The 114,934-nt window shown below is 40.6% G+C and overlaps 8 protein-coding genes, 1 long non-coding RNA gene and 1 pseudogene across 12 annotated transcripts; 7 read left to right on the top strand and 3 right to left on the bottom strand.

Moving 5' to 3' along the window:
- Positions 1-4,129: 4,129 nt before the first annotated feature.
- LOC129732385 (serine-rich adhesin for platelets-like) lies at positions 4,130-7,039 on the bottom strand. 4 transcript variants are annotated; one of them, XM_055693226.1, is made up of 7 exons: positions 6,909-7,039; positions 6,697-6,836; positions 6,145-6,638; positions 5,739-6,088; positions 4,901-5,683; positions 4,436-4,848; positions 4,130-4,371 (listed from the first exon to the last, which is right to left on the bottom strand). In XM_055693226.1, exons 2-7 carry the CDS (start codon positions 6,814-6,816, stop codon positions 4,327-4,329), a joined length of 2,205 nt encoding a protein of 734 aa, XP_055549201.1. In that variant the 5' UTR covers positions 6,817-6,836; positions 6,909-7,039; the 3' UTR covers positions 4,130-4,326. The 4 variants fall into 4 exon arrangements, with proteins under 4 accessions (XP_055549201.1, XP_055549202.1, XP_055549200.1 ...); XM_055693227.1 differs by having other exon boundaries at positions 6,914-7,018; XM_055693225.1 differs by having other exon boundaries at positions 6,697-7,002.
- A 6,868-nt stretch (positions 7,040-13,907) lies between these two features.
- On the top strand, positions 13,908-14,727 carry LOC129732384 (uncharacterized). Its single transcript, XR_008729248.1, has 2 exons — positions 13,908-14,243; positions 14,310-14,727. It is a non-coding gene; the product is annotated as an uncharacterized LOC129732384 (long non-coding RNA).
- On the bottom strand, positions 14,303-16,592 carry LOC129732382 (sorbitol dehydrogenase-like). Its single transcript, XM_055693224.1, has 5 exons — positions 16,529-16,592; positions 15,979-16,471; positions 15,882-15,915; positions 15,012-15,822; positions 14,303-14,948 (listed from the first exon to the last, which is right to left on the bottom strand). The coding sequence occupies exons 2-5, from the start codon at positions 16,027-16,029 to the stop codon at positions 14,771-14,773; spliced, it is 1,074 nt and encodes a 357-aa protein (XP_055549199.1). The 5' UTR covers positions 16,030-16,471; positions 16,529-16,592; the 3' UTR covers positions 14,303-14,770.
- A 19,888-nt stretch (positions 16,593-36,480) lies between these two features.
- LOC129732381 (sorbitol dehydrogenase-like) lies at positions 36,481-37,791 on the top strand. Its single transcript, XM_055693223.1, has 2 exons — positions 36,481-36,639; positions 36,698-37,791. The coding sequence occupies exons 1-2, from the start codon at positions 36,583-36,585 to the stop codon at positions 37,727-37,729; spliced, it is 1,089 nt and encodes a 362-aa protein (XP_055549198.1). The 5' UTR covers positions 36,481-36,582; the 3' UTR covers positions 37,730-37,791.
- Positions 37,792-38,465: 674 nt separating this feature from the next.
- Positions 38,466-39,710, top strand: LOC129732380 (sorbitol dehydrogenase-like). Its single transcript, XM_055693222.1, has 2 exons — positions 38,466-39,400; positions 39,465-39,710. Exons 1-2 carry the CDS (start codon positions 38,493-38,495, stop codon positions 39,646-39,648), a joined length of 1,092 nt encoding a protein of 363 aa, XP_055549197.1. The 5' UTR covers positions 38,466-38,492; the 3' UTR covers positions 39,649-39,710.
- Positions 39,678-41,072, top strand: LOC129729300 (sorbitol dehydrogenase-like; annotated as a pseudogene).
- A 6,578-nt stretch (positions 41,073-47,650) lies between these two features.
- Positions 47,651-51,026, top strand: LOC129732379 (sorbitol dehydrogenase-like). The gene is made up of 3 exons (XM_055693221.1): positions 47,651-47,870; positions 49,698-50,673; positions 50,793-51,026. The coding sequence occupies exons 2-3, from the start codon at positions 49,763-49,765 to the stop codon at positions 50,974-50,976; spliced, it is 1,095 nt and encodes a 364-aa protein (XP_055549196.1). The 5' UTR covers positions 47,651-47,870; positions 49,698-49,762; the 3' UTR covers positions 50,977-51,026.
- On the bottom strand, positions 50,973-53,006 carry LOC129732378 (uncharacterized). The gene is made up of 4 exons (XM_055693220.1): positions 52,810-53,006; positions 52,590-52,731; positions 51,631-52,536; positions 50,973-51,572 (listed from the first exon to the last, which is right to left on the bottom strand). The coding sequence occupies exons 1-4, from the start codon at positions 52,873-52,875 to the stop codon at positions 51,040-51,042; spliced, it is 1,647 nt and encodes a 548-aa protein (XP_055549195.1). The 5' UTR covers positions 52,876-53,006; the 3' UTR covers positions 50,973-51,039.
- A 1,845-nt stretch (positions 53,007-54,851) lies between these two features.
- On the top strand, positions 54,852-56,963 carry LOC129732377 (histone deacetylase 3). Its single transcript, XM_055693219.1, has 2 exons — positions 54,852-55,556; positions 55,618-56,963. The coding sequence occupies exons 1-2, from the start codon at positions 55,399-55,401 to the stop codon at positions 56,753-56,755; spliced, it is 1,296 nt and encodes a 431-aa protein (XP_055549194.1). The 5' UTR covers positions 54,852-55,398; the 3' UTR covers positions 56,756-56,963.
- A 10,337-nt stretch (positions 56,964-67,300) lies between these two features.
- Positions 67,301-108,296, top strand: LOC129732376 (14-3-3 protein epsilon). The gene is made up of 5 exons (XM_055693218.1): positions 67,301-67,931; positions 103,252-103,406; positions 103,469-103,783; positions 103,855-104,035; positions 105,144-108,296. The coding sequence occupies exons 1-5, from the start codon at positions 67,868-67,870 to the stop codon at positions 105,197-105,199; spliced, it is 771 nt and encodes a 256-aa protein (XP_055549193.1). The 5' UTR covers positions 67,301-67,867; the 3' UTR covers positions 105,200-108,296.
- The last annotated feature ends 6,638 nt before the right edge of the window (positions 108,297-114,934 follow it).

The raw sequence follows: 114,934 nt of genomic DNA, 5'->3' as shown, positions 1-114,934 counted from the left end.
CGTAGCAATTGAGGATTGCAACGATTTTTGTCGAAAATTGTTAATAATTTTATTTGACATAGCTTCTAATGGTTCAACACCAGTAAGTCTATGTAATTCGAGTGTACCAAACCAAGGAGGACGCTTCAAAATCATTTTCAGAATTTTATTCTGAATCCTTTGGAGCGTTTTCTTCCTTGTTGAACAGCAACTTGACCAGATCGGTACAGCATAAAGCATTGCTGGTCTAAAAATTTGTTTGTAAATCAAAAGTTTTTTCTTTGAACAAAGTTTAGAATTCCTGTTAATAAGAGGATATAAACATCTCGTTTATTTGATGCACTTGGCTTGTATACTCTCAATGTGCTCTTTGAAAATAAGTTTTTTATCATAAATTAGTCCCAAGTACTTAACCTTGTCGGACCAACTTAAAATAACCCCATTCATCTTGACAACGTGGTTATTGTTTGGCTTGAGGAAAGAAGCCCTAGGCTTATGAGGAAAAATTATCATTTGAGTTTTAGAAGCATTGGGAGAGATTTTCCACTTTTGCAAGTAGGAAGAAAAAATATCTAAACTTTTCTGCAATCGACTGCATATGACACGAAGGCTTTTTCCTTTTACGGAAATGCTTGTGTCATCGCAGAACAATGACTTTGTGCATCCTGGAGGCAAATCAGGAAGATCTGAAGTCAATATGTTGTACAGGACTGGACCCAAGACTGAACCTTGAGGTACACCTACTCTGACAGGAAATCTATCAGATTTTGAATTCTGATAGACAACCTGCAGAGTTCGATCAGTAAGATAATTTTTTAAAATTTTGATTAGGAAAATTGGAAAATTAAAAGTTTGCAATTTCGCAATCAAACTTTATGCCAAACACTGTCGAATGCTTTTTCTATGTCTAAAAGAGCAGCTCCAGTGGAATAACCTTCAGATTTGTTAGCTCGTATCATATTAGTAACTCTGAGCAATTGATGAGTTGTGGAATGCCCATGGCGAAATCCAAACTGTTCATTTGCAAAAATTGAATTTTCGTTGATGTGTGACATCATTCTGTTAAGAATAATTCTCTCAAACAGTTTACTTATTGAAGAAAGCAAACTGATTGGTCGATAACTTGAAACTTCTGCTGGGTTCTTATCCGGTTTTAAAATTGGAGTAATTTTTTGCATTTTTCCATAATTTGGGAAAATATACAATTTTGAAGCAGCAATTGAAAATTTTCACTAAAAATTCCATTGTGCTCTCAGGGAGATGTTTGATTAGTATATTAAAGATTCCATCGTCACCAGGTGCTTTCATATTTTTGAAATTTTTAATAATTGATTTAATCTCATTCAAGTTAGTTTCAATTATTTCTGCAGGTAAAAAATTCTGGGAAGAAATTAAATCAAATTGACGTGTGACTTCATTTTCAATTGGACTCACAAAATTCAAATTTGAGTTATGAACACTCTCAACCTGCTGAGCAAGTCTTTGAGCCTTTTGTTCATTGGATACAAGAAAACGTTCACCATCTTTTAAAACTGGAATAGGCTTTGAAGGTTTCTTAAGAATCTTCGACAGCTTCCAAAATGGTTTTGAATATGGTTTCAATTTTTCAACTTTAGTCTCAAAATTTTGATTTCTCAGAAGAGTAAATCTATGTTTAATCTCTTTCTGTAAATCTTTATAAATAGTTTTAAAAACAGGGTCACGAGAACGTTGATATTGACGTCTGCGGACATTTTTCAAACGAATTAGAAGTTGAAGATTTTCGTCAATTATTGATGAATCAAATTTCACTTGAGCCTTTGGAACAGAATAATTACTGGCATCAACAATTGCACATTTTAATGCTTCCAAAGCGGAATCAATATTCACTTCGTTTTGCAAATCAAGCTCATTATTGAAATTTCTCTCAATATGAGTTTTGTATCTTTCCCAATTAGCCTTGTTATAATTAAAAACAGAGCTCATAGGGTTTAAAACTGATTCATGTGATAAAGAAAAAGTTATTGGAAGATGGTCAGAATCAAAGTCAGCATGTGTGATCAAATCACTACATACATGACTTTGATCTGTTAGCACCAAATCATTTGTTGAAGGGTTTCTTACAGAAGAAAAGCATGTAGGACTATTCGGAGACAAAATAGAACAGTATCCTGAAGAACAATCATTGAATAAAATTTTGCCATTGGAATTACTTTGAGAATTATTCCATGAACGATGTTTAGCGTTAAAATCGCCGATTATAAAAAATTTCGAACGATTTCTGGTGAGTTTTTGTAAATCACCTTTAAAATAATTTTTGTGTTCGCGTGTGCATTGAAATGGTAAATAAGCTGCGGCAATAAATAAAATCCCAAGTTCAGTTTGAACTTTCGTCTCAAGTTGGGGAAGAGCACGATGTTTGATTCGGCGATGAATAACAATTGCAACTCCACCGCCGGAACCTTGAATCCTATCATATCTATGAACCACGTAATTGGGATCATATTTTAATTTTATTTTAGGTTTCAAAAATGTTTCAGTAATAATTGCAATATGCACATTATTTACTGTTAAAAAATTAAAAAGCTCATTCTCATTGGCCTTCAATGAGCGAGCATTCCAATTTAATATTTTAATTGTTTTATTTAAAATCATTGCTAAATTTTAAATTAGAAACAATTTTAATAGTAAAATTTGTGCCTATTTGAATGGCTTCAAACATTGATTTTGCCTGCAACATGGCGTTCATAAGATCGAACATTGCCTGTTGCAAAAAAGAAAGTTTACCTGCCGTAATAGGCCCCAGGCAGTTGACATTAGAAAAAATATTTTCGGCAGCAATATTAGCTAGAGTAATAGGTGTACAATTATTTTCTAGCGTGTTTTGCTTACCCATATTAACGGTCATTTTCGAACTACCAACACTAGGCGGTATAATGTTCGAACTACCTGTAACCTGTGCATAAGTTAAACGGGTATGCAAAGGAGTAGGTAAACTATGCGTCACTGGTACGCTTGGAGAATTTTGTTTTGAAGTTAGTTTTAATTGAGAAATTGAATTTTGTTTACCTTGCCTTGCCTTAACAATTGCTAAACGGACTGGGCATTGGTAAAAATTTGACATATGGTTGCCGTTACAATTCGCACAGCGAAAATTTTTACTCTCTTTCACAGGACATGTGTCCTTTTTGTGAGAAGAGTCTCCACAATTAAGACATTTTTGGTCCATGTTACAGAATTTGGAACCATGGCCATAACGTTGGCAAGTACGGCATTGGGTGATATGCTTTTCACCTCCGCCATACTTCCTATAAATTTCCCACTTTACACGCACATTATGCAATGCATGTGCTTTTTCAAAAAAATTTAAGTTGTTAACCTCATTGCGGTTAAAATGAATTAAATAATTAACAAGGAAAATTCCAGTTCTCTGACTGTTTTCGCCTCGTGATTTTTGTTTCGTTAGAATTACTTGGGTAGGGGCTATGCCAAGTAATTCTGTTAAAGTAAGTTTGATCTCATCAACGGTTTGATCGTTGGTGAGACCTTTCAAGACAACCTTGAACGGCTTGGCGTTCTTGGTGTCATATGTAAAAAATTTTTACATCTTGTCAGTTAAATACTGAACAAGACGATCACGACCCTTTACTGAGTCGGCTAATAAGCGGCATTCACCTCTACGGCCAATTTGATAGGTAACTTTAACGTCAGAAACAAACGTTGAAAGTTCCTTTTTGAATATATTAAATTCAGAAGAAATAGTTACCACAATAGGTGGAACTTTCTCCTTTTTTAAAGATTTTATATTTTGTATAGTTTCATTATTGGTAACTTCCATTTCACCAGCTTCTTGCTCAGGCAAAATATCAAAAGGATTGTCACTACAGACACTCGATGTGTCAGAAAGAGATGCCTCTCTTTTCCTCCCCGCAGCGATGCGAGGTTTCTTTTTCCGTCCAGCCATTTCAGGTGATACGAAAAAAGTTAAAACAAATGTTAAATTTAAAAGTAGGTAGTCTTGAGAAAGACTGATGGGAAATAACTTTCAGGTAGTCTTTAAAAGACACACTGACAAAACACAAACTTTGAAGCTATAGGCAGTCAAAGACCAGTCCACAAGCAACCGAAAAAACGTCTGATCTGTAGGACAGTTCAAGACGCACTGACACACTTGAGAGATGTTTCCACATACCGTTCGTTTATTTATAAGTTTTTGTAACATAATTAAAAATAATCTCTAATGTTTACCGCGTTTCTACCGACTGTCAATAGAATGATGTTCTCTTGCATAGAGAAACAATAGAAACAGAGGTAAAATATTTAAAACTATTATTCAAAATTTTGTTGTTTCATTCATTCCTTCTCCGGCTAGCACCTGTTGAAAAAATCCAGTAGATTCTTCTGACTGCGATCCTAAAACATATGAAGTTTTTTTCAGTAACTTTATAAAATAATACTTTTAGTAATTGCAACATACCACTTCAGCCAGCTTCTTCCGCGAGCCACTGGCAGACATGCTTTTAGTGCTTTTTCCAGCAGCAGCCGACGACGATGAAGGGGTTGACAATGCTGGAGATGACAATATTGCACTGCAGCCTGTGGCGGAGCCCACCTCATGCGAGATCGGCGGAGATATTTTGAAAAAGCTTGTCAACGTTTTCTGATTGCTTCCGACGGTCCTCTGGGCTGTCGATAGCTTTTTTTCCTTACATTCCGTTTTGGGTGTTGATACCGGTGAAAAGAGCGACGCGTTCGTAGCTTGCAACTTAGCAGGAGATGGCTTGATCATGCTGACAATCGATTCCTCCTTGGAAGCTGTTTTCTTCGGACTATTCGGACAAGTGTTCTCCGAGTTGTCTGGGGGAAATAATTCAATACGGCTGCTGCACACTGTAAAATAAAACATTAGATTAAATAAATTCTGCGTCAAAATCACACTTACATTTCTTTGCCGGAACGTCTAGATCAGATTCGCTGCTGGTAGAGACAACACGTTTCTGCGAAGCAGACTTTGATAGAAGCAACTTTAGCTTGAATGGTTTAGAGAAGGTCTTCTTAGGCGTCTTAGTCGGCTTTTTTTCCAGGCTCGCTGAACCATCGGTTAACGTATCAGTGTCGGAACGAATAGCATCCTTTATCGACTGCTGCAAATCGGTCATCGTTTTGCGCCGCTGAGTTTTATTCAACCTAACGCGATAGTTGAAATCGAATGTTGCTGCCTCCGCTTCGGCTGAACTCATCATCCTAATCTGATCTTCGCTGAGCTTCGGCAGTTGAACAATCGGTTTCAATTTGATCAACTTCTCTACGCTAGCCTCCTTCAGAGGTATTATTTTCAAAAGCATCTGCAGATTTACACAGTCTTCACCGTCACGTGAAGAGAGTGAAGCAAACGACGATGTGGACATTCTTCGACATTTTTTTGTTTCCAGGCATACCTCGGAGCCAGAGTCACTTTCCTCGCTTTGCTCCAGTACGGATTTTTGCTTCGACCAAGACTTGCGTTTCTTAGATCTAACAACCGGTGAACTTGACGCGGTTGATTCCGATGAATCGATCCGTCGCTTTTTGGTTTTTATTTTTCTGTAAGAACCAATATCGGAACTGGAAGTACTATCTGAAGGAATTTGGCGTATTTTCCTATTTGCTTTCGCACCACCAATGGTTGACGTCGAGCTGCTACCTCCACTGCTACTTCCAGGACTATGAATACCTGATTCGCGCCCTGAAAACAAAACTTTAATCTTTACGAAAAATTCTTTTTTCTATGCAACAACTACTTGGACCATTTGAATCCAGGTCATCGCTTTCATCCGACGAAGAGCTGGAAGCAGCAGCAGCCAGTCTGGCAGCTTCCGCTCTTCGAGAAGCCTCAGCCAGTGCAAGTACCGCAGCCGGTGCTTCATCGCCTACAATCGGACGACAAAACGCACAAACGTAATTCTTTGTTGGAACCTCCATGCAGAGATCATGGCGACAAGTAGAGCCGCAAGTTTCGCACAATCTCAAATCCCACTTTTCATCGTCGTATTCACGTCCGTGACGGCAGAAGCACTCCTCAGCATCACATACGGAGGGCCTTTCCAGCTGTTCTCCAAAAGCGTTTGGCTCTAGCTCCCAAGCGGCATCTCTGCAATCAAAGTATATAACATTAAATACATCTCAACAAATACAAATTCAACACACTTCTCCGGTACGAAAACCCCTCTCTGCTGCATGAACCGCGTAAAGTCATCCTTGTTGTTACAGAGGGGACATTTGAAGAAATACCCCGCCGTTTGAGCAAACTGCGCCACACACCGCCTATGGAACCAGCCATTCTGGCAGCAGGGCGCATGAATCGACTCCACCCGATTGTACGGTCCCATCCCGTCGTAGCAAATTCCACAGACATCAGTCTCGCTGTGTTTCACCGCATCCCGCAGCTCGACATGCTTGTCGCACCACGACTGGTAAGTATCGACGAAATGAGACAAACACCCATTCCGTATGCCGCAGATAGTGTGGAACGTTCGGAAGCACTTCTTAGCACAGCAGTGGACATTAGCATAGCGCTCTTTGCAAAGATAGCATTTTTGATTCTGAATACGGGCCTCCTCGGTCCGGATGTCCTTCTCGAGAAAACCAAAAATTCCTTCCTCATCGGATTCTCCATTTTGTATCATGTTCGACGAAAGAAGCTGAAATTAAAACGACCGATAATTCTACTGCAGTGAAAACTCATTTGAAACTCATTACCAAACAGTAATAGTGGACCCGGAGACGCCACTTGGTGTATATTTTACCAAAAAGAAGCTCATCATCTTCCGTACTCTTGCAGATAAAGCAGCAGGGAGGCGCTGTCTTGGAACGTCTCATCACTGCCTCAACCCGTTGTTCTATAAATCAAGCATAGAAAGTTTTCGGTTCTTGTTCACACAAACGAGCGATAGAATTAGCGAAAAAAGTACTTCACTTGCGTATACACGGTCAAAAGCCAGCAGAGAAAATTCTGGCGGTTTATGATTGGAAATGAAACAAATACGATGGCGGCAAAATCGTCACTTTGACAGATGAACTGGGCGATACTGGTATCGATACCGTGTAGGTAAGGCAGAGTGTTTTGGTGTCGATAATGTCTTGCATATACACAGTGGGCACATGAATCCAGTGACTTCAAATATAATCCGTGAATGATCTTGGACTTTAAAATTTGATGGTAAATTTCTTCACCTAAACAGCCCTATCACCAATAGTTTAGCTTCAATGATATGATCCTGGGAGGCAGAAATGGATACGAAGCTGTGGGAGTGTCTAAATGAATTTGAATCAAGGAAAAAAGGTATTTTTTGTAACAAGTAGGTATTGTTATAACCAAAAGGTATGGCCGCAGACAGACGTCCAAGCTGAGTTTCAAACTTGTGTAATGATTTTTGTAGTAGCAATTCGTAACCAGATAGCGCTATCAGTGACGCCAGCCTCATACACCAGCGAAAAAAATGTATTGTAGCGATAAGGTCACCAGGCAGTGCTTATAACGCAATTGTCTTTGAAAATTTACACGGAATTTTCGATCAATTTTGTTCTTGCTTGGACGTCTGTCTGTGATATGGCGTTGCTCGAAAAAATATTCATCGCAAACAGTTTTTGTATTCATTGTCGCTTTACAAAATATTTTGGTTTGTTTTTATGTAAAATACTAAATTTCATAAGCTTTAAGTTTAATCATGTTAGCGTTTTTCGATTATTAAACTTGCGCTTTTCTTTTAAGGCTTTGGTTGAATACAATTCCGAACACACTTCACCACGGTCGAATGTTGATTCTCGTTTCACAAAATATTGAGATGTAGGATTGTAAAATTTTTGCAACTGCATAAAACCCCGAAAAATCTGCCACACAGGTTATGCTCTCGTACACATTTTTAGAAAGTGCACAAATATATATAAACTCAAAACTCTGAAAAAACTTTTATACAACGGCAAATTGAAAAAAAACACACATACTTAGATATTATCTTACCGAGTACGGTAAGATAAATTACTGAGATTTCAACAACTGAGATCTCGTTAAAAATCTCGGTAATACATCAAAATACCGAGATTCTGTAAAAGCAACAACTGAAAACTTGTCAAACTTCAACGAGATTCCCGGTAATATTTTACCGGGTTACTCATTAATTAATACCGAAACTCATTTCAATTTACTGAACACTCGCAAATTTCAACTGTCAAATCATTACGAAAACCTCGGTAAAGTTTACTGAAGTACGTATTTTGCGATTTTTCAGATAAACCCATAAAATGAACAGAAAGAGAGTTAGGTTGCTTCCTGGAAATAAAACAACATCCATCACTCTGCAACTTCCATCCTGCAAAGCGAGTCGTTAACCTACAAAATTGAGTATAGAAAGCATAAATCGTTTTCTTTTAGTTTTACAGTCGCCGTTCGACAACTGCAAGTCTTTTAACTGCAACGCTTTTTAACTGCAAGACCGATAACTGCAACAACTTTGCAGTTATCGAACCGCAATCCGTCAAATCTGAACTCAAAGTCATATTTGACATTGAAGTGACAAATCTCGCGGGGGGATTGCATGCATTGCATGATGCAAATGCATTCGAAAATAAAAATTGTTGAATCTCTAGAAACATTTCAAAAGGACTTTTCATTTTTCTCGATTTTTTTCGATTCCGTTTACTTGTTGTCTCTTCATTCTAGATGGGAGATTATAGATCTCCACTATTAATCAATGAAGCCAAATTACCATGTTATGTGGTTCAATTACCGTAATTATTAGAAGACAAAAAAAAATTCCTTGTGCATTGTTTGGCTAGCTTTCACGTCACGGATCCTGCTGACATTGATGTTGCTTTTACTTGCGTTATGTCAGCGGTTCCGAGCTTTCTGCCAAAATTTCATTCATGAATTGGTAGTGGCGGACCCCCCTCTAAATTTTGGCATGTGTCAAGTGTTGCAGTTATCGAACGGCATTCGATAACTGCAATGTAAACATGTTGCAGTTAGCGAACGACGACTGTTCATTCGAATCGTGAACGCCATTGCGAACGGTTGTGCTAAAACACTTGATCGGTTTACGGTTTACTTTTCGGGTTTTGTATTATAAAGATAATAAACAGTGACAATTTATAGTAGATTTTTCAACAAGTGATCTTAATTCAGTTGAATACTGACACAGTAACATTTATTAGCTATAGTAGCTATTAAAATAAACGTGGTAGTGCGTTCTCAAAATGGCGTCAGGTGGCGGGGGTACGAGGCCCCCGGACGAGAATGAGAAGAGTAGCATACACGAAAGCAAAATGGACGACTACGAACGCGAGACATTTTTGTACACGGCAAAAGATGAAGGACCATACAGAATTTACATCGAAGTATCAGACAGAACAAAGCCAATCAACAAATATTCGGTGGGAGCGATGTTGAGGAAGCTAACTAAGTACCGGAACTATATCGAAGACATGAAATATCTCGGCAGACATAAACTAATAATATTCTTCAATTCCTGGATGCAAGCTAATTCACTAATTGATGGAAAAGTCATCAACGAAAAAGGTTACCAAGCTTTTATACCACGTCACGTGGTATGCATAACAGGGGTAGTAAATGGAATAGATATTGACATAGAGTATCTGAAATAAGAAACCGAAAGTAGCGCACAGGTGGTTAAGGTTTACTGGTTAAATCGTTGGGACAGAGAGAAAATGAAAAAGGAGGCCACAAACCGAGTGAGTTTTACCTTCAGAGCACGAAACTTGCCAGACAAAATAAAGTTGTTCGGAGTCGTAGCAAAGGTTTATCCATTCGTCAAAAAGACAGAAATGTGTAAAAATTGTCATAGGTATGGACATAACCACGAAAACTGCAAATCTAAGAAAAGATGTGATCGTTGTGCTCAGGTACATGACGAAGATTCCAGTCAGTGTATTAAAGCCATAAGATGTTTGCATTGTCGAGTTTCCAGCCACCGCAGCATCGACGAGGAATGCCCTGCAAGAGAACGCGAAGTAGGAATCAAGAAACTGATGTCCAGACAAAACCTGACATACGTGGAAGCGAAAGAGATAGTAGCACCAAGCTTATCAAGTAATAGATACCAACTCCTTGCTAACTCTGACGTTTTTCCTACAATCCAGGAAAGTTTCGCTAAGATGACAGCTGGTAAATACGTACATAAGCAAATGAACAGTGATGGTAGAAATTTAACGCGGAACAACGTAACCCCAAGCCAGACATTAAATGCTCAGAGTCACATTGGGAAAAGGAAGAAAACCGACGAAGAGAATATAACATGGGCGCCAGCAATTCGACTTCAGTGAAACCAGCAACAAACAAACAAACCGATACGATATACGGAACTGGTTTAAACAACCCACATACCGCTACGACAACAGAAAGATTACAAGCTATGTACGAAAAAGGAAAGGCACATGCTCAGGAAACTGTATCCCGCAACATGCGAGGTGATTTTATGAGTTTCTATAGCGCCTTGCTAGAAATCCCTGACGTTTCTGAAGAAATTAAAGATAAAATCAAAGCTTGTACAAAAAAATACTTAAAACTCGATCAAGTCTTGAAGTGAATCTGCTAAAGCAGACAGATGCCCGCTTAATTAAATTTATCATTGGTTTTTATTCTTTTAGAAATGGCGCACTTCAAACTGTTGCAATGTAACATTCAGAGTCTGGTGAAAAATAAAGAAGAACTACAACACGTTCTGATGGTGGGCGACTATTCCGCAGCCTTGATCTCTGAGACATGGACGAAACTAGAATTAGAATCTACCAGTAAGTATAATATATCCCGATACCATAGATTTTTGAAATCTAGATTTGACAACTACGGTGGATGCGCAATTTTCCTTAAAGACAGTTTAGGATACACAACAATTAATTTACCTTCGACGTCAAATTCCATGCAAACAGTAGCAATAAAAGTTTGCTCATGGAACATGGTTTCAATCTACATTGCTCCATCAATCACAAATACCGAGTTTGAAACAGATATTTCCAACCTTTTCTACTTTTTGAAACAGTTTAGTAGAGTACTGATAGCTGGCGACCTTAATTGTCATCACATCACTTGGGGTAACGATTTTAACGATACTAAGGGAAAAATAGTCATGGATTTAACCAACGATAATAATATCATTTTACTAAATGACGGATCAAAAACTTTTGTTCCGATTCAACATAACAAAAAACACACAGCAATAGATCTTTCCTTTTGCACACCCAATTTGATATCAGTATTTTCATGAAAAACTATTGATGATAGTATAGGGAGTCACCATTTGTTAATTGAAATGGAATTTCAAAAAAATTGTACAGAAAAACCGAAATTCACGTATAATTACAAGAAAATTAAACAGGACATAAATCAAATAGACTCGGAAAACCTCACAGATATTGAATGTTTTCAAAAACAGGTTAATGATATTCACAAAAAAAAAGAATAAGAAATAAACACACCCCGAAGCACTGGTGGTCCAGTGAACTTTCCAAAGCATGGGAAGATAAAAAGTATGCACGAAATAATTTTAATAAACAATCAACAATTGACCTACAGTTAGTGCCTACACTAACGAAAATTATGAATACCGCAGTTTTAGACAAATTAGTCGAACATCTTAACTTTCACAATTTAATTCCAGATACATCTTTTGGTTTTCGCAAGAACAGCTCAACAATAACATGTACAAATTATGTTGTAAATACTATAAAACGCAACAAACGAGAAAAAACATTAACAGCCATAATTTTCTTAGATTTTTCCAACGCATTTAACGCTGTCAAAACGGACATTCTAGAGTCAATTTTACTCGATTTTCGGATACCAGAAGACATTACGCTATGGATACTCCAATTTCTCAGAAATAGGAAAATCACTTTTGAAAATATGGATAACACCTTGTCACGTTTGGTATCAAACGGTTTGCCTCAAGGGGATGTATTATCCCCAACCTTATTTAATATGTACACTGCATCCCTGCATAAAATCAACAGTGACGATACTGTGTTGGTACAATATGCAGATGATTTCGGTCTCATAGTGAAAGCTAAATCTCTAGAAGAGTTGAATGATAAAGTCCAGGAAAAAACAGATATACTCACAAACGAACTCAACAAGCTCAACTTCAGTGTAAACCCTCAAAAAACAAAAATAATCTTATTCCAGAACAGTATCAATAACCTGTCGATCAGAATTGACGGTGAATATATTGAAACCGTAAAATCCCACATGTATTTAGGTATAACCTTGGACCGATTTCTGAGTTTCGGAATTCATATAAAAAGTACAAAACAAAAAATTATAGGCCGATTAAATATGATAAAAGTTATAAACAGCGTAAAATTTGGTGCTCACTCGGAAACTATGATTAAAATATACAAAACCATTTTTCGTAGCGTTATAGAGTATGGTTCATCGATTTATAACAATGCATCCAAAACTAATAGACAAATACTAAGTACGATAAATAACCAATGCTTACGGAAGATTACAGGATGTACCAGAACAACCCCTATCAATTCACTATCAGCAATAGCAGCAACGGAGCCATTAGAAATTAAACATCGTTTTGTTACTTGCAAAGAAATAGCCAGATGCATCTACAACCAAAACATAATATCAAAGCAGCTAACACTTATTGATGAAGCAAACAACGAAGACCAGTTAACGTACTTGGAATCAGTTTACTTAACTGAAATTGAGATTTTTTATAAGATTTCTATTTTAGTTGGAGTAGATCAGAACACCTCACACATAGATATAGAAACAGACTTGCCAAACGTGGTTACTTCAAAAAACAATACCAATCCAATCAAACTAAAACAAGTAGCTTTAGGATTAATATACGGTAAATACAAAAATAGGCCAGCGATCTTTACGGACGCATCTAAAGATGCAACAAGTTGTGGTATAGGGATATTCAGTGCATATAACAGACAAAGGTACGCATACAAACTGGATAACGAAACGTGTATCACTACAGCGGAAATAATCGCTATAGATGTAGCATTACAATTAAAAGATCAAAATCAAACCTCAAATGCAATTATATATACAGATTCGAAGTCAGCCTGCCAGATCATTGAAGCTGGTCTAGAGAAAAAAAAGATCCCTAGGTTAATAAAACAAATAGTTGAAATAGCCTGTAAATGGAAAACCGCGTTGCAATGGTTACCGAGTCCTGTTGATATTTCAGGAAACGAAATAGCAGATAAATGAGCTAAACAAGGCTTAGTTGAAACTAGAACCATACATAACTGTATCCTACTACATGATGCTTATCGAATTTTCAAAAGTAAAATGAATCTTAAAACAAATCAATGGTATCGGGAGTATTCAGAATCAAAAGGTCGGACTTTTTTCCAGTTTCAACCAAATTTCGAAAAAGAATCCTGGTTTTTCAATAAAACGTTAAACAATCTACAGATCAGGTTGCTGAATAGATTGCTTACCGGACACGATTGGTCAAAATACTGGAAAGCCAAAATGAAAATCGTAGACGACGAAAATTGCAAAGTTTGCAAAATTCCAGAAACCGGTGAACACGTAGTGTTACACTGCAGCAAATTTGAGATGATCCGAGCCAAATATTCATTCAACAACAAATTCCAAACCTTACTTGAATTGTTCAAAAGCAAAAACCTTGATTATTTTTGTGATATTTGCCAATTTATAAATGAAATTAAGATGGACATTTAAAGTCAACTTAAAAAAAAAAAAACCTTTGCACTTTGATTTTATCATGCTTCCTTAGTTCAGGAAAAAGCTCATAAGAAGCTGTACTAGAGATGATTCGAATTCTCAACGCTAACAAATTGGAAAACGCAAACGCATACGTAAAAACCCACGATGAAAAAAGAACCACAGGGCTTTATAGTCATTGCTACTTTGCCCTTCTATCGGAGCTGTCAGCTGACAGTCCACACAGAGATGAAGAAGAAAAGGAAGAAGAAGAACGACGACTGTTTGCAATAAACACCAACAATATCTGAGAAAAAAAACAGTGTATACTCACTCAATATTTTAGGTTAGTCTGAATATTACAAATTTCTCCATAATGATAATTAACCACAACACCTACTTCTTCCACATCTGAACCAAAACACGAACAAAACTGATAGTGAAGCTTTCGTTATTTTGACAGTTCTATTTTTCGGAATCTCGGTAAGAGTTTTTTTGGTTCGACAAGATCTCGGTTAAATGATGCCAGAGTTCCGAGATTCGGTATTTCAGTTAACTGAACTCGGAAATTTGCGGTTTTATGGATTTTTTTCTGGTAAACAAATTTACGGTCTCTTTACGGTATTTTTTACGGAATAACGGTAAACGAAAATGTTTTCAGGTAGCTTGGTATTTCATTTTATCGAGGAAACATTATGCAGTAAAGTGTTTAGGGGCTCCAAAGTTCACAGGAATCGTTAAAAAGCTATAATCTTTTTCAGGGCAACTATTTCAAGCTTTAGAGCAACCTTTTGTTTCGCTTTTGCCGATCAGTGTTATCCACTATACTTAAAAACCATCAAGAGCAGCTGATTCGGAAATTTTTAAAAATATGAGTACTTCTTTCAATTTTTTATTTGCATGCAAAAACAATAAAAACACATCAACTTCATTCAAACAATGCTATTTAAATAGCGAGTATCAATCTGCATCAAAACACCGATTTGTGAAATTAGATTCATACTTGGGCGGAATTGAATTCAAGGCCCAAATCATTGTGCGGAATAGAGGATTAAACATTGACAACTGCTCATACCAGAGTGCCGCATTATTTAATAGATTATTTGACTCCAGGCCCTAGATCTATTTTGCATTGTTCTTATCTTTGGGTTGAACATGAATCATCACCTTAATGGCCCCTCCGAGACCATGTCGAGATGTGTTGAAAGCATCCAGTGTCTCCTCAATATTAAAGTGATGGGTAATCAGTCGTTTTACGTTGATTTTTCCGCTCGCCACTAGGCTTAGCGCCGCAGGATAGCTGAATAATAATATAAAATTAGTTACTTAACGTATACTTCACCTGTCTTTAGATATTTCATACTCATTGCAGTAACGAAACACGCCTCGGATGTCGACCTCTCGTGCCAGTGCATTCACCAGTGGTAGCTTGACCTCCGGTGGGCCCATTCCGACCATAACAGCACACCCACCCGATCGGGTTGCCAAGATAGACAACCTCGAGGTAGCCTCCGCTCCACTGCAGTCGATAGTTTTGTCCGGTGCCCCACCGAATAGCGCGTGGATCTGCTTAACGACTTCCTTTTCATCGGCTCCTTTATCAATCACAAGTGTCGCATCAGCTCCTAGTTCCTTAGCGACATCCAGCCGATTCTGTACCAGATCCGTAATTACAATTTTTCCGGCACCCATTGATTTCGCCGTGATTAGAGTTACCAACCCAATCGGCCCCGCGCCGAGAATTAACACTTCTGAGCCCAGTCCGACCTGAGCTCTTCGACACGCATGAACCCCAACAGACAGTGGCTCTAATAAGGCACCCTCCTCCATGGTCACATGTGGCGGCAGCTTGTAGCAAAAATCAGCAGGGTGTACGAAATATCTGGTCAAATTGCCATCATAAGGGGGCGTGGCACAGAAAATCATCTCGTCGCACAGATTATAGCGACCTGCCTTACAATAATCACACACTCGACAACCGTAGCCGGGTTCGATAGCTACTCGATCGCCGACCTGCAAGTGTTTCACTCTGGCACCAACTTTTGACACGATCCCTGATGCCTCGTGCCCTATGACCATTGGCTTGCGCAAAATAAAATCTCCAATGCGCCCGTGAGCCAGATAATGCACATCCGATCCGCAGATGCCGACGCTGTCCATTTCCAGCAGGACCTCTGAAAATTTTTAAAGTCTAATCAACAAAATAATAACGTTGAAATGTATTGAAATCTACCGTCATCCTTCGGAGTTGGGATCGGACGCTGCTCCTGTTAATTTCAATAAATTATACTTTAGAACACTGTTTAATAGAGAAAACACGCTTAACTCACCAAACGCAGATCTTCCACTCCGTACAAAATAGCGGTAAGATTGTCCTTCATGTTCTTTACGCTTCTTTACGCTGCTTCACAATTCGCCGAAAAAACACAACTGATCACTAGTGGAGGTAAAACACGAATGATTGCATATTGTATAACAAACGGGTTCCACACTTCAGCATTTGTGTTTTAATTGTACCCGAGCCTCTTATCACGGGTCGAAAGCTCACAAACGTAACAAAACAGAATATTTATAATTTTACGGCCTGATGAGAGCGAACAGATTGTACTATATTGACATTGGAAGAGAGTACCCGGTGCATTGTTGATGTTGAAATATTGTCCAATCTGCTAAAAAGCCATTCAAACTCTGACTCTTTGCTATGCAATTAAAACTGATATTGCCCTGTGAAGATATTGTCTAATCAACTTGAAAGCCACTCAAAGTGTGACTCTTTGCTAAGTAGTTAAAAATGATAATTATCCTGCACATTAGTTAGTTATTCTACGAAACATTTCTAAATTAACATCAATTACGTCAATTAAATTTATGCAAACTCACTGAAAACATGCTTACCACGAGCTGCGGTACGAAATTAACTATAGCAATGGGCGATATTGTATCGGTATCGGAAATATCGATACTTTTGAGACGATATTTCGATTTTTGGATCGATACACAAGCGTCCGATACTCGACCGTATCGATACTGAAAACCGCGACATTTGTATCGATATTCTTTTATGCATACGGACCAGCTAGCTGACATGTTACAAGGGCTAATATCTCAATGTGTACACGAGATCACCGCCACTTTTGATACGCTATGTTATGCTGTCTGTCAGCGTCAGTGGAGCCCACACATCGTAGAACCGCTGCGATGTTGGCTGCGATAAAGCAAAGCAAATCGGATGGAGATGCCAGCTAGTTGATACGAACTGGAACCACTGAAAAGCTGCCACTGTCAGCATAAGTATCGCACAAGTCTATTGGCACTAGCAAAACTTAAGCCTGTATTACACTCTTTGACCAAGCGTCAAATATTTGGCACTTTTTGACAGATAAAAATTTGGTCGAAGATAATTATTTGTCACTCTCCAATTTTAACATGAGGCAAACACGGGCAAACAACAACCATGATGTCAAATAAATTTGACCATTATGTCAGAACGTCGAAAATTTGACCATTAGACAAAGAGTGTACTACAGGCTTTAGATGGAGAAATAGATAGAGAGAATTTTGTGAGCCAAACGAACTGTCAAAATCTGAGCCAAACGCAGCATAGGGCCAAATTCGAAATTTGTTTTACTTAAGCCACACATTTAAAGCCAAAAAGGAGTGCTCAATAATAACGTGTTCTCAAATACTTTCAAAAATAGGCATAGCTCTACGTTGCATTATTAAGGCACAAAACTTATATTGTTTCTCTGACAATTGATTAAAATATTGTTTGTTCACATTTATACTCAGCTTCATTTGTTTTTATTTCAATCAATTCTACTTTCTGCGTTAAAATGCATCCACAAACCCCTCAAACGAAATTCAACGTTATCAGAAATGATGTTTGGTTTCGATTTAGTTGGGCTATAACCCAACGAGCGGGAGCCCAACTAAAACGTAGCCCAACTAAACATAGTCCAACGAGCGAAATTTGACTGTATTTTAAAAACAAATATAAGTTTTCTGGTTATACTGTTCAGATCGAATATTTGCAAGCGGAAACTAACTCATGCTTTCCGTCGACACAAGTTAGAGTACAAGTGAAAAAAAAAATTGCAAAATTTCTTAGTTAAAAAAATTCAGCGGTAGACTTCACTATCTTATTTTCGCTGACATATCTAACTTTTTTATGTCATCAACTTCCTCATCAATTAATATGGAAGTGTGTCAATAATTTATACAAATAAGACGGAGGCTTCACAGCCCATTGGGCCAGTGAATACAAATCTTGAAGATATAAGTTGTTTAATTCATTTGTTTGCCAAAGCTCAGAATTTCTGCATTACCTGTATGTATTTGTTTGTGAAGTCATTTGATTCATGCTGCTCTAGAGAATGCGGATAGATACCAGAAAAACAACAAAAAGTCGCTTTACGAACTAATTTCATTTTTTGTGATATTGACTTACATTTTAAGTTTAGTAAAGCGGGCAATGTATGTAGTTTCGCGGGAATGCGAAGATGAACGGGAATAGAAGGTGTGACTAGAATTAGAAAAAAATTCCCTCGTCCAGACGGGACACGAACCCGCAATCTCCGTTGTCTCCGGCAAGGTGTTTTGGCCAATTAAACTACTGGGTAAGGGTAACTCTTCCTAAGACCAATGCAATGTCGAATCACCCTCTACTATTGTTTTCCCGCATCTCAGCACGCCGCGATGAAACTGCACACACTGCCCTGTGGAAGTTTATTTCTGTCAACTGAGAGAGTGGTCTCTTTACGCACACTATGTATAATGACTTATGTCCCGTCTGGACGAGGGAAAATTTTTTCTAATTCTAGTCACACCTTCTATTCCCGTTCATCTTCGCATTCCCGCGAAACTACATACATTGCCCGCTTTACTAAACTTAAAAACAAAAAGTCGGCACATCAAATTTTCATTGCTGGAAACCACCAAAATTTTGCTGATTTTTGGTGTGCTGTGCTTCCAGCAATCTGTTCAGCAAAATGAAATTTGCTAATTATTCAGTAATGCTCAATTGCATAAAAGTGACAGGTCGTTTGCTGCATGTTCGGTAAAACAAAATACAACTTGCTGGTTGTCAGCTATGACAATTTGCTGTTCATTCAGCAAAGCATAAATCAATTTGCTGGTTAACCAGTTAATTCAAGGGAACCATGTTTCCGTCAGGCACCAGATTCCATCCGCTCATCGGATCATAGGCAAATTACTGTTGAACTAGAGATGTATGATTATATTTCAACTTTTAAGTTCATGTAGCCCAACAAGGACTTAGCTATGGTCCCATATTCGCTATCAGGAGCTTAGCGATGATCCCGTACCAGCTGCACAGCGATTTGGCGCGTTTTACTAATGACAGCTTGACGTAAATTTTTTGACATATCAATTCTTTTGCTGGATTCCAGCAACCATTCATTTACTGTTTTCTGTTCAGCAAATAGTTTTGCTGTATTTTCGCGAATCACTGAATCCGCGAACCACTCAATTTTAATTTTCAATTTCCCGGTTTTTTCCCGGTTTTCCCGATGATATTTAGTGAAATTTCCCGGTGTTTTATTGTTAAAACATATGAGAAAAAAATCAATTTTCACATGCTTATTTGTGCCTTGCAAAAATAGTGTTACAAAACTATGAAAAACATTCCTCCTTCATCGTGTTTAGCTGTTTGTCGACTTTAGCAAGTACCTTCATGGTGATCTGCTGCACAATTTTCGCCCTCTTTATCTCCAAATCGTTGACAATCTTTGCCTTCTCGCGCTTTTTTGCTTCCTTCTGCATCTTTCTCTGTCAACCTTCTCTCGAGCTTGCAGTGCTTCTGTATCAGGATGCCAATGAAATGCGTGGGATAAATTCAAGAGTTGGGGCATAGAGTTTTTGTCTTCTAGAAAAATGTCCTCAGGCAAAACTTCAAGCGGACTTTGGGAAGAAGAGCCTCAGAGTGACCAATGAAAAAAATGCACATAAAACTGTCTAGATGCATTTTGCAAAATGCATGAAACGTTGAGATCTGTTATTTCAAAACAATTTTTTTTTTCGAAAAACTTCGATCCTGGGACTTTAAAATTTTCGAGTTGGGGTCAATGTAATGTATAAGAAATTTTGTCATGGTCCGTAAAATAAATTCAACTGACACTCTGAATAAACAATTTAAAAAAAAAATAATTTAGCTACTGTTTGTTTTTGATATAGAAAAAATCTGAGAAATCTTTAACGAATAGCACTTCAAGGTGGCGTTTTTCCCCAACAAAATCAAGTAGTCAAAAGGTCCAACACAGAATGAAAAAATTGTTTTTGCTGCTTTTTGCTGCTTGTGGTTAAAATCATACCAAAAATCGGGAAGTACAAATCGGGTAGCTCCGTTCCGGTCCGGTTCGAAATAAAATCGAGACTCGAAGTTTCCGGTCCTATTTGACTTTTGACCGGATTCTCCCCGATGCGATGTCGAACACTATTCACAAGAAGTTTCAATACGCCTCCCGCGACGCTGATAACTTTTTGACTTCTTTAAAATCTGACAATATATGCTACGGAACAGTAAATTAATCCACCTGATCAAGCCTGATTTTATTTGTCGCAGATCTTGCTGCGAAGCCGCTGTCGACTTTAACTGAAACCAAACCAAACAGAATCATGCCAGTTAGGTAAACATAAAAAAAACAGGGTCTCATGTTGACATTTCCTCAGAAATTGTTGTACAAATAAAGCGGCAGACATGAAGGAGGATGATTTTCCCGGCGTGAAGCCTAATTTCCCGGTTTTCCCGTATTTTTTTCCCGGTGATTTAAAATTCCCGGCTTTTTCCCGCTTTTCCGGTAAAGTGGCCACCCTGAGTAAATGTATTTATCAAAAATTCAAAAAATGATCTCAGCTATAGTATCGATACTTTTGGTATCGATACTTTTTGACCGATATTTTGAGTATCTCGATACTCTTGGTTCTTCGGGTATCGATACTGAAGTATCGATACTCTCCGTCGTATCGCCCAATGCTAATTAACTAGATTCAATAAAAACATTGACACGGAGCAAGTAAAATTAGGCAAAACAAGCAAATATAAAAACTACTTTCAGACATTGGCGCAACTACGGGGGGGCTAGGGGGGTCTTCAGTGTTTAGCCCCCCCCTAGAATTTCCCAGAGAATGATTGTATTCAATATATATACATTCCATACTAATTATCAGAGCATCAAAATCAACACAAATTGAGATGTCGTCATTCATTGGCTAAGAACTAGTTCTGCACCCAGGATCGATTATCAACCCTTGCTCTCTTACTCACCTTACCAGTCAGACGAGAGCTTTAGTAACTCATGCTGTATCAAGAAGTCGCCAGTTTACTCGGTTTTGGGCTGTGTTTCACCAGTTCCCCAGACGTCTCATCACTCGCAAGTCTCTTTCAATCTGGTCGAGCAATCATGCACGCTGCGCCCCTTAGTTTCTTGTGCCGGTAGGGTTGCTAAAGAGAAGTGATTTCACTTGGTTGTCGTCCGGCATTCTTACGATGTGACCGGCCCACCGCAACCTGTTGTCTTTCGCCAGGTGTGCAATGGGGTTCTCTCCAAGCAGCGCTTGTAGCTCATGGTTCATGCGCTGTAGCCATTATCCGTCGTCCGCTTGTGCTCCACCGTAGATAGTCACCTTCTGTTCGCCGATAGGCACCTTCTGTTCGAAAATATCAAAAGGACTTCCGTAGAGGACTACCGGTTATCAGGGTTTTGTAGTTTTTTGTATCGAAGTGGTCATGTCCGATCATCACCGTGATTGGTGCGTACGTTTGTAATGTCTGAGGAGAACGGGCCGTCGTTGAGAACGTGGTCAATTTGTTTTGATGTACGTTGGTCGAGGTAAGAAGGGACTTTGGACTGCTAATCCGCGGGCAGCTGCGAAGTTGGTGCATAGCAGGCTGTGCGGGCCGATAACCGGCTTATATAAGTCTATCCTTCCGTTCATGTCCCCAACGATGATCTTGATATCTCTACGCGAGCAGCTATCGTAGAGTTTCTCCAGCTGTGCGTAGAACGCTTCTTTCCCTGCATCAGGTCTTCCTTCGTGAGGGCAGTGCACATTGGGAATAGTGTAGTTGTGGAACCGGCCTTTAATTTTCAACAAACTCAACCTGTCGCTGATTGCCTGCCGCTTTCGTGGTACTGTGCCTTGCGGCCACAAATCCACCGTACCTTCTCTCCTTTCAGGCAAAGCTCCTGGAGCGCAACGATGTCGAAGTGGCGGGGTTCTAGCTGATCCAGCAGAATCCGGTCGACGGGTCGTTAAGCGATCTACTGTTACATGTACTGAGCTTCTAATCGTCGTCCTTATTTCGTCGGCTGGGTCATTGCCGATTGTTCCGGTTCGTTTTGAATTCTTGATTCTCCGTAGTATGTTTATTTTAGTATGCTGCCTTACTAGGGCTGCGATGCCTAGTCTCGCGGCGGAGCTGCCGCCATGGATGTAGCTAGCGAGACACCGCATTTCATAGTTCAACCGTCCGGTCCGGATCAGTCGCTGTTTGAGCCGCCCCTAGCCTGTGGGGAGCCGCCCCTAGCCTCTCTAAGGAGAACAACTACCCCACCGGTTTTTTCTTGGTTGCTCGTATCCCAGTCGGTACCACGTGGAGGTAGGAATAGAGCATTATGCCTTGAACCTCACTGGGGTCTATTTTATTCTAAATAGTACGGGTGAACTGTTAAAAAGCACTGCCCAGCCGTTTACCAAATCTAGCTCTCCTCAATATCGAATCATTGTTGCTGAAAGAGCTTGGCGTTGACGATGTGTTCAAGATATTCAGTACATCTTCGGAGATTCTATCCAGAAGTGATTTTTTTTGCTCTTACGATACTATTTTAAGCGTCATTAAAAAAGCATATTCAAACTCTTTTTTCTCTTTTTTAAAATGACATACATGAAAACTAGCCCCCTCTAGAAATTTTCCTTAGTTGCGCCCATGCTTTCAGAGAAGAAAAACCGTGCAAGCGCGGCGCGAATTACATGCCGGTTGACATGAAATTTTATAAAAATGAGATACCGCAAAATTAAACCATTGGTGTCGTTATTGTAATTTGTATAATGCAATGACCACCAATTCGATCTATAATTATACAAACAAGTTTTTAGTAGGTACCTGTTTTAAAAAAAATTGAAAATATGTTACCCAGCAAGCATTTTTTTTTTTTTTTGGGTTACAGCTTATTGACTAATTTTATGGCGCATTTCGGCTGAACTTCTGCTGAACAAGCCGTTATTCAACAGAATTGTTTGTTGGGTAATGTAATTTAAACACATATGTATTACAATTATTCAGTATCACTCAAACTTCAGGTTTGAGTGAGAAAGAAATAATACTGCAGTGTTTGTCGAAAAACCATCTCAGATCAAAACAGCTTGTTCAACCCAGTTCAACACAGAGCTCATCATTGATGCACACCTCACGCGTAGTCCTACGTCAACATGCTGCAGACCAAACCATTCTAATCAAATCCAATCTAAAGCCCACTCAACCAGTCAATTTGGCTTCCCGGTGTTTTTGAGTCTTAAGCCTGTAGTACACTCTTTGTCTAATGGTCAAATATTTGATCTTCTGACATAATGGTCAAGTTTATTTGACATCATGGTTGTTGTTTGCCCGTGTTTGCCCCATGTTAAAATTGGAGAGTGACAAACAATTAAATTTTTATCTGTCAAAAAGTGCCAAATATTTTACGCTTGATCAAAGAGTGTAATACAGGCTTTAATTGCACATCTCGCCTTTTTCAACCATTTCGCCAAAAAGTGAGCCAACCCATTTAGTGGGTAAACTCGATTTACCTATTAACGGGTAAACCGATTAAACGTCAAAAACTGGGTACAAAATCACTCATTTTGAGAAATGAATTTTCTCAAGGAAATGGGTGAAATTTTACCCATTATTAAATAAACGGAAACTTTGTGATTATCACTCAAAAAAATGAAAAGAAGTGAAAGTGAAATCAATTATTTTTAATTATTTGCAAAAATGATTCTTATTTACGAAAACAGGAGTATTTTATCTGCTATCATCAATTGTCAGAATTGCTATTCTCTGCAACAAAGCCAATACCAGACGGATAGTGAACATTCTAGACCTAATATAAAAAAAAATCTCACATTGTAAAGTTCAATACTTGTTATAACATACTGTTTACCTTGCAACTTCTTAAACGACGCAGTATCGAATCTCTTTTATAGTCCTCCCATGGCAATTGTTGACAAATAATAAACAAAACAGATCGTAGAAATAACGCGTGCGAACAAATCGACAGAGCAAACTAAAACGATGCTTGAAGTATTTTCTCACCCATTAATGGGTAAACAAATGACCCATTTTTTTCTAAGAACATGTCCCTCTAATGCGTACAATTTTACCCATTTCACATTTTTAAATTTACCCATTCTTTTGACAGCCGCATATGACAGAAAAAAATGGGTACAACAATACCCATTAATGGGTTTTCGACTCTTACCGTGTATAATACTTTCTGTATACCGGACCATAAATTTACACATGAAAAGAATTTCAAAACTGACCAAGGCAACTCGGCAACGTTTGCCGTGGAGATAATTTTACAAAATAAGCTATGCTCGAGCATTAATGAACTAATTAAGCATTTCTGAATCTAACATGTGTTATCTGAATGAGGGGTATCGAACGTGGTGTGGTTTTCGGCCGGTTTTTGCATAAGTCTACCTCACAAAGAAAACCACTACCGAGAACGTTCGGTACCATAGTATAATTTCTTTTATAGAAGTTTGTTCCTTGCCGAATGGGCTGGATTCTGCCGAATACATTCCTTGATCGCTGTAGTCTGCACAAAAACAGTTTTTGACGTAGGACTACGTCCCACCGCACCAAAACGGGGTACATTCTGCGAAAGATTTGGCGACAAGGTATCCAAAATTACTTTCCCCTGATTTTTCCCAAAATATAACAATAATTTCCCTGATATTTTTCCAAGATTCAGCGCAAACAAGTGCAACGTAGATGAACAAAACTTTGAAATCCCACTGGAAAATTCTCCCGCGTTAGCCTTTTATGGTGAAAAAATCCATTGAGAAGCCTGGTTAAGCGCTGCAGAGCAGTTTTCTCTGAGTTTCTAGGTTTTCACCACTCCGAAACCACATGTGAGCATGCCTAGCACAGACGATATGTGTAGACACCCACCGTCTGCTCTGATATTCTCTATACCAGTACAAAAAAAACTGACAACATTGAAGAAGACACTTCTTACTTACCTTACCAGTCAGCTCCAGGCCGAAGTGTCCCTTGCTGTTCGAAGAAGTCGTCTCCATTCAACTCGGTCCATGGCTGCAGCTCGCCAGCCATGTCGTCTGCGGAGGCCCCGCAGGTGGTCTTCCACTTGATCGAGCCACCTTGCTCGCTGCGTGCCCCGTCGCCTTGTTCCAGTCGGGTTGTTATCAAGAACCATTTTCACCGGGTTGTCGTCCGACATCCTAACGACATGCCCAGCCCACCGTAATCTCCCGATTTTCACCGTTTGAACGATGAGTGGTTCTCCCAGCAGCTGATGCAACTCGTGGTTCATCCGCCTCCGCCATGATCCATCTTCCATCTGCACTCCACCACAGATGGTACGCAACACCTTTCGTCCGAAAACCCCAAGGGCGCGTTGGTCCTCCACGAGCATAGTCCAGGTTTCGTGGCCGTAGAGGACTACCGGTCTGATCAGTGTTTTGTAGATGGTTAACTTCGTGCGGCAGCGGGTTTTATTCGAGCGGAGTGTCCTCCGGAGTCCAAAGTAGGCACGATTACCTGCTATAAGGCGTCGACGAATTTCTCTGCTGGTGTCGTTGTCAGCAGTCACCAGTGAGCCCAGGTACACAAACTCGTCTACCGCTTCGATTTCATCACCGCTAATATGAATTCGTGGCGGTAGGTTGACACTGTCTTCTCTGGAACCTCTTCCTCTCATGTACTTGGTCTTCGATGCGTTTATGGCCAGTCAAATTCGTCCGGCTTCAGCCTTCAGTCTGATGTACGACTCCGTCATCTTTTCAAGGGTTCGTGCTACAATATCAATGTCATCGGCGAAGCCAAAGAGCTGAACAGACCTTCTAAAAATCGTGCCACTCGTGTCGATACCAGCCCTACGTATCACACCTTCCAAAGCGATGTTGAATAGCATGCACGATAATCCATCACCTTGCCGTAACCCTCTTCGAGATTCGAAGGGACTCGAGAGTGTCCCCGAAACTCGAACTACGCACATCACCCGATCCATCGTCGACTTGACCAACCGTGTCAGTTCATCCGGAAAGCCGTAATGTGAAAGCCGTTGTGTCGTATGCCGATTTAAAATCGATGAACAAGTGATGTGTGGGCACGTTATACTCACGGCACTTCTGTAGGACCTGCCGTACCGCGAATATTTGGTCCGTGGTGGCGCAGGCACCCATAAATCCCGCTTGGTATTGCCCCACGAATTCCCTTGCAAACGGTGATAGTCGACGGCGCAGAATTTGAGAGAGTACCTTGTAAGCGGCGTTCAGCAACGTGATTGCGCGGTAGTTGCAGCAATCCAACTTGTCGCCTTTTTTGTAGATGGGGCACACTGTACCCTCCATCCACTCCTCCGGTACTACCTCCTCCTCCCAAATCTTGGCAATAACCCAGTGTAGCGCCTTAGCCAGTGTTTCACCACCGTGTTATAACAGCTCGCTGGGGAGTTGGTCAGCTCCAGCGGCTTTATTGTTTTTCAGCCGGCCGATCTCCTCTCTAACCTCCTGGAGGTCAGGGGCTGGGATTCTGTCGTCATCTGCGCGTACACCGAGATTGACTACCACTCCGTCGTCGTCCTCTGCTACATCGCTGGCGCTTCTTCTTCCGTAAGACCAAGTTTTGCCTGTTCCGTGCGCGTCGGTAGCGCTCCACGTTCGCCCTCGGTTGGTGTTGCAGCATTCTCGCTCGTGCTGCATTCTTCTCTTCCACTAACTGTTTGCACTCGTCGTCAAACCAGTCGTTTCTCCTGTTCGGAGCCATAGTACCAAGCGCCGCTACAGCAGTACTACCTATGGCTGATCGAATGTCCCTCCAGCCATCTTTATGAGTAGCTGCGCCAAGCTGCTCTTCCGTTGGTAATGCTGCTGCGCGTACTCCCGTGCAACCTCGGCGTCCCGTAGTTGCCCGATGTTTGGTCGCGGTGGGCGACTTTGACGCGTGTTTCGTCGAAAGTTTTGAGCGCATGCATACTGCAACAAGGTAATGGTCCGAATCAATATTCGCACTGCGGTAGGTGCGAACGTTGATGACGTCAGAGAAGAATTTATCATCGATTAGAACGTGGTCGATTTGGTTCTCCACTTGTAAGTCAGGTGATCTCCAGGTGGCTTTGTGGATGTCTTTGCGGGGGAAGGAGGTACTTCTGACTACCATACCGCGGGAGGCTGCAAAGTTCACACATCGTTGGCCGTTATCATTTGATGCGGCGTGCAGGCTATTCGGCCCTATCACCGGTTAGTACATTGCCTCCCGTCCTATTTGAGCGTTCATATCACCGATGACGATCTTAACGTCCCGTTGCGGACAGCTATCATACATCTGCTCCAGCTGCGCATAAAACGCTTCTTTCTCATCGTCGGCTTTTCCTTCGTGTGGGCAGTGCACGTTGATGATGCTGTAGTTGAAGAACCGGCCCTTAATTCTCAACTTACACATCCTCGCACTGATCGGCTGCCACCCGGTCACGCGTTGGCTCATCCTACCCAGCACTATAAAGCCCGTTTCAAGCTCGTTGGTAGTGCCACAGCTCTGATAAAAGGTAGTCTCTCGATGTCCGCTTTTCCATACCTTCTGTCCCGACCAGCAAAGTTCCTGCAGTGCTACGATTTCGAAGTTGCGTGGATTCAGTTCATCATATATGATCCTGTCGCAGCCGTGAAAGTCTAACGATCTGCAGTTCCATGTACCGAGTTTCCAATCGTAGTCCTTATTTCGTCGCCTAGGTCTGTGCCGATTGTTTCGATCCGTATTAACTTCTTCGATATTTGCAACATTTGGTGTTTTTCGGGGCGACTTGTTGGGCCTTCCCCAACCCCCTGTCTCGCCGGAGGGCCATCGTGTCAGCTCTGATTAGAGTCCCACGCTGACACCAGGACGTTGATCAGCCGCTCCTAACATAGAGATCAGACGCTGTTTTGAGCCGCACCATCTTGGTGGACAGAAGAAGAAACTCCATGAAGATCCCAATAGTCAGCATCAGCACGCGTAGCCAGAAATTCCTTTTTGATGAAATGGTGTGAATTTTGAGAATATTGAAGAGAAAGTAACCTAAACCTTTAACTATCAAGTAGCAAAACGAAACTAGAACGTTTCGTTTTGTTCCGTTTTCAGGGGTTTGGTGCGCTCACATCATTTACCCTCAATGCGGGTTGCGTTGTAGTAGAGATACAAGTGCGGGAGGATATTGAAGAAAGAGAATAGACGAGAACAACGTAAAAGATCAAGTGTTTTACTGCTATCATTAGAGATACCGCTTACCGTGCAACTCGTGTGCTGTTTAAATAAACCGTTGCGTTCAGTCAACGATCAATTCGAGAACAGTAATCGTATAAACAGTATAGGGTACCAATTGAATCGACTTTTCTAATTTCTTTTAGCGAGAGGTATCAAAAGTTTTATCACAGACAGACGTCCAAGCAAGAACAACATTGATCGAAAATTTCGTGTAAATTGTCAATGACAATTGCGTTATAAATCACTTGTACACTAGCGCCGCATGGTGACCTTGTTGCTACAATATTTTTTTCCTTGCTGGTGTACGAGGTTGGCGTCACTGGTAACGCTATCTTGTTATGAGTTGCTATTACTGAAATTTTTACACAAGTTTGGAACTCAGTTTGGACGTCTGCTTGCGGTTTTATCTATCATTGTATGGGGACTTGTTTAGCCAGCTCAATGGTTCAGCAGCCTCCTTCCCAGAACCAGTTATAGTCACAAATTCCATTCCCACAGGCAGACAAACATTCGAAGCAGCCTTCTTTGAGTAGTCTAAAATAGTATATTTTATCAATATTCCTTCGCCGGAATAAACTGCTGATACCAGACATCTTGTTTCCTGTGGGAAAAACGACGCCGGAGGCAAGGTAGCGAAATAAGTAGGTAACAAAAAGTTTCCTATAGCCAAAATTCGAAAAGCTAGAAAAAAAAAGAGATAAAAATCGGAAAAAAATGATTGTTTTTCTCCGGGATTTGCAAAGGTTAGGTTCGAGTAGAATTTGTTTAATAAAATAAATCTAAAAACAGACTTGATCCCGGGCGGTTTTTATATTATCCGCACGTACGGGGACTTATGTATTACAAGTCTCTGGTAAAGGTCTGGAAGGCTAACGTAGCCTTTGTAATCGGACTTCCGGAAGTCGTATCTCAAAGCCGTCAGTTTCACTTTTTTGAGCTATAAAAAAGCATGAAATTTCTGATATCGATTTTTTTATACCGCATGTCTAAGAAATGTATGAAGCGTCGAAGCGTCGTCTCCTCCAAAGAATCGACTTTTTGGGAGGTTTGAACTGTGAGCTAGAACTACGTTTTCAACGTCCTGCGGTGGTGTAACGGAAACGCAGCTGAACGAAGATTAGAAATTGTGGGTTCGAGTTCCACCTGCTGGACTATATTTTTTTTTAGTTTCTACCATCATATTTTTTAGTTTATTTCATTTGTTATATTCATGGCTTTATTTATTCCTTAAATCTAAAATTCATTTCCTGAATAAGACCTTTCCTTTTTTACTGAACATCTACAACATATACCACTCGCCTAGTTAGCTTCGCCACCTTCAAACGCTTCTCGAAACTTTAACAGGCAGCAAGCACAGATTTCACAGATTCTTCCTCCCAGATTTTTTGGATAACTGCTTCAAACTGTTCCAAGTTGGAGATCTTTCAATTAGCAAGCTTCGACATCGCGTGGCACCAGACAAAAAAGACCAATAATTTTCATCCAGACAATCCGTTAAAATATCTCTATCCTAGCCTTGAATAAAGTTTGCAGTATGCACTGATGTCCTGTCTTGCTAAAGCACATAGTGGTCCTCTCCAAACAGATTTCGAAAACTGAGGGCAACAATTTTCTCCAAATCTTCCGTTTTGTAAGGCATTGACTTTGACGCCTTTGCGATTAGACTAGTGGAAGCTTACCTCGCTTGCAGACTGCCCTCAAAATCATATTTAAAGCTCCATTTTGGAGTCGAGGAACACTCCTTTGGGACTTCTAATTTTGCCCTAGGTGTGGTCCCGGGACAATTAGATTCTCATCAGAAAAAATTAACTCGGGGCCAGCGTGCCGTATTATTTTCGCTCTATCAAACCTCTTTTGCTAAAAGGACTCGGACACGTCGCAATAAATTGTGGACAGATCCAATAGATATAGACTGTTCCGAAAATTATAAACACACTTTAATTTTTAAATAAAACAAAATATATTTTAACATCAAGTATGCCGAATTATATTGTTTTCTTTCCGATTTTATTTCAATTTGAATAACTTTTAGTAGGCCACGCGAATTCTCTAACTTTTTTCTTAATACCACTCATAATCTTTTGCACAGTGCTTCCTCCGATCATTTTCGCCACTTTCGGCCAATCTTTCTTGAATTTTTCAACATTTTCTGCTGGTTTTTCATGTTTTCTTAGCTTGGCCGTCGTCGAAGCCCAAAACGTTTCGATAGGCCTCGGTTTCACAGATTTAGCCTATTTGGTGCTTCGTTTTGACTACTTTTGCTTTCGACGAGTCTGTAGGCGCATCCATTCCTTGGTAAATATTATGTGTATTGAGGTATTTCCCCAAAATTGCACGCGGCCTATGCCAGAGAAAACGAACGGCCGCGCTTCAACCAAAGGCCGCGCTTGCCTCGATGCCTAATGAAGTTTTTTAACCAAACATATCATAAAACTACGTATTATAAATTACTATGACTTGCCCTTGAGCATCTGTATATAACACTTAATGTATAAATGTGTGATTAGTAGAACGAAAATGCATTGATAAGAATAACCCATTATACGGTAGTTGAGGCATTTTTTTTATAGGGAGGGGGGGGGGGGGAGTTTTTAATGATTTATTTATGTACTAAAATATCTGTTCAGAATTAGTATTGTGTGTTCTGCCACAAATGGTGACATTTCAACACTATTATATATATTTGTACGCTTTTTAGTATTATTGAATGTTATTAGCTTTCGCAGTTAAGATAATGTAATTGTAGGAAAATTATTAAACCTACTTGTCAAGAAAAAAAAGGAATAAAGGGAATGAAAAGAAACTTAAAGTAAACTTAAAACTATCTTACTGACTATAAAGCAATTGAGGATTGCAACGATTTTTGTCGGAATTTGTTGATAATTTGGCTTGACATATTTTCTGATGTTTCTACATTAGTGAGCCTATGTAGCTCGTTCGTGCTAAACCAGGGAGGACGCTTCAAAATCATTTTCAAAAGTTTATTCTGAATCCTTTGAAGTGTCTTCTTCCTGGTTGCACAACAACTTGTCCAGATGGGAACTGCATATAACATTTCTGGCCTAAAAATTTGTTTGTAAATTAACAGTTTATTCTTGAGACAAAGTCTAGAATTCCTGTTGATAAGAGGATATAAACATTTGATGTACTTATTGCACTTTGACTGGATATTTTCAATGTGCTCCTTGAAGGTAAGATTCTTATCATAAATTAGCCCTAAGTATTTAACTTGATCAGACCAATTGAAGACCACACCGTTCATCTTAATAACGTGGTTATGGGTGGGTTTGAGAAATGAAACTCTTGGCTTATGCGGAAAAATAATTAACTGTGTTTTAGAAGCATTAGGGGAAATCTTCCATTTCTGCAAGTATGAAGAAAATATATCTAAACTTTTTTGTAGCCGACTGCATATAACACGAAGGCTTTTTCCTTTTGCGGAAATGCTTGTATCGTCACAAAACAGAGATTTCTCACAACCTGGTGGTAAATCAGGAAGATCAGAAGTAAAAATGTTATATAAGATTGGGCCCAAGATACTCCCCTGAGGCACACAAGCTCTAACAGGCAATCTATTAGATTTACCATTTAGATAGTAAACCTGGAGAGTGCGGTCAGTTAAATAACTTTGTATCATTTTTGTAAGGTAAAGCGGAAAACTGAAATTTGACATTTTAGCTATTAAACCTTTATGCCAAACACTGTCGAATGCCTTTTCTATATCTAGAAGAGCAGCTCCAGTCAAATAGCGAAGTTCGAATCATATTTGTTACTCTAAGTAACTGATGAGTAGTGGAATGCCCATGGCGAAAACCAAACTGCTCATTTGCAAAAATTGAGTTCTCATTAATATGTGTTATCATTCTATTAAGAACTATTCTTTCAAAAAGTTTGCTAATGGAGGAAAGCAAACTAATTGGTCGATAACTTGATGCCTCAGCTGGATTCTTTTCGGGTTTTAAAATTGGAGTGACTCTGGCATTTTTCCATTTCGTAGGAAAATGTGCTAGTGCAAAGCATCTGTTAAAAATTTTTACCAAGAAATTTAAAGAGTTTTCGGGAAGTCTTTTGATGAGGATATAGAAAATCCCATCATCTCCTGGTGCTTTCATGTTTTTGAATTTTTTGAGAATTGTTCGCACCTCATTCAAGTTTGTCTCCAATACCTCTTCGGAAAGAAATTCTTGGGTGGTGATCTGAACATACTTTTGGTTTACTTCATTTTCAATAGGACTTACTACGTTCAAATTGGAGTTATGAACACTCTCAAACTGCTGAGCAAGTTTTTGAGATTTTTGTTCATTCGTTAGAAAAATGCAATCACCATCTTTAAGGACTGGAATGGGCTTCGAGGGTTTCTTAAGAGCCTTCGAAAGCTTCCAGAAAGGTTTTGAATAAGGTTTTAGTTGTTCAACTTCTCTCATGAGATTCTCATTTCGCAAGAGAGTGAATCTATGTTTAATTTCCTTTTGTAATTCTTGAAAAATAATTTTCAAAGCGGGATCACGAGATCTTTGGTATTGACGTCTCCGTATGTTCTTCAAACGTATAAGAAGTTGAAGTTCACTGTCAATAATTGGTGCATTAAATTTCATGCCTTAGGAACTGATAAATTCCGGGCATTGAGTATCAAGCTGCTAAAATTTTCTAATGCTCTGTCAATGTCAGCACTATTTTGTAAAATAATATCATCATTCAAATTTTCCTCGATCGTAGAACGATATCTATCCCAATTAGTCTTGTGATAATTTAACACAGATCTAGTGGGATTTAAAATAGTTTCATGGGAAATAGAAAATGTTATGGGAAGATGATCAGAATCAAAGTCAGCATGAATTAATAAATCACTGCATGAATGGCTTTTATTTGTTAGTACCAAATCAATTGTAGATGGATTCCTAATAGAAGAATAACATGTAGGACCATTTGGAAATAAAACTGAATAAAATCCAGCCGAGCAATCATTAAACAATATTTTTCCATTGGAATTGCTTTGAGCATTATTCCAAGATCGATGTTTCGCATTAAAATCACCGATGATTAAAAATTTAGATTTATTTCTTGTGAGTTTTTGCAAATTTCCCTTGAAATAATTTTTTCGCTCACCAGTGCATTGAAAAGGCAAATACACTGCGGCTATAAATAAAATGCCAATACTTGTTTCAATTTCAATTCCCAAACTCTCGATAACTTTGGTTTCAAGATGGGGTAAAATTCGACGGTGGATAACTATTGCAACTCCACCACCGGCAACATCAATTCTATCAAACCTATGAACTATAAAATTTGGGTTCTTTTTTAGTTTAATATTTGGCTTTTAAAGCGTTTCAGTCACAACTGCAATATGCACATCGTGGACTGTTGAAAAATTGAAAAATTCATCCTCTTTCGCTTTTAAAGAGCGAGCATTCGAATTTAGAAAATTTACAGCATTATTTAAAATCATTGCTGAATTTCAATTTCATAACAATATAGTTGTTAAATTTATACCTTCTTGAACAGCCTCGTACATCGAGTTACAGTTCAACAAAACGGACATTAGCTGCAGCATGGATTGTTGCAGGTATTCAATCTTTTCGGGAGTTGGATTACCTAAATCAATATTGGCTGATTTTTCAGCACCAAACACGAATGGTTTGTTACTGTTTGAATTTGAAATATTACCTGAAAGGACACTGGCATATGAACAGCCTGGTGTTGCCTGAACAGGATTATTATTCTGAAATTTATCTGAATTTAAATTATTACCTACAGACACACCTGCTAATGAAAGTGCTGGTGATGCCTGAACAGTACTGAAAGTCTTTTGATTACCCACATTGACAATAGGTTGTTTAGAATTCCTACGTTGTCTAGAAGCAATAATTTTTGACCTTACAGGGCAATTAAAGAAATTAGATTTGTGATTTCCCCCACAATTTACACATTTGAAACTATTAGTGATCTCTTTCACGGGGCAGATATCTTTCGTGTGACTTTGTAACCGGTGGTTCCGATAAACACTACCTTGTGACTCCATCCCAAGTCCATTTCCCCTGCCTGCTATAAACGACCATACCCCTAAATGCGACTCTGTTGACCGTGTTGTCGGTATCGCGAGAGCAGTGAGAGAGATACAGTAACAAAGGGATTGTTTGTTACGTATGTCCCAAGCGGCGGTGCAACTGAGCAACTTTTTCGATGAAAGTGTGAACGGAATCCAAAAAGCTCGGGGTCAGTTAAATTAAAAAGAGACATTAACAAACGATGTCATCTAAGGTGGGCAAGGCGGAACGGATGTGACTATATGTCAAAATTTGAGTACTTCGTCAAATTTTCGGTCTCATCTAACATTCCCTAGACATCTAAAGCTTGGCATTTAGCGGAATGCTTTCTTTCGGAGCTCGACCCTCAAGCAAAATAGAAGTGCGCGTCGGAATAAGTTAATTCAAAATTTCTTACTAGAATACACGAGGTGTATAAATTAGTTATACTCGAAGTGGAAAAACTCTAGGCCTAACGTTAGCGGAAAACTTAAACTTTTCTTCATTACTAGAAAGCCTGGAGGAACTATACGAAAATCTGGAACCTACGTGGTCCACGACGCTTGGTCGAGTCAGTAAAGTCCACCTTGGATTACATTTTCCTTGAAACGGGTGGTTGTTCATCAAAAACGGGAGTCCCTGTTAAGCCCCGGAAGGCCCAACTTGTGGTTCAATCCTGGAGTGAGTGCGGAGGAACACGCGAGCCGTCTATATCAGATTCCATCCTTGGTCAGCCGAAAATCCGCTACATTGCTTCATTCACCAACCCCACCCGGATGTGTACACCGGTCATCAAAGAATAAAGGTTGGATTAACCTTTTATGCAGAAATAGTAATGCGGAGAGCAACAAGTAAAGTCCTGGTTTTGGGAGTGGTCACCGGTCATCTACTGGTGGATCGAGGATCAGTCGTCATTGGTATGAGCCTTTTCTGGAGATTGGTGAGTCTACACCTCCCCTTAAGTGGATAGATATAAGCGGATATAGATGTAAAAATATAACGGTTAGTCTAATTGAAACGTTAGTATCCCGCGGAAGGGAAAACCATAGTACAAAACCTCAAAATCTAGAGAATACACGGAAAGTTAATGTATTTATACAACTTCGATTTGTCTGCGCTGTTACCGAACCCAGAAAGGGGTGAACAATCCGCGCTGCTTGAGCATCGGTTCTGAATCCTAGCATACGTGGCCTTTGAGCATGCTCTAATGTTAGGCTCCGTTCAGCTATGCTAGCCACAGTAGATCGTGCATTAATGTTGTCGGAGTAGTCTGGATAGTTTCCTTTCCAATCGAAAAGGCGGTTCAGTGCTGCTCGTTGTTATTAACCACCGTGAACAGTAAGTCGAGGTAGATAACGTCCCTAAGATCCCCACCCAAGTAGAGCACAAGGTAGCCTACCTTTAGGGAATTAGACATAGAGTTACAACTTGTGTCACCACAAATCATACATTTTGCAGCCATATGGCAGTTTCGAGTTCCATGACCATAGGCTTGACAATTTCGACATTGCGTAAGATTATGGATACCTCCATGTCTCTTGAAATTTTCCCACTTTATTCGCACGTTGAATAAAACACGTGCTTTTTCTAAACATTTTAAATTCTGTACTTTGGTACGATCAAAATGTACTAAGTAATTTTCCTGGTGTATTCCAGTTTGAAAAATTTTGGCATTTGCCTTTCGTTTCATCAAAATTACTTGGTTGGGGGCAAAACCAAGTGATTCTGACAAACAATCTTTGATTTCATCAATACTTTGATCATTTGAGAGACCTTTCAACACAGCCTTAAACGGTCTCTCGTTTTTAGTAGCAGGCATTTTCTTAACAAAACATTGACATTAACAAGCTACCGATTTTACACCCGTGCTCGAGGGCTCCTGAATATGTACAGAGGCAATTTATTTGAGTTTCGATAACGGCTTCAATTAAAAGGATTATCTGTATCACAAACTATTTGGTCAAAGAAGCTTTTTCCATAAATCACATTCATTGACATTTACAAACTTGTTGATAACACAGTTGTCTGTTATTAAGAGGGAAAAATTTATTTAAAATTTCAAAATAGTGAAGTAAATGTTTTGAACATAGTGTCTCTCAATTTTCTCGTTTTTCTCCACCTTCAGAGGCACAAACAACACAGTCATTATTGAAAATTGAAGCCCGGGCCGTTCAGAAGCGATCACGTGTCGCGACTAGGCGATCGCGATTCTCGCACCATGCGGCATCAATCAAACTGCATTTATTAGTGCATTATATGCCCGACATGCCGTGGGTATTATGATTTGTATACACTGCCATCAGTTTGATGTTTGTTCGTTATATATCCCCCCGAACAGTATTTCTATCGGATCACTCTCGATCGGTCGTTGTCAGTGGACGGAACAAACAACTTGGTAGAAGGGAAAATTCCAATACAAGTGACAAATGGCGAAGAAAACAAACCTTGGAGCCGTAATTCACGGGGTTGAAGATATGCGGATGGTAAAAATTAAACGAATTCCAGTACTGGATTAAACTGACCAAGCCCTTTGATTTTCAGGAACAAGTTCCAATCCCTACGCCGCGGGATAACGAAGTGCTGGTGGAGATGGATTGCGTGGGCATCTGTGGATCCGATGTGCATATTTTGACCCACGGAGGTTTTGGAGAGTATAAATTAAAGCAGCCGATGGTGATTGGGCATGAATCCTCCGGGGTAGTCATTGGTACCGGTAAGGCAGTAAAACGGTTGAAAATTGGTGATCGCGTTGCACTTGAACCAGCAATTGGCTGTAAGGTATGCAAGTTGTGCAAGCAGGGACGGTACAATCTCTGCCCGGATGGTATCTACTGTGCGACTCCACCGATACACGGAACCCTGCAGAATTACTATACCCACGTGGAAGATTGCTGCTTTAAGCTCCCACCGAATGTTACCATGGAGGAAGGCGCTTTGTTGGAACCTTTGGCAGTGGGAGTTCACAGTTGTCGAATTGCCGGAGTTACACTCGGTTCTAATGTGCTCGTTCTTGGAGCTGGACCGATTGGAATGGTGACGGTTTTAGTAGCTAAAGCCATGGGAGCAGACAAGATTTGCGTTCTCGATTTAGTCCAGAGTAAACTCGACATCGCTGAAGACATTGGAGCTGATGTGACGCTGCTGATCAAGAAAGGTGACAAAGAGGAAGATATCGTCAAGAGGATTCATCAGCTGATGGGTGGTGCTCCGGATATAACGATCGAGTGCACAGGAGCCGAGCCTTGCGTTCGTCTCGGTATTTTGGCCACCGAAATCGGTGGGGTGCTGACACTCGTGGGCATTGGCTCGACTAACATGAACCTACCGATAACGATCGCTCTGGTTCGCGAGGTGGAAATTCGATCCGGTTTCCGGTACGCCAATGCCTATCCCGCGGCCCTGGCTATGGTAGCAAATGGAACGATCGATGCTACGAAACTAATCACGCATCATTTTGATCTGAAAGAATCGGTTGAGGCGTTCAAAACTTCTCGCTACGGTCTGGAGGGTGCGATCAAGGTTATGATTCACTGTCAGCCTAGAAATAAGAACAATCCGGTGAAGAAACTTTAAACTTGACTCATAACTATAAAAGAACCAAAGTACTTTTTCGCCAAATACAGTTTGAAAGCACAGCTAGTTAGTTTGAATTTGTTTAGAGGAAATTAAATACTATTTTTAGAAAGCCCTCGCAATTAGATCCTGTTGACCATGTTTATTACGGTAAGTAGATATTTAATGAGATAACAAGTTGCATTACGGTCATTGCGAATGCCACAATCATCAGTTGGGTAATTGTTTGGCGGAAACAACCGCTAAAGCGATGATGACGGACAGCTCATCAAGAGATAATTAAGATTGATACTAATTTTTCGCTGTTTTACGACAACGGACATTGAAATATTAACTTGGTATTCGACTATGCTTATGTGACCGATTTTAATCATAATGTTTTTTTAAGATTTGTTTTTTCCAACTCTGCCTTTTTTGACATGTGACATGTGAATCTTCAGTTAACTGAATGCTTGCTTCACCACAAAGTAATATTGTCGACAGATAAAACTGGAATATTATTCAAAAAATAAACTAGTCCGGACGAATTGGAGCTATCATTAAGTTACAGCACATTTGCTGAGTGATGAGATAAGAAAAACGAAAAAAAAACATAATAGCGAACTCAACCTCCCGCAATCAGTTGCAGCAGAAAGGTCAACAAAACACAAACGACATGGCGGAGGAAAGAAGCATGGTTGGAGGTTGGGTTTTTGGCAGGGCCTAGGTAGGTATATAAGCTCGAAACGTCGTTCCGAAGGACATTCAGTTTTCTACCAGGAGAATGGCACCAAACCAGAACCTTGCTGCCGTGCTGTACGGACCGAACGATCTACGCCTGGAGGAGCGTCCGATTGAGCAGCCTGCCTTCGATGAAGTGTTACTTGAGGTGGACACCTGTGGAATTTGTGGAACTGATGTCCATTTTCTGAAGGAAGGGGGCTTCGGAGCCCAAATGCTGATTAAGCCAATTGTGCTCGGTCACGAATCGTCCGGAATTGTTCGAAAGCTTGGCAGTAAGGTAACGCATTTGAAGGTTGGCGATCGTGTCGCGATCGAACCGGCTGCCGGATGCAGAACGTGCGATCTTTGCAAGGTGGGCAAGTACAACGTTTGCCTAAATGGCAAGCACTGCCCAACGCAGAAACATGACGGAAATTGTTCCAATTACTTCACCCATTATGCCGACTGTTGCTTCAAACTACCGGACAATGTAACGATGGAGGAAGGTGCCATGCTGGAACCACTTGCCGTTGCGATCTACGCTGGCCGTAAAGTTGATATTCGACTGGGAAATAAAGTGCTTATCTTCGGTGCCGGCCCAATCGGTTTAATGTGCTTGGTTGCGGCCAAAGCGATGGGTGCCACTCGAACGGTAGTTCTGGATCTCGCTCGGGTTCAACATCGACTTGATTTGGCGAAGAAGTTAGGAGCTACTGGCGTGATCGCTATAAACAAAGACGACAAGGAAGACGATCTGGTGAGCAAAATTCAGAAAATTCTCGGAGGACCAGCCGATCGAGTTCTTGAGTGTACCGGTTCACAGCCGGGAATGAGGATTTCTATTCGAAGTACTCGAAATGCAGGAAAAATCTGCTTGGTTGGGCTGGGTAACGACGATGTGTCATTACCGATGGTGGATGCTGTTTCTAGAGAGATCGACATCACAACTGCCATGCGATACAATCATGAGTAGGTTATTTTATGCTACAATTTGTGAATTTGATGTAAAGGATTTTGTTATTTCTTATTTCAGTTTCCCAGCAGCGGTGGAGATTGTGGCCAGTGGGTATGTTAATCTGAAACCGCTCATTTCACATCATTTCGACCTGAAGGACGTTCACGAAGCCTTCCGCGTCGCGAGTCAAAGCGAAGGAAATAAAATAATGGTACATCTCATTCCCAGAGATACTAACAATAAGAACAAGTTTGCCAACTAAATCAAACCCATTGTTTTTGTATATGTACCATGAATAAAATTCAAGAAAAACACAAACAAAAATAGTCTTTACTCGTTTTGATAACACAGCAAAACATCGAACAGGTCATCTCAGGTTACAGTTACAGCATGTAAGGAGACAGTCAACTCTATATAAAGCAAATCCAAAGCGTTCAGCATCAATTCTCAGCCAGGAGGGCACCCAAACCAAACTTCGCAGCCGTCGTTCATGGGCCAAATGATCTACGGCTGGAGCAACGCCCCATTCCGGAGCCTGCCTTCAACGAAGTAGTGGTCGAAGTGATTTGCTATGGAATATGTGGAACCGATATACACTTCCTGAAGGAGGGTGGTTTCGGTGCTCAAACGCTCATCAAACCAATCGTGCTGGGTCACGAATCATCCGGTATAGTGCGCAAAGTTGGCAACCAGGTGCGACACTTGAAGTTGGGCGATCGTGTTGCGATTGAACCAGCCGCTGGCTGCAGAACGTGCGATCTGTGCAAGGTCGGAAAATACAACGTCTGTTTGGAAGGGAAGCATTGTACGACCCAGAAACATGACGGAAACTGTTCCAACTATTACGCCCAATACGCGGATTGTTGCTTCAAGTTACCCGATCACGTGTCCATGGAGGAAGGTGCCATGTTGGAACCACTTTCGGTAGCTATCTATGCAACGCGTCGCGCTGAAGTTGGGCTCGGAAATAGAGTGATAATCTTTGGAGCTGGACCGATTGGTCTAATGTGCTTGATAGCGGCCAAAGCGATGGGTGCAACCCGAACTGTTGTGTTGGATCTGGCGCGGGTTCAACACCGCCTAGAATTGGCCATAAAACTCGGAGCCACAGGGGTGATTGCGATCAATCCAGCGGACCAGGAAGATGCGTTGGTTCGCAAGATGTACAACATTCTAGATGGACCAGCAGATCGTGCGTTGGAATGTACTGGATCCCAGCCGGGCATAAGACTCACCATAAGGGCTACGAGAAATGCTGGACGAATTTGTCTGGTCGGATGAGGTAACGACGATGTTAAGCTACCGATGGTGAATGCCATCTCTAGAGAGATTGAAATCACAACCGCTATGAGATTTAATCATGAGTAAGAATTGAATAGACACAGTTTTCGGAATTCTGAACAATTCGTTTTGTTTGTTTTCAGTTTCCAAGCTGCACTGGAAATCGTAGCCAGTGGATACGTGAACATCAAACCTCTGATATCGCATCATTTCGAGTTGCAAAACGTTCATGAAGCATTTCGTGTCGCCAGCCAAGGAGAAGGGAACAAAGTTATGATCCATCTTGTTCCCAGAAACTCGAATAATAAAGAGAAGTTTGTGAACTCAACCATTTCGAAACAGTTTTTTAATCTGGGTTAAGGTGAACAGTTAAAATTGTTGACGTAGAGCTACGCTAAACCTCTAGTTCACGCCTTATTATTTGGAACGTTCAATTCATTCTAAATAGTGTAAAAATATTCACAAATATACGCTTGTCTCGAGTCAAAAAGTGTATTTTGTTTGGTCATGTTTGATTTTTTAATAGTAAGGATTTCCCGGAGAAATGTTAACATGGAGTAATGCCTCCATTACTAGAATGGTTGCGAGTTACTAAAGGAAATATTTCACTGGAATGAAATTTCGCAATTGATGTAGGCCAAAATTATATGACAGAGGACAATTACTATAGTCGTTACCGGAACAGACTTTTGGTGTTTCAGCATTTGATAAAATCAAAGGTATAATTCTCAAGTGCCGAAAGGATAGTGAATCATCAGTAAGAGCATCAGCGATCTTCACGGGCTTTCTAGTGACAGGTCCATTAAATGTGATAACTGTCCCGTTCAACCGCCTATGTCGTATAATAGGAGATGTTTCACCATAGTTCCGCGGAAGACTGGAACTAATTAATTTTTCTGAGAAAACATTTCCAAGAGATCTCCGGTTGCTGACTGGGTCTCCGAATCTCTCACAACCAAGTTGATTGACAATATTGCCACTTATCGACGACTGAACTTTTGTTAATCCACTGATTTTGCAACCCATGAGTTAGGTTCATTACTAATTGAAAAAAACGAAAGGTTACGTAGTGATTGATCCGAAAGCTACAGGATGCGGCAGGAAAAAATGCGAAAATGTATGGTACTTCTTCAAATACCATTTTCAACTACTTTAAGCAATAATATCAAAATTGTCGAGCTCAGTAATCTTTAGCTAGCAAAGCAAAGCCTTGGTGGTGCATTCCGATTCGGAACTTGACCTTCTGTTTACAATACACAGACTTCGCAGCCAACCGTTAAATGTACAGGACAATTGCGGGGCTGGCGCTACGATCCTACTGACACTAACAGTCTCTCCCGAGTCAAGACTCGAACCTACGACGACCGGCTTGTTAGGCCAGCATCGTACCTCGAGACCAGCAGGGAAGGCTTCTATAGGTACTTTCAAACTAATCTACTCGATGTGTCGTTCATTTTTATCAATGACATCCGCTAGACAACGTCGGAAGCAATGCATGCCCTTCGAACGCAGTTTTCCGGTACCGATATCGGCATATTCTTCCACAAAAAAATACAATCTCTTTGAAAGAGTCACTCGTAGCTCCTTTACCCGCTCTGTAATGAAGTGATGTTTCGTTCTAGCTCTGGAAAATACGAGAAGTCTTCAATGTTGGCTTTCTTGGCAAGTTTTCTAACGGAGCTTACCGGGCTGCGAGTAATCTTTGTGCGGACCAATTTGATCACCTCTAGCATACGTGCAAACAGCAGACCTCCACTTTCACATGTCTTTTTTATCATGACTTTTTTTATGCAATAAACCACCCTGGAAATTTCCATTTCCAATTTCCACAAAACGACATCTTCAGCCCAAAGAAACATACGCCGGGTGAAAACCTGGCTGAGGTCAACAATGGTTGGACAGCGGTTGAGTGCTCTCTGCTTGCTGAGTGTTCATCGGCAGATGGTTAACAACAATCGTGAAGACACATGAACCGCTTTCGGAACGTTGACGGTTGATGCCCGAAGATTTTATTGAGAATCTAGACTGTGTCTTCAAACTTCACGTCCTTGGGAAGCTTTCACAGGATATAGTTGAGATAGTGGCTGTGCGAATGGGTGTGCAGCTTCCGGAGAAGTAGACGTACCTTCGCCGCATCATTCAGCCGGCCTGCATCGTTCTCGAAGAGGTCCTGTTGGCGGTTAAACCAGCGTTCGAACGTGATTTCGTTTTCTCAGTCGAAGACAAACTCGGTGATGTTCGATGAGAGGGACTCCAAAATCTGCTCTAGGGTTTGATACTGAGGCTGCTGCTGCTGGGCCGCCATCTGCTGAAAAATTTGGGCTATCTTGAGAATCATATCTTGAATTCCCGGTTGCGGCTGCTGATCAACTCTTTTTTCTGCCATGTTCGTGGATTCTTGAGATCCTCGTCGCCAAAACGATATGTCCAAAGGTTTAAATGAACTAAAGAGTTTTTACCAAAGAACATCTATTTATATTCGAGGTTGGACTAAGAATATTCAAATTTTCCACTATGATGTCAAAGACAATTTTTCACTGGTTGCCTTGATGTAACAATCACTAAACACTAGTACACTAAAGTCGTTTTTTATGCGGGGGATACGTACCGCGTAAAAAAACCGCGTAAATTCTGCAATCCGAGTGAAGAGAAACCGAAATCCGTGCAAAAAAATACCACGTAAATTCCGGAATCCCCCCCGCCTATTCGAAATCTGGCAACGCCCAAGTGTCAATGGATGTATGTCTTAAGCCTGTAGTACACTCTTTGACCGAGTGTCAAATATTTGTCTCTTTTTGACAGATAAAAATTTGGTCAAAGATAATTATTTGTCACTCTCCGATTTTAACATGGGGCAAACAACAACCATGATGTCAAATAAATTTGACCATTATGTCAGAAGGTCAAATATTTGACCATTAGACAAAGAGTGTACTACAGGCTTTACTCTTGTAATCGAGTGTTATTCGGAAAAATGGATCTCGAACAGAAACGTAATACTGTTGTTAAGTTGTTACGAATTGGAAAACAGCAAAACTGCCGTAATCTCGCAGACTGACGTATGCGCCAACGAGTAAAATTTTCAGTACGAATCTTTTTCCTAAAACGTTTATATAATAAGCGTTAGAACAAGTTTCAACAATCAGATCTGTACCTAATGCATCAATATGGTCACAAAACATTGCGAACATATCATTTGTGGAAAAAGGTTTGTTAACTGAAGTTATGTTACCAACGATGACACCCCGTTAGGCATATAGACGCGAGGCATACGGACGCGAGGCATAGTACGCTAGGCATAATGGACGGCAGGCATACGGACACGAGGCATATGGACGCGAGGCCGAATGGACGCGAGGCCGAATGGACGCGAGGCCGAATGGACGCGAGGCCGAATGGACGCGAGGCCGAATGGACGCGAGGCCGAATGGATACAAGGCCGAAAGGACACAAGGCCAAGGGGAAGTGATGTGGAATATGTTATTGTCGTCATCATCTACACAGCATTCGATAACATGTATTTCGCTTCAAAGTGTCATTAAGAAAGCAATACACTCGCGGCCTTCGGCCGACTCGCTGTTCGAGCGAATGCTGTCCTTACTCGCTACCGCTCGTTCGGACTTAATTAAGGGAAGAAAACTCTGTTTGAGTAGACCTAGCAAACCAGTAAATCAGTCGTTTGGGTGCGAGAGGCCGCCGCTTCCGACGGCGGGTCGGCGGCCGGCTCGGACTGCGGAAACCACGGCGGCTTAGTGCCGCCTCGTTTCCTTGCCCTCGATTATGCGTCTTCGCCGCATGATTTCAATAAAGGTATTATACCCAACTTAAACTCTGTAGGAATATAATAACACCTGAACTACATTATTGGATCTCATGCGATCGTACAACATCGCATTCGGCCTCGCGTCCATTCGGCCTTGCGTCCATTCGGCCTTGCGTCCATTCGGCCTTGCGTCCATTCGGCCTCGCGTACATTCGGCCTCGCGTCCATTCGGCCTCGCGTCCATTCGGCCTCGCGTCCATTCGGCCTCGCGTCCATTCGGCCTCGCGTCTATTCGGCCTCGCGTCCATTCGGCCTCGCGTCCGTTATGCCTTTTGGCAGTATGCCTCGTATCCATTATGCCTCGCATCCATTATGCCTCGCGTCTGTATGCCTAGCATACTATGCCTAACATCCATATGCCTAGCGTCCATATGCCTCGTGTCCCGTCCCCGTTACCAACTGTTTCTACAACCGATTGACGTACGTCCATCATAGTATGCGCCAAATCGCTCAATTTTTTTTCATAATCATTCGCGATTCAAGAATACGTTTTCAGAAATGAATTTAATTTGCAATATAATAGCATTCGTGGCCTCTACCATCTTCCATCTGCACTTCTACTGTATGAGATCACAAGTTCAGTTGTCCACGAACATGGACCAAGCTTCGTGGCCGTAGATTCTGATTCTGATCAAGTTTCTATAAGTTACAGTCAAAGAAACGGACGTCGAGCTACTGTAGTGCACCCGCCATGGTGAAGAAATCTTCGACGTAGTGCCACTACGTCTGCTGTTCTGATAAGCTCTCGAACTTTTCGTCGAATATCTCCCCTTAATTTCTGCACAATGGCAACATCAACCGTATCGGCCTTTTTTTTCCACCACTTCGCCGTATCAGATGATGTTTTGATTGTTTTGCCACACTTCTTCAATTTACGCTAGACTATTGGCTAATATATTTCGACGGAACGAAACTGTGAACAGTTTGGTGAATGAATCCTTTTTTCGATATCAATATTACTCTAGTTGTACCATTCCAATACATCCCGGACGTAGTGGTAGCTAGCTAGATCGGGCCAGAACTTCATTGAACATTCTTTTGACTGAATGAACGGCAAAACTATCTCCTGGAGACACTTCTCCTTGTAAACTTGTCCATTCATGGTTGCTCCAGGGATGAAAACTTTTGTCTTCTTTCCATAGCTACAGATGGCTTGCCAAATTATCATCTTGCGAGCGAATTTATCCGCGAAAACAAATTTGAACTCACGTGGAGCATTCCCCTACGGTTAGCAAGGTGGGATTTGTCCAAAAGTTCATTTTGACGTATGTTTAATAGTCCATCAAAATACAGTCGTTGTTCTCTGTCAGGACTTGCTCGTATAGTTTTCTTGGTCGGGTTTTGACAATTCTTCACGCATACAGATTTGACGAACAGTACTTTTGCTGCATTGAACCTTTTCGCCAAACTACATAGTGAGACCTCAGGATTATTCCGGACTGCCCTGATGACCTTCACTCGTTCAAAGCTCGGTCCAATCACAGACAGACGTTCAAGCATGAACAACATTGATCGAAAATTCTGTGTAAATTTTAAAACAGAATTGCATTATAAATCACTTGTACACTAGCGCCGTCTGGTGACACTATCGCTACAAACAATTTTTTTTTTTCGCTGGTGTACGAGGCTGGAGCTACCGGTAGCTCTATCTATTACGAATTGCTACTACAAAAAACTTTACACAAGTTTGCACCTCAGCTTGGACGTCTTTCTGCAGTCCAATGTTCCACATCTACGTTTGGTTTGTTTAACACGATGCACCGTCAAAGCACGGCATTCACAGTCGATTTCGGTAGTTTAAGAGCCTCGGGAGATCATTTCTCCTGACCATGTTGGTTTTTCAACGTAGGTGTGCACAATTTTTTCTCATCGAACCTTACAAATCAAAACGCTGTCAGAAGTTTCTCAGTACGACTGCAGTAAATAAAAGGAAACGGTCAAATACTAAATGGAACAAACCTTAAAAAAGGCACGGATACGATTGGCTTTGCATGAATTCCATCCTGATCAACACTTCGTGAAGTTTCCGGTTCCAGCACCTTGCCGATGTTTTTTTTTTAACCGGTACACTGGATGTTCTCGTCTTGATTCCTCGAACCCTGGTGACTGCCTCATAAATACTTCTTCTTCAAGCTCACCGTGGAGATACGCTGCTCGTACATACAAATGCTTCAAAGCAATTTGATCCATAGTGGTAATAGCGAGAAGGGAAGGAAATGTCGCTTGGTTTGTTACTGGCGCAAACACTTCATCAAAGTCTACTCCGTATTGCTGGGAGTATAACCTTGGGCTACAAGCCTCGCCTCGTATTTGCTAACATTCCCAGTAGAGATGGTCGGGTTTGATGTTTTTCAAACCCGTACCCGACCCGAACCCGATTTTTTTTTCGGTCGAAACCCGAGCCCGACCCGAACCCGAAACTTTTTTTTCGTTCAAACCCAAACCCGACCCGAACCCGAACATTTTATTTCTTCGAAACCCGAACCCGAAATTGTGAAACCCGAACCCGACCCGGCCCGAGATTTCATAGATTTTACAGTTGGGTTTCGGGTTTTCATACCCAAACCCGACCTGAACCCGACATTTTCAAACTCGAACCCGACCCGAACCCGAAAATATTTTTTTCACAAAACCCGAACCCGACCCGTACCCGACACTTTCAAAAATTTTCAAACCCGAACCCGTCGGGTACGGGTTTGAAAACCCGAAACCCGACCATCTCTAATTCCCAGCTGCATCTCGCTTTATTTCATACACCCATCTGCTTACGACCGCTTTTCTTATTCGAGGCAGAGATGTCAATTCCCACGTGGAGTTATCTACATGGCTTTTTATTTCCGCTTCCATGGCTCCTTGCCACACCAATTCTTTAATGTTCTGTTTTCCTCCAGGCTACGAGGTTCCAATTCAGTATCCGCTAGTACTACATTTGCTCGTTCATCGTAACAATGCGTTGGAATCCCCTTCATTGTTCGTTGCGACCGCCGAAAATATTTATTCGTCCTCAGTGAAACCTTCAACCAATGCACACTGGGAAAAAATGAACCCAAATTCCCACTAATTAGAAGCCGCTGGGCTGGCAACCTGAAATATAGATCATTGCCATCATTGCACGATGACGTCACAAAACAAGAAGAAGAAAGTGATTTGACAGTTGTCGCGGGTTTATTTACATAGAAAAATTTTCGGCTCGAATAAAAATGCGGAAGTGTCTTGTTAAAAATTGCGTTTTCAAGAATAAACCAAAAGATCACAGTAATGAATTCGCATAGGCGGAGAGTTTGTCCATTTTTTCGTACTCGTATTATTCATTTTCACTACTATCACATAAAAAGTGAACGGAACACTCTGTAAACAAACCCGTGGGAAGTGTCAGAAAAGTGAGGTTATTTTTCGTGTGCAATGATCTATAGCATTTCTTATGTAGAATTGGTCGATAAATCGATTGGTAATATTTTCATTCTGTGCAGGGCACGGGAAAGGGTCGATATTTCCTAAAATACGCAAAAATAGGGTGAAAAGGGGCAAAATAGAACATTTCCCGTACCCTGCACAAAACGAAACCATCATCAATCGATTTGTTGACCAATTTTACAAAAGAAATGCTATATTTCAGGTGAGCCCAGCGGCGATTATTTAGTGGTAATGTGGGTTCCGAGTTTTTCAAAATATTGATCTTAAAATTAAAAATGTTATATTTTTTTTGGATTTGCTTTACGACAAAACAAACATTATAGAGAAGAATGGGGCAGAGAAACTGTTTTTGAAGAACAGTAGCTAACTTCTATCTATGTTGTTGAAGAACAATAGCTAACTTTTTTTTCCAATGTATTTACGTTAAAATTAAAGCAAAAAAAATAGTTATTCGTCTTGTTCCAACAATCTCCAAATGCACACGATAGTGTTATTGTTCCGCACGGAAAGGTATCGGGAGCAGACCGAGGCAAATCTAATTGGCCCTGACGACTCTGTTGATATTGGCTTGGTTTTTACTTGCGAAAGTGAAGGAGGGAAATATTTTTGCTTTTGTTTTCACACATAAATTGACAATTGCATATGAGAACTCGCGTAGGTGCGAACAGCCTTAAAAATCTCTTTTACTTGTGTGCCAGCGTTGCCAGGTATCCAGATTTAGCTGGATTATCCAGATTTTTGAACATGTATCCAGGTAGACAGCTTTGATGTCCAATTATCCAGATTTTTCATGGATGATCCAGATTTTATCCAGATTTTATTTTCTCTGTTCCGCAAAAAGGTCATCACTTCAATTTTGGCGCGAAATTTTGCAATTTTGTCACCACAAATTTTGCGTACCCCAAGACTTTTATTCGAAAAATTAACCTTTCACCCCACGAAATGACTGCCAGATTTTTTCCAGATTTTTATTTTGCCTTTTCCAGATTTTTGGAAAAATGACCTGGCAACGCTCGTTGTGTCAGGGCCAATCCTGTCTCGGTATCAAAACAAGCAACAATAAACGGTCGTTCCATAACAAACAATAATGCAGTTCGCACGGCCCCAACAAAATCTTTGGTCAGCATCCCCCAGCAAACTGATAAGGGGCCATCCACATACCACGTGGACAGCTTTTGGGGGGGGGGGGTTGGCTAATGTCCACGGTCCATACAATTTTTTCAAAATTTATATGGGCAGTTGTCCACGGAGGGGGAGGGGGGTCAAAATCGTTAAAAATCTGTCCACGTGGTATGTGGATGGCCCCTAAGGAACCAACCTGGAAAAACTGAACTCAAATCAGGAAAACTAAAAATAGCACACGCAAACACCTTGCAATCGGGAGTCTGGCGCTAATAAAATTGCGCAATTCGCGTTGACGGTGTTGCTGATATTTGTTTGGTTTTTGCATGCGAAAAAGAAGGAAGGAAATACTTTTGCTTTTGTCATCACGCACATTTTGACAATTACATATGAGTGTTCACGTAGGTGCGAACAGCCTTCAAAATCTCTTTCAACGCGAATAACCCGAATTCGAATTTTTATATGGCACCCAAATTGAATGATGAAAAATGTTATTTGTCAATAGCGTATCACCTACAGTGATTGATCAACTCATTGGAATCCTACCTCCGATTCTCTTGGTCTCTTGCAGTATTCCAATCAATTCCAACAATACAATCATATTTACACATACGCTTACTTATGTAATAAAAAGGAATCACCGTGAATTTCTGCCCTTTTATTCTTATCAGCTGCAGCAGCGTCCCGAACTTGAATCAGTAGCTCCTGAGCCACAAACCAATCAACATCGTCGCTAATGGCTCCCAAGAACGAAAATCTAGCCGCCCTGGTGTACGGTCCGAATGACCTGCGCCTGGAGCCCCGTCCGATCCCCGATCCGGCCTTCAACGAGGTAGTTGTCGAGGTGGACAGTTGCGGTATCTGCGGCACCGATATTCACTTTCTCAAAGACGGAGGTTTCGGAGCTCAACGGTTGATTAAACCGATCGTTCTAGGACACGAATCCGCTGGAGTGGTTCGTAAAGTAGGCAGTCAGGTAACGCACCTGAAGATTGGCGATCGAGTCGCAATCGAGCCTGCTGCCGGCTGTCGTACGTGTGACCTTTGCAAGGTCGGCAAGTACAATATCTGCTTGGACGGGAAACACTGTACGACGCAGAAACATGACGGTAATTGTTCCAATTACTACGCTCAGTATGCGGACTGTTGTTTTAAGCTGCCGGATCATGTAACGATGGAAGAAGGTGCGCTGCTGGAACCGTTAGCGGTGGCAGTCTACGCTGGACGACGAGCGCAAATCGGGTTGGGCCAGAAGGTGATTATTTTCGGCGCCGGCCCGATCGGATTGGTGTGCTTGATTGCCGCCAAAGCGATGGGAGCAACCAGGACGGTCATCTTGGATCTAGAACACGCCAAGCACCGGTTGGAGGTGGCGAAAAAGTTGGGGGTTACCGGTGTCATTGGTATCAAGAAGGACGACCAGGAAGATGATCTGGTGCGCAAAATCCACGAAGTGCTTGGTGGTCCGGCTGATCGTGTGCTAGAGTGTACCGGCTCCCAGCCAGGAATGAGAATTTCGATTAAAGCTACAAGAAATGCTGGTCGTATTTGTTTGGTAGGGCTTGGAAACAAGGACGTCCAGTTGCCGATGGTGGATGCCATTTCCAGAGAAATCGACATCACCACCTGCATGCGATACAATCACGAGTGAGTACAGATTAAATTCGCTGTTAATTGCCGAAATCATGAACTTGATGAAATTCGAGTTGGTTTCTTACTGATAAAGAATCATGCAGCAATAATAGATTTCGAATAATCTTTTTCAGCTATCCCGCGGCTTTGGAAATTGTGGCCAGCGGATATGTGAACGTGAAACCGCTGGTATCTCATCATTTCGACCTGGCAAACGTCCACGAAGCCTTTCGGGTGGCCAGCCAGGGTGAAGGAATCAAAATCATGATCCATCTGGTGCCGAGAGACACCAATAATCCGAAGAAGTTTGTGAATTGAATTGTTAAAATATATTACAACAGCAAATAATATAAATTTTCCACCAGCAAGTGAATCCTAATCCTAGAAATCCCACCCCCGATACTCTTTAACGATGCTGTTGTTATCTTTCCGCATCCGCCGTACCGCACTAGCCTCTCCTTTCGGAACGGCTCGCTTTTTCTGGTCCTTTTTCTCTTGTAGTCGCAGACCACTTTTGATTCGATCCGACACGACCGACGGTGCAATCGTACTGGCTGTCGTTGAGTAAGATCGAGCACTGCGGGCAGCATCCAACAATTTGCGCACCATGAGCATACGATATTCGCGCGAATTGGGATCCAACTCGGCCAGTCTGTCGTCCTGCTCGTTGGTGATCAACTCGTTCGAGCTGATTGAGTGTGCGTCATCGGTGTCGTTTGATTCATCTCGAATTGGGGTCACTGGACTTGGCTGAGATAGTTCAGAGAATGGTGGTTCAACTACGGTTTCCAGTGCGTCTTTGAAGATTTCTGCCTCATCTTCCCCGAAAGGGTTTTCCATTTCTCCGGCCGGCATCGAAGCTATGTACTTGAGGATGCTCGTGTTTTTGTCGTCCGACCTGGTTTGAATAGGAGCTGTAAAAATTCAGCATTAGAGTATTCCTTTTCGAAAATGTCTATCAAAGTCACTTACCAGCTTTTTCCTCCGAAAACTTTATCTCGTCCTCTAATTTCTTTCGGCATTCTTCAATCTCATCCGGGTCTATCTCGCCAGTAACACTGTCCTGATAATCGTCATCGCTACCGTACTCCTGCTCTTCATTATCTTTAGTCTGTTCTGTCTGATGATACTCTTTGAGAATATCCTCCTCCATTTCCTTGGTGAACCCATATCCCGAACACAGCACTTCCCGGTCCAACTCATCCTCGCGTTCCAAATCGCTGAACTTCGGATACTCCTCGCTCTCGTAGCCAAACTTTTTCCGAAACAGCTCACGTACACCCTGAACGTCCCGGTCGAAGTACATTTCCGCGTTCGGATGTGACGTGGACACCATCTGAGGAAAATCAATCAAAATCGGCTTCTGATCCAGCTCCGTTATCATTACATTGAACTCGTTGAAGTCTCCATGGATCACACCACAGTTGCCCAGTCGTACGATGAGATTCATCAGATCGTCGTACAACGCTTCGACGTTTCCCACCTCGCATACGTTCGTCAGCGGGTAGCCATCCACCAGCTCCATTATGACGCAGTGCCGGTTAAAATCAATCGGCTTCGGGACCGGAAAACCACGATCATACAAAGCCTTCATATACGCAAATTCGCGAGTAGCCGAAATACGCGACAAATAAAGCCAACTCATCTTGTGCCTGTTTCCGTGGTAGTCCCGTTTTTCCTTCACATTACGGAAGCAAACACGTCCCAGCCGGTGAAGCTTTAGACAAAGCGGAACTCCCTGCTCATCTACAACGGTGTAGATGTTGGATTCTTTACCAACACCAATCTGATTACCAAAACCGGAAATCGAACCACGAAGCGTAAGAGACTTCAGAGCAAGATAGTCATAGCCCGTGTTGGTCAAACGATAACCATCAACTGTGTAAGAAAAAATTTATCAGCTTAAATCATAAAATCGAATAAACACTTACATCTCTTTCCCCGCTCATAACTGAGAAGTTTATGCTTGCACAGTTCCCGCAGCAATTTGTGAACACCACCAGCTTTGAGACTGGCAATGGCCGCTACCAGCGCTCCTGGAACAAGTTCGTGATTTTTCATGCCCATCTCAATCTAGAAAAAAATACCAATAGCATGCACCATTTCTTGTCACTGCAGCAAACCTTGTTTTGAATTTAGTTTTAAACCTACCGCGGTGAGTATTCGAAAGTCTTCCTTGCTCAAATAGCGTAGAACAGTTACGTTGAGTTTGCCCATCTTAACGAACTTAATGAAACCAACTTTTTTGTGATAAAAACTTTGAATTAACACTATAAACCTGGACCTCGTGTTTCGCGTGCGATTTGTTTTGGTCAGAAACTTTAGCCAATCTCGTTTCCAACAAGAATTCAATCATTAATGGATTAGGCCTACTAGCGAGGGGTCCCCCAACACTGCATATGGAAATGATACACAGCCTATGGTTTTCTTATAGATCATTGCACGATGACGTCACAAAACGAGAAGAAGAAAGAGATTTGACAGTTATCGCGGGTTTGTTTACATAGAAAAATTTCCGGCTCGAATAAAAAAGCGGAAGTTTCTTGTTAAAAATTACGTTACCAAGAACAACCAAAAGATCACAGTAACGAATTCGCATAGGCGGAGAGTTTTCCCATCTTTTTCGTACTCGTATCATTCATTTTCACTCCGAGCACATAAAAAGTGGGAAGTGTCAAAAAAGTGAGGTTATTTTTCGTGTGCAATGATCTATTATGAACATTGCAAATTTATGGTACATTTCTTGCCATTATGTACTTCAGATTTTTCATTAGTTTTGCATGTAGCCTGTTTTGGTTTTTTCGCTTCCTAGTTAAATTCTGTTTTATTAAAAATCCATTAAAAACAATTTTAAAAAAACTGATAATAAAACACGGTGTGGTGACAATATACCAATGAATGTAGTAAAATTTTAAAACTGTAGACTGTGTAACTGTGTAAGTATAAACTTACTTCTAAGTGCAGTGAGTTAATTATTCTATACGTTCTATAAATTCAACTTAAGATTGTAGTGCCGTGTCAAATAAATTTTTTAAAACCACTTCAAGATTGTTTAACTATACAAAAGACGATTGATATCTTCATCACACAAACTAACGGATTATATACCCAAAACTTTTAATTTTTAGTGACTAGAGTTCAATGCAAGTAAAAGCAACATTAAACTTCACAATCTATGAAAGAGAACTAATTGTATTGACAATCAATTTTTCAACTAGAACTCTTGTTTATCAATTATAATTTAATTTACATTAACAAGAAAACCCATAATAAATACTCCGAATTGCGCTTGATCGAATTGAACGCAATACGTAAACGTTCCCCCAAAGCATTGTTGAACCTAAGGGGCGACATCTGGCTTCTTACTCTTCTTCCTCATCCACCGCGATGATCCCTGTTGAATTTTTCGTAAGTGATGCCATTCACTCGGAAAATACTTGAATGTTTTTAATGCTTTATGCATTATGTACAATTTCTCCTGCAGGCGATAATTTTACCGTCTGAGGGTTACCGGAGAGTCTGCATCTTTAATATCGTCACCAAAATCACCAAACTCGATCGGCTGTTAAGAATTGTTAAGATAAATAAGGTAATTGCCAAGATAAATAAAGTAAGTAAAAAGTGTAGATCATCTGGTGAAAATAAATCACAACTAGCATGTCAATGCACGAGATACACAATGATTATGATTCATTCATTGACCAATCTGAATTGTACTCTCCGCACAAACAATATGCCTCAACAGGTATGTTCCAAACTTAATCCAGAACGGTTTCAAAAGTAGAAATAAGCTCACACTACACTATTTACTCTCGACATTGAGCAGCTGTATGCTGTTCTTATGCTTCACGCAAAACCGTCATAACTCCTTGTGCACTTTTGGATTTTTTGGTAATTGATATTAGTGAAGATCCAAGTCGGATCTCTTACTACGTCCGTATTTGTACTTTTTTTTAATGTTCACTTGAAATTATTTTAGATTATAACAGGTGACATCATTAAAAAAACATAGATCAAAACAACGAACAATGTTGTTCAGCAACACTGCCAGCAAGCCTGACGATAAATTTTAACGCACTCGGGGTTTTCAATTTCAACCAATCAGCGAGTGGTTCCCAAAGTGGATGCAAATCTATACCCAGTTGTCTCCCCTTAGTGTTGAACTAAACGAGTTGACTTTTTGAGGCAACTCCTGAAATGTCAGAAAGCCTCCATCATCGCTAAAAAAAAATAATCATCATCGAAGTGCCAGCTAAAATCGCTAAAATCCACAACCAGAAGCGTCTCAAAAATTTCGCTAAGAGCGGAGAAGTGTTATTCTTAAGTGTTTTATATGCATTTTATCTCATAAGCATTCCATTACCAAGTGAAAAAACCAGTTTGTTGTCCTATCGACTCATTACTGATCGAAAAAATATCAATCCAAACCAGTTAAGCCGCCCACAGATTATTGATTACCCCAACATCGAAACTATCGAAAAATTTTCGGATGCTCCGTTAGTTCCCGTATAATTTGCGGCCTGCCCAATCTCCGCATATGTTTCCAGCATCACAACGCTACCAGCAGCAGCAGCCCACGGGGGAAGCAGAAGGACGAGTGGATTTGAAATCGTTAGATTTCAGTTTGACTAAGCGCCTCCTGGCAGCGGTGTTTTTCCTTTTGCTCATATATGCGCTGAAACAGTACTTCGAGGATCAGAATCAGTCGAATAAAGTTTATACCTAATAATCTTCAGGGAAATGAGTACTAAAAAAGTATCCTACTTTTTCAACCCGGACGTAGGAAATTTCCACTATGGCCCAGGACACCCAATGAAGCCGCACCGCCTCTCTGTCATCCATCATATGGTGATGAATTATGGGCTTCATAAGAAAATGCAAATCTATCGACCTTATAAGTATGAACATTAGATGAAACTCCTAAGCTTTGATATATATTAATCTATACATGTTTTTTAGAGCCAGCGCGCATGATATGTGTCGCTTCCACAGTGACGAATATATCGAGTTTTTGCAGCGTGTAACACCGCAGAACATTCAGGGTTTCACGAAATGTTTGTCGGTTTTCAACGTCGGAGATGACTGTCCGGTGTTTGATGGGTTGTTCGAGTTTTGCGCTATGTACACTGGAGCTTCACTGGAAGGTGCGCAGAAATTAAACCACAACCACAGTGACATCTGCATCAATTGGTCCGGCGGTTTGCATCATGCCAAGAAGTTCGAAGCTTCCGGTTTCTGCTATGTAAATGACATTGTGATCGGTATTCTGGAGCTGCTCAAGTACCATCCGAGGGTACTGTATATCGATATTGATGTACATCATGGCGATGGTGTTCAGGAGGCGTTCTATCTTACTGACCGAGTAATGACGGTTTCTTTCCACAAGTATGGAAACTACTTTTTCCCAGGTACAGGAGATATGTACGAAATAGGCGCCGAATCTGGACGCTATTATTCAGTAAATGTTCCGCTCAAAGAAGGTATTGACGACCAGAGCTACGTACAGGTTTTCAAGCCAGTCATTTCTGCTGTGATGGAGTTCTACCAACCAACAGCGATCGTATTGCAGTGCGGTGCGGATTCCCTTGCAGGTGACCGCCTCGGCTGCTTCTCTCTTAGTACAAAAGGTCACGGCGAATGCGTAAAATTTGTAAAAGAATTAAATGTTCCAACCTTGGTTGTGGGTGGAGGAGGCTATACATTGCGGAACGTGGCCCGTTGTTGGACATACGAAACGTCGCTGCTGATTGACGAGACAATCTCGAATGAACTGCCGATGAATGATTATCTGGAATTTTTTGCACCTGACTTCACGCTGCACCCCGATATTCCCAGTCGGCAGGACAATGCCAACAGTAAACAATATCTGGAAGCCATTACGAGACACGTGTACGACAACCTGAAGATGTGTCAGCATGCGCCGAGTGTGCAAATGTTCGATATCCCTGAGGATTCGCTTCCGGAAGAGGTGAAGGTGAAGGAGGAACCTAACCCGGAGGCAAGAATGACTCAGGAGGAAGAGGACAAGCAAGTTGAACCCAAAAATGAGTTTTTCGATGGAGAGAATGATAACGATAAAAGCGAAAATGAACCCTAGCAGTAACGTATGTGTACGTAAAAAAGTCGACTCATGGAACGCAGCAAATCTGCATTGTGAAGTTTACTGTAAGACGATAGAATTATAATCTAAACCTAAGTAAGCTTTAGCTAAATCGTAGAGTTACGATTAAAACCTCTTTTTAGTATGTATAGGAAATACTGTAATTATAATCGCATGGTGCAAAAAAAACAGTCTTATTTTTTATAGAAAGCCTAAATAAAAAAGTTTAATTCTCCGGCAAGATTTGTATTATCGGGCATAATTACATACAACATATAAGTTAAAACTTCTAGCGTTTAGTACAACTGTAAAAAGTATGAATCTTGAAATTAATTGTCAGGGTTCAGTAGCTTCGTATGTTTCGTCGTTGTTTGAAGATCAAACTATTCCATCGTCGGATAATAATATTTTTACTATGGCTACCCGCATAATCAATAACCATACAACGTGCCTAACACCTAGTTCGGGATATAGTCCCGACTGTATGGGGTATCGTTAAACCATATGGATTATCATCCGTTTATGGTTATTGATTATGCGGGAAGCACCACCCGCAGGTGCTACACAATGCGTCCTGTAATTCAACAGCAGCGCTAGCGTACGTGCATGTGTCAAATTGGGAACCATAAAAAATCTGTCTCCATATTATCAACAAATTAGTTTGACTTTTGCTAACGTGCAGCATAGACTAAAGATACATAGATATCCAAGTTGGGCTTCGCTGCATATAATCTCAAGGCAACACTATGAACTTGCCACCTGTAGACCGTTGGGTGAACTAAAGCATATCCACCCGGAAAAATATCGCACTCCTTATCATTTCAGTGGTGAGCAGCGTTGCCAGGTCATTTTTTAAAAAATCTGGAAAAGGCAAAATAATCTGGAAAAAATCTGGCAGTCATTTCGTGGGGTGAAAGGTAAATTTTTCGGATAAAAGTCTTGGTGTACGCAAAATTTGAGGTGACAAAATTGCAAAATTTCGCGCCAAAATTGAAGTGATGACCTTTTTGCGGAACAGAGAAAATAAAATCTGGATAAAATCTGGATCATCCATGAAAAATCTGGATAATTTGACATCAAAGCTGTTTACCTGGATACATTTCCAAAAATCTGGATAATCGAGCTAAATCTGGATACCTGGCAACGCTGGTGGTGAGCTTGACCAGATTCTCACACCCAGAAAAATATCATGTTACTTTCAATCAGATTTGTACGGCGGTTTTCAATCGACTTTACAATATATTCTTGATGATTTGCAATTTCAATTTATTACAATGCAATGAAACCTCGCGTAATTTTACAAATTAGCATGAGTCACACAATGTAAACATCTCATAGATACTCTCATCGAATTGTCAAAGGTGACGAAAAGAAAAAAAAAGCTTCATATTCACTTAAACTATTTTAACGTTATTTATGTTGGTGTTAACGTTGGTGAATTTTGACGAAATAAATTATGCTAGGCTTTGCTACTAAGAGGATATTAAGAGACGTATATAACAACGATTTCACACAGTAATGTAAAACCTTAGTTAAAAATACCGTTTAGCGCTATTCACCAAAATAAATATTGCATCGTATTTATATAGAACTTAAAAGGATGAGTGAAAATTTCCAAATTTGATTTTTTCCGTTCTCTGAAAATATTAATAAATCGATTTAAACATTCAACCAAGGAATAGTGAAATTGATAATGAATGAGATCACAAACAATAATCTGCAACGGAAGCTACAAACCGAATAGGAGAACATCCTACAGCATTATTTGACGGCTGAGACAGAATTATTAACTCAACCAGTTCCGCAAAGGGATTAAAGCTGTATAGTGGTTCGCAATCGACTTTTAAAATTCCTTTCTAATTGTAATTTAATTCTTTAAAGGGCACATTAAAAAAAAGGCTTAACAAAAAGTATCACGTGGCTTTGTTGACATTCGTTCATTCTCTTGTTGGCTCCAAAAATAACCTCTCATTCCATCGTGTAACTTCGAATGAAAGCCGAGAGTAATTGTTTTACGATTTGAGCAGTTTCTAAATATGAGATTTTGAAGAACCTGTTTACTCAACAAACCCCTTCTCCTTTCAAATTTTGCAAACTATTGCATTAGTGCATAAACAAACATAACCTGAAAATTATAGCTCAATGGAAGAACAATGACACAAAACGGAGTTTCGCTTCTCGCACAATGGGTTCGAAATGATGGCCAATAACATGTTATAGAAAAAATGGATTTTCTCAGGCATCTTCATAACGGCGCATTTTTTGATTATATCTAATGAAAGCTCTTGAGTTGTTTATTTGTTTATTTGTAAAAATTACATCAACAGGCCTTGTGGCCCAAATGATTGTACTAGACTAAAAATTACGAGCTAAAGTCAGAAAGCGGATCTTCAGCATCTCGCGGCTGGTGTCGAAATCGAAGCTCGTAGCGAAACGATTGAAATGGCGCTGGAGACCGGTTATCGTCCTGAAGCTACTGTAGTTCGTTCGCCTATTCTGAACGTGAAGGAAGAGGCTATTTCGCAGCATGCGTGGTCTAACGTAAATATTGAGTTGCTCGAGAATTGCCGGACAATCTATTCGTGAGGTAAGCACGTCCGCGACGAATATTGCCCTGGATATGTCCCGACGGATTTGCAGTGTATCCAAGTCGATGAGTCTGCATCGCTGTTCGTAGCTAGGTAGTCGGAAAGGGTCGTTCCACGGAAGTCTTCTGAGCGCAAAGCGAACAAATCTTCGTTGCACTGGCTCGATTCTGTTTACTCCATTCAGGTAGTAGGGATTCCACACTGAAGCGCAGTATTCCAAGTAAGAGCGCACCAAAGCGCAATACAGTGCCTTCAGGCAATAGATGTCGTTGAAGTTTTTGGCGATACGCATAATAAATCCCAAGTTTCTGCTAGCCTTGTCAATGATGAATGTCTTATGTTGTTTGAAGCTTAGCTTTGAGTCAAGCAATACTCCCAAATCCTTCACACAGTTTGTGCGTCGCAGAGGTGTATTTGACAAATTGTAGTTGAAATGCAGTGGACTACGCTTTCTGGAGAATGTTATTATCTCGCATTTGCCAGCGTTCAATTGCATGCGGTTGTCCGCGCACCATTCTGCAAAAACCCTTAACTGGTTCTGGAGCGCTGCGGCATCTGACGGAGTTTTTACCTTGGCAAAGAGTTCAAGGTCGTCAGCGAATGACAGCCGAGGGCCTTGAAGTCGAAAATTGACGTCGCTTAAGTAAATCAGGAATATCAAAGGCCCGAGATGACTGCCTTGCGGAATGCCTGAGTGAGCGGAAAAAGATGTCGAAAAAACTCCAATAATGTTCACAACTAAGCGCCGGTCAGACAAATACGACTGAAACCAGTGAAGCAGTGGGCCTCCGATGCCAAGCTTTGCGAGTTTAGCCACGGCGATTCGGTAGTTCAGTTTATCGAAAGCGGCGGATAGGTCCGTGTAAATGACGTCCGTCTGAGACTGGTCGTCAAAGCTGTCCATTACGTAGGATGTGAGCGTCAGGAGATTTGTGGCCGTTGATCGCTTAGGCATGAACCCGTGTTGTTCGTTGACGATGTACTGCTTGAAGAACGAGAAAGTAGGTTCAAACACAACGAACTCGAAGAGTTTCGATATGGAGCAAAGAGCGGAGATTCCACGGTAGTTGTCGATGTTACTTTTATGGCCTTTCTTGTGCACTGGAAACATGTACGCCGATTTCCAGACCGAGGGAAAGACGCCAGTGCGAATTGATTGAGCGAATAGACGACTCATCGGGGAAGCCAGACTACCAATGCATTTTTTAAGGAAAACGGATGGAATGCCGTCTGGTCCAGCGGACATGGAAGACTTGAGTTTCGAGGCGGCCAATGTTACCGCGCTATCGTCAATGGAGAGGTTAGTCAGTGCACGGCCGAGAAAGGGGACACGTTCTGTACAGGTCCTAATTTCATCCGTCGTTAACCGTTCGTTCACAAATACTCTAGAAAATTTTCGCGAAAACAAATGACAAATTTGCTCGACAGAGTTCGCAGTGACACCGTCTAAGTGCATACTCGAAGGAAGGCCATCATCTTTACGCTGTTCGCTAACATATTTCCAAAACGATTTGGGGTTGCGTTTGAGCCTACGCTCGACATTACGAAGGAAGCTTCGAAAACAGTAGCGACTTAATTGTTTGTAGCGGGTATTAATCGATAAGTAGTGGTTCCGTAGAGATAGTGTTCTGTATCTAGAGAACCTTCTCAGGGCTGCTTTTCTCTCCGATTTAAGGCGTCGTAATGTGGGGTTCAACCAGAGCAATTTCTGTTGGACGGAGATGGTCTTTTTTTGGGACGTGCCGATCTATGGCGTAATTTAAAATGTGGGAGAGAGTTGAGGCGGCAGTATCTACGTCGTTCGTGTCCAAGACAGCATCCCAATCGATTCCAGCTAGTAATACGTTAATACTTTCAAAATCGGCGCGGACAAAATCGTAATAATCGGTTGTCGGTGCCGAAATCGTGTTGTGAGAGACTCTCTGATGGACTGCCATAAGCAGGACCGGGTGATGAGGAACGTGTTCAACGAGTGGACAAGGAGCCAACGTCACTTCTGGGGCTTGGCAGCGTACAGTAGCGAAACAGAGATCCAAAAAACGTCCGTTTTCATTGGTTATTTTATTGCACTGTTGGAGAGTGGCAGTGCTGTAGCAATCTAGCAGTTCGCTGGAGGTTGGTGACAACGTAGACGAGCCGGGATCGACGTACATGAAGCCAATACCTCTTTCTCGCCAAACAATGCCGGGCGAATTGAAATCACCCAAAACAACCACATCATCGACAGCGGACGTCATCGAAATAATGGTATTAATCGAAGACATGTATACGCGAATCAGATCTAAATCTCGAGTCCGATCAGGAGGGATGTAGATGGCACACAAGTATAATGTGCGATCCGAGAGTTTGATTGTCACCCACACTTACTCAGCAGTCGACCACTCGTCGCGCTCGAGGACTAAGTTGACGGTGAACTGCGATCAAAACTCCATCACCTGAAGTTTTACGGCTATTTCTTGAGCTCCGGTCGCAACGGAAGACTTCATAGTTGGGCCCGAAGATTTGCCGTAAATGTGAACGATTGTCGAGCCAGGATTCGGTCAGTACAATGATATCGTATGGACTGTCAGCACAAGCCAGTAGGTAATCGGAGACGCTGGCGTTGATACCACCCACGTTTTGGTAGTAAAGGTGGATATTTGTCATCGGATTGGTCGACGGACTGAAAACGGGTAGCGGATCAATGGGAGGTCTGGAATTAGCGTTTTCGCACTTGCCTGTTCTGGGGTTTTGGATGCCTTGTCCCTCGCATCCGCACGCAGGACCGGGACGGCTGGTGATCGCTGGCTGGATTGGCTCGACTGCGGCGGGGAGGTTAGAGGCATCCATAATGCCAACATCGATGCGTTCCAGTGTAATGTTACGTGATGATATGTCAGTTGGAGAAGGTCTCGGTCTTGTCCTAATAGTACTGTCATGCTGGTGGGAGTCGGAAAATTGGTCGTCTCGAGGCGGTGGGTTGGCAGTCGGTCGGCTAGAAGCACGGAGCGCATCAGCATCTGAATGATTGTGGACAGATTTATACTTGCCGCAGAAAGCAGTCTGGAAGTTCCGTTCCCCTAATTCGCACGCAGGACCAGGACGACTGATGAACGCTGGCGGGAAATGCTCGACTGCGGTGGTGGGGTCAGAAACTTCCATGATGCTGTTAACGTTGCGTCCCGGTGATAATGGAGCGTGATTGATCAAAGATCCACTGTTGCGGGAGTTTCCAATAAACCACACGCTTAAAACTGGATCTCGAGCTCGGCAAAAAAACATCCGTGTTCACTCGGCAACTTTGGATTCAACCGGTATTTCAGCAAAAAAATGCCGGTTGCCGACAGTTGTCAGATCATTTTGCCGAGACTTCGTCCAAAAAACTAAGCTTGACGAATCTCGTCTCTATTTTTTGCCGAATTTATCGTTAAACACTGTTGATGCCGAGGTCAGCAAAAACATTACTGGTATTTCAGCACAAATTTTACTCGTTGCCGTGTTTCGGCAATGCTGTATTCTCATTCTCATGAACGAGTTGCCGCCATTTTTCTTAGTGCAAATTTATGCGTGTTACGGGTGAGCAAACAGGAATCGGATACAAGTTTAGCTGAAATTTGTGCAAATTACAAGTGTTAACAATCCGGTAGCAGAAAAAAATGTAGTACAGTTCGGGGGGAAGTGGCTGGAACTCAAAAAGTGTAGTTTCAAATTGTGTGAATACAATATTTTATTTGTTTTAGGGATAGGCATTAGACGTAATTTTAGATTAGATGTTTAGCTCAATGCCCTACTGGCGAGCAAGATAAAGATAAGTATTCAAGATTTAGTATGAATAAATTTCTTTACTTACTAAAACTCATCGAGCTTATAATTTATCTTTTGAAAGAAAACTACCTGATTCACAGCAAAACTATTCTCTGCGATTTGATTCCACTGAAAAAACGGCTCTTTACTGTGCCGAACATTCAGCTCATATAACCGAAAGGTCGTTAGACTGGTTTGCCGCTTCTCGGCTGGATTTGCCGAGAGCACAGTCAACTGTGTACCGCGATTCTCGGCATAAAATGACATCTGTCAAATATTGATTTTCCGAGATTCTCGGCAAAAGAGATTCAGCCGAGATGGTTGCCGAGCACTCGGCTGTCCAAATCTCGGTACAAACAATGCTGAGGTTCGGCGAAATTTTTTAAGTGTGCAGCATCTGACGCAGTTGCACCAAAAGGGGCGGGTGCAGCTTGTGCTACTGAGGTAGCAGATGCGGTTCCAGTAGCAATGTTGTCGTTAGGAACAGTCACCGGAGTGGCTGGAAAAACGGAAGCGGTGGGAGGTAACCAAACAGTAGAATTGGCTCGGGTGTCGGAGAATTCTCTGAAAACAATCCCCAGTGGCCATGTATCGGGTCTCAAAGCAGTGGCTTTATGTTCCGGAGGGACGCCGACCTCGAACGAGACAAAGTTAAGAGACTGAAGGTCGGTACCTTTTTTCACCAGAGGGACGACTTTAATTGCGTCTTGTGTCTCTAAACCATCTCTGACCAGTTTCTCAACGACATCAATTGTCACGGTGGGATGAAAACGTGAAAGGTACACCCAAAACAAATTAGGTGAAGTTTTAGCCACAAGCCTCTCTTGATTTTCGACGTGTCTGGTACCAACCGCAGGTTCGTTTGGAGACTCTGGCTCGCCACGACGACGTTTAGCAGGACGGTCTCGATTTGGTATTCGCACCGGGGTAGCTGAGTTTACCTTATCGGCAAGTTTAGCTACATGTTGGTTGTTCTTAGCGATTTCATTTTTAAGCTCCGAGAAACTGTGCAATTGATCGCCGAGGACTGAGGCAACCACACTCCCCAAGGAAGAAACAACATTTTTAAAACGGGTGTATTTCATCAATTTTACACACTCATCGCACATCCAAAACAGGTTGTGTTTTTCACGGACGACCTTAATGAACGGCTCGTTAAGACCATCACAGCGGATGTGGCAGATTTGATCGCAAAAACCCATGCATTTCAACAGTTCATCTTCCTTCTTAACAGATTTGGCACAACGGTCACAGGCAGCCAAATCAGTCATAATGACCCGATAAATGAGTAAAGATAGATTGGCGTGTAAATGATGAAACAAACTGGAACTCGTGTGATGATGCTCTTAATCCGGATAAACAAATACAAAGGCGAGTGGCTTAAGAATAGAGCCGAAAAGGTAAACAAACTATCTGAGCGGGAAAACTTTGCAAGTTAAATGACTAAAATCACTACACTGCGGAGCGGTAAATGAGTTCACTGATATTTAGTGAACCTATACATTAGAGAAATGGCAAGACACTCACCGTTAAGGCAACTGTCAACATCAAAACGGGCGATCTGTATAATTTAACATTGTCGTTATCCGTTTTGATGTTGACAGTTGCCTTAACGGTGAGTGTCTTATCATTTCTCTAATATATAGGTTCACTACTGATATTGGGTGGTATAAAAGATGTTCAAGCGCTTAGCACGGATAACGGTAACAGAAAAAAAACACAAACAACGTAAAATATATGAAAAAACTTCACAAGCTATTAAAACACGTCATGCACCATTGAATACACGGAACGAAAAAAAAAGCACTACAAAACGTATTATTTGGATTTTAATCCTAGATCTGTTGGCAAGAGAAAAACTGCTGTGAAAATCACGTTTTTTTCTAGAAAAATGCGAATATCTCATCATGTATTCTCGATAGCAACTTCCAATAACTCTCATTTTGTTGCCTTTATAGAGTAGAATAAACATGCCAATTTTCATGACAATCGATTCAGTTTACACAAAGTTATAACAATTTTACGTTTTTAGCAAGTTTTGGACATTAATTTTTGGCGTGCTTTTTTACCCCACTTACCCCTTTTCAAAAAATCTGACATTATGCAAAACATTGTTCTATTATATAGATAAACAAACCACGAAAGTTTCAGTCCGATCGGAGAACCTCGATACAACCTCCCTTGTAGAGGTGGTTGCGGTTCTCGCGAACTGGCTCTTAAGTTAGTAACACTAGCACCCTCTACTGCCGCGTTTGCGCTGCGTCTTGTTTTCCGACACCAGCGCTACATACATGCATGTGTCAAGTTAGGAACCACAAAATATGTATAAGATTGCATGACAGCGCCCCAGACGGTGGTATCGCGCGATGATTTTAATTCGATTGGAAATTTGAAAGTATGTTTTTTTGTGGCGAAGGAGCTAGATTCCAGCGTTACGTTTGTCAGTCTGTGCCAGTACTTTTCGCTAGTAACAATAGCACCATCTGCTGCCGTATTTGCGCTGCGTCTTGTATTTTGACATTAGCGCTAGAGTACGTGCATGTGTCAAATTGTGAACCACAAAACATGCATGAGATTGAATGACATTGTCCCAGATGGTGTTGTCGCGAGATGTCTCTTATTCGATTGGACATTTGAAATGATAGTTTTTTTTTTGTGGCGATGGAGATAGGTTCCAGTGTTACGTCTGTGAGTCTGTGCTAGCACCAGCTACTGCCGTGTTCGCGCTTCATCTCATTTACCGACACCAGCGCTAGCGTACGTGCATGTGTCAAATTAGGAATTACAAAATATATATGAGAATGCATGACATCGCCCCAGACGATGTTCCCGATCAACCACTCTTTATGCACCTTTATGAAACGACAACAACTGAAATCAATCGATATAGGTTCAAAACTAATCGATAGCGATCGTTCTCGTTTCATGAAGAGACTTAAAGACTGGTTGGTCGGGTTATCGCTACGCTGACCAGACGTTTCGTTTAGAACGGGACAGTACAGTTTTTTCGACTATTTTGATCCGTCCAGTCTTTTTGCCATTTTGTACCGCTTTCGGATACTCCTTGAAAAATTCTTAGATGAAGCTTTGCATTGAAATTTTCCTAAATGAAAAATAATTACTCCAGAGCCTCCTGCATTCGTTTCGAAGCTATGCTGTCAAACTTTCCTCTTACCCAGATGACTATGTCATCTGAAAAGCCCACAACTTCGAAACCTTTTTCTTCTAAGCTTTTGAAAATATCGTCCACTACCAAACACCACATAAGTGGCGAAAGAACACCTCTTGCGGACATCCTCTCGTTACCCTTACCGTGATAGACGAACCTCCCAAGTCACAAGTGATTTCTCTTTTTACAAGCATAGTATGGATCCATTCAACAATACTAGTGTGAAATCCTTTTTTCCTCATTGCACTAGATATTGAAGAATAGGACGCGTTATCAAAAGCACCTTCAATATCCCACAAAAAACACAGAGCAATTTCTTTAGCTGAAAGCTATTACAAAACCTCTCCAACAAATTTAACAGTAAATCAAAATATACGAGAACTCTTTGTGACTTTTTTCCGCAGAAACACGTTTTTCTTCATTCAAACCTGCACAGTAAAAAAAAAAACATTCACATATGGATTGAAGCTTCTCGAAATCTTCTCAAAAAGTTTTGCTTTTTTGTTTTGCACATTCATTTCAAAGCAAAACGACTGAGGCGAAAGGACTTGTTAACATCTCAACATATAGCGAATTTCTTTAATCCACTGTGTGCGGGCAAAACTGCCGAGGAATAATAAAACGTCATCGCCATTCTAGACGCAAGTAAGAAAGAGATGCTAGATAATTGTTTATGAACTAACCACGTGCGGTGGTGGATTGAAGCTGACAAATTTTACAGTGCGCTTCGGGCAGCACGGCAGGTCAAAACTGGGTAAAAATAGAGCGTATAAAGAAGGGTTTTGACAGCAATTAGTGCGCTTCCAGGTGAAAAAGGTTAGCTGGTGGAATAAAGAAATTCGCTAATAGTTTGCTAGTACGCCGTTCGACAGGTAGCTAGCGCTCTCCACCTAGCGCGGCAATCCCGCTCAAAAACATCGCATCGTCGCAAAACCGCGGGCATTCACGCTCATTCGCTTGCCTTCAGCTAAAACAACTCTACCGGTTTCGGTTCTCGCGGTTCTCTTCATATTATAATTTCAGTCGGGCGCGGCCATATTGATTAATCTCGTTTTCGCGGATAGAGTGGTTTTTCTCCTTGCAAGAAGCGGTCGACGGTCTCAGAAGTGTCCCAGAGTCCCCGGTTACCGAGAGTGTGTTGTGCAGCTAGCTAAGCTCCTAGAGATAGCCGAAGCCAATTCCAGGTTTGCTAGAAGAAGCGTGTGCGGTACGCTAGTTTCGTTATTCCTCGTATTCCGTGATTTCAGACGGAAGTGCTGAAAAAAAAGAAGAAGAAAGGGCTCTCCAGGGTGCGCCGTGCGAGTTCGGGTTCCGTTTCGTTCAGTTCTCTTCCTCGCATTCATTTTGTTCGGCGTTTCTATCGCCAGAAAGTTCTCGTGGCGAGGCGTAGGGTAAAAAACCTAGTGCAGTGAGAACAGCTCCCGGAGTACGGAATAAAAAGGCAGAAAAGCCGGAAAGCCTGCGTGGATTTATACCAAGGAAAGAAAAGTGCTTTTTAGTAGCGCTCGAGCATAGTGTTCCCATTTCTTTTTTGTCTGCAAGTGGAGCTAAGCCGGAAACTCGTCCAAAATGTCGGAACGTGAAAACAACATTTATAAGGCCAAGCTGGCAGAACAGGCGGAGCGATACGATGGTGAGTAGCTAAATTCTGATTTTTTTTATTATAACCTTCCATGATGGCAGTGACTGACGGAAGTTCGTTTGATATATGTATTCGATCAGTGAATTATTTAAGTGACCGCGATTTGACTGGCTTTGTAAAAAAGTGAAAATTTTATGGCTTTTGATATTTTTTTTTGCATGCGAAAAATGATGAAAAAGAAATTCCATGAAATCTTTTTTTCGAGACGGAACTTTTCTCGGATGATGGAAGAAAAGTTGGAGCTCAAAATGCTACTTACATCAGCACACTTCGCTCTCACACAGTTGCATAAAAGAGGAGCACAGTGGAGATGTTAATGTAGCGCGATAGTGTGTGCGTGTTTAAAGCGGTTCTGTAAAATGACAGTGCTGCCAGTTAAGCTGCTAATAAAATGCTTGTAGGGGAATTTTGAAGCTTACGCAATTTAACTTATTTATTAGCAAAATGTGGTTATACAGTTATTTTATCTACCTAACATTAATATTTTCTCTTTCATAATCAGTATACACAAGAAATCATTTTAACTTAAAACAGGCACGGACAATAGTAGATAAGCCATCATTCAATATTATGTATAACAATTTAACTAGTTCGAATTATGCTATTTGATAATTGATTCCATTCACAATTGACATTCATGCATATTTGTATTCTACATTGTTAAAAACTGATCAGTGTATGAACGAATTCAAATGAAGGCTCATATGAACTACTACTAACAAATAACACATTTGAACATACTTTTTTTACTAGTAGCAAATATCAGGATTGCATTGTGTACATGTTCCAAATCCAATAAGATTTACTTCGTCAAACAATACGTCACTTCGCTTCAAATATATCTATTTTCTGCTTCTATAATATTTAAGAATAATGATTAACAATGTACAAATAACTCAAGTAGATCACTACCAGGATAGTAGATAAAAAATTGTACGGAGCTCGTACTCTATTGATAGGACTAATCAGTTGAATATTCTTTTATTAATGTTATATTGTTCAAAGGTTTATCACATTACAGGTCGGACTCGATTATCCGTAGTGTCGAAATTTTTTTCACTCCGGATAATTGAATTTTCTGGATAATCGAATCACCAACTTTTTCTTACAAATTTGTTAATTTGTGAACGTAATTTTTTTTTTTCTTTTACTACTTGAACGATTCAGTGGCGTTACCAGAATTTTTTTCTGTGAAAAAAGCGGTAAATTCTCGAGAAGTAAAAAAAATTAACACTGATTGGTTTCACTTAACTCGGACATGTTTCAAACATGCTAGAAAGGATAGAAAATGTGGTGAAAAAGATAACAAAGGTAAAATTTCAGAATAAATGTTATAAACAAAAGGACAAAAAAAAAAATTCTGGATATTCTAGTCTGAAATTCCGGATAATCGAGTCCGACCTGTATATCGTTTGATAGTTCTACTGTATAATGTTGCATTTTCTTGAACGTCTTAGGTAAATAACTTGGTTTTACACAATTTTGATGCTGTTTTACATGTAAGATTGATGGTTCTAATTTTTGGCACTATTCCTTAAGATACTCCCAAGCTTTCATGTTTTTTTATGGTTCAACACATTGTGAAATGTCACCGGGTATCATATCCACTCATAAGACAACAAAACTGTCGCGTCGTAATTTTTAATCAGCGCTCCTTTGTTAAATTACAAAAGCAAGCGGGATAAATTTTGAGCTACGCATGTAGAAAAAATAATCTTAAAGCGACTCACATTGTGTTTTTGAGTCTTCTCAAAGCTTAGATACTAACTGAAGTCTTTCATCCATATTACTGCAGAAAACACTTCAGTTGCGCAATATATCTAGTAGGGGTACTGGGGGTAAGCCCGGCCTCCTAAGGAAAATGATTCTTTAGTAGCACTTGATGGCGAATATTGTTATATTTCTTTCACAGAATCATTGCCCAGATTGTTTTCTACAAGACATGAAGGTTTTCAGTACTTTCAAACTGTTATTTTACAAGGAATAGTGATGTTTTGAAACTAAGATAAAAACGACGTTTAGCAATCAGTGCGGGTGAAACCGGCACCCCTTGGGGGTAACACCGGCACCTAAGTTTGTTAATGAATTAACTCGAATTAACTGAACCAATTTGAATTCGGAAACCGCCGAATGAGAGATCTTTAGTCTTTAGATTAGATCTTCAGTCTTTAGATTATTTTAGTCTTTTCAAATGAATAAAAGCTTAAGTTCCACCTACGAAAAATTACATCCGTTTACGCATCAGCTGCAGTAGCGTATGTTTTGTCTATTATTTTGACGTTTCAAGGTGGCTTCGATGTGTCTTAAAATGTCTAAAATATTAAATACCAACACTTCACATATTCCAAAACACAGTTAATTAGCGTTTTCTAGTAAAATCCTAGGGGTGACTGTCTTACCCTCAGTGCCGGGCTTACCCCAGTACCCCTATAATTAAACTCGCTATTAGAATATTTTTTTCTTTGTCAAGAAAGCACAAATCGTATGAAAATTTCTGATACTAAAATTGTTACAGCACGCTGATGATCTTTCTTAGTTTTAGGTCAATAATAAATCATTAATTCTAACTAGACTTGTTTTCATCATTTTCAGATAGCGAGCATTTTATAAAATTTGTAGTACCTTTTTTATTTCCAATTTTTGGTTCGTAACGAGTTTATTGTTTCTGAATAATTTCTAATTTGAGTGTTCACTATTTTAATCGTTCCATTTTTTTGCATTTTTTTTATTTTAGGGTTTGGTAACATATATTTTTTATTCTTTTTTTTGTTATTGCTTTGTTGAGCAAATATTGTATTATTTTATAACGTTCTTAGGAGTAGCACGTTATAAAAGACATAAAAATATTTGTTGCTGTACCGCCGCCAGCGATAATTTGATTGACGCATTAGGTCTAGTTAAAACCTTAACTTACACTGACTGTTGTAAAATTAGTTGTGCAACATGACTCTTTCCCTGTAGAAAGATTGTATATGCATAGGAAATACCAAGCATTTGGCAGCACGGTTGACGTACCGGGTTGATTTTTGGTTATTCGTGATAAAAGATATTCATTGATTAATTCAGATTCAAAGAAAAAACGTTATAAAATTGATCTAAAGTTTGCTAGCACTGATTGAAACCCGCGGTAAAGCCAGCGGCACAGCAAAAATCGATGACAGGTTTCCGAACAACAGAGTGTCGAAAGGAGGTGAAGCACAACCGCGCCGGTAGCAGAAATTCGAACTGAAACATGAAACGAGCGGTGCGTCATACCGACGACGGTTTTTACCGCTGCTGTGGTGTTTGTATTTGTGAGCACTGCCGATCGAGAGGAAACGCTGCTTTTTACCTACTTTTGCTCATGGATTCATTTTTTCAGGAGTAGGCTCTGCTCAAGGCTCCCGCATTTCGGGGCCAAGTTAAACTAATTTCAATCAGTTTTTTTCACTAGGAAATTATTGAATTGCCAATGCTATTTCAAGTTAAATAAGTCGACTGCCATAGGGAGACGTGTGCAAAAAAAATCAATTTTATTCGACGACTGGCAAGTTTCTACGTTTGACGTAACCAGCGCTAACCACCGGGCCATGTGGCCGTAAAAACTCGCTGCTCATTGAATTCTATATTTTTCGTACCTTTTATGTGCGATTTCGCATGTGCTCCATATCCTCGTTCAGTTCTCTTTTTTTTTCTTTGCCAATCTCGACTATGCCCACACAAACACTTGAAAACCGGTTGATTGCCAGCTACACCAACACATACTAACTGACATCATACAACCGCTAAGCAAAGCCAGAATACGTGTTCCATCAGTCACGAGCGTAATTGACTTGCCTACCTCACTGTGTTCTCCGCCGCATAGCGGCAAAAGAAATGTGCATACAAAGAAAATGAGTAATAAACGCGAAGCGCGAGGAAAAAGCCGTAAAACCTGAATCATCATCGGAAAGCGAATTCGCGCAATAAAGAAAGAAAGCAATAAGAAGTTGTACAGCACAAGCGCAATCACATTTGGATTGCCTCCGTGTTCCTTCGATACTCCAACGCCAGCGTAGACACAAACTTCAGCTCTAGTTTGGGATATCCATATCGTCCATCAGTAGGATTCATGCTCCAGTAGCATTCGACCGCTTCCGGTGGCTTCGTGATGTCTACCACCTCATCACCAATCTACCAACATCTGGTAGATGGCATTAGATAACCAAAATGTCACCATGCACGAGGTTTTAGCCCGCTGGCTGACTTTCTGGCTACACCATTTACCAATGTACGAGATAAAATTCGATTCTGCGCAAAACTCTGTCAGTCGAATCATATCACACTACTGTGGCAATGTTGGAATGGCGTAGGGCGAGCGGAAAGGATATTTCTGGAAGGAAACGCCACTTGGCAAGCGCCTTTGGGAGCCAGGCTGGCATAGCGACAAATGAAATAAATTACAACGGAGAGATAGATTTCCAACACCACCACCTGAACAGCTTCCACCAGAGGAGGCTCGAAGTGTACTTCGTAAATCCGTTAAGGTTCACTCCATCCGTTTCCAGACATCCGCAGATTCGGGTCGTGTAAGGAGGAAAGTGCAAAACCAGAAGATGTTCTCATGAATAAGTAAACAGATTGGGCCACATCATGAGATAAAGAAAGCAGTACCCATGTCCAGCTAGTAGGATACCAAATCAATGCACCAGTAGAAGGCGATAAAACTTTAATGCTGGTTGGTAGATTGAATGCTAACTTTGTTATTTGATGGTACGGCAAAAGTTGGGATGCTGTTGTACATTTTTCATCAGCTATATAGAAGTTATGAACATGTACAAGACAAAAACTTTGTTTTCGGATGTTGTGAAATGAATAAATTTATTCTAAAAAATATACAAAAGGGCCTTCAATGTTAGAATTTTTTCCTAAACCACGTTTAACGACGTCAGAAGGATCCGGCAGAGAGCGACAGAAGGATCCGCCGTAAGACGACTGAGTGAGGGAAAGGTTCGAAAATGAGTCACAAAACCTTTACTGCCGGTACCCGCATAACTGTCCCATACTGATTTCGGTCACTTTTGAGTTATCATCGGGAATCGACTTAATTGTTATCATATTTTCTGGAAAAAAATTAAAATTGATACTTTTATATGGAAAAACATGGAAAAAATACCAAGTTGTTTTTGTCCCATATTGAAAGTACCCGCATTACAGTCCCACTGCATAGTGGTATGAACTGCAAACATATAATTCTGCTCTATATTAGTGTATATCGGATTATTTCAGGCATATAGAAGTAAGACATTTAATTAACTAGACTAATGTTGTTTTTCTGTAGTACAATCTACGTTGCCAATGATACTGCCGGTTGCTGGTTGAATTTATATGGGATGGGACAAAATATGCGAGTACTTTTGAAATGTACCCGCATATTTTGTCCCATTTTGTCTTATTTTCAAGTTATATAACGTAAAACCAATTCCATCCATGCGTTTTTGTTCTCAACGATAAACTTGTGCTGCCATGAAACTGTTATGGTCATTGGTTCGGGGTGTAATTGCTGGAAATCCGAAAATTCACGGATAATATTAAATCGCCGTTTTCTCAACATGTTGTTTTTCATTATGGGACAGTTATCCGGGTACCGGCAGTTTATTTGTGTTAACTCTTAGGTTTCAGTATTGTAATCAAGAGGTTTATTAGCGAAAATTGAGGAGCACTTGAAAGTTTTGCGATTTGTGCGTGATTAGCGTTGTCGAGCAGAATAATTTAAAGTTTCCAATATTCGTAATATGAAAAAAGTCAGATAAAATTTTATAAGACAAAATTTTATGATAAGACAAATATACTATATTTATCACTAATGTGCTCTTAAAGAAAAAGAAAACGCCAGGAACAAGCAGCTCCGACTTACGTAATCAGCTTTTACACGACACGATTGTCACATGTTTCAGTATCTCGCGTGCTGCCGTATAGAGTAGTGGCACTTCACTGAATTCGGAAAGCTTTCAAAGCTCAAGTACCTTGTGAAGTATGTATGTGGCACGAACAGTACGATTCAGCCAAATAAATTGTGTAGGTAAACACCAGCTGTATCGAAGGACAGTTTTAGCGTGCACGGCGAAATGATGGAACTCCGATAAAACCCCATTAGGTTTCCGAGTTAACACTTTATTGTTGCTGTTGTTTGTTAGCGAATCGACAGTTCTGTCAATTACTATGACGAGGTACTGGAGAAGTTTACCTTGAAGTTACAATGTGCACCACCATACACACGTAATATACGAAAATATTGGAATGTTACAGAACCATCGGCAACGTTGCGATGAAAGCTGTCCGCAAGAGCGAACAACTAGCTGATATTCAAAACTTTTGGACAAAATCGACCTCGAACTCACGTGCTACGGTTTCGAAAACAGATAAGTTTACCCGTTGTTCAACCGGAGCAACGAGAACCTCCGCACAGTGGCAGTTCCTGCTGACATCGCCAATCGAATAAAAAAAAGTCTGCCCCGTCTGTCGAAAAAGTCTGTTTGATGTAGCAGTTTGTGCTTTATTTGTATGTTTTATTTTTTCCTCCTGCCGGTCTAACCTTGTATGATGAAGTCCTCACCCAGTCATGCGGACTAAACTATGGGAAATTTCGATAATGTTTTCGGGTTATAGTTAGTTGTCGGTTGGTTACCATAAATTTGCAAAAAGAGCAGTTCTATTTGCTGTTTTTTTTTTGGGCTGTTTTTTATTGTATTCAAATGCAATGTTTTCGGTTGCTTCGGAAGGGGATCGATTTTAAAAAATGCGCTTCGAGGTCAATTTCGTAATTGGATTGAGTGTTGCTTGTTAAGTTTAATAATTGTACCATAGATTGCGGCAACATTTTCGAGCATAATTTACATGTTGCTATTTTTACTACCAATATACAGTATCTGATGATCCGCTTCAATGCCTGCCAATGATTCCGTTGCTGTTTGCTGGAACCTTCTCATGTGACTCACTGAGTGAAAAAGATCAGGACGGACGTACAACATAAGATACATAATGCTGCCCAGCAGCTCTCGATTTGGTTGCTTCCTTTACGGCTCAGCTGATGTCCTTTCTCCATTGGGGTTCGTAGAAGGGATGCAACCGGACATACCAAACTTCTCCAGGGTTTTAGTAATGGCAGAATCTTGGAACAGCTTCAGCTCGCCACGGTCTAAGTTGTAATCAAGTTATATACTTGGAAAGAACTCCGCTTTTCCGGAATCAGTCATCTTGAACTCATCGGAAAGACGACGCTTCAACTCTGCTCTGGCCGACTATGAAAAGATTATTCAGGTAAAGCACCAGATAAACTTCATCGCAGGCAATAGTAGACCCGTAGAGACAGTAATCATGATCCGATCTGCGGAATCCAAGTTTCAGCAGCGTTTAATTGACCTTGTCGTTTCAACATCTTGGTGCTTGCTTTAATCCATATAAACACTTTTGCACTTTGCACACGCTCCCTTCTTTCACTTTTACGCCTTGAGGAACTTCCATGTACAGATTCTTCTTCAGCATTCCATGGAGGAGAGCCGACTTGACGTCTATCTGTCATCCGGACTCGTCTTCCATGAGTCGAAACAGCCACTTCGTTTTGAGTAGCTTCACGCCGATTGGACACTCTATATCCTTCCATACATGGTTATTCATCATGGATTCATGCTTGATCTGCACCACATGGTACCAGTGATCACGATGCTCTCGGGCATCGATTTCGTTGTATGTTTCAGGGACATCTGACGATGAGAAAGAACCAACAGCATTTGCTCTAAAGCCGGTAAGATAATTAAGGAACTTACCGGGAAGTTTTCGCTCTTGTTCGCTGCACCTTGTGACTACTCGCCGCTCAGGCCGGAAGACATGTCCAGATCTAAGTGCGAAGGGAGCGCGGAGTTGCCTGGTTGCACTACGAATGTGGCTTCCTGCGCTATATGTTTGTACCCATTTTCGTCATTGGTCAGGACTTTATCATCACTGTCGATCGAATCCTTCTGAAAAATTTCTTCCTCACATCGCTCGACTTCCTCTTCCCTCTTTTGCTCGTAAATCAAAAGCACAACCAGTCTTTCTTAAGTATGATCTGCAGCTTTAATTGCCCATGGAAAGCAACGCTCAAGTTTCCTTCATAAGCTTCTTCACAAACATTATGTTATCCCTGAGAGCCGGGATGTACAGACTTATTTTGCATGCATCATAACACCACAGTTGCTCTTTCCGCTGATTGAACCGGCTTCTTTGGCCACCAGAAATTCTCCGCTCTTTGCCACATCAATGAATACCGGTCGATCCAAGAATATAACGAATGAGAACGGCTGCTGCAAATTTACCATATGGTCATTGGCCCCTTGAAACCCGCAGGAACTATATCTTATCGCTAATACGCATCCCAAACTTTCAATCCTTCGAGAAACACCTCACAGAACATCCAGATATCAAAACCGTTTCCGGCAAACTGTAGAATTTCGTGAATCTGCTTATCGCCCATAACCTATTGGTGTGAGATGTTTCAAAGCCGTGAAAGTAGAAGAAGCTTGATGATTAACGCTTGGAAAAAAATCATTTCGTGTCTTGTGCAGTTGACGGTTTGATTAGGAATGCTGAGAAAAAATAATGTTCCATGAACTTTGGTTGCTACGATGGAGCTTATCGAGGATCACTGATTATTGGATCTACAACACATTATAAACGAGTAATTCCACAAAAAATAGGCAACCAATTTTATCAAGCTGAAACTTTGAATAGATGTTTGCTATGGGCAAAACAAGCCATTTTGTGCTATACGTTTAGTTTTTTGGAATACGACTAATTTTTGGAAAGCTTTTAAAAAAGGCTATTTCGGAAAGGTCGCAAAAGGGGTTGGTTTGATCGGTATGACGTCTTTGGCAAAGTTGCAGATATATTTTTTTTTTCAAAAAAATATACCTACACTCCAAAAAAAAATATTTTCTCTTTCGAAGAAAAATTAAAAAATAATCGAAGAAAAATTAAAAAATAATCTAAAAAAGTTCATTTTTTTTTCAAAATTTAGTTTTTTATTAAAACTACAAAAAAACCTTAACGTTGAGAACCATCCGATTATGTTATTTTGAAAAAATAAACTTTTTTTTCGAATGGCACTTCTTTTCTAAAGACAAAATCTTCTTTTCTAAAGACAAATCTGACCTAACAAACCGTTTTGGCTTTGAAAATATTTGTAAGCATCAATACATTCCCAAAATAGCATTTCCAACAGTTTCTCAAAAATTAGTTGTCTTTTGCCCATAGAAAGTTTCAGCCAAATTTCTTGATTTTAAAAAAAAAGAAAAAATTAAAACTAGGACATTTTTTTTTGTACTGCTCTTCTGTGTAGTTTTTAGACATAAAATAACCTCTCGTCAATTGATTAGCAGTTCGAAGTATTCGAAATAAAAACCACAAGTTACAATAATATTTACCGACTGCGAAAATTAGATAGAGGCACACGCTTGTTTTAGTAGCGGGGTAAACAACGTGACGTGAGCATGCTGCCGTGTACATGTGCAAATAGCTGTTAGTTCGGTACGATTTCCTACTGATTACGCCAACGGAACCAGCAGAAACGGCATAACTATCGACAATTGATCTATTTTTAGACATCGATAGCTAAATATATAAGGATTGTATTTGTCGAATTCCGAAATATGCCTTTTCTGAAATGGCTGTTCGAAGGTCAAATTTGTCCATTTCCTCCTCCATGAATGGCAACAACCGAAACTATTAGCTAGTAAAATTTTTGTTTGGAACAAACAAAATCCCTAGGAATCATTTATTGTGCGTAGTATTGAAATTTGTCACTCATTCATGTCTTCGCTGGTGGGTGCAGATAACGATAGCAGCACAGGTTGTCAACAACTGGTGGATCTAGTGTTGCTTTGTCCTGAACAGTAGCAGTCCTTTCACGCGGATTGCAAGCTGAAAACTGAATGGAACATTATCCAACAGCAACAACTTCCATCGTTAGCGAGGACAATAATACTGTGTTTTTCTAGTGTTCCTGTTCGTTTATCAACGGAACGAAACACAGCACAATTTCTATAGATGGACGCTCGTTTGTTTGCTCACAACCACTCATTTGGGTGCGATATGCGTGTACCCACCTATATAAGGAACCGACTTACGTCAGCAGCAAAGGTCACCAGTGCGTTAGAACAAGTGGAACTTACCGGTCTGCTCCGTTGGTGTTGCTAAATTAAACTAATGAATGAATAATTAAAATATCCGCCGAGAAATGTGTCCTGCGTGTTACACAATTTCCGTTACAAAGAGATAGATTAACACGCTAGAAAACAGGGGTTGATCCCAAGGGATTATTGAAGCGTGAATGTGAGACTGCAAACCCCAATAAACGAAAACGAATTGTACCTACATTAAGATTCAATCAATATAACCTTCTTGTAGCAGGCCTTTACCATCTCTGTTCGGGAAACATTCGAACCAGTCGTCGTTACTTGATAGCTAAAAAGCAAGAGAATTTAGCTTTCTATAGCCATGGAACTTTTTTTTTAAAGGGGGGGATTTGTAAGTAGCTTAAGTATTAATGATAAATATTAATAAATAGTGAGTATGTGTGTCCAATCACAAATGGTGACTTCTCAACACTGTTAGAAATTTGTAATTTTAATTGTTAGGATTTGTTTGCTTTCGCAGTTAGGACTTATCATTCGTAGGGATTTAAACCTACTTGTCAGAAAAGGGGAAGTAAACTTACAACTAATTAATTGCTAACTTATTGGCTATAAAGATAAAGGCTTGTCGTAGCAATTGAGGATTGCAACGATTTTTGTCGAAAATTGTTAATAATTTTATTTGACATGGCTTCTTATGGTTCAACACCAGTAAGTCTATGTAATTCGAGTGTACCAAACCAAGGAGGACGCTTCAAAATCATTTTCAGAATTTTATTCTGAATCCTTTGGAGCGTTTCCTTCCTTGTTGAACAGCAACTTGACCAGATCGGTACAGCATAAAGCATTGCTGGTCTAAAAATTTGTTTGTAAATCAAAAGTTTGTTCTTTAAACAAAGTTTAGAATTCCTGTTAATGAGAGGATATAAACATCTCGTATATTTGATGCACTTGGCTTGTATACTCTCAATGTGCTCTTTGAAAATAAGTTTTTTATCATGAATTAGTCCCAAGTACTTAACCTTGTCGGACCAACTTAAAATAACCCCATTCATCTTGACAACGTGATTATTGTTTGCATTGAGGAAAGAAGCCCAAGGCTTATGCGGAAAAATTATCATTTGAGTTTTAGAAGCATTGGGAGAGATTTTCCACTTTTGCAAGTAGGAAGAAAAAATATCTAAACTTTTCTGCAATCGACTGCATATGACACGAAGACTTTTTCCTTTTACGGAAATGCTTGTGTCATCGCAGAACAATGACTTTGTGCATCCTGGAGGCAAATCAGGAAGATCTGAAGTGAATATGTTGTACAGGACTGGACCCAAGACTGAACCTTGAGGTACACCTGCTCTGACAGGAAATCTATCAGATTTTGAATTCTGATAGACAACCTGCAGTGTTCGATCAGTAAGATAATTTTTCAAAATTTTGATTAGGAAAATTGGAAAATTAAAGTTTGCAATTTCGCAATCAAACTTTTACGCCAAACACTGTCGAATGCTTTTTCTATGTCTAAAAGAGCAGCTCCAGTGGAATAACCTTCAGTTTTGTTAGCTCGTATCATATTAGTAACTCTGAGCAATTGATGAGTTGTGGAATGCCCATGGCGAAATCCAAACTGTTCATTTGCAAAAATTGAATTTTCGTTGATGTGTGACATCATTCTGTTAAGAATAATTCTCTCAAACAGTTTACTTATTGAAGAAAGCAAACTGATTGGTCGATAACTTGAAACTTCAGCTGGGTTCTTATCCGGTTTTTAAATTGGAGTAATTTTTGCATTTTTCCATAATTTGGGAAAATATGCAATTTTGAAGCAGCAATTGAAAATTTTCACTAAAAATTCCATTGTGCTCTCAGGGAGATGTTTGATTAGTATATCAAAGATTCCATCGTCACCAGGTGCTTTCATATTTTTGAAATTTTTAATAATTGATTTAATCTCATTCAAGTTAGTTTCAATTATTTCTGCAGGTAAAAAATTCTGGGAAGAAATTAAATCAAATTGACGTGTGACTTCATTTTCAATTGGACTCACAAAATTCAAATTTGAGTTATGAACACTCTCAAACTGCTGAGCAAGTCCTTGAGCCTTTTGTTCATTGGATACAAGAAAACGTTCACCATTTTTTAAGAGTAAAGAGTAAATCTATGTTTAATCTCTTTCTGTAAATCTTTATAAATAGTTTTAAAAACAGGGTAACGAGTACGTTGATATTGACGTCTGCGGACATTTTTCAAACGAATTAGAAGTTGAAGATTTTCGTCAATTATTGGTGAATCAAATTTCACTTGAGCCTTTGGAACAGAATAATTCCTGGCATCAACAATTGCACATTTTAATGCTTCCAAAGCGGAATCAATATTCACTTCGTTTTGCGAATCAAGCTCATTATTGAAATTTCTCTCAATATGAGTTTTGTATCTTTCCCAATTAGCCTTGTTATAATTAAAAACAGAGCTCATAGGGTTTAAAACTGATTCATGTGATAAAGAAAAAGTTATTGGAAGATGGTTAGAATCAAAGTCAGCATGTGTGATCAAATCACTACATACATGACTTTGATCTGTAAGCACCAAATCAATTGTTGAAGGGTTTCTTACAGAAGAAAAGCATGTAGGACTATTCGGAGACAAAATAGAATAGTATCCTGAAGAACAATCATTGAATAAAATTTTGCCATTGGAATTACTTTGAGAATTATTCCATGAACGATGTTTAGCGTTAAAATCACCGATTATAAAAAATTTCGAACGATTTCTGGTGAGTTTTTGTAAATCACCTTTAAAATAATTTTTGTGCTCGCGTGTGCATTGAAATGGTAAATATGCTGCGGCAATAAATAAAATCCCAAGTTCAGTTTGAACTTCAATTCCCAAAGTTTCAATAACTTTCGTCTCAAGGTGGGGAAGAGCACGATGTTTGATTCGGCGATGAATAACAACTGCAACTCCACCGCCGGAACCCTGAATCCTATCATATCTATGAACCACGTAATTGGGATCATATTTTAATTTTATGTTAGGTTTCAAAAACGTTTCAGTAATAATTGCAATATGCACATTATTAACTGTTAAAAAATTAAAAAGCTCATTCTCATTGGCCTTCAATGAGCGAGCATTCCAATTTAATATTTTAATTGTTTTATTTAAAATCATTGCTAAATTTTAAATTAGAAACAATTTTAATAGTAAAATTTGTGCCTATTTGAATGGCTTCAAACATTGATTTTGCCTGCAACATGGCGTTCATAAGATCGAACATTGCCTGTTGCAAAAAAGAAAGTTTACCTGCCGTAATAGGCCCCAGGCAGTTGACATTAGAAAAAATATTTTCGGCAGCAATATTAGCTGGAGTAATAGGTGTACAATTGTTTTCTAGCGTGTTTTGCTTACCCATATTAACGGTCATTTTCGAACTACCAACACTAGGCGGTATAATGTTCGAACTACCTGTAACCTGTGCATAAGTTAAACGGGTATGCAAAGGAGTAGGTAAACTATGCGTCACTGGTACGCTTGGAGAATTTTGTTTTGAAGTTGGTTTTAATTGAGAAATTGAATTTTGTTTACCTTGCCTTGCCTTAACAATTGCTAAACGGACTGGGCATTGATAAAAATTCGACATATGGTTGCCGTTACAATTCGCACAGCGAAAATTTTTACTCTCTTTCACAGGACATGTGTCCTTTTTGTGAGAAGAGTCTCCACAAATGAGGCATTTTTGGTCCATGTTACAAAACTTTGAGCCATGGCCATAACGTTGGCAAACACGGCATTGGGTGATATGCTTTTCACCTCCGCCAAACTTTCGATATAATTCCCATTTTACACGCACGTTATATAAAGCATGTGCTTTTTCAAAAAATTTTATGTTATTAACCTCACTGCGGTTAAAATGAATTAAATAATTTACAAGGGAAATTCCAGTTCGCTGACTGTTTTCGCCTCGTGATTTTTGTTTCATCAGAATTACTTGGGTAGGGGCTATACCAAGTAATTCTGTCAAAGTAATTCTGATCTCATCAACGGTTTGATCGTTGGTGAGGCCTTTCAATACGACCTTGAACGGCTTGGCGCTCTTCGTATCATATGTAAAAAATTTATACATCTTTTCAGTTAAATACTGAATAAGACGATTCCAATCTTTCAATGTTTGGGCCAGTAAACGGCATTCGCCTCTTCGGCCAATTTGATAAGTAACTTTGACGTCGGAATAGCCATGGAACTGTTATTGCAGCCACAATGACGTATTCACGGAATTCAACATCTGTTATCTTTAGTCCTTTATGATGCTACTCGCGATGGATGACAGCCGCTTTAGATCTGTTTAAATTCGTTCGAAAAAGAAAATTAGTTTTTCAAGTATCACGTGAGAGCTCTTCAAGTGCAGCGAAAAGCGGCATATTACTGAAAGCGAAAAGGATGAAGTAACCATATGAAAATCATTGATTCTATGGTATTAAGAGACTAACAGGACGATTAAAAAAAATTGTCTGCTTGCATGTAAAAAGAAGTTCCACGAAGTACTGATAAAGTACGGTGGAAGAGTGAGGAATCAAATGTTAAAATAATTGGATCTGCTTTATAAGCTTCGAGTGTCCTTGCGCTAATTAAAGTTGCATATTTTTCACAGCGACACGAAGCAGGAAGCATTTCCTTGACCTCTTCGTGGACTGTCTACTATATTTATATGGGTAGTTCAGCTTCATCGTCAACCCGTTTCTCATTATCGTGAACCGAGTTTATTGTCAGTCAGTTCTAATTTTTTTCTGCTTCATGATTCTTTCATGTCCGTACCGTGCAAGCATATCAAAATCTGGCCTCATTTTTCGCTGTACTCTACACTGGCCAAGTAAAGCTTTATTCACGTCTTGCTGCTGTTCGTTCGTGAAACTTGACTTTTTTTTCCTTTTGATAAAGTCGACTGAATTCTACAATTGTGGCAAAAAAGCCTTCTCCATTCCATCTTTATTACGTGCAATGTAATGTAGAGATAAAAGAATATACTGAAATTAAGATTCGCTACGTACAGGTAGTAGCAGGAACAAATTTATTCTTCTGTTTTTCAATTTCTCTTCAATGGTTTGCAAATCCTTTTATAATTGATCCGAGCATTTCCACGTAAACTTCGTATGCCATATAAACGAAAATTTTTTATAAAAAAATTGGTAAAACATGTTCATTCATTCTTATATCCATTCTTACACATTATTTGATTTCTCGACTCTATTGAAACCTAAACTGCCCTGGCAGTGAGAAACAGAAACACAAGATACAACTTAATAAAATCAAACTGCTTCACTCCACAATCAACAAGCCAATACAAATAGAAACAAAGAGTCTAATGAAATAAAATTGCTACTGCTTTTGCACCGTACTTTATAGCGGGTCTACGAGAAGGTTAAAACCAGGAACGGAACAAATCGCATTTCACAAGCTTTCCATGTCTTCGTTCCATTCCGAGTCTTGTGTTCACAGAACAGTGGACAGAAAGCTTTTAGTTTGCTCGCTACACACAGACGGCAGCTAAAAATAACACAAACCAGCTTTGCCCCTATTAACCAAGGAAAGGAAATTGACACTCTCCTCTGGTGGTTGCCAGCAGAGCACTGTGTGTATGCGTGACTGGAGACTTTCCTACGCGGACTGGAGCCTCCATCATTGGCCATCACCGCCTCTGGAAGGATTACGGCGCTCTGGGGTTTTCCAATTGCGAAATCGCAATGTCACAGTTGATGCTTGATCTCGGTGTAAGCCGCGCTGTTTCCACATCGTGTAGGCCCATCGGTGCGCACCCAATGGGGAGTGTACTGGGGTGGGGAAATTTCGGTGTCATCATGGGTAATGAACTATGAAAAATTGCAGGATTGCTCGGTGGTTACTATTTGTTACTGGTTGTCATTTGAACTGCGGGATATCCCTTGGCTGCTGGCAGCATATCGGATGGAAGGCGCTCTATCGACCGCTGCGGGCAGCCTCTGATGATGATTTTTTCCTGTTTTCAATAATTGTACGATTTTCTAGCCAACAGTGTTGATTTTTCTAAAAAAAAAACTTGAAAATTTGAAAAAAATAATTCAACAGTTCTTTGTGTCGTCTACAGATGAATTGTACCTACAGATCATTCTAAAAATTTCTTTTATTTCTTTTCATTTTAGGTAAGTGGAAAAATCCCACGGAGCAATATGTTTCAGGATTCGTAAGTATGGACGCAGAATACGCTATAGCTGATAATCACACTCCAAAAAGCGTCCTTACAGCAGACATACCAAAAGCACAGTAGTTCCACATGTTCTTAGAACACATTTGAGACGATGTGATTTTGGCTTTGCTTACTTTGGGCGTTAGTCATCATAAAACTTCATCGTATCACAAGCTCATGTAATTGGTCCGGCAAACAACATGCTGCTCGTAGAGAGATAATATTGCCGGATACTAGAGATGAACACACGTGCCCAAGTGATATCTACTTGCTTTGTACTTGACACACTGACTTAACTTCTCGCCCTCGTACGACGGTAACTGGCTGGTCGGAAGTGTATAAAAAGATTCTAATGTTTATTATGGAGCAGAAACTTTCCGGTGCGATAGAAAACCATGGCGAGTTCTCGTTACTCTGGTGGCCACTTTTTTTCATACCTCGTAAATGTCGACAGCCCAATTTAGTTTTTAATCAAAGGAACAGAAACGCATTGAGACCGTTACTTTGAATTGCTTGACATTCTGTGCTTCTTTCGAAGGTAATTTTTGATTGTGTAATATGGTTGACCTGAGAAATTCGTTGATATAAAAAGAAGTTACAAGGAGATGATTTTACAACAAGACAGGGACAAATTCAGTGACGGGTTATATACACAGGGGAAAAATTTGAAACACTAAATTTTCACGTTGCAATAGTTCCTCCAACTGTATCAAGTTACTTGCAAATAACACTAAGAAAATCGTGGATGACAATGTATGCTTGGTTTAAAACAGGCAAGAAAATAGAGATGCCATAAACTCATGTGGGAGAATATTTCTCCGTCGTTCTACTTCCGTTCGTCCAAGCGAACGCGGTCTGTCATGATCTAGAGGGGTCTGTTGTTGTGCCGTAGTCGCACATGATTGATTCTATTTTAATTGAAAGGTATTGTAAACAAATTGATGCTCGAGTCGCCACATTGATTTCAATACCACATGTTAAATGAATACCGTACAAAAAGTTGGTTTCGTGCGTTACGGTTCAAAAATAGTGATAATTTTTAAGTCTAATAAAAGTTCAAATTTAGAGCACCGTTGAGGTGAGAATCAATCTTCCTCAATACCTACGAGCGCGCGCGGTCACATGATACATGTTTGTGCGGAAAATTATCATCATGCCCAACAGCATCGTAATCCGATATCACTCTCAAGGACGTACGGTGTGGATTCTACTCGCCGAAGCTGGATAGAAAGCTCGGGTTTATAACCTGCACACTTTCTTTTTTGTCAATCTGTACAGAATCGATCGATCATGCTATGCATGGTCTGTGGACGGAAATCGGAAACCACAGGCAACGATTTATAAACTACGGCGGTCTACGACGCGACGCTCTCGATGTTGGTTGTAATTGAATAATGGAATTTGTGTCGGATGGTGCCTTGACGTGGTGCTATTTGATGTCTGCTGTTATCACGTGTGTGCACCGCCTTAGTTGTAAACATGTTTGACCGTAACTGCGTATTTCACCGACGTCAGAACCTCCATTAGTCACGTTATGTACGAAGTTTATCTAATGTCGTTTTCGTTTTTGCGGTGTAGCTACCCCGCGGACTACACTTTGTCCTATCACTGTTTTTTTTTACATTTTCCGGACTACCCTTTTTCTGTCCCGGACAGTCCGCGCAAGAAACAGAGTGCAGTTTTGAAGACACCAACACATTCACACGTATGTGTCAAAATAAAAAAAAAATGTGTCAAAATCGGTTTGCTTTGATTATCGTTCTTCGCGTGTCAAACATCAGGTTGAATTTTATTTATTTTATTTTGTTATTTGGTAATTTTTCATTAAATTGGCAAATTTTTCGTACAGTAGCACAAATGCGATAAAAGATAATGGCGATAATGACCAATACAAAAGTGACAGTTACCTCTGGTATTACGCACACCATTGCAACTGCTCGGAAAGTGTTTTTTTTTTTCAGCTGCAAAGCGTAGTCCGGGACGGGATAGTCCTGCCGTAAAAACGAATTCGACATAAGTCGAACTGTTCGCAGTTCGCTTATTTTCATTCACAAAACTCAATTATCACATCAATAAAAATCACCATGTAGGTCATTTTGCACATGAAGTATCACTTTCGATACACACACTAACTAACCTGTTCCACATCGGACGTCCACCATCAATCGATAAGAGGCATCAAATTAAATTTTATGAATAATTTATGCAACGGCATTATGCCGAACTGAAACCTATAGGGAAAATGTTCACATTTGAAAGACATGATATTTGTCAATGTATGTTTTCGTCTACCAAAGGCGCTTGGTTTTTTCAAAACATGAATTTCCTCTTTACGGCTGCAATGTAGAGAATCCATTAACCCCGAGCGAATGGCTTTAAGCTATGATTTCGCCTGTCCGATCAACCCGGATTGTGATTTTCTTGTTTGATGTTGTTTAACGTGTAAACAAACTCAACCTCAACCAGCTAACTTTGCACGCGTGCCGTGTCCTATTTTTACCACAAACAATCAAACCCAAGCGCGAAGTTTTGCTCATTTCAACAAAAAAAAAGTGAAACTATCAGATGAGAGTATTTTTCGTATTCGTCGTACAAGTCCACATCACATTGCAGCAATTCACATCGTCGATTGACGCCCCCCTACTACCCAAAACCATCCGATGACAAATTTATACTATCAATCGTGTTTATAAGTGGGGTAAGGGTTTCGCACGATGAATTGTGTCTCTTATCGGGGCGCCCTCGTAGTTTCGGAGTGGTGGTGAATAACCTTGTTGGAATAGTGAAACACGAAGGACTAACATCTCGATCGATAAAAAGTGGGAATGGTCTCCGAAAGGTGGCCTTCAAATGGCATTAGGCACTCTCTCGATAGAACGTATACATCGTGATTCCAGTTGTCTGTAATAGTAGTTTTATCGATCGCAACATACACTGTTGGATGTAGATTTTCCTCCGGTCTGTTGTTATGGAGTGGAACATTTCGGTGAAAATGACCTGTAGTAGCAACAAGCTGTTGATGTTATGGTCGATAAAGAAACTCAAACCTGTTTCGCATTAATGAAAAATAACTCGTTGCTCTATCGAGTGCTCTTGAACTTACCATTCTAGTAGTTGAATTCAGAATTGGCTGTTGCAGATTTTCGAAATAATTTGCCTGTAAGCTGTAGCCCTCTGTACCTCATGTGTTGGATACTTAAGGTAATTGTAAACTTCCCGGATGTGGCAATCTTCAGATCTTTATATAGAAATTGTCGACAATATTTTTCAGATGCTAGTGAAGACATTGTACAGGATGAAAAGAAAATCAATCGACAATCAAGTTAGATACTTTTGATGTTACAAGGCCAAGAATTAAGATTCGAACTATGGGAAAAACTAGTAACAACCAAGCTGAATCAGCCCCGAAGACAACATCATAGATAGTTGTACATGAAATTGTCGTTATTGAATTTTTTTTATACCAAATGTCTTAGAAATGCATGAAACATCCAGATCTGGGGTTATCTCGCAAAAAAAAAAATAATTTCAAAAAATTTGACTTTGTTGGAGTTTGAAAATTTTCAAGTTTGGTGCCAATGAAACATATGAAAAAAATTTTGACCTTCGAATTTCGCTCAAAAGTAGCGCTCAAGAGTTCGGGAACACATGCCTCAGCTGTGTGGTTTCACTCGCTGCTTTTTTTTACCACATTTATTTGACACGCACACGGCACAATACAAAAATAATGTTTAACGGCACCAGTTAATTCTAGTGTCTTAATTTTTAAGGTATCTTAAAAACTAAAAGCAAATTTTTTATCCTCACTGCCGACTACTAGCTGAAATTAATTCTAGAATTAAATGTTCCACTGAGCTAGGAAATCATGGAAGGCTTGTATTCATCGAGCCCTGTCGGATTCGTGAGGGGTCTGGTTGCTGGTTCCGGATCCGGGGTCTCAACGTGTTCTCGTCGTTTGGTCGGATGTAGGCGGAAGGGAATAGGACTAGACTGGGGCATGGATGGATTTCAGGAAAACGTATATAAGGGACATTAAGGATAGGTCACGGCTCGCCAAGACACGAAATTAAAATAAATAAACCATAAAATGGTTGAAAACTCGCTGCCTTGTCCAGAACGAAAATGAAGTTGAATTTTTTATACGTTGTCTTTCGTATTAAGTTGCACTGAGATATTGCAATTCGGGGAGGTATAATCTGTTGACCGTGTTAGAAAAAGCAAGCATTAAGCGATCAATTAGAGGACGAAATCTGCGTTTTTAAATTTATTTAATCAAATTAAAAATGTTTGCATTGCATGGATAATTTCCCCAAAGATTGTTGCAAGAACGAAAGAAATCCGTTCAAACTAACCGATTTATAAGAGCATTTGAGAGGGACAAATTTCATCTCATTTTCCGTTCTTAAATTATCATATCCGTTTTTGAAAATTCCAAATATTGGCAAAATGGCGGCTATTTCAATTAAAAAATCATGGAATAGTGATAACTATTGAAAAATTTAAAATAGTGATTACTATTTAAAAATTTAAAATGGTGAATACTATTTAATAATTCATAAAACATTGAAAAATTCCTATACCGAGAATCGGCTCTGTAACAAGTTACTTTACTTTTACGGCGACAGACCGATTATCGATCCTATGCCGAATCCAGAATACGTCGCCCGTTTCATATTTATATCTGTATTGTTCGTAGTATTTTACCTTCGGTATGCTGCCTCACTAGGGCTGCGATACCTAGTCTCGCGACGTGGCTGCCGTCTTAGATAAAGCTGGCGAGGGTCAGACGCTGTTGTACACCACCCCTAACATGGGGATACAGCCGCGTAGGATCCCCCTTCCCAGTCAGCATACGACCATAGTTTCCACCGGGGTTGGTTACCCGATCTCCGCTAAGGTTACTCGTATCGTTGGCATCTCGTGGAGGTTGGGATAGGAGTGGCTGTACAGAGGTGAATGACCTCAATGCCGTTCAGCCGTTTACCAACCATGTAACAAGTTAGATAATGTAATTCTAATTCCTTAACAAAAAAAAGTTAGATAATTCATTTCTACATACTAAGGAAAATTTTCAGCCAAATTGGTTCAGCAGATGCATAGTAAAACGGTTTCGTCAAAAACGTTGTCAACAGCGTAATAACCACTTAAATAAAGTCCACGATATGCAAAAGACATTCTCAAATATACTTTAATCAATAGCCAAAACACCCGAACACTTCACCTTTCTGTAAACATCCGAAAAAAAAATCACGAAAACTCAGCTCATTTCAAGATGGCTTGACAAAGTATTTTTTTTTTAATTCTTTTAGCACCAATATTTAGTGGTTAATTTGTGGTTTCGAAATCCAATTTGTGGTAATTTGTGGTTGAGTAATTTCTGAGAAATTTTCAGAAAACTGAGTCAAGCCATCTCTGAAAATGATTTCGCTTCAAATGAATCGGACAACGATGATATATACATCAATCGGAAGCTCTTAATTTGTGGTTCACGAAAATGTAGTTTCTGTAGGCATACTTCATAATAAAATAATTAAAAAACTTTTATTTAAATTTTTGAACATTGTTTACCTCTTGTTGTCAACACCGACCGTAAGCGGCGCTGGTAGACCATCAAGATGATTTTTTCTCAGGAAGCTTTCGTGTAGCGATGAGTATGGTGAAACTAGAGATACTCAGAGGGAGAGATATGCGGTGAGCCAAACGAACAAGAAAGGTAACACCACATTGAGAGGTATTGCAATCAGGTACAAAAAAGAACGTGTTCATTTCTATACGATTTTTTGTTCTATTGCCAATGAATGAGTGATTTTTACCCGGAGTTCAACAAACCTTGTGTATAGGTAACAAAATAAGTGAAGGTGTATAAAATTAAACATAAGCATAAAATATATCACCTCAGCAGTTTTTGCGAAGCACTTCACTATTCTTAAGGACTTTCACCGTCACCACCGATTATAAAAGTCGAATGTTAGTCAACATTGCGCTTTGAGAAGAGATCTGGCACCTCTGACATATGAAACCCAGTTGCCGAATTGGCGATTTTTTTCACCGCGAATCTCTTCCTCTGAGTATTTCTAGGTGAAACAGTATGTAAACAGCAGGGATACTATATGTGCAGATTTGCTGCGAAATGCAAATGTTGATCAATTAGCAGATATTTGTAGTTGACAAGCCTCCGTGTGTTCAACGTAAATTTCCCCAAAATAAGTGAAGTTTTACGTTCGAATTAAAATTCGATATTTTCTCGTCTCAGGAATATGCTACTACAACTACCCCCTGAATAATAAAACAAAAAAGCTTTCAACGGCAGCGACAACTGTATGTCGTATACAGTTAGGTCGCTTTTTACGCGGTTTTTTTACGCGGGTTGCTTTCCTCCATTACTCAAAAACGGTACAAGATATCGACCTCATTTCAATCACGTTTTCCGTTTTAGGCCACGAGTTATCATATATCAGTTTTTTAAAAAAAAATCACAATTTTTGGTGTAAATACTCAAAATTTAAAATATTGAATTTTGGTCTCTAGATTGGCCACTATCATATTCAAACGAGGTTTCCCCAAAATAAGTGAAGTTTTACGTAGACATGCGAGCGTAATTTTCTCGATCTTCGGTCGAATCATTTCCGGAAATGTAGTTTTGCCGTTTACCGATTGTTTAAAAAAAAAACCTAAATTAATACACCTAGGGGTGTGATCTGGTCTTTCTCATACAAAATCTATTATATGTTAAAATCTATTAGCACATACGTTTTAACTCTTGGAATAAATTACAGCCTGATAAAAATATAGAACAATTTTTTGTTTCGATAAATACAATAATATTTTGGTAACCAACTACGCAACTGTATTCGACTGTTGGGTATTTTAGAAACCGGAATGATGCCTGAAGATCGGGAATGGGCCTTAGAACTGTAGGGAACGGTTGAAACGCATGGTAAATGCCCAAAGGTGTGAGTCCTGACTAGAATTAAAATTCGATATTTTCTCGTCTCAGGAATATGCTACTACAACTACCCCCTGAATAATAAAACAAAAAAGCTTTCAACGGCAGCGACAACTGTATGTCGTATACAGTTAGGTCGCTTTTTACGCGGTTTTTTTACGCGGGTTGCTTTCCTCTATTACTCAAAAACGGTACAAGATATCGACCTCATTTCAATCACGTTTTCCGTTTTAGGCCACGAGTGATCATATATCAGTTTTTTAAAAAAAATCACAATTTTTGTGTAAATACTCAAAATTTAAAATATTGAATTTTGGTCTCTAGATTGGCCACTATCATATTCAAACGAGGTTTTAACGTTTTAGGACGGTTTTCTTTGTTATATTTGCAACTCGAAAAAGTCGTTTTTTACGCGGACCCATACAAATTTGGAACGCATCATGCGCATGCAAAAACGACCTTAGTGTATATGAACGACTGTCGATATGTTCTAGATAACCCACTAGCACTAACATCGGCAGGTGTCGGTACTATGCTCATCCAACGCCGCGGTCGGTGTAGACAACAAGAGGTAAACAATGTTCAAAAATTTAAATAATAGTTTTTTACTTATTTTAATATGAACAATGCCTACAAAAACTACATTTTCGTGAACCACAAATTAAGAGCTTTCGATTGATGTATATATCATCGTTGTCCGATTCATTTGAAGCGAAATCATTTTCAGAGATGGCTTGACTCAGTTTTCTGAAAATTTCTCAGAAATTACTCAACCACAAATTACCACAAATTGGATTTCGAAACCACAAATTAACCACTAAATATTGGTGCTAAAAGAATTTAAAAAAAAAAAGTTTGTCCAGCCATCTTGAAATGAGCGAAAACTCATTCATTATTTTCCAGAGTATGGTCCTCCCTCAGAACTTTGACTCCTCGAAAGCCGACTTGAAAAAAGTTCTAGAGACAGAACACCAGATCTCAACAATTCATGAATTTCTAAGATATTTGGCTTCAAAAAATTGTCTTTAAAAATCATTCAAAAGAAACTTGAAATTTTCGACCGCTTGTTGAGGCACGTCTTCCGGAAGCCCGATTGCAAATGTAAGCTTTATACCAGGGACTGGTAATACATAAATTCTCGTACGTGCGGAGAGAATAAAAACTACCCGGAATGCAGTCTGTTGGTTTTACTAAACAAATTCTACTCAGCCGGTATGTACTCGGCAATTTTAACACACGTAAGTACAAGTTCATTGTGAGAGTTCATTCCACTTTTAGTGTAATATCAAGTGCTCTCAACTATGAATCTATATTGCTGTATTTACCAAGTGTTGACTAATATTAAGTCCAGCTAAATAGAACATCAATTTTCACCTGTTACAAGGCAGAAGTTTTCTTTAGCTACTATATCCTCATTAGCACTATAATGAGTTCCGTGTAAATAATTACACGGACATAAGGATTGAAATAGTACAAAATACGAATTTAGTGTGGGATCCCGTTGCGTTTCCTTTAGTTTACAAGATAAAACATGCTTTTCGTGACAATTACTCTAGTTTGATCACGAAGGTAAGGCTGGAATGTTAGATAAAGTATTTACTAGTATCAGGTATTATATTTATTTCTCTACCATGCTTTCACATTATTATGTGAGTCTTTTTTCTGAACTGCACTATTAGCCTTTTATCCAACATCGTAGGTCATTTAGGTAAGAAACCCACAAATGTTATACACCGAAATAAGTGCCTCTAACTATTAGCCATTATGGGTACTACCTGCTGAATCAGCACAACATACGAGCGAGAAAATGTTTTGCAATTCTTTCTTAGTGCAGCCTATCCAATGGCAGCAGCAGCAGCAGCATCGTTCTTAGTGTCCTATGGAGTAACGAGCAGCTCTCGAGTTATGTCAGAAGCATTTACTTTCCACCCTGGGGCCGTTTCTACTGCGGTGGTGCTGCTGCCTCACACAAGTCAAACGTTCGACATTGACACATCGTGTTGCACAATATTTCCCCCTAATTACTAATATTTATTCCGCGTGGAAGGCACTCGCGGTCCACTAGGGTATGTAATATGGCAGGTTTGGCAAGCAACGGCTGTCGTCTGTAGGACACCCAGATTAAATGCATTCGCCGCAGCCGCTGCCGTCATCGTCCTTCGATCCGTACGTGTCAATTTAGTCGTACAAAAAAAAAGCGAATAAATCAAGTCAATGCACTTGCCTGCCTCGCAACGGCGGCCCTTCACTGCAGTGCTCGTGAAACCGATACAAGTTGTAATAACAATCATCACCAAAACAACAACAGGCTGCTCGTTCGTTGCACAAAGATTCGTCTCTATCTCATACCACATCCGACTAGTCACTCCGGATCTCTTATACGTGTTCAGCAGGAGAACTCGCGTACTCAAGAAAATCATTAAATTTCCGGGTTTTCAATCATTCATTTCTGCTCGTCCGGCATACATTAGCATTACTTACTTGTGCGCAATGACAGAGTTGGATTCAAAACGTGTTGTCTTTATTTCTGATAATAAAATATTGCAAATTGAACCTTGTAAAAGTCAATTTGTAGCCAGTCCGCAACAATCCCCTGCCGGTTAGAAAATCGAACTCCGTGACAGCGTTAGCTGGACGCTAACCGCAGAACCATATCGAGTGCGGTGTATAATGTGTAAATCAATTTGTTTGATCGTTACATTGCTCTATCTCACAAAAGGCAAGGTCATATGATTGTAATGAAATTGCTTTTAATATTTTCATAAGTCAACAGTGTTAGAGTTCCAATCCAATCCCTAAGTCCCGTCCCTGCACAACATCGTACGTACGCTTTCGTAAATCTTTCCCGTGTCTATCAACTACACTGCTAATGAGAGTTTGCTGCAATTTTACGGAAAATAACTGTTGTAATCTGCTCCGTATAAGACATCTTCGGTCGGCGAAAACCCCATTCGTCAAAAAGCAAACAGTCCGTACAAATATTAGATGAATAATTATTTGCGACTCTTCTTCTGCTGGCACGGGGTTCTTCGTCGTCGTCACACAAGGTGCAAACAATGACTCCTATGATGGTCGTACTTTCATCTATAAAGAAGCATGACTTCATGATGTGAGAATGGCTAGCAAAAAACGAATGCCCGACAATCTTTTCCGATTCGTGTACGCGCTAACGGGGTAAAATCTTTATGGATGCATCTCTCTCAATGAAGCGTAGCGCACACCTTATCTCGAGTTCCCCCGCAATTCAGTTTTCCTCTGAATTACCATCAAACGGTACGGCTCGTGACCTGATGGTTATGGAATCGCGCGCGCGCCAATTGCGCCGCCAACACACGACAGACGGACAGTCCATGTGTGCTGGTTATTATTATGTAACTCTCCGAATCCCGTCAGCAAAGGCAAAGACGTACATTAGGAGTGACATCCTATCGCCTGCCTAGTGACAGACACAGTCTAGCGGCATTAACCCAACATCATTAAAAGAAAAGGAAAAAAAATCACTAGAAAATCAGACAACCTCGCCTGGAACACGGTCCATATTTTTAAGTTCTTTGAATATCCTACACATAATGGAGTATATATAGTAAATCCCCTACAAAAGCCGTTGGAAATTTGCATATAATCTTGTGCAGCCAGAGCAATTCAGCTCTGTATTGGTGGCCGGCCCCCGCTTGGCTCTTGTCTCTACAATGCAGTATAGAGTAGACTCCCCGCGTGCGTGTGTGTGTGTGTTTTTTTTAACAAACGCTACACGGTGAAGGAGCAATCGGTGTTGGTGATTTACCCGGTTGCCGCTAACATTGCTTCTGTAGTGCGTAGGAACGCGGGCAACTACTAGCATTATCTACCAGTGCAGCCAGAGCGAATTTGGTTTATAGCATTACCCTCTAAAGACAGTTGGATTATTGGATGAAGTTTTTATAGAGTAGAAAGGAATTCACGAATTTGAGCAAAAATTTTCTGTCGGTTCCATTTAAACTGGCAAAGATTTTCTGAAATGGTGGACCATTACGGAGTTTTTAGTTCCATTTGAAAGGTTTTAACTAGTGGATAATTAGTGCACTATTTTTCACATCGGAGATGGGTTAAAGTAGCATTATTTAACTAAGCTTTCTCTAAAATAGACGAGTTGATAGAAAAGCTATATTCGGATATTAGGCATCGGGTTTTTTAGGGACTGCAATGTATACATAAACGTCTCCCAGATGGTCTCAAAGTACGATGCTGGCCTAACAAGCCAGTCGTCGTAGGTTCGAGTCTCGGTCTGGGAGAGAAGAATTTTTCATTCCGGATAATCGAGTTTGCCGGGTAATCGAATCGCAGAAAAAATATTCAAATTTGGTTTTAACGAACATAAAATATTTTTTTTTTATTTTACTTGTATGATGCAGTGGCGTAACCAGAAATTAATTTTGAAGCGAAAAGGAGTAAAATCTTGAGAAGCAAAAAAAAAAATAAATAAATTGACATTGATTATTTTCACTTAATACGAACATGTCCCAAACATGCCGGTAGTGACATAAATGGTACCAAATGTGCCAGAAGGGATGGTAAAAGTAAAATTTCAGATTAAAAATTAAAAACGAACACAAAAAATCTAATACCGGATAATCGAGTCCGACCTGTACATAAATGCTAAAGTTTACTTGGATTTCGTTTAAAACCATTTGAACAATCTTTGCATTATCCTAAAATAACTCCACAGCCCTTTTCTTTTATTCAACGTTTGCATTAAAAAATGGACAAAAATTGTCGATTTTCCACGGGTTTACCTTCACGTGATGGCGAAACCAGTGAAACTATTCCGTTAAGAACTGTACGCATTCAAAGAACGGTATTTCGCCGCGTCGAAAACGGCATCGTGCGACACTGTTGGACAACAATCAGAGCATCGAAAGAAAGCGCGGTCCCGGACGGCCGACGATCTTGAACGACAAGAAGCCCCAAAAGATGCTGAAGAAAAAACCCGAGGGAGAGATGCTACATCGCTGTGTGTCAGGAAGCCGATGCAACCGGTCAAACAGTGAAAACGTACCTGGCGAACTTGGACGAGCATGTCCGGAAGCGACAGTTCCGTTCACTGGTCTCAGAACTGCGGGCAATGACACAGTCGATTATCCCGGCGAATCACGACTTGACGGTGACGGTGGTGATGGGCTATCTCTTCCTGGATGGCAACGACTGGCAGGGCACTTCATATTTTGCTTTCCTCACGAAAGACGTGAGCTTCGAGGTGAAGTTCATTTCACACACCAAGTTTCCCAAGAAGGTGATGCGTGTTTGATGATCAGTGAGAAAGGGATGTCAAAGCAGCTCTTTTTTCACTCCGGACTGGCCGTGAACGCAATAAATTTTAGAACGAAGTGCCTGCCGAATTGCGTCGTTCATAAAAAAAAACCATTAGGGCGAAGACGCGGTGTTTTGGCTGGATCTGACGAGAGCCCACTGCTCAAAGCGATGGTGGCCGAAGATGGAATATTGATGTGGTAACCAAGCCGAAATCCCCCCCCCCCCTACGTTCCCCAACTGCGTCCCATCGATAATTTCTGGGCACACCTGAAGCGTAAAATCTACCCCAAAATTTTGTCGCGAAAACTGTCGAACGCTGAAATTGGTTTTTTAGGCGAACCTTAGGCCGTTTACATACTGACGCGTCCTGCGCTGCGGAGACGGTTCGCCTTGGCGTGGGTTAATGTACAGCTCTACTTAGCCCTGTACATTAACCGACGGCAAGGCGAATCGTCTCCGCAACGCAGAACGCGCCTTAGAGAATTTAGGTAGGATGTCGAACGTCTCCAGTAGTGGTTTTCTTTGAGAGCTTTTCTGCTGCAGTCTTCTGCAATAACCTACCGAAGGCGTTTGATACCTTATGTGTTATATTGAAATATTGAGAAGAAATGTGTTTTAATGAGATCGAAAAATGTCATATTAATTTGTGTTTTTTTTTAAATAATGGAAAAAACAGCAAAAATGTGGCAAACCAAGTATTTGTCTTTTTGGCTTATTTTCACTTTATTATAACGGGAATTGGCGGTTACGACCAGTTAGCGATTTACCCTATTTTCAAAAATTTAATTTTTCTTGTTTGCATGGGTCCGTAATTTTATTCATGGTCTCTATCGCCTATAAAACTCTGGAATAATCAGTGCATTTTTTTCCTCTTTAAAAAAATGTTGCTCAGATCGTTTTCTTTTGGGCCACACCAGGCTTGTAGTTTCTTCTGGGGTATCACTAGCGTGTAGGAGAATCTCTTTCACCGCGGAAACACATGCTCTCACACTAGTGAGCAATTCGACGCACGTGCCTTAAGCGAGCAGCGAATCGTGTGTATCTGAGGAGCTTGCTAAAAAACACCCTGGTGGAATCTTAAATACCTCTCCTGAGATCAACGATATTGAGATGAGCTTTCTCACATTAGAACGATAACTAAACTGCAGGGCTTTTACAGTGAGTCTCTTGAGCATATATCAAATAATGGGAGCATATGGGTAGGAAAGTAGATTGCGTTTGCTTTGCATCCCGAAACTGAGCAAAATATATCCAGGCGCCATTTCGCATTACATTTTTCTACGAGAAAACTAAAGCTGTCTCTATTATATTCTCTCAACAGTACGCACTGCGGTGTTCTTCTGTGTATTCCTACTAAAGTGATTCACCACTCTTGTTTCGCTGGGCTGTGGTGTAAGTAGTATATGAGTTGATTACATCTGCAAGCGGCAGAAGCACAGCAGAAAGCAGACGAAAGAAGTGTGATGCAAACACATTGCTCCATGCAGCGCTCATGTTCATATTGAGGGGAATAATAAGCCTGGAACTGTATTTTTTTAACTCTTATGGCAATTGACCGAACGTTTTTTGCTGTCCACACTTTTTTGTTTTTCCCTTTTTGCAGTGCCACTTATTGAGAGGTCACCTGCTACGTGTTATAGTGCTTGTATTTGCCCCAGACTTGCTACATATTCTCTTATCTTCTTTACCGACATTGTCATCGCTTTAAGTAAGTTTTTGCAAGGTATAACGTATTGAGTTGTTCAGTCGAGAAAATTTTTTCGTGTGGAGGAGCCCGAGGATGAACCCATGCTTAAGTCTTTCGATATTGATTGGTCTTATTCTACTTGGAGATTCGAACCCATAATCACCAGCTTGTCATAGCGGACTCTGTACCCTTGCGGCTAAGAAGCTTCCCAGAGGATCCTTTTTTGCTTCTTGTGCATTTTTCTTACAGCAAAATCTTTTGACGGGAGTTTATTATACTCTTTCAGAACGAATTCAATTTTTGAAATAAAAGGACTGCATAAAAAAGCACTAAACAATTTTGAAAAACAATGGAAAGATGACTGAGCATAAAACAGTATAAGAACATTAGTAATCGATTTTCTACCAATATTTTACTTAGTGTGGTTTTTTGAACAGGCATCAAGTTGATTTAATCCGTTGCGCTTAACAAGCCACAAACTTGAATATGTTTTTATATTGGAAATGAATGTAAGACATAATTGCAAAATGTTTTTTTTTGCAAAATGATCGAAATATCAACCGCATCAGGATCGTTTGAATAAAATGTTGATTCACCGCTGATTCAGAATAAAGCCGGTTTTACGTGTTAAACCAGAGCCAACTAATAATTCGAAATGTAAACGAAAGGTTTCTCATCACAATGCCTAAAACAAACATCGTTTGCAAGCTTAACCTTCTGGAAAATTTATACGAACTTTTTGCTTTTAAGATTTCTAACCGTGAAATGTGAGTTGCTAACAAGTAATTCCAGTCAAAATGACACTCCGAAATATAAAAGGGACCTGGAAATCTAAATTAGAAACCAAGTTTCATACAAGCTAAATGACAGGCCACAATTTGAATCCAATTGTCTCATAACAGCTACTTCGTGTGCCGACAACGTGCTTAATTAAATAATAATAATCCTCATGTCTTCTTCAACATTAAAACTATGTTGTTCCATTCTATCAGCAATAAAGTTCTAGAATTTTACCCTACATACGAACTTAAGTTTCGCCGCTGGCCGGCCGTAGCAACCACCGTCTAAAGTGCCGTCGTAGCTGCGGCCAAGGAAAGAAACTTCACACGAATATTATCACATGCAGCGCACCGGTGACTGCCGCACACCAGTTTTTTGATCCATTCGTTCCTTCGTTCACTATTTTACTGCAGCTTTCCCCTCTTTTCTCTTTCTCTCTCTCCATACTAGACCGTTTGTCGTTTTTTTTTCTATCCACTTTTTATCGAATAGCAAACTCCTCTATCCAGTACAGGGTTTAATTTGTGTTGGTGGCTTCGATGCCGGTGTAACCTTAACAGATTCTACCTACACCAGCGTGTGAACCCTGGTGGGTTAATACGAACACATAAACATCGATTATCCCCTCCGCGCTCCGTACATCATCTCCATACATGTGCGCGCTTATTTGCCATATTCAAACCCAAACGGTTCAACTTTAGTGGATCGGATATCCCTTCACCACATCCCGGGTTAGGATAAATGGCGGGCCACCTCTTTCGAAACCACCCACGGCCTTGTTATCACCACCCTTACCCTTAATCCTCCTCCTCCTACTGCGTTCTACACATTTGCCACACTGCTGCTGCAGTGCATGAACAAAACGTGATTGGCGATCAGACCCGCTTTACTAACAGATGGTGCTGCGGTCCAGTGACTTTTGCTTCGCGTGGCACAGGCAGCACTCAGAGCAGTGATTATTAGGCTGCGGGTGCGAAATATGCACATTTTGTTGTCTGCGCTGCGTCGTTAGTCTGAGGCCAGGAAAGAAGCTGCACATGAAAATAAAAAACTGGTTAAATAACAGGCCTATCGTCTTCTTTTTCTTCTTCTACTTTGCCTCATGCATACACCGCCTGTACGTAAAGTAGATGCACGACTAACCGTACGTGAAGGCGGGCGATAAGTTCAAGGTCGCCGCCAAGGTTATTTGATATGACGACGCGAGACTTGTGGGAAGAGTCGCCAAGTGCCCCCGGTAGGCATACCAAGGCAGGCAGCGGACAACAACAGAATCAGTGCACGGCTGGCTAAGCTGCTATCGAAGCACCGATAGAATTACCGTCGTAGCGGCGAGAGCCGTTCATAAACTTGTTGTCACTTGCCGCGGATAATTGTCGACGGCGGGCGAGTCAACGATTTCGGTATTTTTTGTTCGTTTCTCCTTCTCACTGCGAATAATGAATGACACAGTGGGAAGTAACTACTGGCTATGGACCAAAAATCGAAAATTCGAGTTAGTCACCATTTCTAGTGACTGGATACTATCAACGAATTCATTTTTGCTATGTGCCTAGGGCTTGAAAAAACTTAAAACTATGAAACGGTTTCGTTTTTTGCATTCTCCAATATTGTAAGGCTTATGAATATGCTTCGTATAACAGTCTCCGTCCCTTTGATTAGAATTGCAGTGAAATCTTCTGGACACAAGTATGATAATTTACTTTGAATGTGATCATGACAGCGTAGAACTTAGAATTCAAAAAGCTATGTGAATTATCGTTACAAAAATCCTAGGAGTTACATTTCACTATCGCAACTTGACTTCGAGACCAACTACTGGAGGACAACTATTTATTTAATTTATTTTTAACAAAATATGTATTGACATGCCGTGTACAAATAATAAGGTAAAGAAATATACTGAAGCAAACAAAGTTTTCTGGAAAAATTTGGATGAATCTGGCAATTTTAATATTTTAAACAAATAAACTCCTTCCTGTTCGAGAGTAAGACGGCACTTTAGTTTGGAAATTGGTCATAAACATAATACTCAAAACATAACGAGAAGAAAGATTAAGCATACAATAACAAGAATACGTAAACACCAGCAATTTCACTTGGAAAAAATTAAAAACAGAGAGTATTACGCAGGTATTTTTTTGAAGCCGTTGGCATGGAGTCGCTCCACTGTGTATTGGTTGCACTGCACCAGCTTCATTTCTTTCACATGCAGTAATCTACTTTCCACTCCATTGAGCAGTCTTCGGTTCGATATAATTGGAGGTCTGAGCCTAGTGCAGAATGCAACTGCGGGATAGCTTCGAAGGAGAAAAGAGCGTGAACCGACTTGGACGTCACGTTTCGCAAAAATAAAGACAAGTGAATAAGAAGGGATTCATATTTTTTCGTCGAAAAGCTGCCACAATTTTTCTGATACTGAAGCGACATTATTACCTATATGATTGTGCTTTTTCTATGAATCCGATTATCTTTATTAATGAAATCATGAAGTAAGTAGGTCTTCAACGTCACCTACTTGAGTCCTAACCAGTCCACAATAGTAGTCACCATTTCGGGTGGTGTTATCTACGAACATGTAGTGTCACCATCGCTGTGCAACTCACTCACTGTCAACGAAAAACAAGCAAAGTCATCAGAGAGACCCTCCACGCCGCACTGTTTGCTGACGCTGGCACGCGTAAAACGGTCGGCACAAATCTCAGGTGGGCGTGCGTCGAGCGATTATGGTTTTCTGAAATTCCTCTTGTGAAAAGCAATGAAAATGGTCAACTGACGCCAACTTCTACTGCGGTGATTGCTGTTGGTTGCTGTTGCTGCTGCTGCATCCTACTATGGAAATAATGACCCAAAATACCAGTCTATTCATAGTATGTAAGAGAGAGAGAGAGAGTAAGTTGTTAGGGTGTGGATGTGGGTGCTTGAAGAATCGTTTTGCATTACATGGGCACAACATAACAATTGGACCAGAGAAACATGTTAATGTAAAGCTGAAAACATGGAATGGGCGCTCTGTCAAAGCATCTTCTCCATGCTGCATAACGGTGAGTTCACAGCGGTGACAATTATGTAGCACCAGGTATGTATATTACATATTTGTTGTCAGCCGGCGACGGCCAACGACACGGTTGATTACATCATCAAACACCATACGAGAAGAGCGGTGGGATGACTCACGTCACATACCTATCGGTTCCGACAACGGTTCTCTTTTGTCTCGTTCAAATAGTTCAGCGATTTAATGTGTACCGCGATAACGCGAGACCGTAGAAGTATTGAATTGCTTCTCATTTCAGATTTGACGTATTGTTGACTTTCAAATTGAAATTCCCCAACAATGAAGGGGAATTAGAGCTTAAATTTATTTTCTTCGATGTCTCAGAGCGATATGGAACATTTTTCTTCGCTATAAACGTGAATAATTCAACAAAATTCAATACTCAGTGCACATTTCGTACCGAGCTCCGCTTTGGTATGGAAGAAAAAATCGATTTTAAAAAACTGCAGCAGCCACCAACTGTACACGTATTTCTCCAGCGCACCATTATGGAGTATGTATCTAAACGTTTTCGTATTTCACGACGATTGTGTTGATGAATGATGATGGCGTTTTGTGTCGTTTTAAAATCAGCACAAGACCATCAATTTCCTGCGCGACACGTAAGATGCAAAGCAGTTTGAACTATGATTCATCGCTCACTAACTTCACTACTGGACGGAGACAGTGGATTGATGATGAGAATATGCATTCCAGACTGTTTGATGTAATTTTTAACCAGGACTAGGACATCTGACACTCATTGGCATTAATGATGCCTATTTCAATCCCGTTATGGAAGCATGAACCTCATTTTAATTGATGATGCATCAATCTACAGAGAAATAAGAAAAAGCGACATTCAGTACCACCCACTTCTGAGGTTAACGTTGGGAAAAAAGGAAATCATGACTTGAGCTTGCACTTCAATGTTTAACATTCAAGCTCTATAAGTCAATAATAATATTAAGAATAAATACTACTGAGCATGGCCGCTACTTTCCGAAACTGCGTCTACTTTCCGAAGCATCGTGCTCTAGAATAGAACCTGAAAGTTTGGTATAGTCAAATAAATGAATGTTTTTTTGTTGGTACCTTTTACAGTTTTACACGTGAAAAACACCAAAATAACTGTAATCCAGTTGAATGAAGAAAAGTTAGATAAAAACCTCATTGAGCATCACAAATATATTGAAACCATGCCTAATTGTTTCGTATTTTCTCCTTTTAATTGCAGAAATGGTTGAAGCCATGAAGAAAGTCGCTTCCCTGGATGTCGAGCTCACAGTCGAAGAACGAAATCTGCTGTCGGTGGCCTACAAGAACGTCATCGGTGCACGACGCGCCTCCTGGCGGATAATTTCCTCGATTGAACAGAAGGAAGAAAATAAGGTAGGTTTTCACCTTGCTTCTTCAATCTAGATCATTTGAAGATATTTCTGTTTCGCTGCTAGGGTGTCGAGGAAAAGCTGGAGATGATCAAAAACTATCGCTCCCAAGTAGAGAAGGAACTGCGCGATATCTGCTCCGACATTCTTGAGGTCTTGGACAAACATCTGATCCCGTGCGCGACGACCGGCGAAAGTAAAGTGTTCTACTACAAAATGAAGGGCGACTACCACCGCTATCTGGCCGAGTTTGCCACCGGTGGTGACCGCAAGGACGCCGCCGAGAACTCGCTTGTGGCTTACAAGGCTGCCAGTGATATCGCGATGACCGACCTCCCACCGACGCATCCGATCCGGTTGGGCTTGGCACTCAACTTTTCAGTGAGTATTAATGAACATCCCTCCTCCTCTCACAATTGTACAAACTATTTCTTTCGCGTACTTTTCCGCAGGTATTCTACTACGAAATCCTGAACTCGCCGGATCGTGCCTGCCGCCTAGCGAAAGCTGCATTCGACGATGCAATCGCCGAGCTCGACACCCTCAGCGAGGAAAGCTACAAAGACTCTACGTTAATCATGCAGCTTCTCCGAGACAACCTTACATTATGGACATCCGATATGCAGGGTGACGGTAAGTTCCGATCTATTTTCGTTTACACCTGTCCTATCCCTACTGACCTTGCTAGAATAATAGTTACTACAAAACAAAAGCCTCCCTTCCCTAACCTCAGACACATAACGAAGTATCTAAACTCCGCTTTCGCGCTAACTTCAAACAAAAAAGTCACGAACTTGCTGGCATTTTTGCATGAAAATTCAAATGAAGGAATTAACAACATTGTGACTCAGGAGCACTGAACTGTAACACTTTATGCTTTATGTACTGGTGATAATTATAGGTTAAGGTCCTTAATAATTTAACGAAACGAAAAAAGAACCACGGGTTAAATATCATTCGCACAAGTAAATTTAGATTAGATATAGAAGTTACGATACTACGCTCGAACCGCGTGCTGCTGACGTCGAACGATGGGAATAGTACACGTGAGAACATCGCGTACTACCGCCACAATAGTTAACGGCAGATAAAGAGCATCGAAATTGAGAATTTACATAATTTAAAACAATAATTGTTCTGAAAGTGAAAGACGACACTACGCCAGCTCCTCGAGTGCTCAGTATTCGACAAGTTGTTCAATTCAAGAGTGCTATTCAGCTGTTCTCCGAACTGATATGTGTGCAATAAACCGTAGCAAAATGCGGCTTGATAGTGAGGGTAAGGTAAGGTATCGCTTAATTATTAACGTCAGTAGGTTGTATGGATTTTTTTTACGACAGCAATCACTTTGTTTGTTTAGGTAATTGGTACGCGAGCGCGTGAACTAGCTCGTTAGTGGCGATACGATGCAATTATTTACTGAGATAAGAATTATAGAATAGAAATACAGTCTAGGAAGGAAGGTTTCCGGCCGGCACTACCACTTTGTAGTTGCGGACATGCATAAGGCAATAATTATTAAAACGGTAGTCCGATGAGGTTCAAGGATTGTGTATTGCTTTTATAATAAGTACTTTAATATTCACAGAAAATGAAAACAACTAACAGATAATACCAGCAATAGAATCCTTTTCCTATTCCCAACCCCCGAATCGTGACTCGTCAGTTCGGCCTGGACTGGCAGCAGGGTTTTGAGCCACGTTGGTAATTTATTTTTCTCTTCGTGTTTTATTCTCCACAGGCGAAGGCGAGCAGAAGGAACAAATTCAGGATGTTGAAGACCAGGACGTGTCGTAATTTGTTACACAACTGGTTTATGTGTGAATTTATTTTATTAATTAAAGCAACTAAGGTTAAGCATTATTAAATAAGCTATACATAAGACAGCAACAAACAACAACAAAGAAAAAAAGGAGAAAAAAATTGCATTACACAACAGATGAACAGAATATCAAGAAAACGATAACACACACATTCATGTAAGAGCGTGACAAAAACCAGCCACATTGAAATAATTAAAGGAGTGAAACAAAAGCAGATACTTTTTACGAACATTTTGAATTGCAACAGGAGAATTAAGAGAACCAAGAGTCGAGTCAGCAGAATGCTAAAATGAGAGCAATTAAAATAAAAACCGAAACAGAAAGAGTTAAATGACACCAGCAAGAGTCCCTCTTGGCATCAAAATCAGATCAAAAGAAAAAGCAGTATCAGCCAACAGAAGACACAGACACACTTAGACACACAAACAAGCACTCATCTTCACACACATAAACACACACACAAACCTGCAAACATTACACGAACACATGAATACTTACTACTATTACATCAAAAAACAGCGTATTAGAGCATATTAATTACTACAACTACTACTAGTAAAAAGCTAATGAAAATTCAGCTGAGTGGTGTAAAAAGAGAAAAAAAATCATCATCCATTAAATGTGTATTGTTTTTGTCAATATATATTAATACAAAATAAAGAAATAATGAAAAGTACGAAAAAATAACAAATGGAAATTTAAAAGCATAAAACGAGAAAGAGAGTAGCAAAGTCCGGGAAGAAGAGAACGAAATGGGAAGCAAACGCTGTCGGCGCGCAGTGTCACTTCAAATTTTTTCCGATAAAACACACCAACTGAGCGTCAGACAGTAGTTGGCGGAAGTTGTGTGGACAGTACAGGCATCATTATTTTATGGTTGGTGTCCTGTTCGTATCATCCATCCTGTAGTTGCAAGCTTCTTCAAGCTGGCCCGTCAGCCATATGCCAATGACGTGCGAAGAGAACATTCCCGATTTTCCAACGAAAAAAAAAAACTAAATGTTACTGCTTGTGGCAGTGTGTCGGAAAACCGTTGCGATAATTTGTTCGCTATCTGTCAGTATTCCAGTTTTTATTCCCAGAAGAGTATTCTTTGCGTGTGTGGAACCATCACCAATGGTATTCCGACTTAATTTGGCTGTTAGCAGTGAAGCGACACCGGCCCTGAAAACGTTTACATGTACGCCCGTTTCTGCTCTTCTCGTTGTTCGTCCGGTTTCTAGAATGGTATAGCTTTGTGTTTTTTCCGCGCCGAAAATTATTTGAATCCCAATGCGCTAAAAAGTAGTGCCCCCATCATAGCTAAACGAGGGAATTACTAGCATGGTAAAATTAATGATTAAAATAGTAGTACTATGACTAGGTGTAAAGAATTCAATTCGAAACTGATACAGTATATGCAGAGAAATTCTCGACCGCAGTTTTAAGAGCACGCTAGCAAGCAAACGTCTAACGAAAGTTTTCCACTGAAAGTAAGCATCTATCTAATAGGTCATTTCCATCAATTTTAAGTTTCGCCATACCTCTGCCCTCTCGATAAGATCATTTCACACAATTTGTCCCTCTTTTGATTTGACGAGACAAAATAGCAAAAGAGTAACTATAAAGCAGGGAATCACGAACGTTGAAAATTGGCCACCTAAGGAACGGCGTTTTTCTAGCCCAAAAACCAAAACATATTGGATACGAACGCGGTAAAAAGGAGCACAAACATTTTCCATCAAATCAATAACACAAAAAAACTGCGTCGGTTAAATTCCCTTCCTTAGTTAGTCAAATTTCGAGAATAAAATAAAATATGAAAAAATGTGAGCGAATTTTCTACTGAAAGATAAATCAACCAAAAAAAAGTGAACATACGGTTTTCCGAAAATGAATTATAGTGAAATAAACCGAAATAGTCTAGCAAATAGTGGAAAACAAAATTATTGCATTTATTGAGAATACAAAAAAATGGCGGATTGAGAGAGAGACAGCATACCAACCGGCGACGAAACGAACATCCACATAAATAGACTATGTTTTAACCAGCCAGGATACAACGCGAGAGTAAGACAAGAAAAATTGAAATATATAAATATATTTAAACAAAAAAAACCTTTTCTAGTAGTAGCCATTGGAAGCAGCTTTTTAATTGCAATTTTCAGATTATGCATTCGAGTGTGTTTCTCTCACACTCATAGCCTACCTTGATATGTCCCCAGGAGCTCATTTAAATTTTTTACTCTAAACTGTTTTTTTTTCTTTCGTTCCTCTATGCAATATTTTTTTATTGATCAATTAGTACCAAACAAAGAAAATAACCGACGTATCAATTTCCGAATTAAATTTAAGGCGGTGAAGTAACACAGAATAATAATTACTAAAGAGAAAACAAGAAAACCTATTGATTATTATGAGTAGAAGCATAAATTTAAAGGTAAATTAATTAAATAGAACCATGCAAAACTACTTAAAAACACTAATTATCAACGCAAGAAGCCAAGACAGCTGAACCCAAAATCCACACGCGCGTACAAAACAAGAGTAACTTCCACACCGAATCAAAAAAATAAAAAGAAATCTCGACATTTTCTTAATTCTTCTAGTTTGAGTATTGACAACGTTTGAAGGCCACCAGCAAATTAGAGGAAACCTCAATCCCCTTGCATGAGAATCGGGTTTTCGTCATCAAATTAGAGTGCTTACAGTAAAGCGCACCTCTTTTGTTTCCTCTCAAATTATAGACTAACCTTTTTTCCGGTTTCGAATGACAAAAAGCAAGACTCTTTCGAGGCGAAACGTGCGAGCGAGAAGCTAAAGCAAAAAAAAAATGGTTTTAATTTGTGTTCTACTAAGTTATACCTTCGAAAAACAACAGCTCAGCCGGAAGCAGTTGATTTTTGATTCAGAGCCGAAGAGAAAATGTAAGAATTCACACACGAACAGATGGTAACAAAAACAAGTGAAATACAAAAAACAGCAAACAGAATTAAATCAACATTATACACGAGACGAAAGAAACATGGAGAATCAAGGAGCATTCTCATTCTAATGAATAAATTAAATAATTGAAACAGACAAACAAAAAATCATGGAAAAAAGCAACACAACTATTACAGAAAAACGTCGAAAAAGAAACAAGCAAAACAATAGTGAATAATATAAACAAGAAAAATCCATCAAGCAAACAGCAAGCAAAGAAATGGAAAAATATTGAAAAATAAAGCTCTAAGAAAAAAAAAACAAAAGACCGATGTTGTTATTTATCCGAAAGTGGCGATATCGGTTACACTTTTTTTTCTCTTACTCCGAAAATTATAAGTTTGATTCTTGAGCTTTGGTGATTAGCCTAAGGATGGTCGCACATGGATGAGATTCTGAGATCACTCGTGAGTTCGGATTCGTCGCGATAGCACACACTGTGTATACGGAAAAGTTTATTCACGTCAATCAAGTGATTTTCGAAGTGAAATCACAATAATCATATCGAAGGTGTTTCTTAATAAGACCACCCGCACTTCGGTGTTGGTACGTGGTCAGTTATCGACAGGGACGATTGTAAATTAGCACAACTAAGTCGGTGATAAGCACAAAAGACGCTGTGAAACGGACGCCATCAATCCCCTTGTATACGGGGACAGTGTTAGTGTAAGTGAAAGATCGCCACTCATCCGATCCCACTCACGGAGTGGAGAGACCGGAGAGACACTAGTGTACAATACGCTCAGAATTAGGAAAGTTACGAGAGCGAACGATCCCCATTCTCCACAGAGCAGCGCAGAGAATTGAGTAACCTCTTCGTGCTGAAGTTTTTCGTCATTGCCTCCGAATAGAAAATTATACCGCAAGGGATCCTTTCACAAAACCTGGTGCAATAAAAACTGAACCAAGGAAAACCTCCCGACATGACGTCGGGAGGCGATTTCCCTCTCACTCCCTACGGGAAAGCTGAAAATACCAGTTATGGATTTTGTAGCAGAGTAGACGGAATTTATGCCGGCCAGAGCTTCCCTGAATATGGAGATATCCGTGGCGACTACGATGAGATTCGAGTGTTGCGACTAGAAGGAGTGGACCAAGCTCTACCTAAGAAACCGTTTGAAATTAGAGCAGTCGAGGCGCCCCTAGGTGCACGTATCGAGCAAGCCAACCCTGAGGGAAAAGGAGTGTCCTATATGATAAAATTGCGGAACCAAATGCAAGTCGAGCAACTGAAAAAGATGACACAGTTACCGGACCGAACCAAAATTAAAATCGCCGAACATCCAACAAGAAATCAGTGTCGATGCGTCGTGTACTGTCATGAGAGTACACTACTGATGAATTGCTTAGAGAATTGAACGATCAAGGTGTAAGAGATCTCCGAAGAATCACTAGAAAAGATGGTGGCGACTACATCCCCACGCCGACCATCATTCTGACCATAGACGGAACTGTTGTACCACAAGGCATTAATTTCGGATGGATCAGGGTTCGTACACGTCCCTACTATCCAACGCCGATGCTATGCTACGGATGCTTCGAGTATGGGCACCCTCGTAAGCGGTGCACGTCGAAAAATCTGGTTTGCAGTTTGTGCTGCGGAAATCACGCCAACACACCGGAGATGCCGTGCCAAGAGAAGGTTTTCTGTAAACACTGTAAGAGTGATGTGCATCCGGTCTCCAGCAAGAAGTGTCCGATATACCTCAAGGAGGTTGACATTCAACATCTTATGGTAGACCAGGTAGTTGGCTACCCGGCCGCTCGACGAATGTTCAAGGCAAATCATCGCACGAAGACCGTCGCTACCGTAGTTGCAGAAGGCAATGACGCTCGATTTGCCGAGCTCAGTGCTAAATTCGATAAGCTCCTGCTTGAAACTGGTAAGAAAGATAACCAGATAGAGATCATGAGAATAAAGGCAGCCAAGCGTGATCGTCAAATCGACGAGCTCTTCGAGTTGGTAAGAAATAAAGACGAACAACTGGCTGAGAAGAATGCTGAAATTGCAGCACTCAAGGCTGCGCTGACCGCCGCAAACATACCTGTCCCACCAACAGCCAAAACCAATGCGCCTACCCCGGCCAACACCCCGATTTCAACCAGTACAATTTCGAAGAAAAAAAAGAAAAACAAAAATGAAGCATCCCAGTCTAGCTCAAGGTCTAGATCTCGATCACCCCAGGAACTGAATCACCGAAATTGCGACAAGGACGAGCGTCAAAGCCGAGCTCCCTCCAGGCCGAACAGACGCTCTAAGCTGGACCCCAGCAATAATAAAAATAACAGTAATAATCCGAAGACAGTCGCTCCCAAGCCTACGGACCAAAGTGATGAATTCAGGAAAGAACAAACCTGCTACATATCAGACAGCGAAGATAACATTCACTCGCAGACCTATGACACAAATCAGAAAGAACCGGAAATAAACATCTCTTCAGACGGGTCGATATAGCTCGGCCTGCAGGAGGATCTCCTGTAAACAATATTCATCGATAAGTCCTCTCTGTTTAAAACGACATAACGAAAATAAAATAATGTACCAATGCCTTCCACAACCAAAAATGTGGGCAGCTCCACGCGAATTAATAGAGAGGACGACAATCACACCAACTGTACCGACAGAGACAAAAATGAAAACAGACCAACGATACATGAAAAAATTGCCTCGGGTAGCCGGGGCACTGCCGGTGCGGAAGTCTCTGGAGGACCGGGACTGGCAGATCACCCCCGGTACCAGATGGCCAACAGCAAGACGGACAAGCGGGTCTTACCCCCGTATCCCTTGCAGGACAACGCGAGAGACAAGACTACGCCTAAACAAAGCGAGACGGACAAGCGGGCTCACACCTCGTATCCCTCGCAGGACAACGCGGGAATCGAAAACTCGGACACAGCCTCGGATAGTTGGCCCCCCCTGGTGCGGAAGTCAAAGGCCAACAGGAATCAGGGAATACCCCCCGGCGTCTGACGGCAATACCCAACAACGATAAACATGAAGCTGTTCCTCGACGATCCGCTAGGATAGCAGCGCAGAATGCCCTCCCCTCGCAAATGACACGGAACACCATACCACTGGAAGCCACAACCTGCGCGTTAAAGTACGATCTGTGGAGAGCGAGAATTTACAACTCTGAAATGCCGTCCCCGGGACCTTCTCGGGCTCCACTCTACTCTTCCAAGCCTATTTCATCTCTGCCAGTAGCGGGGTCTTCGCGGACTGCTGCTATTGGTGCAGCTCTATCAGGAAGCACCCACTGTCCCGAAAGAAAGGTTATGCGCGCTTACTGTACAACAAGCAACGATAGACCAACCCACCGACAGCATAACACCTGTAATCTAGCAACAACCAAAGCTGACTACCTAGCCATACAGTGGAACATGAATGGCTTTTGGGGGACGTAAACGGCCACCACCAAGACTGGGGAACACACCCGTCAAATCGACGAGGAATTGAGGTACGTGAAGCCGCTGAGAACTGCAATTTGTCACTCTTAAATGACGGCTCAACGACATTTACTCGAGGCCAACAGGAATCATCGATCGATGTTTCATTTGCTAGCACTAGTCTGGTTTCAAGACTTCTCTGGACCGCCGACAAAGATCCTCTAGGAAGCGATCACCACCCGATCGGAATCCAGATAGATGAAGCTCCCATCGAAATCACTCGCAGGCCAAGATGGCTATACAAAGACGCCGACTGGGCCGTCTACCAAACAGCAGTAACGAGACGATGCCATGAAAATCCCCCGACCAATATAGAACAAACGATAGAGCAAATCTTCTCTGCTGCCGCGGAGGCAATTCCAAGAACCAGTGCAAAACCAGGTAAAAAGGCACTACATTGGTGGACCTCTGAAACAGCAGCTGCGGTCAAAGCCCGACGCAAAGCACTTCGGGCCATGAAGCGCCTCTCAAACGACCATCCTGACAAAGAAAATGCCGTTAGGGTCTACCGGGCCCAAAGAAATTCCTGCCAAAAAACTATAAAAATAGCAAAACGAAAAAGCTGGGAAAACTTTATCGACGAGATCAACCCTGCCCAAAGCGCAAGCGATTTATGGTCCAAGGTCAATGCTATAAACGGGAAACGAAGAGCCAGAGGCATGGCAATACAGCATGAACAATCCGTAACAAGAGACCCGATAGCAGTAACCAATCTGCTAGGTAGGTATTTCGCAAACCTCAGCAGGGTGAAAGGCTACAGCCCGGATTTAATCCGTAAAAACTGCGTGACAACAGACTCTATCGCCAACGTCATCATACCTGCCGACAGGAATGCAATGGAGATAAATCAACCATTTCGAATAGACGAACTTCGTTTCGCCCTGTCTAAGGTGAAAGGAAAATCTGCTGGACCGGACGAAGTGGGTTATTCCCTGTTGAAAAAGTTACCACCGGAAACGTTATCCATTCTCCTAGAGAAAATTAACCAAGAATGGACTGGCGAGACCTTCCCTAAAACATGGAAGCACAGTTTGGTCGTCCCAATCCCAAAACCTGACACCCAAGGATGCGAAGTTTCACACTACCGACCAATATCCCTGACATGTTGCGCATCCAAAGTCATGGAGCGAATGGTCAACCGAAGACTGATGCAGTACTTAAACGAAGAAGAAAAATTGGACGACCGCCAATACGCCTTCCGACCTGGGCGAGGTACAAACACGTACTTTGGTGTAATGCGACAAGCGATGGAAGACGCAATCTCTAACGGGGAACACATCGAGTTCGCAGCACTCGATCTCTCGAAGGCATATAACCGAGCATGGACACCAGGTATACTACATCAGCTTACAGAATGGGGCCTCAGAGGACGAATCTTGAGCTTCATCCAAGGTTTTTTGCAAGATCGAACGTTCCAAGTTATTTTAGGGAACCACCGATCAGACACCTACCAGGAACAAACAGGAGTCCCACAGGGATCCGTCCTTGCCGTCACTCTTTTTCTAATTAGGATGAATGGGGTATTTCAGAAACTACCAGGCGGCATCCGGATATTCGTATATGCGGACGACATTGTCATCATGGTGGTTGGGGCAACGGTAAAGGCTCTACGGAGAAAGCTGATACAGGCTGCATCTTATGTGGTTAAATGGGCAACGGACGCCGGTTTTGAATTGTCCGTCCCAAAAAGCGGATATATACACATTTGCGACCAACTACACCACGTCAGCAATACACCGGTGATCATCAAGAGGGAACAAATTCGCAGGAAAAAAAAACCCTAAGGATATTAGGAGTAACCTTTGATCGCCAACTAAGCTTCAAGGCACAATTTGACAGCGTCAAGATGAACTGCAAAACGAGAGTTAACCTCCTAAAAGCCCTAGCGGGTAAACACGTGAACACTAATCGAACGACGAGATTGAAAATCAGCAGCGCCATCATCAACACCAGACTGACGTACGGCCTAGAGATCACAGGAATGAAAATAGATGCCCTCATTCAAAAGTTATCTCCAGTATACCAGAAAGCAATCCGGATCACATCCGGTTTACTTCCTTCAACCCCAGGATTAGCAGCATGTGCAGAAGCAGGTGTACTCCCCTTCGGGCATTTCCTAACAAGAGCCATTTGCCACCGAACCATCGCGTTCCTTGAAAAAACCGAACCGAATCGATCAAACGAGGAGTGCTGCCTCCTAACTGAGACCAACCGTCTCCTCATCGAAAACGCCGGCAAGGTACTCCCACCTGTGTAAGGAATCCACTGGTGTGGAGCCAGAGGCTGGAATGTACCAAAAATCAGAATAGATTTGACAATCAAAAACCGATTCAGGGCAGGTTCCAACCCGATAGCGGTACAAAAGGCAGTCACTGGGCTTCTCAGGACCAGCTACAAAAATAACATCATCCGATACTCGGACGGCTCATTAGCACAAGGAAGAGTTGGTATAGGAGTTTCAGGACCCGACATGGAAACCAGTCTTAGCCTCTCAAACCAATGTACAATATTTTCAGCTGAAGTAGCAGCAGCCTACATCGCAGCAGTCACCCTGGCTGAACGACCACTCGCCATACTCACTGACTCGGCCAGCGTTGTCACCGCGCTACAGTCCGACACGGTCTCACATCCATGGCTCCAACAACTACTGCTCGAAGTATCACCAGATACCACTTTCGTATGGATTCCAGGACATTGCAGAATCAGTGGCAATGAGAAGGCTGACCACTTCGCCAAATTGGGTCGCAATCAGGTACGTTTTACTAATTCAATTCCAGCCACAGACCTGAAGTCATGGGTAACAAAGGTAATAGAGAAAAAATGGACAGAAAACTGGCTGAACACCGGTAGGGAAGGAACTAGGAAATATTTTCTAAGAAGGATAAAGATGGATACAACCCGATGGAACGACCCCCCAATCCAGCAGGAACAACGAACATTTTCACGCCTGAGAACAGGGCACACTTCATTCGCATACAACATGAGTGGTGGAGAATTTAAGACGCAGTGCCCAACATGCAGAGTCCACAGTCGGTGGAACACGTTCTCTGCCACTGTCCACATTACCAAACTGCACGAAATAAATACGGAATCCCTGAGAGCATCGGGAACGCCCTAGGGAATCAACCGACAACAGCTGCAGCAGTGATACTGTATCTAAAAGATATTGGACTATACGAACAAACATTAAAAAAATGAATAAATACATCGAGATTGTCAACTTTTGCAAAAAGAGACGAACCAGTCGAAGACTGAAAGTCTCTATAATAAAGGAAAAATAAAAAAAGATTCTGAGATG

The sequence above is a fragment of the Wyeomyia smithii genome, chromosome 3 (genome assembly GCF_029784165.1).
Source record: "Wyeomyia smithii strain HCP4-BCI-WySm-NY-G18 chromosome 3, ASM2978416v1, whole genome shotgun sequence".
Lineage (NCBI taxonomy): Eukaryota > Metazoa > Arthropoda > Insecta > Diptera > Culicidae > Wyeomyia > Wyeomyia smithii.
The sequence above is the reverse complement of the archived record's forward strand: the minus strand, read 5'-3'. Positions and strand labels throughout refer to the sequence as shown.

What these genes read in the sequence shown, in the direction of transcription:
- LOC129732385 (XM_055693226.1), bottom strand. Translation starts at nt 6,816, where the DNA reads ATGAGACGTTCCAAGACAGCGCCTCCCTGCTGCTTTATCTGCAAGAGT. An exon ending in GGGGTTTTCGTACCGGAGAA is followed by an intron (nt 6,089 to 6,144) that starts GTGTGTTGAATT and finishes CTTTGATTGCAG; the next exon opens with AGATGCCGCTTGGGAGCTAG. An exon ending in GGAAGAAGCTGGCTGAAGTG is followed by an intron (nt 4,372 to 4,435) that starts GTATGTTGCAAT and finishes CATATGTTTTAG; the next exon opens with GATCGCAGTCAGAAGAATCT.
- LOC129732382 (XM_055693224.1), bottom strand. Translation starts at nt 16,029, where the DNA reads ATGAAGGACAATCTTACCGCTATTTTGTACGGAGTGGAAGATCTGCGT. An exon ending in CCCAACTCCGAAGGATGACG is followed by an intron (nt 15,823 to 15,881) that starts GTAGATTTCAAT and finishes AAAAATTTTCAG; the next exon opens with AGGTCCTGCTGGAAATGGAC. An exon ending in GTGTTTCGTTACTGCAATGA is followed by an intron (nt 14,949 to 15,011) that starts GTATGAAATATC and finishes ATTATTATTCAG; the next exon opens with CTATCCTGCGGCGCTAAGCC.
- LOC129732381 (XM_055693223.1), top strand. Translation starts at nt 36,583, where the DNA reads ATGGCGAAGAAAACAAACCTTGGAGCCGTAATTCACGGGGTTGAAGAT. An exon ending in GGGTTGAAGATATGCGGATG is followed by an intron (nt 36,640 to 36,697) that starts GTAAAAATTAAA and finishes TTTGATTTTCAG; the next exon opens with GAACAAGTTCCAATCCCTAC.
- LOC129732380 (XM_055693222.1), top strand. Translation starts at nt 38,493, where the DNA reads ATGGCACCAAACCAGAACCTTGCTGCCGTGCTGTACGGACCGAACGAT. An exon ending in GCCATGCGATACAATCATGA is followed by an intron (nt 39,401 to 39,464) that starts GTAGGTTATTTT and finishes TTCTTATTTCAG; the next exon opens with TTTCCCAGCAGCGGTGGAGA.
- LOC129732379 (XM_055693221.1), top strand. Translation starts at nt 49,763, where the DNA reads ATGGCTCCCAAGAACGAAAATCTAGCCGCCCTGGTGTACGGTCCGAAT. An exon ending in TGCATGCGATACAATCACGA is followed by an intron (nt 50,674 to 50,792) that starts GTGAGTACAGAT and finishes AATCTTTTTCAG; the next exon opens with CTATCCCGCGGCTTTGGAAA.
- LOC129732378 (XM_055693220.1), bottom strand. Translation starts at nt 52,875, where the DNA reads ATGGGCAAACTCAACGTAACTGTTCTACGCTATTTGAGCAAGGAAGAC. An exon ending in ACTTTCGAATACTCACCGCG is followed by an intron (nt 52,732 to 52,809) that starts GTAGGTTTAAAA and finishes ATTTTTTTCTAG; the next exon opens with ATTGAGATGGGCATGAAAAA. An exon ending in TTATGAGCGGGGAAAGAGAT is followed by an intron (nt 52,537 to 52,589) that starts GTAAGTGTTTAT and finishes TTTCTTACACAG; the next exon opens with TTGATGGTTATCGTTTGACC.
- LOC129732377 (XM_055693219.1), top strand. Translation starts at nt 55,399, where the DNA reads ATGAGTACTAAAAAAGTATCCTACTTTTTCAACCCGGACGTAGGAAAT. An exon ending in CAAATCTATCGACCTTATAA is followed by an intron (nt 55,557 to 55,617) that starts GTATGAACATTA and finishes CATGTTTTTTAG; the next exon opens with AGCCAGCGCGCATGATATGT.
- LOC129732376 (XM_055693218.1), top strand. Translation starts at nt 67,868, where the DNA reads ATGTCGGAACGTGAAAACAACATTTATAAGGCCAAGCTGGCAGAACAG. An exon ending in ACAGGCGGAGCGATACGATG is followed by an intron (nt 67,932 to 103,251) that starts GTGAGTAGCTAA and finishes TTTTAATTGCAG; the next exon opens with AAATGGTTGAAGCCATGAAG. An exon ending in AACAGAAGGAAGAAAATAAG is followed by an intron (nt 103,407 to 103,468) that starts GTAGGTTTTCAC and finishes TTTCGCTGCTAG; the next exon opens with GGTGTCGAGGAAAAGCTGGA.